The sequence below is a fragment of the Phoenix dactylifera genome, chromosome 9 (assembly GCF_051530095.1).
Source record: "Phoenix dactylifera cultivar Ajwa chromosome 9, Ajwa_hap1_PhDact_Kaust_v1.1, whole genome shotgun sequence".
Classification (NCBI taxonomy): domain Eukaryota; kingdom Viridiplantae; phylum Streptophyta; class Magnoliopsida; order Arecales; family Arecaceae; genus Phoenix; species Phoenix dactylifera.
Genome location: NC_143198.1, coordinates 4,165,144 through 4,276,689, shown reverse-complemented (window position 1 = coordinate 4,276,689; position 111,546 = coordinate 4,165,144). Strand labels below are relative to the sequence as shown.

The window sequence follows — 111,546 nt, the reverse complement described above, 5'->3', positions numbered from 1 at the left end:
GAGAGCATATTGGGAGCACATATGCAAAAATTTAATATAAATATTTAAAAAATAACAATATTATTATTATTATTATTATTTTGATAAACGGCGACTCATATTGATGGTGCATGAGTACAACCAATAAAATCGAAAAAGAAAAGTTGACGAAGAGAGAGAGGAACAAACTCATGGTTCCCTCAAAGGATTCCTTCCAAATAATATGCAACTTTCTGATAGATATGAGTAGTCCGAAAGAAGCCGTACTCTCTCGAGAGTCTGTATATGCCTTGGAACAGTGGTTGCCCATCATCATAGTTGTGCTGGCTTTAAATCTACTCGATCACCATAGCCGGATCTTCTTTAAGATAAATATTGTTCGCACCCAAATCTAGTCTCGCATAGATGAAAAATAATAATAATTATTTTTTTATTATAAATATTCTTGAAAAATGATAAATTTTTTATTAAGTTTATAGTAATTTGGAAAAATGATACCATCATTCCTATATTATGTTCTATTATAATAAAATTATTATTGTTTTTTGCATTAAAAAGTTTGGTATCACATGCTATAGTTATTGATGAGGTATTCAGGCAAAAAACCCAATAATTATTGATTAATTACATAGCTGAGACTATTTGATCGGCCAGTGCCGTTCGGGGTGAGCCGGGCCTCGCTTACCAGTCACCACCCATCACGGCAAGGATTCGGAGCCTCTCCTTTCTCCAAGTACAAACAAACCAAGTTTCGAGCGTGAGAAATAAATGGAATTCGTGAAGCTGGCCTTCGTCCGCTTCTCGCAGCTTCCTCTCCACTAGAGAGAGAGAATTCGAAGGCTATGGAGGGAGAGGAGATAGGGCTGGTGCTGGCCCGAGCAACGGAACTCCGCGCCAAGATCAGCAACTGCATCGATCGGAGCGGCGGCATTCGAGGCCGGGAAGCCGATCCTGGCGACGGTGGAACGGCGTTGACAGCGGCGGCAGTGGCGGCGGCGGCGGCGGAGGAGGAGGAAGAGAGCCTCCTGAGTATCCGCCATGCCCTCGAGTCACTGGAGCGGCAGCTCGCCGCCTTGCAGGTATTTATCTTTTTCTCCGCTGTTATTTGCTTTTTTGCTGTCTGATGTTTGTAGCGCGTTTTGGATTTAGGGTTTCTTTATGTTTTGATTTAAAAAGTAAAAATAAAAAATAAACATATATTTTCAGTGAAGCAGGTCTGCAGAGGAGTCCTAAAGATGGCAATTTTTTTTGGATCTTTAGAATGATTAGCCGTGATAGGATTTTGTTACAGATTATGAAATGGGAGTTCGTTAGTGTTGAAGGTGTCAATCGAGGCCTCAGGGGGAAAGATCTAGGTTGGGTATTATTGAGAGAGGGATTCTATTGGATTTATATGCTTGGAATAATAAGAAAACTAGAGAAGAAATGCTAAAGTAGGTATCGAAGTTTGTTCTGACTCGGTTTAGTAGAGATCATAAAGCATTGACAGAGGTGCAGAGTACTTAATGAATTGTGGCTGCTAGAAATAGTAAACAACCCAACTCCTGCCACGAGGTTTGATGCAATCAAGACTAGAAGATCACATATTCATAGCAAAGCATTGGATAAGCAAGCTATTCCAACAAACTTCTAAATGGAGCCTTTATTTCTTGGTTGTGTCATTATGCGTCTTTTGCTTCATTCTTCTGGGTCTGGGAGTAGAGATCAGCTATTCATTCAATATAATTTGACACATTCTTATCTTCCTCTTTGAAAAATTATGTATAAATTTTACGCTGTCTTTCACCATAGGAAAGTTCGATTCCTTGGCAACACTGATTTCTTCACTAACCCTTCATTATATATTAAATATTCACCATTAAGTGAATCTTCGACATTATTATCCTTAAAGTTCAACCTTTTCAATATTGTCTCATCATTTTAGATGGATTCTTTACACTAGATTGGACATTTCTTTCAAATGCAATCATTTTGGACGTCACATGAAATTTGGCTATCCAGTAGCCATAGGCCTTTATGATCTTATTTTGGCTTTAGAATTGTAGATATTAAGGTGAATCAAGGTTTAAAGGGTCCAATCCATCCTAGTCTGCTCTGGATTTTCTAGATTAATTAAGGAGAGATTAGGTCCTGGTAAAAATCAGGTTATCTGGTTGTTGTTTGTTTGTACCAGCCGATATAGATTGGATTGATGACAGGGACCAGCAGTACCAATCAGGATGAATGAAGAAAAAGAAAGAGAGGGGGGGGGGGGGGGGGGTATGATGTATGTGTATATATGTACATATGTGTGTGCATGTATATATGTCTCCATATGTCTATATATATGTATGTCTATGTGTGTATAGATGTATGTATATGCGTATATAGTTAGCTCACTGAGAGACTGGACCCATTGTGGGCCTTAGTCCCTCAACTAAAGGACCGAGAAGAGGCCCTGTACTAGTACATCATCTAAGTACAACTCACTACTAACAAGGAAAGGGAGAAAAGAGAAAGAAGGGGAGAGATGGCCTAGATTATGGACACCACAAACTCATGCCAAATTGGTGCCAATACCAGCACCATAAACCTGCTCATCGGCTCAGAAAACCTATCCCAATCTTAAATTATGACAAATAAACACTATAAACCCTCCATGCAACTATCAGAAATGACAAATGATAGAAAAAAGAAAATGAGAAATAAAAAAGGCTTCCCAGTGGATTACCAGGATACCATCCTAGTAGCATTGCACCCCAATCCCTAATTGATACCCTGTCCAGAACCATATTTAAAACCTTGATGTATAATATTATCAATGTTGTTCTGGATATTTGCATAAAAGTCTCCATTTTTTCATGCTTCAATTTCTTTGCATGGAATCGATGGAGCTCTTTCATAAATTTGTCTGTACAAGTGTATTATTAAATTAATTACTTGAACACCAAAATCATCAATATGCTCCCTCCAGTCGGCTTCTTCTTGCTTTTACATATGAAGATAATGCTATAGCTGGTTTGCTTTTATTTGTGGCCCATTTTTATAGCCCCGTGATACCCTGCTTTGCTAAAGTTATTAAAGCAAGCTACTTCTTGCTTTTATGTATGAGGCTCTTGTTTGTCCTTAAGTTTGCATCGGAAGATGTAGCCATTTGGTGTGGTCATGATGGAGCTAAAATCAGGTTTGATACTAAAATTATATCCATATAATCTTTTACGAATTAAGATGCTAATTTCTTAAAGCTATTGAAAGTTGGGATAGTGTATATTATATTGGTACTTACTATCGACCATTCAAGGGAATAACAACCTTTCCTGTTTGTGAAAGAAGACAATTTTGACTATATGGTGCTAAAGTCAAACTCAAAAGGATTGTCACTAATAAATAAAGCAGAAACCCCTCGTTGCAAGAGATGAAAGCATTCTAAAACTTTAGCCCCCCGCCAAGTGCAAAATATCTTCCTTCTTTTGGTACAAACAAAATATCTTCATGTAGTATCAATTAATTGCAACAATTAAAACATCCAAAATTTCAAAAAGCTACTACCAGTAAAAAAGAAGGAACTAAATGTAGGTTAAATGTTCCAAATATTCTACAAGAGTGATAGTACTAGTAAAAAGCCAAGAGCAAAGGGGAATTACGCATTGATTAACATTCTGGACAAGCTTTTAGTTGTGTAGATAAGACACTGACAGGTCTAATCCACAAAATCATGATACGAACGATTGATAATAATAGCAAAAGCCATTAATGGCAACTTGAACAACCATGAACATATATAAAAAAGATGCTCTATTTCCAAGCTTGGTGATGAGTAGCTTCTACGGTTCATGAAAAAGCTATCATTATTTATAGAAGGAGCAACAAAAAAAACTGAAAAGAGCATACAGAGGAGCTACATGCCATGAATTAACTAAAACACAAAATATATAAAAATACACCAAGCCTACAATATTTTTCTCTATTTTTTGAAAATCATAAATAGATGCATGAGATATTTTTCGAAGATGAAACTGGATGTTATAGAAGAAGCAACAAAAAAAACTGAAAAGAGCATACAGAGGAGCTACATGCCATGAATTAACTAAAACACAAAATATATAAAAATACACCAACCCTACAATATTTTTCTCTATTTTTGGAAAATCTTAAATAGATGCATGAGATATTTTTCGAAGATGAAACTGGATTTTATATCAATATAAATGTCAAATCAATCTCAAATAAAATACTAAGTATGGGAATTATAGTACTTAGCTTACCTTTCAAGATTAAATAAATTAAATTTAAAATATAAACATGGCAATTTACCAAAAGGAGTTATAATCATCGTTACTAAAATCTTGTGATCCATGATCTGGATCTTATGATCCAGATGAAAGTAGCATTTTATGTTCAGGTTCACGTCTTGGGATCAGGATCTGTTAGGATCGTAAGCATCTCCCTCCTTTCCTTTATTTCTTTCCTTTTTCATCTTCTTCCCTTTCTTTCTTTGTTTCTTTCATTTTCTTCTTCATTCCCTTCCTTCCTTTTTTTTTCTTTTTCCTATTCTTTCCTGTTAAATATCCATAACCTTAAAATAATTCTCAAAAACAAAAAAAAAAACAAAAAATGCTGTATCAGTGCATTTGCGTACTGAGAGTTAGTATAGTACTGTACCATGCTGATTAGGTACCAATATGGTGCCTGATGTTGAAACTGCAGACCTTGATAGTGGTTGCTACTGCTGTTTTACAAACTGATCCAGTCTTCTGCTTCCCAGTGCTTCTTATCTTTGCCTCGTGGAGATGTGAATATGTTTATTTGGTTACTCCTTTTCTTTCTTGCTCCAATTTAAATCTTCTTAATAATTGTTTCTACAAGGCCAATTAGATATCGTGGTTTATCAGTTTTAAAGTGTTTCATCATGCTTATCAGTATTTCTAACTCGCTTTCTTCAAGGATGTAGTTTTCTGGGTGCTGCACTAGAATCTGCTTCGTCTCTCACTTTCTTCAATTATGAATTTTTTGATATTGTGTTTCTAACATTGTTTTAACTCTAAATTTTTTTCTTGCTTAGGATTGTATCCTTGTTACAATGAACTTTAAACTACTAACTTCATCTCATAAATGAGGAAAAGTTTTCGGCAATTGATCAAGCTTATTCCAAGTTATGCCCTTAGAAGAAAATAGTGTAACTTTTTTTTATCCATGTGCTTGGAACTAATCTTGCTTATCAAACCTCAATGAACTAAATGACTAAGGTTGTGCTTATCCGTGAATAAACATATAACATTCTATGACTCTTCTGTGGATATTTGGGCAATTGGAGGAATGAATTGAACTTCTTATACCGGGCAACATAAAGTTCTAATTTCATGCTTTTTGAAAAACCTGAATATAATATGCACCTATTTAATTGCAGAAGTTGTTCATTTTGATCGCACATGACATGTCATACAAATTATGGTTCTGACTTTGAACTAAGATCAAATGTATTACCTACTACCTCTATTGTTTACAGTTATATTTAAATATTCAAGAGTTGCACAAGAATTTTGGAAGTGAAATGACATATTTGACAGCTTTTTTACCCATTCAAAAAATAACCTTTACCATATGACAAACTGTAAGTGGTCCTTTGTCTAGATATATCTATTTATCCTTGCTCTCAAGTTTAATTATCCAGCCCTACCCTTCAGTTATAATGACCTACAATTATGTGAAGTCGGGATCCCTTTCATAGGAGAATGATCAACTGGCCATGTTATATTTATGAGATAATCAATTATATGTCTTTTTTGAAGGTGTTGAAATTTATCTGCTATATTATCCACCCTAATGTAGAAGTGTCTCACTGATGTTAATTTCTTAATATATGTTTTGTTTGCATAAGAAGCCTCACTTGAGTGAGCATCATTAATTGATGTATATAGCAACATTTATGCTTATGTCAACGTTTATGCTTATGTTAATCTTTCATGGAGCACCCGTTTGGCTTTTAGGGATTCTTGAATAGTTTCTTAGATCATGACTGCATGATTATGCCATTTGCTATTTGTAAGTACAACATGTTTCTAAAGTGCAGACCTTGGTGTAATGATAGGGCAGTAAGGTTGCTTGATTGTGACCTGGGTATCACAAGTTTAAAACACGGAAACAACCTTTCCACATGTGGGTATAAGGCTGCATTCATCTGACTCTCCCCACACCCTGCAGTAGCAGGAGCCTCGTGCTCCGGGATGCCTTCTTTTTTTTGTTGTTGTTGTTTTTCTAAACTACAACTTGTTTCTCATGTTTATGTTTGGTGGATTTGCAGTATGTTGTACCCTTTCTGAATGCCTATTAAAGTAGCATATAATGCATGTCCTGGTTTATTATCATGCTTATAAGCTGTCGTTTCATCCATTTCCAGTTTCCACACTGAGAGTCTCCGGAACTTGGGAAAATTTTCTTGAATCTAGTGCAAGCTTCTTCTAACATGAACCTTCCCTGAAACTTTCAGATCAAATTTGTTTGGTGATGGTCTCTAATGAATTAAAATAAAGTATATATCCCTAGAAACTGGTAAATAAAATAACACTCCCTTTTCATCTACTTAGGAAGTTTTGTCTTCTTTCTGCTGTGCGCAGGCTCTGCAACAACAACAAAGATATGAGAGAGAAGAGATTCTAGCCCAGATTGATTGCAGCCGAATGGTATTACTTAGCAAACTTAAGGAGTACAAAGGGGAGGACTTAGAAGTGATTCATGAAGCCACAGCCTTTGCTGGTGAAACTGTTGATCGCGATGACGGACTTGTCCTCCCTCCGTACCCAAGTCACCTACCTGACTTGTTTGTTCTGGATGATCTCTATCCTTCTTCACACTTCACTAGTAAGTACAAGCTTTCTCAAAATGGGTTGACAGCAGACCGCATCCATGATACCAAGGAGAGCATGGTTGAATCAGAAAAGAATCAGAGATCTCACCAGGGGAACAGAAACCCACCAAGAGGAATAAGATTTGTTTTTGGATTGGTAGCCAAGTCTGTGATGACATTTGTTAGTGTCATGTCTATCCTAAGCTTGGCTGGTTACAAGCCAATGCACATAAAAGAAGCCATTCAGTTCAAGGCCCTGGAGTTGTTCGGTAAGCCAGCAGGAGAGGAAAGACTGGGTTCTATTCAGTGCCCACCTGGGAAAATCCTGGTGATCGAAGATGGGAAGCCCCGTTGTCTTGTTAAAGAGCGAGTTGAAATTCCGTTTGAGTCAGATGTTTCAGCTCCAAAAATAAGTTATGGATTTGGATGAGAAGTTCTTGGATAAGTTCAGTTTGCTTAGCTATGCTTCTTTAGTAGATAGATTTTGTTTGATCCTTTCCGCAAGCAGAACTTTTTCACCTTTCGCATATGATTTGGCCTTACGGCCTGTGTCTCAAAGTAAAGATGCAAACTTGTATAGAATGGACTCATTACGCAGAGTAGTGCGTCTGGAACAAAGTAGATGTACAGGCATTGCTTATTTCCTTGCATGTTGCTCTCCTTTGGATGTGCCTGTAAACTTAGATCTTAGAACTGGACTCGTCTCTTGAAATTTTTATCGGTGTGAAGAACTTAATAATATTTTTTGTATACACAAAACCGTATGATGTTCGCATATGTGCTCCATGAAAGCAAACATTTCAAAGTTGGTCTAAAACTCTAAATGGGAAGTGCCAGTCATTCGGCTCTGTCCTAGTAGGTATTGAATTCATCACTAAAAGAACCCGGCTTTCTCAATAGAATCAGGCCATGAGTTCCTAATTGATAAAAATGATTTAAACTGTAGAATAAAAATACTGAGGAATTAATAATTTTATTTACATTTATTTATTATATTATAACTTATTATGTTCCAACAAATTCATTCCGTTCTGTCTCCTTCCACGAGTCACTTTCCCTTCCTTGATGACTCAACTTTGGAAGGCACAAAGCAATTACAGTGAGTCAAGACTTAAAATTACAAAATATTCTTTTCACCCTTTTGAGAGTAAGATTAAAAGATATAAGAAATACAGTTTAGGAGGATCTTACAATTACAATTTATAAGTTATGGAGGTACAATTTGTTATTAAAAAAATTTATATAGTTTTGTGTTTTCACGTTGTAGTTTGTTGTTGGCATCCACATTTCATATGCCCGTATACTGTTAATTATTGATAAATGTTTTATGATATCTGTATCATTGATGTGGGTGGTATAACATGTCCAGTTTACAGTGCTATGAAAGCATAATTCCTTAGGGGAGTTTTATGATATCTGACCCTTAAATCACAATGTCAAATGCAGAGAAATTATAAATAAAATATTTTTAGCTTAACAATGAGACTATAAAACCCATAGTTCTGTCTTTAGGTAATTGTCGGCTGAAGCAATTAGGACAATGGACAAAATATTTTCTTTAAAGAAAATGCAAATGGGCCAGCCCACAGGCCTTTGTTAACCTTGGGATATTTTATTCCTGGTATGACATAATATGTTCACCCATTCGCACCCCTTAGGAAGCACCAAATGTGAAGAAACGACGGCTTATTTCCATTCAGGTATAGAAATATGAAATGAACTTGAAGATTTATTCACCAATTTCCCAATTGACCAGTGATTTGCATAATGCGGTTCGACCATAAAATTTGGTGCATAGTCTTATCGTAAAGATATGTGACAAATATTTAACAACACTTGGTGTATGTAAAAATAATTATAAGAACAATTTTCTCTAGATGAAGAGCGCTGCTACTGAGTGCATCATTCCTTCCATATATTCGCTTGTTTGAGCTTAGAGCTTCCTTGTTTATTGAGTGTAAGCTGGTAATGGTTTGCTAATGGCCATACGGGTTGTAAAGTTTGCACTATTAGGCACAATAGAGGGTGTGGTTCCAGAAATGTGGTGCCCAGAAATGAAAGTTGCCTGGGGGCAAGCTTATGATCATCTGGCTGCATCTATCAAAGCAGAGATGAAGCCTCTTCCTCCTAGGGTTGAACATATATACTGGCTTCTATATGTATATTTTCATGCAATGTCTTACTGTACATTGTTTTTAGATCATGGTACTCTCGTTTTGAATTGCCAAAAATTGCTCGTCATCATGTTTTATATGTTTATTATAGTGTCTTTCTACGAGAAAATGTGTGAATTTATCATAAAAAATTAAATATGGATGCTAGAACACCCACGGCGCAGAACTGAAAGCACTCTGAACTCCTTTATTCATCCACATGCATAGATTTCAAAGCACATGTATGGCCCATAGTTAAGGATCGCCCATAACACTGATCTCAAAGCACTCCAAACTTCTTCATTTATCTACCTGCATAGATCTTAAAACATCCATAGTATATAGTTCATAGTTAAAAATCACCCACCGCACAGATTTTAAAGTACTCCGAACTCCATCCTCTTACATAGATCTCAAATCACACTTAATATATGACTTAGCGAAGGATCACCCACTGCACAAATGTCAAAGCAGTCCAAATCTCTTCATTCATCCATGTGCACAGCTCTTAAAGCACTCTTAATATATTGTCCATAGTAAAGGATCATCCACCACATAGATCTCTGGGCACCCCGAACTGCTTCACTCATCTACATGGTCAAAAGACGTTTGTAGATGTCTGAAGATGGTGAGTAAACTAATGGCGTTGGCTGGTTGGGGAGCTAGAGAACCACTTTGGAATGATTTGGAAACTTAAAGAGTTAGTTTGAAACTTTTAAAATTGAGGGGGTGTATTTGGGATACCTCCAAAGTAGGGAGAGTGTCTCTATAATTTTGTGTGTTAAGATCCCCAAAGCTGGGACCTACGCCAAATAACTCCATAAGCCTCCATACTGTTGCACTTTGTCTCGTGAGTCATCAATTTTGCAAGTTCCAGTATTTTGAAATTTTTTTAATATCTTAATAAAATTGAAACCCATAATCTCCTGCAAGCAAAGTACCAACATAACTAGGTCCTCCTTAAGTTTGACCCAATCTAAGTAGAGAACTGAATTCAGGTCTAGCAAAGTTAGAAGTGAAGCTCACAATGTGATGTGTCAAAGTTCAGCTCCTAGCAATTGGAACAGCTAGACATTCTGATCTTTGCTCCAACATATGAATATAATTCCGGCAAATAATAGTTTTACCTTTGCTTGTTTGTTCCTTTGCATGTGCTAGCATTCCCCTTCACATATTGCTAAAAAAAGAACCATCCAATAATTAGAATATTTAATAAAAATACCATCATATTCATAGTATCATTGCATAAGTTCATAACCACCATACAGAGTTCCAACTTATTTGGTCTTATAAAAGCAGTATTTGGGTGAAACAACCATTAAGTACATGCCAACAGACGAAAGGTAGTTCCTAATGATACATGAAGAGCTATCACAAAGTTAGAGCACTAATATCTTCCTCCAAGATCCTCAAGTTGGTTGCATAAAATCCATCTGCACAAGAAAAGAAAGAAGGACAGCAACATCAAGTCAAAAAAATGATCACTATTGTGAGCACATGTGAAGTACTCCAGAAAATCAAGTGAAAAATATGCATGATACCATGAACATATATAATTTTCCAAAAATTCACCTACTACATGTAGACAGTTTGCTGCATGTCCTTGAATTAGTTGACAGTAAACAATAAGATGCGGACTTAGGATATCAGGGGTGGAAGAGAAGCATGATTATAAATCTCGGTAGCAGTTCCCTTCAACCAGATCTTCAAATCCTTCGTACTCAGCATCCAGTCTCGAAATTAGGGGTGCAAACAAGCTAAGCCGAACCAAGTAAAAGGCTGCTTGGGCTTAGTTCCGCGTGGACTACGGATACTAAAACAACATATGATGTAGAAGCAAAACACCGTCTCACAAATCTAACAACAAATAAGACTAGTTTAGCCAAACAAGATTTGGATAGGAATTCTAAAATGTATGATGATATAGAAAAAAATTCCATTTTTTTCGACAAAAAGAAGCATGATATTTAGAAAACAAAATGTTACCTCATTGCGAAGAGAGAACCTTGTGTGCTCTACTCATGATCTTCAACATAATCATTTAAGTTGGTGCTGAACCCCGAGGGACTCTTGGAGATGTATCTGGATCTATAACTACTCTTGGCATATACGTAGGGGATATGTTCAATCTTGGGCCAATCTAAGCCATCATTGAGGCATCTGCGGAGTAGTTGTTCATCGGCCTCGATCTCAAGCTTGTTGAGTGTAGGGAAGTCAGTTAACCACTCTGGCAGGGCCCGCATGTCATGATCTTTCAACTTCAATGTTTTCAAGCTAGGAAGGTCTGAAACAACCTCTAGATTAGGGCTGTCAGCTATTTTCAGTTCTTGGATGGAGGAAAAGCCCCTGATTGCTTTTAGACTATCGCAGGATACTATCTGCAGCTTTGTTAGGGTAGTGGCATGGTGAACAAGACCAGAAGGAAGAGACCTCAACTTTGGACAATCATGAAGTGCCAATTTTTTTAACTTTGGTACGGCTGTCAATCTGTCATCATCCTTCACCTCCCATTCCCATTCCTCCCAGTCGGGCATCTCTGCAAATATCAATTTTGTTAACTTTGGAAAAATTTGCATCCTGCCACCTTGATCACTGCTACAATCAGGTTCCTGACCCAGAAATTCAGTCCCAATCTTTTTGATAGCACGTGCTCCTACTATGTAGAAGGAATTCAAGTTTGGGAGCTTCCCTAGTGATGGAAGCTTCGCCAGTTCTGATTCAACAAGCAGAAGAAACCGCAGGTTTTGCAACTTTTCGATCCCTTTAGGAAGGCTGCGTAGATTTGCGCCCCCGAGGATCAAGAACTGCAGATTTACAAGGTTTCCTATGCTCTCTGGTAGGGCACTTATGTCGGAAAATGACAGATCTAAATAACGTAGATGTATGAGATTTCCCAAGGAGTCTGGCAATTTTTTGATCAGAGAGTTTGAAAACTTTAGTACTCTCAGACGCGGTGTCTTCTTAATCAGATTGTCGAGATCATTCTCTTGGATTTCTGCTGAGTCTAGCAGCAGAGTCCTTAAAGATTTGTGCCCTTCCAATGCACCAATAAATGCTTGGCAGTTTTCTTCTGTAACATCACCCCGTAAGCGACGTGGCTTCACTGAAGATGAATTAATTGGGACTTCCCCCCCATCATTCACAACCAAATTCTCATCTCCTGCTAAAAACCGAGCAAGAGACCATAGTATATCATGCACGGTGCAATTTGAAAAATTATCTGGACCTGGTTGCAAAAAACACCTCTGAACAAGTTCCCCATAATAATCTTCACCTAACTCTTCCAATGTTAGATCTCCTTTTTCATGGATGAACCCTTCAGAGATCCAATAATAAATTAGAGCTACACGATTGAATATATAATCCTCAGGGAACAACGAGCAATATAAAAAGCACTGCTTAAGATGAGATGGCAAGTCTTCATAACTTAACCATAGCGCTGGTTGAACCTCTTGGGAAAAGTGGGTCGAAGAAGACCAAGGATTGCTTGAAAGGGTTCTAAGAACTCTCTCCCACTCCGTCTTGGTCCCGCTCTTCGTTGATAATACTCCTCCAATGGTCTTAATAGCAAGAGGAAGACCACCACATTTCTCAACAATCTCCTTTCCGATATCCTCTAAATCTTCGATCTCTCCCTCCTCCCCGCTCAAAACCACCTTCTTGCATAGCAGCACCCAACCATCTTCAGCAGTCAAGAGCTCCACTTGATGATGAGGTCGTACAGCCTTCATTCCCGATGCAACCCCATGGCTTCTTGTGGTCACAAGGACCCTACTTCCAGTTGCCGCACTCTGCAAGGGGTTTCGGAGTAAATCATTCCATACTTTTGGGTCCCACACGTCATCCAAGACGAGCAGGAATTTCTCATTTGCGACGGCGTTTCGAACCTTGGGCTCGAGCTGTGCTCTGCTAGAAGCGCCTCCTGGATTGCCCTTCGCCTGAGTGATGATCTCTTTCAGTAGACTGGTCTCTTCAAAATCTTTGGACACACAGACCCAGAGCGTCATCAAGAACTTGGTTGTTATCCTTTCATCGTTAAAAATCTTCCGAGCAAGAGTGGTCTTGCCAATTCCCCCAGTTCCTACGATGGCATGTACAAGAATATTTTCCCGACTATCCTCGTTTATCAACAACTCCACGAGTTTGTCGGTATCCTTCTGGATATTGGACCCTACGATATCAAGCTCAGCTACGGGAGATGTCTGCCTGCCAAATAGAGAAGTGGATCGGTGGTCACCGCGGTCGGCGGAAAAGGGCTGGAGATTAAATCTAGAACTGTCTTGCAAGATGTCGTCCAGCCTTTGATTCTCCTGCCAATCTGATGAGCAAACACCGTCTTGCCAAAGCAAGGGCAATAGAAGAGGCAAGAGCAAGGTTGACTTCTAGAGGAGACTGCAGCTTTAGATTTCTCGGTCTCGATCTGGCATTCGTCGAGGATGTCATCAGCGTCATACATGACGTCCTTCAGGTTCTTGAGCCAGTCGTCTATGGCTTTGTTCTGAATCCTTCGATTTTCAGCATCGACGAGGACGGCGTTTATGGTTCCGAGTCTTTGTTGGAGCCGTTTGATCTCTCCCTTCACACCCCAGAGCATGGCCACCTCATCATTCACCAAAGCGACTAGGACATCAAGGAGCTTTGAGATGAAGGGATCAGACATCTCCTTCTTGCACGATGATCTCTAGCAACCAAAATCTGGAAGAGAGGAAACAGAACAGAGAACACCTGGGATGTCGGTAACCAATTAACAAAGATGAAAAGTAAGCAAAGTGTGGATTAACCACACTGGCAGCTGGATCTAGTTATCTTCCATTAACTTGGGTGTCCTCTCCGGAGCTTAATATATTCAGAATTTTTTTATTGGGATTCTTTGTTCGTCAGACAGCCTTCATTAAAGTATGAATTGTTTTACATCTACTTATTGCTCCTTGTTCTGTTAAAGAATTTATTATACATCGACTTAGTTTAAATCAATTAAATTGAGTGAGGGAATTACCTTACTTCCTCCCCATTCCATCAAAATACTTATTGCTACTTCTTGGTGGAATCTATTAACCCCTTTCTTGGCTTTGAGCTCGCTTAATTGGAATATTATGTAATAAATCTAACCTTCAAGAGGAGCAAATCCCAGTATGCCAAAATAAATTTGCCTTGGTCAAGGTCCTTCCTTTTTAGTTTATAAATCTAACCCGCCATATGTGAGCCGCCATTGTACCAAAAAAATAATAAAATAAAATAAAAAAAATATAAATCTCTCTTGGCTTTTTGTTCAAAAATCAACACTTCAAAATTCTTTTATGCCAAATGGTTTGAGCTATATCTTTCACGCGAAAGAATGATTCATCTTTTGTTGCAACATCAACCATTGAATTGCACAATGGCCATTTTGAGATCTGTGCAGATGGATGAATAAAAAGGCTGGGATCCTTTGAGATTTGTGCAAGATGTAATCCAATGGTTGATATCGTGAAAAAAGATTAATCATTCTTTCGCAGGAAAGATACAACCCAAACCCATGTGACAATACCCTAAGCCTAAAATCATCTAAGATTATCAATAGCTATTTAATAAAACTAAGGCACAAAGTAGTCTCCATGTCAATCACTTTCAACCTCAGTCTTTATCGATCCAAGGATGGCGCATCAATTCAAACGTTTTTTTAGCAATACTGGTGATTTGTACCATAGATTGAGCTAGTAATTGCTAGAATGAGTGGATTGTTTTTTGAGAAACTATAACTAGTAATTGATTAGGTTATTAATGTGCAAAATTGATTAAATCGATTGGTAGAATGAGGTTGATTGATTAATAGACATATCCAATTTTACTTTAGTAAAGGGATTTAAAATTTATTATGGGATGGGAATATTGCAAAGAAATAATTACATGAGAGAGTAATAGCTCAAAAACAATAAATGATTGAATTTACAACTATATTAAATTAGTGAGATTTGAAGAACAAATGGTTTTCTTCAAACACTTGAAGTTACATTTTCAAAGTTCTTTCAAATGCACGAGGTTTATGTCATTTTCTTTGAATAGTACATAGTGTGCCTATAAAGCAGAGCTTGTGGGGGACATTTTTATTGTATCCTAAACTTAATCCGTATACATATATGTAGAAGACAAACTGTTTGTAATGCATGCAAATTCAAGCTCATTACGTTCATTTGCACTTTCAGGTCTCATAAAACTAAAATGGTGAAAAATGGAGGTCCTTCTAATTGTTCTTAAACAATGTGTGTAACAGAGAAAATGCAAGAAAGAAATTAACTAGGAATTGTGATATGAAACCGCTCAAGGTGGAGAAGAAAGAAATGTTCTTTATGTTGAAAGACAAAGTTCTGCTTCATCGAGTATCCGGCCTAATTCAACCCAAATAGAGTGGGTTATTTTACACATATTTAGAGTCGATAGCGGGGAAGCGTCTTCATTCTAAAACCTGTAGCAAATTCAGGGCAAGTATGGATAATTGCAATACCTACCTCAAACCAGAATTGATTATATATAAGCCTTGATGATTATGATGATAATGGAGAAAGAAGTTTGTAATCAATCACGAGAAAAATTAAACATGTGAGAGGCTACAAGATAATGCTTAGTTATTCTTCTATTTAGTTGATTGCTTTTCTTAGTTTGAGGAAAATTTGACTTACTAAGGAACAATATTTCTATTATTATTGAAAAGTTAGTTCGTTAGGTTCTATGTCTTGGACACTTATCTTGTTTAATGTTATGTAAAATACTGAGATTTACTTTTATATTCTTTTTTTATTTGTTTGCTTTATAATTAGAAAAATGATTTCTGCAACTTTACCTATCCCATGTAACTCTATCCGGCCCATCCTGAGCTACACATGTGATAGGTATGGGTATGTGGGTTTTGATTGTGGGGGCAGGTATAGATAATGGCCTATCTAACCTATACCCACCCCCTTTCCATCCATGGTAGCTTCCCATTTTTCCCCTTTCTATGTCAATTAATAAGTTCACATAGATTAAAGACATGATGAAGCTAGGGGTGGCAATTTGGGTTGAATGAGTCGAATACGAGTTAGGTCGGATGCCGGTCGGGTTAAAAATTTATCAGCCCAAACTGTTTTTTAAATAGGTCAAAAATTGAAAATTGAAGCCGACTTATTTATTAAACAGATAACCCAACCCAGCCAATATAGCCCATTTACTAAACAAATCGAATCAAGTTAAATAGGTTAAACACGTTAGATGGATTTTTAACAAATTAAATATATTTAAACAAGTTGAATAGGTTAAGCAGGTTGGCTTAAAAGGGTCAAGTCATGACCCGATCGAATTATTAAACGTATTAGAAAGGAGTTAAACAGGTTCAAGGTTCAAACCAGAACTTGACCCATTTAAGAAATAGGTCTAGGCAGGTAGACCTGATTATTATCCTAACAAATTTACATCAAACCGGAACCTATTGAAAGCAAGTTGTCTATAGGTTGGATTGATGGGTCAAGTCTAAAATTGCCATCCCTCAATGAAGCCACCTAGAGCTTGCTAAGTTGGTTGTCATTTCTCCCCTCAGCATGTACGCTTAGGAGGCATTCCATATGTGACTTTGGATGGCATTTTCACTATTATTCTCCCAAAACAAGGAGGAGGTTGGATGAACGAGCCACTTGCAAAAATACAAAATTGCAATTAAAACTAATTGGAGACCTGAAAACCAGAACTAAATATAAAGAACATACCTTAGTCAGAATTCTGCCCTTTTTTTTATGGAAATTCTTCGGAAGTCTAATTTGGCAAATTTTTTACCTCTACAGAAGCCAAGTTTAATTTCTAATAACTATGGACCACCTTAGGTCAAGATGTTTCTCATGCACTTTTTTTTTTGACGCAAAAACTTGCAAAACAAAATAAAATCAAAAATAAAGAACTTACGTAACCACGTCTACATCCAAAGACCTACTCACTTCTTAAATGGGATTAGTTTTAACAATAGATCCGATGCTAATATTAACTTGCTGGTGCAAAAAGGCGTTGGAAAATTTTCAGTTGGATGATACTTATAAACGTCGGCAAAGACCGTAACAGCTGAATTGGACGTCAATTCAAGCAATCCCACAATTGGGATAGCCTGTTTCCTCATCCCCTATCACAACCAAATGCAAGCAATCATCACCATGGAGCCCAAGACAAGCTACGACCTTCCAAACCAAATTTTCTTGCAGCCTATAAATCAAAATTCAGACTTTAACGAAGTTCTGAGCTAAAGTTATGATTTTGATGCAAGAACATCCAGAATTATAGCGACATTAAGATAAAACACATCAAATTTGATCAAAGAAAAGAAGGGACAGAAGATCACCAGAAGGCGGTGTGGCTGTAGAACTCGACGCCGATGGACATAAAGAAAAGGGAGGCGGACGAGAAGAGGACCAGTCTACCAGAAACTTAGGATGGCAGAGCTGTTCCTAAGTTTCCCCGCCGCTGCATGTTCGCCTCGTCTTCCCATGTATTAAAACGAGTAGAAATTCGATTCGATACGTGAATTTGGAGCAAGAATATTTCCGTCTAGCAGCACGATGGGAAATGTCTTTCAGGAAAGATATACTCTTTTTTTCTCATTGTTGCTTGCACGATGGGAGATTGTCTTTCAAGAAAAATATATTCGCTAGCAAGAATATTTCCGTCTACTAGCACGATGGGAAATGTCTTTCAAGAAAGATATATTCTTCTTTTCTCATTGTTGCTTGCACGATGGGAGATTGTCTTTCAAGAAAAATATATTCGCTTTTCCAAATCACAGCCATAGCTCTCCTCTCCATTATTCAGAAGCTCTGCCATTATTCAGAGACTTCCGTGTCCAATGAAATTGCATTTGTGATAATGGAGGCTTTTATACTACTCTTCTCTCCCTTTTATTCAGAAAACTGCTGTCGATGTTCTGCTGATACTCTATGAAAAATTCTGGAAAATTCGAGTTTCCTCCTTCTCATCCTTCTATTTTGGTTTTTTTATCGGCTGCATTGAAGAGGATTTCTTGCAAGTATTGCTCATCTATCTGCTTTATCTGCTATGACTCTCTCAGAATTACAATGGCTGCCTGAACTTGACCCTGGGAAAGTTCTGGGTGTGATTGTAGTTTTGACCCTTGTCTTTGGGTCCCTCTTTGTTTCTCCTTCACAGAACTCTATGTAAATTCTTTGTATTTGTACATATTTTAATTCTGAACTTGAATCTTGTTTTGTTAATAAAGTCCGGTGACTGATGGAGCTTGCCTCCTTAGTCTCCAATTCGTTCAAAAAAAAAAAAAAAGAATCCAATGGAATTTGGCTTTGCATTGTAAGCTTTGTCATAGTTCTGCATTGGATGAAACATTGTTACTAATGATTTGTACATATAGGTGTTGAGTGCTGAAACAAAATGGCTGACCATAGTTTCTGAAAATTTATGCTGGAAGTAACAGCAACTGTTTTCAAGTTGCTAGCCTTTAGTAAAAGAGTTTCTATGCTCATACAGTATTCTTTAGGGAGATGGTGGGGGGGGGGGGGGGAGGGCGCAGCAGAAAAAGGTCGCAGATTTCTGCTTTGAGCAAGAGAAAGGAAAGAAGAAGGAATAAGAGGCTTCATAAGCTGTGAGAGAGTTTGGTAGCATTATTGGAGGGCAAGGATTTTTACCGTTTTGAGATAATAAGACATGTCAGAATGAAAAATTTTACTGCAAGCATTTCCCTAGAATTTGAGTATGTGTTTCCTAAGGTGAATATATATCCCACAAATGTATCAGGATGTCCTTTAGGTACTTGATTTTAAAAACAAATCTTCCGGTAAATTTTCATTATTTTCCTCAAGAGTTAGGATTTTCGAATTTAGGGGAAGACTCCAGAGTACATAAAAATGCGGAAAAAATTAAGAGAAAAGGTTTGCAGTAAAAAATCAGTAAATGGTAAAATGACAATGACCTAGCCTGAGAGTATAATATTTCAGTTGTCTTGTTTGATTGTAACAATCCGTAAACATTACAAGTGCAAGGCTTACAAAATATTCTTTTCCCCCTTTGAGAGCAAGATTAAAAGATTCAAGAAATACAGCTCAGGAAGTTCTTACAATTACAATCTATAAGTTATGGAGATACAATTTATTATTAAAAAAATAATTATATAGTTTTGTGTTTTCACCTTGTAGTTTGTTGTCAGTATCCACATTTCATATGCCCGTATCCTGTTAATTATTGATAAATGTTTTATGATATCTGTATGGTCGCCATTGCTCCTAAACCTGATAGCCTCTGCAGTCCCGTGACAGCGAAGTTATACATCTTCTAACATGTAACAACTTTTTGTGATATTTCCTGGTATATCAAACATGCAAATATATTTTTCCATTAGAAAATTTACTAATGCATGTTATGTTACTTATGTGCTGCGTAATCGAAAACGATACCATAAACAAAGTCCTGGTAGAGGTGGTTATCATTACTTGGGTTATAGCCAAGGTAGTATATATCACATTTGAGATAGCCAAAATCACAGGTACCTGTCATCAACTAAGAAACAATAGTAGTATATTTAGTTAGCTCCTATCATTAGCCAACCATTCCAATTTCATTTCCCTTCCTCCCCAAGCTCTTATCACGATTCACTTCCCTTAGTATTCCACATACAAAATATTGACCAAAAGAACGGAGGTTTTTCGTTTTAAAGCGGACTTCTGTAACTTTTTTTTTTTTTTTTAATATCTGAAACTTGCACTCTCCCTGCATCTGCCAAACACGCCTAGGAAAATAAAGCACCATACCGGTAAGTTATGTACATTTTCTTCTAGTAAAAATTGGGTAACCTTCTTTTACATTAAAAAAAAATATCCTGATTAACGAAGTCAGACAGGCATGGTGGCGTAGCCAGACAAACATGGCGGCGTGCCATTAATTATGGACCAACCCACGGCCAAAAAACCCATAAACGGGGCATGGCCAATGGTTTTTTGTGTTAGGACTGTAAGCGCTGCCATCAAGATTTAACCATGGTCTTTAAACCAACCGACCATCTTAAGCGCCCTCCGGCGTTCGATTGTGACTTAGTCCGCACCGCCCTCCACCGCGGGCAAGCTTTGCTGACTTGGCTCACACCGGCCTCCGCCAATATTTGGTTTTGGTTTGAGAATTTTAACTCGGGGCACCTCTTGGCTCTACCAGGCCTTGAAAGGCCACTCCCATGACCCCATCCCCCTCCTCTTTATTTTCCATCTATTCCTCCATCTGAGTTTTTGACCCACCATTGCCGGATCTCCCTCGTTGTGCTAATTTTCTCGTAAAAAAAACTCTCTTCTCGCTCTATTTAAACACTTCCATTGCAAGGAGGCTCACCAAAGGGATCGAAAATGGAGGAATTACCAGCGATATCCTTCGGCGAAGAGCAAGAGTCTCTTGTGGTGAAGTCAGGGAACGTGATGAAGAAGGATGCAGCAGCAATCTCTCTGAAGTTTTTCATGAGGTATCTCCCTCTCTCTTCTCCCATCTTCTCATACTTGTATCTTATGATTGAACTGTTGGATTTCATTCCCTGAAGGTGGCCAGAAAAATTACTACTAAGTTATATCTTCTCAAAATTTAAAGGAACATTGACATCATAAAAAAATTTAGGAAATAATTGAATGATTGTATAGGTTCCTTTGCAGGGATAAAATCCAACAGATGCTTTCATTTGCGATCTTTTATTGTACTTAATCCTATCAATAATTCTCCTGCAAGTTCATAATTTTGCTGCTGAGCATTATGTGTTCATAATAGGATCTTTGAGATTGCACCATCAGCAACGCAGTTGTTCTCTTTTCTGCGCGACTCCGACGTGCCCCTGGACAAAAACCCAAAGCTTAAAAGCCATGCCATGTCGGTCTTCGTTATGGTATCTGTTCTGAACTTTATCCTCTTCCTCTTGTTGCTTGTGGTGATGGTGATGAATGGAGATGGTAGAGATCTCATTGGGTTGTCTTGCGTCATGAGATCCACTAAGAAAGGTAATGCTAGGGCGCTACCCGTTCGATAATACTAGAAGTTCCCCTATCATGTCACATGAGCCGATGGGTGTGAGGCGTGGAAAGTGCTGGGGTTCACGCAGGTTGGTTGAATCACGAGCTGCTACCCCAAGATCACGTAGCTCTCATTTTGTTGAGCCACCGTCATTAAGAAATAAGTAGGAATTCACACTGAGTTATGGAACTGGGCCAGGCCCACATTGGTTCATGGATGGCTGTTGATATGATCTGGCCCATTTGCATCCAAGTAGTAAAAACAAAAGCGTAATATCCCGGCCATCCGGTCCAGTTTGGGATGGGTTGGACTTCAAAATCCATCTAAAGGAAAACAATGAAAAAAAGAAAGGAAAGGAAGCAAAGAAGAGGAAAAGAAAAAAATGAAAGAGAGGAAGAGAAGAAGAAGAGGAAAGGAATAAAGGAAAGGGAAAGAAGAGAACCAAAGAAAAGGAAGAAGTGAGAACAAAAAAGAAAGAAAATGAGAGAAGAACAAAAAAAGGGAAGGAAAGAAGAAGAAAAAGTAAAGAAAAGAAAGAAGGCCAAAAAAAAAGGAAAAAAAAGGAAAAAAAAAAAGAAGGAATAAGAGAAGAAGGAAAGGAGCAAGAAATGATAGAAAGAAAAACAAATGAGAAAAATAAAGAAAGCAAGAAAAGAACAAAAAGAGAGAGATGGAGGGTACATAAAGAAAGAGAGAGAGAGAGAGAGAGAGAGAGAGAGAGATGGAGGGTACATAACCGGGACTTGGATGGGGAGGATATCCGGGTATCTAATTTTTGTGGAGAAACAGGATGCTTGTATTCTGCGGAATTTAAAATCTTGATAAAAAGTTTATTGATATCCTCCTAAATTGGAATCAGTGTAATACACTCGAGACCCCTTTGCAAATTTTTAAGCATCTGCCCGTATGATGTGGGTGGTATAACATATCTGGTTTGCAAGTGCTATGAAAGCACAATTCCTTAGGAAAGTTTACGTGCAACTTGTGAATCAAGAGATGAGTTTTTGACTAGCTTGATGAAACTTAAATCCAAAAGAAACAAAAAATCTCATAAGATTTTAATCGCTTTGAGTTATCTCAGGTTTCACATGAAAAAATCTTGAATTAAATCTCTAAAGAATGCCCAATGTAATTGTGAAAAACAGAAAAGTTTAACAGGCATTCTAAAGATAAGATACATTCATATTATTAACCATGTCCCAATGATAATACTAACACGATTTGTTCAATACATTGAAGGATATTAAGTTCATAAATTAAAAAAAAAAAAAATCTTATTACATGTACAAAAATTGAATATTCGATTTTCTGTAGCTCAAATATTTTTATAAAATCATGGAAATATCAGAAAAATGCATAGCCAAAAGGCTAATAAACTGATAGCTAACATTGGTACCCAAAAAACAGTAACTTAGAAATTTTTTTACCAAACGAAGTAATCTGTTCATCTGTGGTTTGCTTCCTTTTGACACGGCTTGTATTCTCTCATATCTTCACTAAATTTGCGCTTTTCTTGTTAACTCTGGGTGCAGACCTGTGAGTCAGCAGTGCAGCTGCGGAAAGCTGTAAAGTTACAGTGAGGGATACAACCATGAAGAAGCTGGGCGACACTCATTCGAAGTTTGGTCTGGTTGATGAACATTTCGAGGTACAATTAATTGGCCCGGATTTATGAACTGTTCATAAGCTATTTAAAAGTAACATAGTTAATAGAAACACTTGAACCACAGCCATCTGAAAGCCCACCAAGTTTGAATACAAAACTTAAAATGAGGGAAATGGAACGGAATCAAGCATATCCTGACCCTTAAATCACAAGTCACATGCAGAGAAATCATAAAATAAAATATTTTTAGCTTAACAATGAGACAATAAAACCCATAGTTCTGTCTTTAGGTAATTGTCGGCTGAAGCAATTAGGACAATAGACAAAATACTTTCTTTAAAGAAAATGCAAATGGGCTAGCCGACGGGCCCTTTTTTTTTTTTTTTTTAGTACAACGGCTGCTCACCCTACTCTAGTATAAGTGTAGCCAACAGAATTAGTGAGAAAATGGCACAGGGGTGGAGAAGAAACCCCCTGATGCGTTCAGAAGACCTCTCTGAAGTGCTGGGCGGCATAAGTGACAATCTAGTTTGTGGCTCTGTTTGCCTTCCGATATACATGCATAGCCTTGAAGGCGCTACACTCCCCCCGCCATTCAAACCTCTTAGGAAGCACCAAATGTGGAGAAACCAGGCTGGGCTTATTTCCATCAGGTATAGAAATATCAAATGAACTTGAAGATTTATTCACCAATTTCCTAATTGACCAGTGATTTGCACAATACGGTTCAACCATAAAATTTGGTGCATAGTCTTATTGTAAAGATAAGTAACTATATATGGTAAGACAAAATCAAGAATATATAATATGTGACAAATATTTAACAACACTTGGTATATGTAAAAATTACTTATAAGAATAATTCCCTCCAGATGAAGACCGCTGCTACGAGTGCAGCATTCCTTCCATGCATTGGCTTGTTTGAGCTTAGAGCTTCTTTGTTAATTAAGTGTAAGCTCGTACTGGTTTGCTAATGGCCATACAGGTCGTAAAGTTTGCACTGTTAGACACAATAAAGGATGCGGTTCCAGAAATGTGGTGCCCAGAAATGAAAGCTGCATGGGGGCAAGCTTATGATCATCTGGCTGCAGCTATCAAAGCAGAGATGAAGCCTCTTCCTCCCTCCTAGGGTTGAACATGCTGGCTTCTATATGTATATTTTGATGCAATGTCTTACTATGCGTTGATTTTAGATGATGGTACTCTTGTTTTGAATTGCCAAAAATTGCTCGTCATCGAGTTTTATTATGGTTCCTTTCCAGGAGAACTTGTGTGAAGTTATAATGAAAAATTAGATGTGGAGGCTAGATTGTCTTTTTTTTTTTTTTTAGTGAATTATAAAAACCTCCCTGAGATAAGATATTAATTATACTTATACCTAATAATATGAAAAACTTATACTTATCCAATACTCCAACTCATAACTTAACAGAATGTTAAGTCAAATCGTTAACTTTTAATCTAGGACCCAAATGCCACATCAAAAATAAAAATAAAAATAACCAAAATAATCTTTCAAAAACCTCCTTGACGTTTATATTTATTACACTTACACTCAATATATTGTAAAAGTCTTGCTTACACCCATTTAAATTGACAACATTAGTAAAACTATTTATTTATTGTAAAAAGTCAAAAATATCTCTTAAAAAAAACAAAGCTCCTCTTTCACCTTTCCAACTCTGAGAACTCTTCGAAGTATTACATCTTTAAGAGTCTTTTTCTCTTTAAGATTAAGTATCTAGGGTTTTTTCCCACTTCGCCAATCCACTACGAGCGTCCTTTTACAACGAACGTGCAACGACAAGCTTCATTTTTAACCAATATTCGACGAAAAGCATCCTTCTCGACTAGCCTCTGTCCTTTCTGATCATATTTTGTTTTCGCTTTTCCGCCATTATTTGCTAATTTTGAGTTCTACTTGTCAAATGTTGTGGACATGATTTTTTTAACATTGTTGCTGTAAATGAAGATTTTTGAGAGATTTAGATTGCTTTTCTCTTGGCACATGGCTCTTTCCTGATAATTCATCAAGATCAAGCTCAGACCCATGGCACCTCACGGCTGATCTCCTTCTCGGATAGATGTTATATCACTTAAGGCTACTTTGGTTATTTTTTAAATTTTTTCTGATGTGGCATTTAGGGTTTATTTAAGTTAATAGTTTGGCTAACATTCTATTAAGTTATGAATTAAAACATTGGATAAAAACAAAGCTAAGGTGGATAAGTATTGATTTTTCAAACTGTTTGATATAAGTATAATTCATTCCTAATTTTAGGGACTTTTTGTAATTTACTCATTACTCAAGAAAAATTTTAATTTTTTATATGAGGTAAACGGATTCACTAACACCGTTAATTTAATTGGGTGTAAGTAAGCTTCATAAACCAGTGGATATAAGTATAATAAACGAAAATTTTGAGAAAATTTTTGTAATTTTCTTATTTGAAAAAGTCTCTTAAAAGACCCTGTTCTTTGCTTAGCAATGAAAGCGTGGAACGCGCCACCCCCACCCACCCAACCCCAACCAAAAAAAAATACTTTCCATTGTCTACCACTACGCCATCCTTGACTTTGCTTTGGGCTCCCTTGGTACAAGGTTTATTTTAACTGCTAAAATTTATCACCAGCTATTATAAGCTGCTTCCTTCAACATTGACTTCAGTGGATCCTCACTCCATAATTTTTTTTTCCAGTCCTTAAATCAGTATTTACTCGCCAATTTGCCAGCTCAGTATTTGCAGCAGTCGAGTGCTAATTTTTTTTTGAGAAGAAAATAAGTAGAGTGTTGAACATGAAATAGAAAATCCAGTTCATAGGTTATCAAAAACAATAATCTTATAAGAATATGTTATGACTTCATGGACGCTGACTCACCAACAAATCAAATTACAACTTCCGCTGTTTTTTTAGTACTTAACATGTCATTCTTTGTTATCCCCCCGGCTGAAGAGCAGGGTGGTGAAGCCACCTGGGGGGAGCGGCGGAGGGCAGAGCTGGCCCTGATGGCGAGGAGGCAGAGATCGGGTAGGGAAAGGGGGTGGCGGGAGGAGACGGGGAGTAGAAAATAGAGCTGCCCGGGCTGTAGCTCCTCCGCTTCCGCCACCTCCTGTGGGTGGGCTCCCACCTCCAACGCTTCGCCGGCGCACAGGCAGCACCCTGGGTTCCTCGCCGCCACCAGCCCTGCCCTCACCGCCTCCTCGTACTCCTCCAAACTCCCGTCCAAGTGTATCACCTTCGCCGCCGCCGGCCGGCGGTCCCGCCGTTCCAAACTCTTCCTCTTGGATGAGGGACAGTTTCCCATGCAGTACAGGCCACAGAGCAGCGGGATGATATAATGTTCGTTTACTGCTAGAGAGAGAGAGAGAGAGAGAGAGCAAGTAGTGAGGGAAAGGTGCATGGTGGCTACTTATAAAGGGGTGAGTGAGATTTTAGGGTTTTTATGCAATGGCAAATGTAACCTTTATCTAATCTGAATTAGTGAATTCCATTTGGAATTTTCGAAAGAAAATGCCTTGATATATCCATCACTTTTCATACGGGGGCTACGGCCGTGGTAACAATTATGCTTTTGTATTTTTCTTTTCCTGATAATAAAAGAACCAAGAGTGGGAGAGAAATTGTACATCTGATGTTTCATTTTTTTTATTTAAAAGAAATAGATTTTAAATATTATTTAACGCATCAAAAAGAAAACCAGCCTACCTATGACCAGCTCAATCAAGCTTTTGCATGGTCCATGGATGTAGCTCAACTGTCCCAATGAAAAAAGATACAGGCACATAAATAAGCTTGAATTCAACGCCATATCATAAGTCAATGGTTAATTTTCCTCCAAAAAGAAATAAGTCAATGGTTAAAGTCATATGATACTCAAGTCGTATAAAGTCGTATAAGATACTCAAGTGATTCTCGTGATCCTTGTGAGTTGGCCAAAGATTTTGCTTTTCTGAGTATCGTCAAATTCATTTTCTTTCTTATAAATTATTGTAATTACCTTAAGAAATCTATATAAAAAACTTACTTCTTCAATGCTTTATCTTTTTTAAAATCCGAAAAGTATAAAATTTAGATAAAAGAAATGAAGAGAAACCAGTTACACCACCATTGAGGACGAGCAATAATGGACATCCACATTTATTCCGCCCAGGTTGCCCGGGTTCGAAACGCGCGGGCGTCGATTAAATGAGGGGACCGTATGCCCCACGCCCGGCTGGCCTGTTGGCGGTTATGCTTTCCTTCCGCTTGTACCAAGGTGGCGCTGGGGTGACGTACCCACACGTGAGGCGGTGAACCCAGTGGGGTGAGCCCACGGGTCGGGGAAGGTATGCGGAAATAGCTGCCTGAATCGAATATTCCCTGGTGGAAGGGGGGCCCAGTAATGGGGCTGCTACGCGGGTGGGCTGGTCCCTCCCCCTCCCCTCCTATCTTCTCACCAAAAAAAAATAATGGACATCCACTAGGGAATGGGAAGGGGTGTAGATAAATAATATTGTATAAAAGCAAAAAAGTGTCACTTTTCTAAAAGCAGGTGACCTCCTATTTCTAAGTAGCTTCGATGGAGTCCTCAGCTTCATGGATAGCTCGTGCCAGGAGGCGCCTTTTTTCGATAATTTTATTTTTTGCTGGCCAATGCAAATAGCGGAAACGTGGCTTCTCTGAAGCCTCTTCGTTCGATTTGGTCAATGCACTTGAACCAATAAAAGGTAAGAGGGCACGTGAAAGTAGGGGGTCGGATCCACTAAAGCCCTTGAAATAATTGGACGGCCAATCTGTTCATGCAGAAGGATTCCTCAAATCCAAGGTTGGTAGATGAACAAATGATGAGACTTAATTCCCCCCCCTAAAAAAAAGCCCAGAGCGTGGTAATGGTTTTGGCTTTTGCCTCGTCTAGGTTGGCTTCTAATCTTTAAGTAGAACCGGACCGGCCTGACCTGTTATGTTGATCAGCAATATACTTGCATCAGTCTTTAGTTTTTTTTTCACAACAAATGACCTTTTATATGAATCGTTACAACAGAAATAACTATTAACAGTATTTTTAAGTACCACTATAAAAAATATGTTATTTAGCTGCAAATCTGCAATTATATATACTAATTATAAATCATCATAGCTGATAAAGAATTTTTAGAAACAAACCATATATTCGGACGAAAAAAAAAAGCTCATAATCACCAAACCATAAATTATATTATTACTATAAAAAACTAATTTGGTTAACTTATTCATATATATTTATATTATTAAATAATTATTTGAATTACGATTCAATCTTCAGCCCATCCATCATCATCCTAAAGAAAATATCACCATTCTCATAAAACACCATCGTCATGTCTTTTTTTTCTAATATCGGCGCATGCATAAACTCTGCCCCAAAATTGTTGTACGAAACAAAATTCACGTGACCAATGATACGATGGTTTCCGTTTCGATGTCAACGTCAGCGTCTAGATCGATCCGCTGTTTGGTCCATGACTCCCCCATGAACTGCGAAACCGACGAAATGTCGCCACCGTGGATGTACGGCTGTGCGCTCTCGATCCAGTGGGTGGCACTTTTTTTTTGGTTCTTTACGAATTATACAAATTTCCAGCCCTTAATTTCTTGATCAATATAGATTGGTATATCCAAGATATCAATGGATTCAATATCAATTTATCGGTCAAGATATCCTTCTTATCAATTTACTGCCATAATAAATTATTTAATCAATTCAAAAAATATTAAAAAAAATTTACAGTGATATCCTTTCAAGTTTGTGTTATTTATATTTTGTTCTTAAAAATTTTAAAAATATCAATTAAATACCAAAACTTTAAATTTACGGCCATGCAGAGATGAATTGAAATATTGATTTATTGTAGTACCAGTCGGCCATCAAAAATATCAATATCGGGGCTCCTTCAGAGCCATGCATGTCTATCGGAAAGCTAACACAGTTGCTGACTGGGTTGCCTCCTACGTGGCGTAGCACTCTGGGAGCATTCTTTGAATGGACCAGATGGAGGTGCCCTATCCGCTTAGCTATCTTCTTTTTTTTGATTTTTTTTCGTTGTACTCATGTACGTTTGGTGTGAGGAGCTGGTGTATCAAAAAAAAAAAAAATCAATATATTAGCTTACCAAAAGAGGGGCACCACTTCATCTGATTTCCCTATGTAGAATAAAAAGTATGATTTTATCGAGTATGAACGTATTGCTCAAAAATGAGAATGAACATTAATGCTACATGCAACATCCCATAGCATCAAATATCATCACTAATTTACATAGACTACTTAAGGCCTAGTATGGTTTTGCCAATAGAATATTCAACTTGTTGTTTCTCACATCATCATCATTCATCCAATCTTTTTCTTAGGAGGGATGAGCATGACACAAGATGGTGGTTTCACTCCAAAAGTGTCTTCAATGCATGGAAAAATTTGACATGATAGTTGGTGATGGCAAGATTTTCCCAAGATTAGTGATTAAACATCATCCAAAGCTTTCCCTTTCCAGCTGGGCCTCATATATATAAGCTTCCACAAATTCGAGTCTTGTCGGCGGCCAACAGCATCCCTTTTGAAAGAAGCAGCCTAGCAATTTCAAGATCGCCGGCCGCCTTATTTTAATGAGTTGGGATTTGTTTTTGGAGATGTTCCAAATTCTTGTAGATTCCATTGAGTACATGGCCTATTCCTATTAGGGCTCGTTTGGTTCGCGGGAAAAGAAGGGGAAAAAATGTAGTCAACGGAAAAGTAATGAGATGCCTCTTGTTTGGTTGGAGTTTTCAAAGGAGAGAGAAGGGAAAGTTGAATTCCCATGGGAATATGATTCCCACATTTCGGGCTCGTTTGGTTCGCGGGAAGCATTTTCCTTCCTAGGAATATGATTCCTGGGAAACAAATTTCTAGGAAGAGGATGTCTAGGAAAGTACTTTTGGCATGTTTGGTTGACCATGGAAAAGTGACAAATTTCCAAGATGCTTATGTTTGGTTGGCCATCCACTTTCCTAGGAAAGTTATATATAATTCCTATTATGCCCTTAATAAAAATTAGGTTTTTAATGCCTCTTTAATGCTTCTTTAATGCTGAAGAGACTTTTTGGGAAAAAGTAAAAATGGAGTGATTCCCGCCTCATGGGAAAGTAACTTTCCCATGTTTCTCATGGGAAAGACTTTCCCATGAAATGTGGGAATCACATTCCCATGGGAATACAACTTTCCCTTCTCTCTCCTTTGAAAACTCCAACCAAACAAGAGGCATCTCATTACTTTCCCGTTGACCACACTTTCCCCCCTTCTTTTCCCGTGAACCAAACGAGCCCTTCATGGGAAAATCTTTCCCATGAGAAACATGGGAAAGTTACTTTCCCATGAGGCAGGAATTACTCCATTTTTACTTTTTCCCAAAAAGACCCTTCAGCATTAAAGAAGCATTAAAGAGATATTAAAAACCTAATTTTTATTAAGGGCATAATAGGAATTATACATAACTTTCCTAGGAAAGTAGATGGCCAACCAAACATAAGCACTTTGGAAATTTGTCACTTTCCCATAGTCAACCAAACATGCCAAAAGACATTAATCCATTGCTGTCTGGTTTACTTATGTGATGGAAATCCTCGTCGCGTTGCATCGAATTTGGATTGGATTAAGACCAGTCGGTCAAAAGGCACGCCAACTCAATGAAAGGTTGGTTGTTTGTTTTCTTACAGGATTTAAGGGTAGGAGAGGTCAGGTCAGGGTTTTTGGCAAGACAGTCGAGGCTGGCATTGACTAATGATTTGTCCTCATTTTAACAATGTGTAGTAATTTGACCTATTACACAAGGCTGAGGTGTGATTCAAGTACTCTCCTAGAGTATTGGAGATGCGGACAGATAACAACTGGATCTAGCTTTTTGTAGCCAGTGGCTCGTCTTCTTTCAACATGGCAACCTCAATCTGGGTCATCACAGCTTTACCCTCGAGTTCTAGTTCAGTGGAGTAACCAATGCGATGCTGAGAAATTCAAGGTACATTCGGTTCGAAATTGGAATCTGATGAATTGAAATATAGATTGGAATAGCGATATTTTCGGCACATTTGGTTGGTGATTGAAATTAGAATTGGAACGCAAAATCAATTAAACAGAAAGATACTTTCAGAAAATTAATTTTTAAAATAAACATGATGGAATAAGATTTTAATACTAGGAGAAGAGTCGGAATTGAATTTTAGAGAATTAAGGCATTTTTATTTTTCTCTGGAATGAGAATAAAACTCTCCTAACCAAACCGCTAAAGTGGAAGTCACTCATTTCCATCCTACTCCACAATCTAACTTCCAACTAAATACGTGCTAAATCTTTCGTGACTTCCATGTTAACTAAATAGAAAGTGATAGTTCTCATATGAGCTAATGTAATATGTTTTTGTGCTCAGCATAAAGGAGAGGTGCGCTCCTTATTTCCATCCTAAATATTTTTTTAAGTACTAATATTTGCATTTTGCTTATGATGGGACAAAGCATAATGCTTTTTTTTTGAATAGATAATTAAAGCATAACGTTGCAGTCATGAACTTTGAAATTCACGAACCATAGTTCCCCTCTTTGGTCAAAAGAATTGGGAAAAGAAGAAAAAATTCTTCAATCAATTCTTAGAATTTGAACATGCATGCAATTACAGCATATGACTGAAAGTTGATCAACTAGATTAGGACCACATCACAAATTGCCAAATTCCTATACTTATCTAAAGCCGAGTAGAATGTAAATCGCCATGCAAGGTCAGAGATATGTATGTAACTAATATGTGTTCTCTTCATTGGTGTGTTCATGCGCGCATAACTAGTTACTAGATAAAAGTTGCATCGAAAATTCTAGGCTAGCAATTCTAAAAAGGGGAACATGCATGCATAGGTTGGTACATATACATATATGTGGGCTATCAAATATCTTCGAGTTCTTGATTAGCACCAAAAGCAGAAGTGAAGATATCAAATTCTATACGAATGCATCTACTTTTATCATTTTCTCCTAGCATTCATGCTCAATGGCTAGTAAAGCAAGTTTATAACTGATGTAACTTTGATCTATTGTGAAAACATAGTGTTCCAAGAATAAATGGTTCGTTGGTAATGTTGTAGATTGCTAGAATGCTACAATATTGTTTGAGTTAGGGTGGAACTTAAATGTCATACTGTTGAAAAAGAAAAAGTTCCATTCTCATGCTTTTGTCAGCCATGACCTCTCTTTAGTGAGCAACCTTTACCACCCACATGAAACCATCCAAGTGAATTTTTTTCCTTGTATAGGAGTAAATGTTGTAGCGTAGCATCTAAGCAATTATCAAAAGCTTAGCAATGAAGATTCCTTTTGCACATGGATGGGAATGGTGAATTCAATCCATCCTAATCTTATATTTGAATAGTAGGTAGAGCAGAACATCCTCATTCCAGGCTTATGTTTGAGTAGTATTTTTCTTTGTTCTTCCATAAAACCAATGCATGCAAACCATTGGTAAATGGATAAATCAAGCAAATTCCAAGGCAACCTACTACTATTGGACTCTCCTAAAGCTGTATAAGTAGTTCCAACGATGGAATCGAGCATTAAGCAGTAAAATTATTCGTCTGAGGTCTCAAATAATGGAATTGAACGCGTACTCGGTTTCAGATAAACGAACTTCTAGAGATGAATAGTTTTAATAATTATCTTGTTTACATAATTAATTAACTTCCTTAATTACATTAATTTCTTTACATTCGATGTCAAAATTGACGTCCGCTAGCTGTCCCGCGGAACGATCCTGCCCTAAATTTTCCGCGTTTGTCATCATCATCTCATCTTCACCGATCGAATCCCGTCCGTCCAAACCCAGATCTCTCGATCGACGTTTGTTTCCTGATCGCCATTCAGAACTCCGGATGTAGATTTCGACGGTCTAGATCGTCCAGCCCAAGCTCGGTGCTTTTCGCACCCCAGGGGACAGAGGTTAAAAAAAGGCCAGAAGAAACCTCCACGATTTTTCTACTCTGTAATTGCACTCAGATCCGGCATAAATTTACGACCGATGCCACGCCCCCTTTTAGTAGGGTACCTCCTCTTCTCCTCCTCCGCCGCCGAAACCCTGCCGCCGACCGCCACGCCCTCCCCGGTCCCGACGTCGAACACGAGCGGCGCCGCCACCGCTCCCCGCCGGAGCCAATCCATGGCGGGCGCCGCTTTCATGAGCGCGGCGCTCGCGCGGACGGCGAGCGCGGCCAGGTCCTCCGCGTGGAGCGGGTGCCTCAGCATTGTCTTCGGGAGGAGGAAGTAGAGGTTCCCCGGCCGGAGCTCCTCATCAACGCCGATGGCAGAGACGAACCCGTCGAACTCCATGACGTCGGCATCGCAGACGAAGAACGTGGGGTCTTTCTGGAGTACGTGCGCCACCCTCACCGGCCGGTCGTACTCCCGGAGCTCGCCGCCTGGGAGGACCACCTTCGCCGTCGCCGCCGGCGCCACCGCCACCGCCTCGAACGAGCTGCAGATCCCCATCGGCCCTCAAAGGAATCCAAGGGGACGAGGTAATCGGCTATTTCCTCTGCCTCTCCTTTCGTCTCGTGAGTGCTTTGGTTTGTGGGTTTGAAGGAGGAGGGCCGATTTATATAGGGGACGCGATTTGACGATGAGCGAGGGGGGTGCCAGCCTGTAGTGAGTTGAATCCAGGGTGTACTTCGGAGAGAAGAGGTCTGCCTTTGGTGAAAATTACGGGGCTAGGACTCGGGTCATGCACTAAAATAAAAAGGCGCACGGACCGCTGGTTGGCCGCGGGAGGACGAATTTGCCCTCGAAAACGGGGCTCATACAGAGGCGCCACGTCCATAGGAGATACTGCATGTTTTTGGAAATGCGGACATTTGTCGTCGATGTATGACCTCGAAGGGGTACAAGGCTATCGTGTCTCGCTCAGGATTGGTTTTCCAGCCCTCGGATGGAAATCACGTGAGCCTGCGCACTTTGATGAAAACCATGCACTCATTGCGTACTCCATTTTAGGACCATACGTTCCATATATTTATGACGCAGCGCATCTTTTCCTGGAGCAGATTTTTTTTATAATTATTTTTATAACTACAGCTACCCACACTAATCTTACAAAAGAATACCCAAAAGGATAATAATAAAAAAAAAAACTCAGTGGTGATATGTCAACTGTCAAGTCCAGAGAATTGATAGATAGTATAGAAGACGATCTAGTCAACAGCACTATTCGCTTCTCGGTACACATACGTAGCCCGAAAAACATCATACTTTCTTACTAGCCATCGGATAGCGCCTAGAAGCGGATGTTCTATGGGGTAATTCCGCTCAACCAGAAAATAAAGATGATGCGGATTTGCTGGACCGATTTGGCTTTAGTTAAAAAAGAATCTCCTTTTCAGTCTCATTTCAGCCTTCTATAAACTAACACGATGAGATTCATCTATGCTTAGACTGCATATATAAACATCGTCATAATTCATTTACTGAGTAATTAGGGATCATGAATTTGATTCTTGAATGATATATATCAAGTATCTGGAAAATCATAGTGTAGATGGTGACGATAACCGTGTTTTTTTTTTACATTAATCTCTGGAATTTTGGACTGAGCAGATCATTCGGCAAAAAAAATAAAATTCGACGATTTAATATTTAGCCATTCGCTTCAGATTCAACGATTCCGGAACCCTTTTGGTTCCTATTTGTTTTGGGTCGGCCGTTCGCTATGAACGAACCCAACTCGTGTACCCTCTCAAGTAAAAAGCTGGAAACCGTAAGTGAGGTAAGCTCACCGAAATAAAAAGAACCCCGGCTTCCAAGGAAACGATCAGGGTACAATGGTAATTTAGGACGGAACCGAGGAAACGTGTCGAGATATATGGGTCCGGCAAGCTTCGTTGCACCGCCAGGTGATGCCACGTGGGGAGGAAACCTCGGGAAGCAGACCACAGACAAAGAGGCCTAGGGGCTAGAGGAGTGTAGGGTGGTGGAGCTCACCATCACGTGGGTTCTGGTGCTCCTCGGGTTATTTAATCCCCACCCGGTCGAGCTCACAGGGCGCTCGCCAGCGAATCATTGCGTGATAATTCCAACACCCTTCCACCAATTAAATTCCAGCGCCCCTCCATCCTATGAACCTTCCTCTCGTGCAATGTATATAATATAACCTGTTGAGATCTGCCCCTGTTTATGTCGAGCCTCTAATTATATGCGACATGGTTTCAATCAGTGGGCGTCATTAACAGGCTGGAGGAGGCCTTTACATCATTAGATGCTAATACTGAATATTAATTAAAAATTACCTCGTAATGCTACACATACCCGTTCGCATGCTCAAAATGAGGACCAAACTTTGTTTTTTGCTGCATATATGAGTTAGATTATTTATTTTGGAGTAAATTGCTCTAATGATCTAAGAAAAATCCAGTCTTAGTACACATTAGGGCGGCACATGCAAGGCACGCAATATATTTTCCTATATTAAGAATAATAGGCATCATTTATTTACACCATTGATTTGATAAAATAATATTTTAAATTTAATTTTTTATCAATTAGAGAATAAATTTTAAATTGTTCTATAACTAAAAGTGTTATTGATTTATATAGTTATTAGTGATTCTGCTGGACAATGGAATTATTTTTCATTTATTCATTTTTATTGTTATAAAAACAAAAAAGAATAGCCTTTATGGTACCGACTATTTGTAAATCAATGAATTCTAAAACTTGACGCTTCATAAAAATAAGCCGCATTATAGTTATTACAACTGATGGTGAATAACAGTTCTGATGAAGGAGCGTTAAAATAGTGTTATCTAAAGCTTCATTTGCAGTCACCTAATCGTTATCATGGGTGCAGATGAACATAGAAGCTCATAAGCTGTTCGAGCTTGATTTGGGTTCAACTCGACTCAACTCGATTATTATATAGCTCTAGTAGCTCCAATAATTTTTTGAATTGATTTGGAATAGCAAAATATTTACTTTGAAAGCTCACGAGCCTATTCAAATATATATATATATATATATATATATATATATATATATATATATATATATATATATATATTCATTAATATTATATTTTATTTATAATATTTATATTATCAAAATAATATTTTGAAATATATCATTTATATTTTTTATTTAAAACCAAGGTTTGAATTCGAGCTTCAACTTGAGCTTGAGTATGGCTTAATTAACATTCGAGTGGAGTCAACCTTGAGTATTGCTTTTTTTTTTTTATCGAGTAAAGTTTAAGCTTAGATAGTAAGACCTGATTAATTCGAATTGATTTTCGAATCTGAGTATTTTGTATCGAGTCGAGCTTAAGTTTTTTTCTAACTATGGTTCGATTGCAGCCCTAGTTGATTTTTTTTATATCTAGGGGTCTACAATGTTTGTGGTTATCTTTTGTTGGTTTTGGACTTAAAAAAAAAAAAAAAATATTGTATGCACTACATGTATGTGCGCTCGTCTTGGTGCTTGGCTCGCATGATAGATTGTCACGATGATTGGTGGCATGAACCGGCATGATGGTGTACATAATAATTTTCTCTTTGCTAGGTATTCGGATGTACGGTTGGCATTATTGGTTTGCTTGTGCTTGATGACAGGGCTCTTAAGACAGCTGGAAAGCTGCGGGTGGCGGAGGGCGAATTATGGTGCGGAAAAAACCACGTGATTTTTATGGTACGCATGAGATGCGGCCGGAGGAGTGGTCAATCATTGCCATGTTATTTCTCTACTTTTGATCTTTATCTTTAAATTCTTTAAATAAAAGTATAAAGACTGATCTCCAAGGCTGTTTGTGAGGTATGGAAGCATGATTGAGTGTCTATTTTTATGATTTTGGCACGTTTAGAGTGGAGACGTTAAACTATACGAGGCAACAGGTCGCTTACAACGAGATGAAGCCATTATCACCTAGCAAAAAAGAGTTTGATGTGTTTATTGCCATTTAGGGGCGACATCTTAATTTTTCAACTCTACGAATTTTCGATGTATCTTACAGGTACTTTCGAATGCGTTAAAACTAAGTTCGTAAAAAATTAGTGCCTCAACTATTATAGACCATTATAAAAATTAAGATAGATATCATCTCCAATATAGTTTCGGAAAAGTTATCTAACCACTACACACAATATATTACCATCTTATCAGACACTTTTATCTTAAATACAAAACCTAAATTAAAATAAATGAATAAAACAAATTCTGATACCATGTTAGTGTGGACCACATCTAGCTTAGATTAAGTTTGATCAAGTCCAATAAAGGATGCTGCAATCGCTGGCCTCCACAGGCAATAGAAAATTAAGCTCAAATAAAAATATTTTTTATTTCAAAATTATTATAAATATCGATTGACTCGGCATTTCGATTATTTAAATTATCGTATGATTAGTTTAGGGTTTACCTTTTTAACCATAGGCATTCTTTGTAGAACAGTATAGGCTAATGAAGCATAAGGATCTTATTACTTGGGCATTTATTACTTGGACTATATTCTTGATTTATTCACATACTAGAATAAATCAAAGTTTACAGAGTACGAATTCAGCACTTATAGCTTCTATAGAATCTTTTATAATTTGGATATGCTATTTTGGAGTTAATCTACTGTGAATAGATTTATATAGTTATGATTCATTTACATTAATGTCTAATGGAATAAGCTACATAAAAAATACATTAGAATATTGGCCCCGCCGATTGAAGACAACGATCATTTGTTTCTCCATTGCTTGTTGTGCAAAAAATGAAATAACTGAGTTAAAGAAAGGGGATCTTTTCAACTTTTTGTTCATCTTCAGTGCAAGGAATGGATGATTCTTCTAAGCAGTACACATCTCCTGGAGGTTTTTATTTGCTAACCAATCCATAGTTTGGTTACCTTCACAAAAAAACATGAGATGATTCTTTTAAACTGCCAAATATTCATGAGCAGAGGTAAACGTCAAGACCAGATGTGGAAGCACAGTTAACCCAGCGAATAACTATATATATTAGAATTTAGAATCACCTCCCATCTAAAGTTGAGTAACTCCATACCTAAACGCAGCTGTTCCGATCGATGCCTTCCGACGCTGCCTTTAATTAAACTTCAATAGCTGTGTGCTATGATGAGAAAATATATCTTGAATGCATCAACTTTCTGTTATAATCTCTAATCAGAAAGCTAGCACCAGCGGAAAATTCTTTCATGGACCCATCAAAATTTATCTTCAATACTCCAAGGAAAGGGGTAGCCATTGAACTGTGATGAGGGAGGAATGAGGGGATCTAAAAGACCAATGCTACCCAACTGCCTTGCTGTCATGTTAATGGGATCATTTTCAAGCCTGAAGAATTCCCTAAGTAAGCGAACAGTTTTAGTACGCAGATCATACATAGCAGTGGATTTGACTTGAAGATCCTTCATTCCTGGTAGCGTATCAACCATTGGGCCTTATCTTTGCTAGCAACCTCTCCCCTAGATGCAAATAGAGATAATTATGGGCCGAGCCTTGGGCTTAAATTATATTCATTTTCAGTCAAACCTAGGCCCGACCTCTTTAAAATTTGACATTTTTCGTGCCCAAACCCGGCTTATGATCCTCAATGGAATTTAGTGGTAAGCTAATGGAGAGAAGGAGTTTAGGAGCACTACAACAATAAAGGGTTTTGGCGACTCTATATTGCCGACGCTACAAAAAAGCGTCGGCAAATTTTTTTCTTGCAACGGTTACTGCCGACGCTTGTGGAAAGCGTCGGTAAAAAACGTTCCGCCGACGCTTCTAAGCATCGGCGTAGGAAAAAAATACGACGGCGCTTATAAGTGTCGTCGGACTTCACTCCTCCCCTCCACAAAATCCCATCGACCCCCTCCCTCCATAGCCCACAGCCCTAAGATGATGGATGTTTGGTTCTTGAGCACCAAAAGCCGACCTCCCAAAGATTTCGCGGAAGGAGGTGGGCTGCCTTCTTCTCTTTCGAACCCTCTCCTCTCCTCTCATTCGCCCTCCTCTCCGTCGCCATTCCTGGCCAGTCCCGTCCTCGCCTCTCCTTAGAGCCTCCTCTTCCCCTCCGTCTATTCCCTCTCCTCCCTCGGCTTATCCTCAGGTACGGAGCCGTACCCTCCTCTCTTCTCCTCTCTCATCTCTCTTCTTCTATAACTTGGTTTCTTTGGTGCGAAGGGGGCTTACAGAGGCCCGAAACCCCGGCGGGATTTGGTAGGCGACTGGGTTTCCAACAACGATGGGTTCGTCCGGAGCTTGCCCATCTTCATGGGCGGCCTCTCCTTGCTCGCTGTCCTCCTTAACCGCGCCTTCTCCGGCATCGCCCCCGTCACCGATGCTTCCAGGTATCTCCGTTCTCTTTTGTTCATCCCTCGTTGCTAGTATTTTGTCCTGCTGTTGATCGATCAAAGCTAGGTTTTACCAAGATTTTGCTTCGATCCAAGAAATGAGGTGCAATGGCCATCTTGGTTTATTTGAATGTGGTAATGGCTATTCTCAGAGAGAGAGATTTTTTTGGGGGGGGGGTTTTCTGTGTAAGTTTCTGATTAAGAAGGGATTTAGAAACTTATGCTATCAATTAGCTCTTTATTTGTTTATTGATTACATGCCAAATAGCTGAATTACAGCTGATATGTCTTCTTTCTATTCAAAGTATGGCAGTAGATATCCTTACCAAGAATTTTTTTTAAAATTAATTTCATGTAAAATTCTGAGTTCTGACCGTGAGCAAAGTTTTATGGATAGAATGCTGGCATCGACCCTCTTTCAATCCTCTTCCTTGAGCAAATGCATAGAAAAAATAATGGATTCAAATCTTAAGGATCGTATGCAAGGATTTGAAACTCTTTGTATGTAAGTTCTGAATTTTGTCAATCCAAAAGAATAAAAGTTCTCTTACCGTTTCCTTAATTATACTCACTCTTTTTACACCCTATCCGTCTAATTCACAAGCCATAAACTTGATTTTTCACATTAGGTATTTGCCATGGTTTCGGCCCGGTTTGGGCAGTACCGGTTTGAAACAAGTGCCATCGATACTTCAAATATTGCAGAGATCATTGAGACCTCATTAATGATATGCAATACTAGCTTTCCTCACTTAATCCTTGGGAAGTTATGGTCATCAAAAGTTACACTCGGAATACGCAAGCATGCCTGCTTGCACTACATGGGGCTTGTATTGGTTAATGTGTGATGAGAGGTGTCTCTCCACCATCGAGCCAATCAGCCACCGATATGAATAGAAGAGCAGAGGCTAGCTATAAATCCTCTTCAGGTACTACTAATTTAAAGATAATATAAATTCTTTATAGAATGGTATGAGAAAGTCCAAGGGTTATAATTAATATTTCATATACTTGTGGAGTTCAAATTCTTACTTTCTGAACTTTGATTATCTTGGATTCATTTTGCAGAACTTATGGTTGTTGATTAGGATAAAATATAGCTATTCAGCTGATGTCTGTGCATGTGGTGATACTATAGAAACTACACATCACGGAAAAAAGTGTCCTACAACACATGGATGATATCAGTAGAACCATATGAAGGATTGTCTTGAGTGGATATTTCTTGGAGATTGCCAAAAGTAGGAAATATGAGAATGGTCTATTAAAGGTCCCATGGGTCAGTTTTTACACAATTTATTAAAATTTTAGCAGTATTATCTTTGAATTTTAACGTAATGCCATCTTATTAATGATGGGCATACTTTTGAAAGTTCTCCATACCCTGGCCTGTTTACTCGGACATATATATTATTTAAAATGCTTTTCTGAGCCATTTGTTTCTTGTTTTGGTATTCTAACCACATCTGATGCTATCATGCAAGCTAATATAGTAGCATGTGAGAGCTCAGCTGGTGAATAATTCCTAGTGGTTTGATTAGTTGTGTCTGATGCTTCCATTGTTCATTGAATTTATTTGTCTCTTATGATTAAGTTTTTTATTAAAAAAAAAAAACAGGTTGCTTAGGAACAGGGTTTCTGCTCAGCAAGCTAGAGAAAGAAAGAAGGTTTATGTGAATGACCTAGAATCCAGAGCCAAAGAGTTGCACGACAAAAATTTGAAGTTAGAAGAAAAAATTTCAACTTTGATCAACGAGAACACTATGCTTAGGAAGGTATATCCAAGATATTATTTTCCCCTGATCAATAAGTTTCTATAAAATGGGTCACCTGTAGCTTCAGTTTTAATCTGTCTATTTTTATTCTTTTCTGCAGGTTCTTATGAACACCAGGCCTAAAGTTGATGAAGGTATTGAGCCACAAAATGATGTGCCAGGCAACAGTTAGCAATTAGGATATCCAAGTTACTGTTTCACGAATTATTGTAAGAGAAGAAGTGAATATATCAAAACTATACATTGGGAGTTTGTCATATCTTGATGTGGAACTAGACTTGTTTGCTATGTTTATGATTACTTAACCATGTCTTCCTTGACATTGTTCTGCTTTTTCCAATTTGTCAGAGTTCTTTGTAAACTCTGTTTGCTTACCATTGTTTTAATTCTTCTGGAGCCACCCAATCTTGATGTGCGAAACCGAGTTGGTTTGGCTTGTTTCTTCTGTTTCGGCTTCGAACCGGCCAGAACCTAAGCTTCTTATGGGTTGAAAGATATGTTTTAATATGTTCATTGGTTCCTAAGCTTCTTATGGGTTGAATTGGTGACATATTAAATGATGGGTAAATTTTGACAGTAACAACTAGTAAGTAAAGATGATGTACTGCTTGTTTATCTATAGATGAAAAGTCTTGGAAATTGATGTTTGGTCATGTTGGTTCTTTCCCAAACTCATAACCATTTTTCAGGATGGGGGTTTGGGTTTTTTTTTTTTTTTTATGTGTGTGGGTGTGGGGGCGGGGGGGGGGGGGGGGGGGGGGGGGGAAGGAGTTATTTTTTCACGTTCCTGCATATGGTGGATAAAACTATTTTAGTTATTAGTAGAAAGATAATGCATCCAATTGTTTGTCATCTTTTTAAAATCACAAATTTTTTTTAAAAAAAAAATAATATTCTAACGACGCTTTAAAGCGTCGTTAAAATCACGAAATTTTTCTAAAAAAAATAATATTCTAACGACGCTTTAAAGCGTCGTTAAAATCACGAATTTTTTTAAAAAAAAAATAATATTCTAACGACGCTTTAAAGTAGTTAAAATCACATTTAACGACGCTTTAAAGCGTCGCTAAAAAACGTCGCTAATTTCCGACGCTTTTGAAAGCGTCGGAAAATATTTTCCCCACTGTAGCATAGGCGACGCTTTACCGACGCTTAGGAAAGCGTCGGGATGGTTTTTACCGACGCTTAAAAGCGTCGCTAAAGGCCAAAAAAAGCGTCGCTAATGCCCAATTTTCAGGTAGTGGAGTTTATAACCTGTTTGCATATTGGCAATTTAGTATAATGTTAGCATGACATGTAATAGGTTCTACATTTTGAATTAGTTCCTTACTTAGATCACAAAAGCGCTGACTCGGATGCAAAAGGCCTCGACTGGATAGGATTGATTTACAAGGAAGCCTTTGCCATTTAGGGCATGCTTGGATGATTGGGCTAAAAATCCTATAGAATTTGTAGGTTGGGCCAGTACAATTAGCAAAATTATAAAATTACAAATTGGGCTAGACTTATATTCATATATTCCCGAAATTCAGGCTTTTTTTCTTTCTATGGGATTTGGGTTGGTCTAGTCCAAAGCTGCTCTTCTGTATTTATGAATATAGGCCTAGCTTAGGCTTTAATTTTATGATTTTGTTGGTTATACTGGCTCAACCTATAAATTCTTTAGTTTTTTCAGCTCAATCATCCAAGCAGGTTCTTAGAGGGCATGACCCATCTCAATATCAAAGGTCTGATGGGCCCAGACAGGCGAAAAAGTCCTATGAATATTTGAGATAGGCTTGTTCGCTAATCTTGTGGAACCACAAAAAATGAGGCCCACGAGTTGGCCCATCGACATCTCTAGAACCCATATACTAACCCGACAGACTCCAAGATCGTGGCACGAAACTCAAGGTCCACATGTGGCGCAACAAATCCTCCATCGACCATGGATGACTTCACCAAACAATCAACTTCTCGGGTGGAGTCCGCTGGTACAAACGCAAAACGCATACTTGATCTGAACCTTCCATCAGTATTACAAAACCCAAACATCAAAAGGTGTTCCAGAACAGCTTGCTAGATTTAGATTTTAACACCCGTTCACTACTCAAAGTCCAGCTGTACATCCATCAAGCCATCTTCACCTGGATATAAAGGACCCCACCACCCCAGCAATGATAGCCGTCGGATCTCCAAGCACGGCGGAGATGATGAACTGCACCGCCATCGCCGCCAGCTCGCAGCAGCGCTTCATCTTGCCCTTCCCGACCCGGTGGTGGCTCTTCCCCACCCCCTTTATGCTCGGAATCCTATTCATCCCATTTATCCCCACCAATCCCCGCTTCCCGCCGCCGCGGCCGCCGTAATAGATCTCGTGCCAGCTGTCCACCAAAATCTCCATCACGCACGCCACGTGGAGATTGTACTGCTTGCACGCACTCGTGTAACTCCAGCTCCGCCCCTTGCGGCCGCACCGGTGGCACGGCGCTGCCACCTTCCGATGGAGGAAGAGCCGGAGCTCCCCCCCGCCGCCGTCTCCACCGGCGTCGAGGACGTGGGGGAGGGCGGCGCAGCAGGGGTGGAGGTCGAAGCCGCAGGAGTGGCAGTGGTAGACGAGGCCGGCGACGTCACGCTCGCATGCATTGCAGAACCGGGGGGCATTGCCGGGAGGGCGGGGGAGGAGGTAGAAGGCGCATTTCGGGTAGAAGGGGTGGCGGAGGATCGAGGAGGGGGCCGCAAGGGCGCACTGCTTGTGCAGGTCGAAGTCGCAGAGGCCGCATTTAAAGCGGGAGCCGATGCCGGCCTCCTTGCAGCCGTCGCACTTGAACGGGACCTCGGCGTACTCGAACCGGAGCTTGTGCTGGGGGTGGCTGAAGTGGGTGATTTCACCGTATTTCATGGCAAATTCTTTGGTTAGATAAATAAATTGAGTTTCAAACGAGAGAGAGAGAGAGAGAGAGAGAGAGAGAGAGACGCTTGATACTTTGAGGTTGTTGTGTGGATGAAACTACTAGTAGTTCATGTCATGGGCTTTATAGAGAGATAAGAGAGAGTTTTAGGACTTGGTACTTTAGCTAGGGACTAGAGAAAGAGAGAGAGTTGGTGGACAGTGTTGGCTTAAGGGAGAGGTTAGCTTAAGGGAGAAGGGTGTTGGGAATATATGCTTGGTGTTGGAGTTTGTCCTTAGCGTGCACTGGGAAGTGGGATTAGACATGGCATCTTTACAGGCAATGGTAAGATGTCCCACGTCAAATTATTCAGGTTCTCATGGGGTATAATTTTTGTCTGGGACATGAGTTAGCTTTGGAAGTTAATAATGTTGGCTACCTTGAAAGTAGAATAGAGCAAAGAGATTTGCACAAGAAAAGAATAACCAAGGGAATAAAAAAAAGGAAAAAGAAATGAAAAGAATAGAACAAAGATAATAGGGAAGGATTTTGATGATACCTGATTTAGGGCAAGAATGGTCACTGAGTATAAGTATGATCTTGGAATAATACCTCGGGTTTGCAGGGTAGAAAAAATAATACGTGCACCTAAGTGGATAAGATTGCATAGTATAGAATCATCAATTATATGATAAAAAAATTATTACTAGAATTCTCTGGAAAGATCTATAAGTCTTTTGAGATGATCTTTTTTAACTAGAAGATGAATCATGGTTGCATAATTCACTAGTTCGCTTAGTTCAAATCATTAACAAGTGGTTTACATTGTTTTTGTGAATCAGGCTATTAATCTATAATTTAGTATAAGAGTGTGGTATTGTTTTGACTCGTGACAGTAGTGGAAAGATTTGACTAAACAAGAATCCTACATATAATTACTCTACTACTGAAGAAAATGACACTTTTCTTTCTACAATTTGCTAAAAGAGAATTATTACAAAATGACATGTATAAAAAGTTTAGATGAGAGTAGGGGTTGATCAAAATGCAACTAGAACAAAATGGTACCAGGCAAAGTTATAATGCTGAAGCGTTTTGGATAGAGGTTGGAGAAAACAGAGGATATCCATGACTTGCCACAAAATAAGACGCAAAAAAAAAATCAGTATTAAAAAATAAAGCAATTTCACTCTTTGATGCAAATCACTAGTATCTCAAAAGCCTCTGCACATTCCATGCTCGCATTCTGTACAATATCAGGATGTAATCATGTAAAACCCCCAAAATTAAAAAAAAAAAAGGAAAGGGGCGGATGGGCCGGCCCGAAAAGACCGGGCCCATCCCCCTTATCACGATCGTGCCTAGGGCACGATCGTGGAAGAAGGGGGCACGGGAGAGAGGGGCGGCGGCGGCGTTCGGTGGGAGGCGACTCGCCGGAGGAGACCGAGCGCCGGAGAGGGAGATCCGGCCGGCCGCGGGGGGGGGGACAAGCCTTCCTCTTTCCTTCCGTGAAGACCCTCCACAAGAGAGGATTTTTTTTTCCGAGTTGCTCACAGATTCCTCTCCGATTTCGTCGCCGGAAAGGCCGCCGGAGCACCCCGCCGGACTGAGGTAAGCGTGGATCTTTCCCTTGCGTATCATTTGCTTGGTTTTTGGGTCGTGTGGATGGGATTTTGGCCGGCGGATCGCTGGAAAAAGGGTCCGAAACAGGGTACCCCTGTTTCGGCCTCTTCTTTCCGATTTTTGGCCGCCGCCGGCTGCCGGAATGGCCGAGATGCATGGCGGGAAGGGGGTTGATCGGATCTGTGTGAGGGTTGGATATGAGTTCCTAGGGTTTGTTGTGGATGGGAATGGTGAACCGAGGTCTTCTCCTTGTGGTTCCACCTTCTTCCTCCTCTTCCCCTCGTCGGTTGGCCACCGGCGGCGGCGACGGCGACTGGGTGTCGTCGGTTGGGGGCCGAGCCACCATCACGGTGGCCTTTCCGTGGAAGAAATGGAGGAAGGGGGAGGGGTCTGTGTCGGTTGGAAAGAAGAAGGAGAAGAAGAAAAAGGAGGAGGAAAAATAAGAATATAATAATAATAATAATAATAAGAGGAGAAGGAAAAGAAGAAGAAGAGGAAGAGACTTCTTCTTCTCTCTTTCTCTTGGCCGGCCACCATCGCCGGTGACTGCAGCAGGGGCGGCCGGCGATGGTTCGGCCAATGGTGGCCGAGGGTGGGGAAGGTGAGGGCACAGCCACCCCGGCTGTTGCCCTTGGACCAAAGAGGTGGAGGAAGAACCCTTCTCTATCATCCACCCTTCTTTTGGTCTTTTCATCGGGACCGGCCATCGTCGCCGGCGTGGCAGCGGCCACGGCTGACGACGACATGGGCCGGTGGTACAAGGGTGGGAGTCGGGCCACCTCGACTGCCCTAGACTTGGAGAGATTGATGTTTGGGGATCTGGTTATGGACCCCATAGTAAATATTAATTATGGTTTGGAATATTTAAATATTAAATGATTTAGTTTGTGATTTGTAATTGATGTTGTAGAGGAAGAGTCGGCAGAGCCAGGAGGTTTTGATCAGGGGACTCAGCACCCCAGCGCGTAGGTTGTGATTCGGACTGTGTTTGAGTCAGTCTACAATTTCTGTAAGAATCCCTACATCTGAGCACTTCTATGCATATATTGATTTATCGTTGGATTTATTTACGATTTTGATGTTATTGCTTGTGAGTTGATATGATACATATGAGACGAATTTTTTATCAACATATTTTCATTATTATGTGGTTATTGTTTATGAGTTGATGCGGCACCTATGAGGCGTGCATGTTGTTTATAATGAAAATATTGAGATAAATTCATTTGGGAAGAAATAACATATTTTTTTGAAAATTTATGAAAATATGTGATGTGATGGGAATGTGATTGAACATGTAAAACTAGACATGTAATATGGGTTGGACTAACCTTGTCATGAGATAGCCTCTACGAGCTTATGCGTAGGATAGCGGCCACGAGCTGATGCGTGGGATAGCCTCCACGGGCTTACGCGTGGGATAGCCTCTACGAGCTTATGCGTAGGATAGCCTCCACGGGCTTACGCGTGGGATAGCCTCTACGAGCTTATGCGTAGGATAGCCTCCACGGGCTTACGCGTGGGATAGCTGCCACGAGGTTATGCGTGGGATTTGTGCAGTCTTGGACTGGGACATGATCTTGGTTAGTCCAACGCCAGAAATGAAAAGTTTGAAAACTTTGGAATTTGAGTAATACGGGAATGGATCACATAATGTGAAAAAGGATTTGTGTATATGTACTGATTACATATATTTGTTGTTTGTTGAGCTTTTGAAATGATGAAATGATATATATTTTGATACTTGATTATTTTATGATTTTATCGTGTGTGGCTGTTGGGATTCTTACTGGGCTGGAAAAGCTCATACTACACTTCCATTTTTTTTCAGAGGCACTGGATTCGTAGAATCTGTCGGATGGGACAAGAAGTGAGCTCGATCTGGAGTCAGACTGCTAGATAGTTAGAAGTCAATTTATCTTTTATTTATGGACATTTGAAATTATGTAATAAATCAGTACATTGTAGCTGGATTTGATTGAATTACATCAATCTTTGATTTTGGCATTTATGGAATTATTGGAATTATTGGAATTGTTGTTTATCTTAGGCCTTGCATGATCTTTAGGGCATTGCTCTAGGGCTCATGCGGCCGGTCGCGTGCCGGACCCGGGTGATGGGTTCGGGGCGTGACAGAGTGGTATCAGAGCTTAAGGTTAAGGTATCCTAAGGTTTAGGAATCCTAGGGATTAGGCTCGAATAAGCCTGAGTGGGGAAAATCACTAAATACGTAAGATATTAAATGGTGTGATTAGCATATGAAGAATGCGAAATTTTCTTAATCTGATGAACTTGATGCTGGAAAAAATTGTGTAGGTTGATATGGCTCGAGGGCGTGGTCGAGGGTGTGCCAGGAGGCCGACCCGATTTGCGGATGGCTCCACGGCTTGGGCACCCTCTGGACAGCAGGAAGATACCTCATCCACGCCGACTCGGGGTGTGCCACAGCAGGAGCACACCATGGACCCTACTGGTAGTACTCCAGAGATGGGAGCTCCGGAGATTGGGACATCCGAAGGACCAAGTATTCAGCTTGAGGAGACGATAAGTGCTTCACAGTTGATGCAAATGATGGTGCAACAGCAAGCTGCTGCCAGGGAAGACATGATGAGGATGGTAGAAGTACAGCAACAGTTCTTGCAGCAACAGTTGCAGCAGCAGCAAGCAATGTATCAACAACAGCAGCAACAACAGCAGCAGTTTCAAGGCACTACAGCTCAGCCGGAGCACCGAGTCAGTCTGTTGGATTTTCAGAGATATGCACCCCCAGCATTTAAAGGTACGGCTGACCCGATGGAGGCTGAGAGCTGGCTGAAACAGATAGAGAAAGTCTTTCAAGCCTTGAAGTGCCCTGATGAGGAGAAAGTTCTTTTTGCCACCTTCATGTTACAGGGTGAGGCAGCTGATTGGTGGGAGATGGAGAAAGGGAAGCTTAGTCCGGATGATGCCCCCTTCATTTGGGGAGAATTTAAAAAGGTTTTTCATGAGAAGTATTTTCCCCAGGGTATCCGATTCCAAAAATATAGGGAGTTTGACCGACTGGAGCAGGGTGATATGACAGTTGCTCAGTATGCAGCAAAGTTTGAAGAGATGTCCCGATATGCTCCGACTTTGATATCAGAGGATAGTGATCGAGCAAGGAAATTTGAAAATGGGCTCAGGGGAAGGATTCAACAACAAGTCGCTGCTTTTGAACTATCTAGTTACAAAGATGTGGTTAACAAAGCCCTGGTGATAGAAAAAGGGCTTGACAACGCCCAGGCTGCTAGAGAAAAGAATATGAAGAAAAGGTTTCGATCTACTGATTCTCCGAGCCAAAATAGTAGACCTTTCAAGTCGAAGGATCAGAGACCGAACCAAGTTGTTACAAGGGACAGAGGACAAGCCCGAGGTGCTATTAGATGCTACCGCTGTGGAGGACCTCATCTTAAGCGAGATTGCACCTGGATTGGAGGGCCATGTTTTTCTTGTGGTCAAGAAGGGCATAAGGCTGTTGTTTGTCCTAGTGGGAAGGAACAGCAGAGGCGACAGGCACCTCAGTCTTCTCAGAGAGCCCCTGAAAATCGAGCACCTCAGGAGGGACAACAACAAGAAGGAGGGCAACAGAGGCCTAGGACCCAGGGTCGGGTCTATGCACTCACAGAGCAGGATGCCAAGGCTTCTAATTCAGTGGTGACAGGCATGATTAGGTTAATGTCATATGATGCAAATGTTTTATTTGACTCTGGTGCTACCCACTCATTCATATCGGCCAATTTTGTTAGAAAGAATACTGAAATATCACCGGTACCATTAGAATTTGATCTTTGTGTCTCAACGCCAAGTGGAGATGTTATATTAGTTAATTCAGTTTGCAAAAACTGTATTTTGGGTGTTGAGGACAGAGAAATGAATGCAGACTTGTTGGTCTTAGAGATGAATGACTTTGATTTGATTCTTGGAATGGACTGGTTGGCAGCATACCATGCTACTGTTGATTGTTTTGAGAAAACGATCAAGTTTCAGATCCCTGGTCAGCCAGTGTTTGGGTTGGTGGGTAGCAAGTCACCTCATCAAATGAAATTAATCTCAGCTTTACAGGCTAAGAAGCTTCTCGCAAAAGGTTGTGAAGGATTCTTAGCTGCTGTGTTAGATACCTAGAAAGAGGAGCCCAAGTTAGAGAATATCCCTGTGGTGGCAGAATTTCCAGAGGTGTTTCCAGATGAATTGCCAGAATTACCCCCTGATAGGGAGATTGAATTCTGTATCGACTTGATTCCTGGCACTAGTCCAATTTCAAAGGCTCCATATCGAATGGCTCCAGCTGAATTGAAAGAGCTGAAGGAACAGCTACAGGAGTTACTGGATAAAGGTTTTATCAGGCCTAGTGTTTCTCCTTGGGGCGCTCCTGTGTTATTTGTGAAAAAGAAAGACGGTAGCCTCCGACTCTGTATAGACTACCGGGAACTAAACAAGGTGACAGTACGGAATAAATACCCACTACCAAGGATTGATGATTTGTTTGATCAGCTGCAAGGGGCTCAGATTTTCTCAAAGATTGATCTTCGTTCTGGCTATCACCAATTGAAAATAAAGGCAGAGGATGTACCTAAGACAGCTTTCAGGACCAGATACGGGCATTATGAATTTTTGGTCATGCCTTTTGGTTTGACAAATGCACCGGCTGCCTTCATGGATCTTATGAATCGGATATTTAAACCTTATTTGGATCAGTTTGTAGTGGTATTCATTGATGATATTTTGGTGTATTCAAAGAGCTCACAGGAACATGAAGAACATCTAAGGGTAGTATTGCAAATTCTTAGAGAAAAGAAGTTGTATGCAAAGCTATCAAAGTGTGAGTTCTGGTTGGATAGTATTTCTTTTCTTGGGCATGTGATCTCCAAAGAAGGTGTCTCTGTTGATCCAATGAAAGTGGAGGCAGTGGTTGGGTGGTGTAGACCTACCAATGTAACTGAAGTGCGCAGCTTCTTGGGATTGGCTGGATATTACAGAAGATTTGTTGAGGGGTTCTCCCGTATTGCCATGCCTCTAAGTCGCTTGACTCAGAAGCGAGTAAAGTTTGAATGGACAGATGACTGTGAACAGAGTTTTCAAGAGCTGAAAAAGCGTCTGGTGACAGCCCCAGTACTAGCTATTCCATCTGGAACAGAAAGCTTCACCATCTACAGTGATGCATCTCGTAAAGGACTTGGGTGTGTACTGATGCAGAATGGGAAGGTGATAGCTTATGCCTCTAGATAGTTAAAGTCATATGAACAGAATTACCCTACACATGATTTGGAGTTGGCAGCGGTAGTTTTTGCTCTGAAGATATGGAGGCATTATTTGTATGGGGAACACTGTGAGGTTTTCACAGACCATAAAAGTTTGAAGTATATCTTCACACAGAAAGAGTTGAATTTGAGGCAAAGGAGATGGCTAGAACTACTGAAAGATTATGACCTGACTATTAGTTACCATTCAGGGAAAGCAAATGTAGTGGCTGATGCTTTGAGCAGAAAATCCTCAAGTGGGCTGGCAGCATTAATCACTACACAGAAGCATATTTTATTAGATTTGGAGAGATCAGGGATTGAGATAAGGCTACATGATCCTAAGGTACATCTGGCTACCCTCACAGTGCAGCCTACTCTGATTGAAAAGATCAAGATGTCTCAGAGAGAGGATCCAGAGTTACAGAAGATCAGAGAAACAGTAGAGTCAGGTATGCAGTAAGAATTCCGGGTGCATGAAGATGGCTCTTTAAGATTCGGGAGCAGGGTATGTGTGCCAAAGGTACCAGAAATGAAGAAAGAGATTCTTGATGAGGCCCATAACTCAGCTTATACAGTGCATCCAGGTGGTACCAAAATGTACCGGGACTTGAAGGAAAATTTTTGGTGGAGCGGCATGAAGCGAGATATAGCTCAGTATGTTGCACAGTGCTTAGTGTGTCAGCAAGTGAAAGCTGAGCATCAGAGACCTGCTGGACCACTACAGTCTCTTATCATTCCTCAGTGGAAGTGGGAGCATATCACCATGGATTTTGTGACTGCTCTGCTTAAGACTCCTCGGGGTAATGATGCAGTGTGGGTGATTGTTGACCGACTGACCAAGTCAGCACATTTCTTGCCTTTTAGAGTTGGCTTTTTCTTGGAGAAATTGGCAAGTATGTACATAGAGCAAATTGTGAGGCTGCACGGGATTCCAGTTTCAATTGTGTCTGACAGAGATACTAGATTTGTGTCACAATTTTGGAAGAGCCTTCATAAAGCTCTTGGTACAAGATTGGACTTCAATACAGCTTTTCATCCACAAACTGATGGACAGTCGGAGCGCACTATTCAGATCTTGGAGGATATGTTGAGGGCTTGTGTCATGGATTTGGGTGGTGCATGGGATAGTCATTTGTCGCTGGTTGAATTTGCCTACAACAATAGTTATCAAGCCAGCATTCAGATGGCTCCTTTTGAGGCATTGTATGGCAGGAAATGCCGATCTCCAATTTGTTGGGATGATGTGGGAGAAAGAAAAGTATTGGGTCCAGAGATAGTACAACAAACTGTGGATAAGATACAGGTGATCAGAGAACGACTCCTTATAGCTCAGAGTAGACAAAAGAGTTATGCTGATAATAGGAGAAGAGAACTGGAGTTTCAGGTTGGCGATCATGTTTTCTTGAGAGTATCTCCTACTAAAGGTATGATGAGGTTCGGAATTCGTGGCAAATTGAGCCCTAGGTTTGTCGGTCCGTTCGAAATCTTGGACAGAGTTGGAGAAGTGGCATATCGTTTGGCCCGACCACCAGCTTTATCAAGTGTACATAATGTATTCCATGTTTCAATGCTGAGGAAATATATTCCGGACCCGAACCATGTGGTAGATTTTGAGCCTATAAGTCTGCATGAGGATCTGACTTATGAAGAGTACCCGGTACGGATTGTGGACAGAAAAGATCAAGTGTTGCGACGTCGGACCATTCCTTATGTAAAGGTGCAATGGAGTAACCACTCCGAAAGAGAGGCCACTTGGGAGCTCGAAGAAGAAATAAAACCCAAACATCCTCAACTCTTTGGTATTCCAGGTACATTAATTTCGCGGACGAAATTTTTTTTTTAGGAGGGGAGAATGTAAAACCCCCAAAATTAAAAAAAAAAAAGGAAAGGGGCGGATGGGCCGGCCCGAAAAGACCGGGCCCATCCCCCTTATCACGATCGTGCCTAGGGCACGATCGTGGAAGAAGGGGGCACGGGAGAGAGGGGCGGCGGCGGCGTTCGGTGGGAGGCGACTCGCCGGAGGAGACCGAGCGCCGGAGAGGGAGATCCGGCCGGCCGCGGGGGGGGACAAGCCTTCCTCTTTCCTTCCGTGAAGACCCTCCACAAGAGAGGATTTTTTTTTCCGAGTTGCTCACAGATTCCTCTCCGATTTCGTCGCCGGAAAGGCCGCCGGAGCACCCCGCCGGACTGAGGTAAGCGTGGATCTTTCCCTTGCGTATCATTTGCTTGGTTTTTGGGTCGTGTGGATGGGATTTTGGCCGGCGGATCGCTGGAAAAAGGGTCCGAAACAGGGTACCCCTGTTTCGGCCTCTTCTTTCCGATTTTTGGCCGCCGCCGGCTGCCGGAATGGCCGAGATGCATGGCGGGAAGGGGGTTGATCGGATCTGTGTGAGGGTTGGATATGAGTTCCTAGGGTTTGTTGTGGATGGGAATGGTGAACCGAGGTCTTCTCCTTGTGGTTCCACCTTCTTCCTCCTCTTCCCCTCGTCGGTTGGCCACCGGCGGCGGCGACGGCGACTGGGTGTCGTCGGTTGGGGGCCGAGCCACCATCACGGTGGCCTTTCCGTGGAAGAAATGGAGGAAGGGGGAGGGGTCTGTGTCGGTTGGAAAGAAGAAGGAGAAGAAGAAAAAGAAGGAGGAAAAATAAGAATATAATAATAATAATAATAATAAGAGGAGAAGGAAAAGAAGAAGAAGAGGAAGAGACTTCTTCTTCTCTCTTTCTCTTGGCCGGCCACCATCGCCGGTGACTGCAGCAGGGGCGGCCGGCGATGGTTCGGCCAATGGTGGCCGAGGGTGGGGAAGGTGAGGGCACAGCCACCCCGGCTGTTGCCCTTGGACCAAAGAGGTGGAGGAAGAACCCTTCTCTATCATCCACCCTTCTTTTGGTCTTTTCATCGGGACCGGCCATCGTCGCCGGCGTGGCAGCGGCCACGGCTGGCGACGACATGGGCCGGTGGTACAAGGGTGGGAGTCGGGCCACCCCGACTGCCCTAGACTTGGAGAGATTGATGTTTGGGGATCTGGTTATGGACCCCATAGTAAATATTAATTATGGTTTGGAATATTTAAATATTAAATGATTTAGTTTGTGATTTGTAATTGATGTTGTAGAGGAAGAGTCGGCAGAGCCAGGAGGTTTTGATCAGGGGACTCAGCACCCCAGCGCGTAGGTTGTGATTCGGACTGTGTTTGAGTCAGTCTACAATTTCTGTAAGAATCCCTACATCTGAGCACTTCTATGCATATATTGATTTATCGTTGGATTTATTTACGATTTTGATGTTATTGCTTGTGAGTTGATATGATACATATGAGACGAATTTTTTATCAACATATTTTCATTATTATGTGGTTATTGTTTATGAGTTGATGCGGCACCTATGAGGCGTGCATGTTGTTTATAATGAAAATATTGAGATAAATTCATTTGGGAAGAAATAACATATTTTTTTGAAAATTTATGAAAATATGTGATGTGATGGGAATGTGATTGAACATGTAAAACTAGACATGTAATATGGGTTGGACTAACCTTGTCATGAGATAGCCTCTACGAGCTTATGCGTAGGATAGCGGCCACGAGCTGATGCGTGGGATAGCCTCCACGGGCTTACGCGTGGGATAGCCTCTACGAGCTTATGCGTAGGATAGCCTCCACGGGCTTACGCGTGGGATAGCCTCTACGAGCTTATGCGTAGGATAGCCTCCACGGGCTTACGCGTGGGATAGCTGCCACGAGGTTATGCGTGGGATTTGTGCAGTCTTGGACTGGGACATGATCTTGGTTAGTCCAACGCCAGAAATGAAAAGTTTGAAAACTTTGGAATTTGAGTAATACGGGAATGGATCACATAATGTGAAAAAGGATTTGTGTATATGTACTGATTACATATATTTGTTGTTTGTTGAGCTTTTGAAATGATGAAATGATATATATTTTGATACTTGATTATTTTATGATTTTATCGTGTGTGGCTGTTGGGATTCTTACTGGGCTGGAAAAGCTCATACTACACTTCCATTTTTTTTCAGAGGCACTGGATTCGTAGAATCTGTCGGATGGGACAAGAAGTGAGCTCGATCTGGAGTCAGACTGCTAGATAGTTAGAAGTCAATTTATCTTTTATTTATGGACATTTGAAATTATGTAATAAATCAGTACATTGTAGCTGGATTTGATTGAATTACATCAATCTTTGATTTTGGCATTTATGGAATTATTGGAATTATTGGAATTGTTGTTTATCTTAGGCCTTGCATGATCTTTAGGGCATTGCTCTAGGGCTCATGCGGCCGGTCGCGTGCCGGACCCGGGTGATGGGTTCGGGGCGTGACAAATCATTCTAAAAACCGTTTATTTTCGATCAGCAGTTGGAATGCATTTGCATGTCATGAAGTCGCTTCTAATTTTTTCTTCTTGTTCTTTTCAAGTTAGTTGCTTGTAGTTTGCAAAAAGAAAAGTCTTTGCAAGAACCTGACATAACTTTTATGCACATGAAACCAGAAAATAAACCACCACCCACCCCCCAACAAAATTTAAAAAAGAAAAAGAAAAAGAAAAGAAAAAGAAAAGAAAAGAAAAGAAAAATCTATCTTGTGTGAATATGCTTCTAAAATACCATACTTGCAGCTTGCTTGGAGTTAATTCGGGTTCTACTTCCAAAGGTTAGCATTCCACTTCTTCTCCTTTCTTTAAAGTCATATATATTCTCAACTTTATCTTGGAAAGTTCATCTGATGCATTATCACATATCAAATGATTTAGTATGATCCTGCAGCACTCTTGATTTTTTTAAGTCCAAAGAAGAAGAAGTTTCTGAAAGAATAAATACCTGCCTTGCGTATGATTGCTTATCCACCATAATTTGTGGGGTTTCTACACACAAGTGCTAGCTGATAGGATTATTTGGCCTCCAGACATTTGTTCCATTATTCTATGCTTCACATAATGTTCTCATAATATTCTATGGTTCACATATTCTACCATAGCTCCTTAGTGAATAATGCTGCGCCATTATGTCTGTCTTATCTTCGTCTCACTCTCAGGGCAATGAAAGTCTGGGCAGAACGTGTTCCTCCTTGCAAAAGTTCAAGTAGAATTTAAGATGATTTAGCCTACAGACGAGTGCAGTATTATTCTATGCTTCACGTATTCTACTGTAATTCCTTATGAATAATGTTATGCCATAATTATGTTTGCCTTATCTTCGTCCCCCAGTCAGCGACATGAAAGGTCTGAGCGGAACATGTTCCGCCTCGCACCAACTCAAGTTGAATCCAAGTAAGATCTGGAATCTGGCCCTCTCAATTGGATTGAAAATTTAAGTCCCCCTATTACCTTATCCAGCCTACACAAACATACACACGCCTGCACATGCATGCACGCCCGTCTCTCTCTCTCTCTTAAAAAAAAAAATCTGAGTATAAATATTAAAATGAAAATATTATAGTGACATCCTCTCAACTTTGGAGGTGTCCCTGAGACACTTCCTCGACTTTGGATGTGTCCCAAAGACACTCTTGATCTCCACTTTAAAAAGTTTCAAACCGACACTTCAAGCTTCTAAATTGTTCCAAATTTGCCCTTTCATTCATCTCCGTTGACGGAGGAGTGGTGGCACGTGACTATTACACAATAGCATAAAGCTGTTATACGACAAAAATGCCGTTGATATATATCGAAGAGGTGGAGTCTCAAAGGATCATTCATATGAAACAAATCTCAAAGCTTACATCTAAAAGCACCCTTAGTATATGACCCATAGTTATGGATCACCCAGCATGCAGATCTCAAAGCACTCTAAATCTCTTCATTCATCTGCTTGCATAAATCTCCAGCACTTTTAATATATGGCCCATAGTTAAGGATCATCCACTGCACAACTCTCAAAACACCGCGAACTCTATTCATCCATCTGCGCAGATCTCAAAGCACCCTCAGTATATGACCCATAGTTAAGGATTACCCACAATACTGATCTGCCGACACTCCAAATTTCTTCATTCATCCACCCACCTATACAAATCTCAAAACATCCACAGTATATAGTTTATAGTTAAGAATCACCCACAACATAAATTTTAAAGTGTTCCAAACTCCATTCTCCTACAAAGATCTCAAAGCACACTTAGTATATGACTTAGTGAAGGATCACCTACTGCACAAATCTCAAAGCCGTCCAAACCCTTCATTCATCTATCTGCACAGATCTCAAAGTGCCCTTAATATATCGCCCATTGTAAAGATCACCCACCGCATAGATCTCTATCTGCATAGATCTCAAAGCCATCCGAACCCTTCATTCATGTATGGTACCAGAACTAGACCCAGGGCCAACTCAATAGAATTGCATCACTTGGCTATTCTTTACGATGCCATATTCCTCGCGGCCCTCCTGGCTGATGGATGCTGATCTTGAGCGTGATCGTTTATAATGCACTCACTCGCTAGATGGTTTCTAGAAAACGTTTAGTTTTATTGGTGGGGAACGACCCCAGCGGATGGGGTATACCATAATTATTTGCATCTTGGCATCCTTTGTGTGCACCACACATCAGATAATTCTTGCTTCTCAATATTCCACGAGGGGAATATTGAGAAATGTTGTGAAAGGGGGAAAATTCTATAATGATTGCTCATATAAGGGCATACAGATGGAATAAACTTGGGCCTCCGAAAAAGAAAAATGAACACCAATAAACCAACATTCATCTCTATCTGGAATCCTTCCTCAAGCAAGGGCACTGGCCAAGTAGAACTTCTTAGGCGTCTTAGGGAACCTAAGAAAAGGAAAAGTGCATCAAAATGAGTATTTTCAGAAAAAATTGAAAGAATTTAAGAGCACCATCAATCAGAATGATCAGCATCTGATGCTTAAAGCGCACAGGTTTGGCTGCAAGTTGTGTTTAAAAAATACAATACTACCTGCCAAAATCTATGATAAATATCAGGTCCATGATAATAGATTAAAAGCATCTAGACACACCCTAGCAATGCTTTGGAGCAACAGGCAATCATACAACAAGTTCGTTGCGCTACATAGTAGGACATAATTAATTGGTGCAGGAATTTCCATCCAGGGATGCAATGTCACCTTTCAATCATAAAGCTATATCTGCTCAACCGCAGATACCACAGCTTGTGGGAAGTGCCTACCCTTCAAATGGAGCTGTTGGAATTTGACCGATAATATATTTTAAATTTCTTGAGCATTTGACTAACTTCCTTGCCCCTCATCTCCTCTCCTGGGCCAAACTGATGGCTCACCTTGCATTCCTTGCTCCACGACTCCAGCCCACGTCTCCTCTCCAGATAGGGCTTCTACTACTTCACATCCGGCCTCGATGCTCGTTTGCAAAGGCTCCAGCTGCCAATATGTTGTTCTGATGATCGACTTCTCTTTTTACTCCTGCAGCGACGCAAAGGCTCCAGCTGCTAATATGTTGTTCCGATGGCCGGCTTCTCTGCTAATACTTCTACAACGACTTCACCTAAACCCTCATGCGCATCAGAGGCTTTTGTTGTGCACTCCATGTATTTTTCTTTTATTTTCTCTGTAAAATATTTCCTTATTTTAATAAAATTCTTGGTGGCTTATGGAGTTTTTTTTTTTTTTTTTTGATTGAAAGAGAGGCAGCCCAATTTATTTTTTTAGTACAACAACGGCTCACACCCGACGGGTGTAGATGCGGGCAGCAAAATCGGAAAATAAAATACTACATAAGGACTCTAGTACTGAGCCGCAATCTGTCCAAACAAAATCTCCCGCGTGGTAAGCTGCATAGAAAGCAATCCAGTCGGTGGTACCATTTCAACTACCCAATTTATTCAAAAAAAAGAATAATGTACAAGTATTTATAAGAGGTGCCGAACAGGGCAAACAATAAAACAGAATTAAGGTTAGAACTCCTTAGCCACCATTTATATCAAAAAAAAAAGAGAAGGAGAAGGAGAAGATCGGAGAGTACAGAGATTGTCTTCTTCATGGCGTATATTATACAACCAATTATTATGATTTTGTGGTTCCTTTTCCTTCCTTTACATTTGTATATTAGTCTTATCTTCATTTCCGAGGGTCCAACAATTCAAAGAAGGCCAAATATCCTTCGTGATGTGCTATTATATTCCCAAGGAGGGTCCAACGTCCAACAAGGTAATGTGTCAAAGTTCAGCTCCCAGCAATTAGAACAGCTAGGCATTCTGATTTTTTGCTTCAACATATGAATATAATTCCGACAAATAATAGTTTTACCTTTACTTGTTTTTCCCTTTGCATGCGCTAGCATTCCCCTTCACATATTGCTAAAAAAAGAACCATCAAATAATTAGAATATTTAACAAAAATACCATCATATTCATAGTATCCTTGCATAAGTTCATAACCAACATCCAGAGCTCCAACTTATTTGGTCATATAAAAGCAGTATTTGGGTGAAACAACCATTAAGTACATGCCAACAGACGAAAGGTAGTTCCTAATGATACATGAAGAGCTATCACAAAGTTAGAGCACTAATATCTTCCTCCAAGATCCTCAAATTGGTTGCATAAAATCCATCTGCACAAGAAAAGAATGAAGGACAGCAACATCAAGTCAAAAAAATGATCACTATTGTGAGCACATGTGAAGTACTTCAGAAAATCAAGTGAAAAATATGCATGATACCATGAACATATATAATTTTCCAAAAATTCACCTACTACATGTAGACAGTTTGCTGCATGTCCCTGAATTAGTTGACAGTAAACAATAAGATGCAGACTTAGGATATCAGGGGTGGAAGAGAAGCATGGTTATAAATCTCGGTAGCAGTTCCCTTTAAAGATCTTCAAATCCTTCGTACTCAGCATCCAGTCTCGAAATTAGGGGTGCAAACAAGCTAAGCCGAGCCAAGTAGAAGGCTTCTTGGGCTTAGTTCCGCGTGGACTACGGATACTCAAACAACATATGATGTAAAAGCAAAACACCGTCTCACAAATCTAACAACAGCAAATATGTGCAAGGATCACCCAAAAATTTATACGAATGGCTATAACATATCTTAGGCTTTTAAAATTCAGGTTATTTTGTACCGAGTTTTTTTTTTTGAAGAAGAAAAACATTCTCCTTTTGTGTCCTCTTCTCTTCAAAATAAAGATTCTGGATTGGAAAATCACTCAAAATTATTGGCCTTAGCCCTACGGCTCTTTTTAACCATTTTACTAAGCGAGAAATAACCTTGGCAATTAACACTTTAAGGACAAAACAGAATTATTTCTGAAAATCCTTTCCACTTGTAATCTTTATTTGAACTCTAAAAAAAATTGCCAGTACTTGAAATTCTAGAGTCATTGTTGTAATTTGAATGCTCTTTTGTTCCAAAGAGTTGGTCTGCGTATCCTTTCATTTCTGCCCACATACAACCTTCCTTAGGTATACATTACTCTCCAAATTAACAAAATTTCTTCCATATCCTTCCATACTTAAATTGGGAAAAAAATGACACAAATTCTAGCATCTCTAAAGTACAAGTTTGCTACTCTGGAGACTTTGTATAAATGATGATATCTCACCAGATATACGTAGGCAATTATAGAAAGAGATGCGATTTGCAAATTTATTGCGGCTTAACAGAGAAGACTAGTTTAGCCAAACAAGATTTGGATAGGAATTCTAAAATGTATGATGATATAGAGAAAAATCCCATTTTTGTTCGACAAACAGAAGCATGATATTTAGAAAACAAAATGTTACCTCATTGCGAAGAGAGAACCTTGTGTGCTCTACTCATGATCTTCAACATAATCATTTAAGTTGGTGCTGAACCCCGAGGGACTCTTGGAGATGTATCTGGATCTATAACTACTCTTGGCATATACGTAGGGGATATGTTCAATCTTGGGCCAATCTAAGCCATCGTTGAGGCATCTGCGGAGTAGTTGTTCATCGGCCTCGATCTCAAGCTTGTTGAGTGTAGGGAAGTCAGTTAACCACTCTGGCAGGGCCCGCATGTCATGATCTTTCAACTTCAATGTTTTCAAGCTAGGAAGGTCTGAAACAACCTCTAGATTAGGGCTGTCAGCTATTTTCAGTTCTTGGATGGAGGAAAAGCCCCTGATTGCTTTTAGACTATCGCAGGATACTATCTGCAGCTTTGTTAGGGTAGTGGCATGGTGAACAAGGCCAGAAGGAAGAGACTTCAACATTCGACAATCATAAAGTGTCAATTCTTTTAACTTTGGTACGGCTATCAATCTGTCATCATCCTTCACCTCCCATTCCTCCCAACTGAACATGTCTCGAAATATCAATTTTGTTAAGTTTGGAAAAATTTGCATCCTGCCACCTTGATCACTGCTACAATCAGGTTCCTGACCCAGAAATTCAGTCTCAATCTTTTTGATAGCACGTGCTCCTGCTATGCAGAAGGAATTCAAGTTTGGGAGCTTCTCTAGTGATGGAAGCTTCGCCAGTTCTGCTGCAGCAAGCCAAAGAAACCGCAGCTTTTGCAACTTTCCGATCCCTTTGGAAAGGCGGCGTAGATATGTGCTCTGGATGATCAAGAACTGCAGATTTACAAGGTTTCCTATGCTCTCTGGTAGGGCACTTATGTGCGTACCTACCAGACAAAGAAAACGTAGATGTATGAGATTTCCCAAGGAGTCTGGCAATTTTTCGATCCAAGAGTCCAAAATGCGTGGTACTCTCAGACGCGGTGTCCTCTTAATCAGATTGTCGAGATCATTCTCTTCCATCACCTGTGTTTCTTCCAAGTCTAGCATCAGAGTCCTCAAGGATTTGTGCCCTTCCAATGCACCAATAAATGCTTGGCAGTTTTCTTTTGTAACATGACCCCGTAAGCGACGTGGCTTCAATGAAGATGAATTAATTGGGACTTCACCCCCATCTTTCACAACCAAATTCTCATCTCCCACTAAAAATCGAGCAAGACACCATAGTATATCATGCACGGTGCAAATTGAAAAATTATCTGGATCTGGTTGCAAAAAACTCCTCTGAACAAGTTCCCCATAATAATCTTCACCTAACTCTTCCAATGTTAGATCTCCTTCTTCATGGATGAACCCTTCAGAGATCCAATACCAAATTAGTTCTTCACGATCGAAAAAAAAAATCCTCAGGGAACAACGAGCAATATAAAAAGCATTGCTTAAAATGAGATGGCAAGTCTTCATAACTTAACCATAGCGCCGGTTGAACCTTCTGGAGAAAGTGGGTCGAAGAAGACCAAGGATTGCTTGAAAGGGTTCTAAGCACTCTCTCCCACTCCGTCTTGGTCCTGCTCTTCATTGATAATACTCCTCCAATCGTCTTAATAGCAAGAGGGAGACCACCACATTTCTCAACAATCTCCTTTCCGATATCCTCTAAATCTTCGATCTCACCCTCCTCCCCGCTCAAAACCACCTTCTTGCGTAGCAATGCCCAACCATCTTCCGCAGTCAAGAGCTCCACTTGATGATGAGGTCGTACAGCCTTCATTCCCGATGCAACCCCATGGCTTCTTGTGGTCACAAGGACCCTACTTCCAGTTGCCGCACTCTGCAAGGGGTTTCGGAGTAAATCATTCCATACTTTTGGGTCCCACACGTCATCCAAGACGAGTAGGAATTTCTTATTTTTGACAATGTCTGCCACCATGGGCTCGAGCTGTGCCCTGCTAGAAGCGCCTCCTAGAAGTTCATCGAGAACTTTGTTGTCATCCTTTCTTTTTTTTCTGCGATGATCTCTTTCAGTAGACTGGTCTCTTCAAAATCTTTGGACACGCAGAGCCAGCGCTTCATCGGGAACTCGGTTGTTATCCTTTCGTCATTAAAAATCTTCTGAGCAAGAGTGGTCTTGCCAATTCCCCCAGTTCCTACGATGGCATGTACAAGAATGTTTTCTCGACTATCCTCCTTTATCAACAACTCCACGAGTTTGTCGGTATCCTTCTGGATATTGGAGATTCAAGTTAGATTTCTGTGCCCAAATGTCGTCCAGCCTATGATTGAGGCCTTTGATTCTCCTACCAATCTGATGAGCAAACGCCTTCTTGCCAAAGCAAGAGCAAGAGAAGAGGCAAGAGCAAGGTTGACGTCTAAAGGAGACTGCGGCTTTAGATTTCTCGGCCTCGATCTGGCATTTGTCGAGGATGTCTTCAGCATCATGCATGACGTCCTTCATGTCCTTGAGCCAGTCGTCTATCTCTTTGCTTTGAATCCTTTTATTTTCACCATCAGCAAGGACGACGTTTATTCTTTCGAGACTTTTTTGGAGCCGTTTGATCTCCCCTTTCACACCCCAGAGCAGGGCCACCTCGTCCTTCAACAAAGCGACCAGGCCATCAAGGAGCTTAGAGACGACGGCCTCAGACATCTCCTTCTTGCACGATGATTTCTAGCAACCAAAATCTACAAGTGAGGAAAGCAGAACAAAAATGAAAAGTAAGCAAAAGAGGCGGATTACGAGAGCATCGGGCTAGAGAAGGCGCCTCACTGCTTGCTGGAATTTCGTTATCTTCCATTAACTTGGGTGTCCTCTCCGGAGCTTAATATATTCTGAATTTTTTTATTGGGATTCTTCGTTCGTTAGACGGCTTTCATTAAAGTATGCATTGTTTTACATCTACTTATTGCTCCTTGTTGCTTCATTAAAGAATTTATTACACATCGACTTAGTTTAAATCAATTAAATTGAGTGAGGGAATTAAATTATACACCAAATTTGATCAAATAAAAAAAAGAGAGAGAGAGGATCACCAGAAGGCGGCGGCCTGGCTGTAGAACTCGACGCAGACGGACATAAAGAGAAAGGAGGCGGAGGAGAAAAGGGCCAGTCCGAGCCTCAGATACAAGCTGGCCGTGTTGCCCGCAGACACCGGCGCCTCATCTATCGGACGGCCCGCAACACGGCGGCGCACAATGGGAGCGCAGTTGCATATGATTGACGGCCCCGATTGCCTCCTCCGGCCACCCGAGCTCTTCGTCAGAGCCCCCGCCGCTGCAAGTTTTCCTCTTCTTCCCATGATTTAAAACCACTAGAAATTCGATTAGACTATGTGGTGGGCCCAACTTCTGCAACCTAATCGGAGCAAGAAGACTCCCGCGCACCAGCTTTTGTCGTCTTTTAATTATTATCCACTTGCAAAATACTTTTAATCGCAGCCATAGCTTTTGTGTGGGCCAAAATTAGTGGGACGTTTCAAGAGCGCGCGCATAGAGGCCACATTTCAGCTTCAAGGAAGTTTCCTTGCACTTGGGTTTCCTTGAATCCCAGCCTCAGATACAAGCTGGCCGTGGTGCCCGCAGACACCGCGCCTCATCCATCGGACGGCCCGCAACACGGTGGCTCCCGATGGGAGCGCAGCTGCATATGATTGACGGCCCCGATTGCCTCCTCCGGCCACCCGAGCTCGTCGTAAGGGCCCCCGCCGCTGCAAGTTTTCCCCTCCTTCCCATGACTTAAAACCACTAGAAATTCGATAAGTCTATGTGGTGGGCCCAACTTCTGCAACCTAATTGGAGCAAGAAGATTCCCGCGTACCAGCTTTTGTCGTCCTTAAATTATCATCCACTTGCACAAAGGCCACATTTCAGCTTCAAAAAGCACATGGCAGCTGACCAAAACTTGCGTGGGATGCCAGTTACAGACAATGACTTGAGCGATATCTGGGTCTTCTCGCAGTCCTTGCTAAGATCATGTTCATGATACTCACAATTGAAGTTAGGACCAGGAGACCATGCTCAGCCTAAGACTAATGGTGCATCATGCTTTAACTGTTTAGCAGGATTCTAATCAATGGAGAGATGTGCAATGGTGTGGAACGCAACATGGTGTATACAGAAGCTCTGCCATTATATCGATGGACGTTAATGCATACTAGCTTGATGTACGAGGGACTGGTTCAAAACTTCAGAATCCAATGGAATTTGGTTTTGTATTGTAAGCTTTGTCGTAGTTCTTCGATAATTCATTGCATGAAACAAAACTAGTAATTATTTCTGCATATTGGTGTTCTGAGTGCTGAAACAAAATGGCTAACCATAGTTTCTAAAAAAATAATGCTGGAAGTAACAGCAACCGTTCACAAGTTGCAAGCCTTTAGCAAAAGAATTTCTATGGTAATACCGTATCCTTTAGGGAGATCAGGGGGGGAAAAGGATGACAAAAGCCTTGTTTTTTTCGGGGCCAGCAGAAAAAGGTCCCAGATTTCTGCTCTGAGCAAGAGAAGGAAACGAAGCAGAAATAAGGGGCTTCATGAGCTGTGAGGGTGAGAATCGGCCTATTGGGCCTATTCCGGATTGAAGTCGGCAGGCCCAACCGACTTCAATTCAAAACTTCAAAAAAAAAAAAAGAGAGAGAGAGAGAGAGAGAGAAGATCGGAAGACCAAACGCAATTTACGAGCCAGCTCTATTATCCTACAGGGTGACTCGGCCACGGTTATCAGTTGGATCTAGGAGGGTCCAAGGGGTAACGAATGTGACCACCCATTGCTCCGAGATATCAGGTCAATGTCAAGGGACGGAGGGGCCTTTCAAGCCAAGCAAGTGTTCCGAGAAGCCAACGGAGTTGCGGATTGGGTGGCTACTTATGTAGCCAGTCATTCTCGTAGTACGTTGTGGGCTGGAGATAGGGAGCTGCCCTGGGCACGCCGAAGCATTTTGTTTTCTGATTTTATTGGGTGCATCCGTACTCGTCAGATATGATCTACTCGTTTTAGCACAAAAAAAAGGGGATCAGAATAGAGAAACTGCGTTCCTTTATCCGATTCCCTATTCGTTGGAGATATGGCCACGGAAGATGGCCGACGCGATCTCTATGGGGCCGGTGCCAATGGGCACCAACCATTAGGGTCGTTGTCAACCTGCGAACGACCGGTGTTATCACCGTTACGCTGGGCTTATCCTTTCTAGAAACCTTATTTTTAAACCCCCCTCATCACCTGCGATGGACTACCGCCGAGCCCTTTCCTCCCTTTTCTCCCTCTTCTCCGGTGGCTAGCATGCCACCCTAGCCGACCACCACCGCCCAAAGCCCTCCTTCTCTCTATTTTCCTCGTGCGCTTTGTTTCACTGTTCCGAGCTTCATCACTCTTCTTCCGCCGAAATCCATCACCGATGAGTCCCTCGCCCCCTGTTGCTTCCTCCTTGGCCGAGGGAGCTGCCACTTAAGGCAGCTAGGGGCTCTATCCCTTTTCCTCTTCCTCCTCCGTTTCCTCTCATGCACAGTCGAACCACCGCGGCACCTTGCCGCCGGTTGTGCACCATGCCACAGGCCGCGCCACCACGCCTCAGGCTGCGCCATCAACCACCTTCCCCCTTCTTTTTTTTCAATTGGGCATGATAAAGAACCCCTATTCATCCCCATTTTGGGCCAAGAGAAAAATAATAATAATAATTTTCTTTTCTATTTGTTAATTTCTCTTTTTTGGCCCATGGGCCAGATGTAGTGATGATTTATGCCACTATGATAGACCAAACATAGACCTCTGATTGAACCCGAACTGAGACACCCTCTTTCTCTTTCTCTCTCTCTAAGCCAGACCTAGGGACCTTAGTTCAAAGCCCTGATATCCTTTTTGCTCAGATCCAAGTTGAATCTTGGGTGGATGCCCTGCATCGGACCAGTACCCCTAGCCTTGTCTAGTATCCCTAGAATTTGGTTATCCTTGACCTTCGTTAAGCCACTTAAATTATAGTTCATCTTGATCAATTGTGTTCACCTTACTCGAATCGGCCCGAGCAGTCGGGCATTGCCACTTGATCATTCTGATTTAGGGGCACAAGGCCGTATCCCCAATAGTATTTTAATTTTTAACTTTGCTTGGCTTCTAAAATGATGATGAAATTAATTATATAAAATAATAATATTAAAATGGTGAACCTGACCCATCCAACTAAAGTGAAATTTTGAAGCGAGAAAATATAAGTAATCGAATATTTCAAAGTGTGTTTTCTGAATTTTTGGTAAAATAATAATTAAATTTGATTATGATATCTATTTTATACTTGGTTAAACGGGTCAGGCATGTTACTGTTATGATAGTAATTATTTTAAAATATGTTATGTGTTATGTTATAAAATTTGAAAAATATGATTGGGTAAATTATGAAATTTGTTTCATATGTATGTATTCTTGGCACGGCTATAATCTAGCCCTGCTAATGGAGATTATTCGTTGGCCCTGTCGACTCGTAATATAAGAAACTGGTTTCGACACTGAACTATCGGTGATTAGAATAGTAATAATTGGACACCAAACCACCGGTAATTAAGAATAGTGGTATTCGACACTTTGCACACTACCAGAAAACACGCGTATAGTGACGGAAAATTAGTGACGGACCGTTATCAGTCACTATTTGTGACGAATTAGTGACCGACAGAAATTTGGTCACCATGGTGTAAACTTAGTGACAGATTAGTGACAGGCCGGTCACAGAATGCGCGGGTAGGATGGGCGCCAAAACTTAGTGACCATCGTAGTGACGGAATATCTGTCAGCAAAATGATAACCGAAATTGCAAACAGACAGTGACAAATTCAGCCGTTACAAATATCGTAACCTAAGTGTTTATAAATTTTTAAAAGATTATTTTTGGCAGTGACGGATTATTGACAAAAATTTCCGCCACCAAATTTAAATTTTAATTCCAAAAATATTAAAAATGTTATTTTTGAGTAATTCTAAATTAAAAAAAGATAAAAGGAGGAAAATCCAAAATGAAACTAAGTGTGTCCGCCGTCCCGCCCAAATTCCTTCGATAACCCAAATTTCAATCGTTCTCCAGAAAACTCAAATTTCTTCTTCTTATTTTCAAATCTCATGGTGCCGATTATGATCCATTTGCATCCGCTGCTTTCCTGCAATGGGATTGGATTTTGGAAGGAGGTCTGGGATTTTTTTTTTGTCTTCGTGAGTGCGGAGCTGGGAGACATCAAGTTCGGTCCAATCAGCCTTATAGATAAAAAATAGTTTGATATGAAATTTGGCTTGCAGACCGACTTACCTCATCACTTCCCCATCAGCCCGGTCGAACTTAAAACATTGGCTTCGTCCCGATTGGAGGGTTAGGGCTTCTGGCATCGTCGCTTCCCCTTTCTTGTCTCCCCTCTCCTCTCCTCCACCTCCGCCCTCTCCTCTCCGGCTCCCCCTTGCCGACAATTTGTGCCTCCCCGTCGACGGTGACCACGGCTACATCACGCCCCCCGATCGGCCGATCCAACTCTCACCCGGGACGAGATCATCACGGCTACATCACCCCGTCGACGCCCCCCTCCTTCTTGCTCGTCGGCTAGGGTTTTCAGAACCCACAACTGGTTCTTCCCCGAGCGAGGTAAACCCTAACCCCGTTTCTTTTTACCCCATGATAACAAAATAAAAGAAACGAAGAAGAGGAAGAGGAAGGGGGAAGGAACTTACCGAGGGTCTCCGCGTGTGGATCCGGCGCCGCGCTTGATCGCCGCCGTGGCCGCAGTTGTCGACGGCCGCGCTAGGGTTCTTCTTTCCCTCCTATCCGGGTTCTTTTCCTTCCCCTGCTGCAGGTAGGCAAGGCAGAGAGGGTCATTCCTCCCCCCTCTGCTGCGGGTAGTCCAGTCCCGATTAGCATTCTTCCTTCCCCTGTTGGTCGTTGGTCGCGTTCTCTATGATGTTGAATTTTGTCCTCAAGGTCTCTCTCTCTCTCTCTCTCAGTATAGAGCTTATCCCTTCTTTTCCCTCTTGATTTTGGGGGTTTTCTTCATTTTCTCTTGATATTATGTGGTAGATTTTATAATGGTGGTTAGGATTTGCGCTACATGTACCAAGATTAGGGTTTTGGGTTGCCCTGGTCTTGAAGTTGCCGGATCTGGCTGTAGCTATATGAATAAAGAGAAGAGGGAAGAAAACTGGTCGGCTTGCTCTCCTTATTGTTGGCAACCCGCTTACCAAGCTTCCCACATTAATTTGTTCTTAAAATGTAGCTTCCTATTTTATTCTTTTTTATTTTTTTGTGAGAAGGGCAGAAGAAGGAGATGGTGCATGTGTTAGCCATTTTTAGAGGACCTTCTCACACATCAAGAGCTATCTATTTTCTTTGATTTTTTAATGTTTTTATTAATTTTTCAAAGTGATGATATCTCGGCCATTATCCAGGCAAGCTGCTTTTTAATTGCTGCAGATTGTGTCATCAATGCCTACATCTGAGTCTTATTTTCTTTTAATCTGTCGCTCTATTGTTCCATGCTGTTCTCTATAATCTCTCTAATTACTTTTTTGGTTGTGTATTGCTATGAAACTTTTTGGCCCTCCTATGTTTTGGACTTCACACCTAAGTGCAACCAGTTTGATCTGGGATTATGGCTGATATGCCACCCAAACAATAATGGATATTTTTCAACTGTTAATTTATGTCTCCAGAAAATCAATAGTAACTTAACATATTCAATTTTACCATCAAATTAGAATGAGGTTGCAGAGCTTAATTACTGTAGAAAGAGCTTTATAAATATTTTAAGTAGGTGATAGATATGTCTTTACCCTGTTGCTGATCATCATAAAGATTGAAAACATATGGTCCTGGTATTTTGGATTAGGCTTTCAATCTCAGGATCGAAACGACACAAAGTCTTGTACTGTAGCAAATTCTTGTATTTTGGATTGAACAGCCTCATTACTTGCAGCGTTCGAAGCGGCAATTTCTACTAGGCGCTTCCATACAACTTCACGTTTTGACTTAATCTCCTTTTCTTTAGATTCATCTTCTTCAAACTTCTTCAAGCACTCCATGAATAGCCCAGGATCATGATCAGAAAATATCTTACGAACATTTAGCGTGAGGCTCTGAACAGCTTGGTTCCAGTGAGACTTTGTATTTCTCTCCAAAGCAGGGAAGATAATTGGTAAAATCGCCTTACAGTTTTGTTTGATTAAGTTTTCAATATGATCATTGTTCCATAAAAATAACGCTCTCTCTGCAACCTGCAAAAGGACCACAAGACCGAGTTAGATGAGATTGTAGAAGATGTCATAAACTCAAGTTTCTACAATGAAACTCAATCAACTCAATGCTCGGCCAATGTTGAATCCAATTCATAGTGAGATGAATCATGATCATGGGATACTCCCTTTTGGTTTTGGTTTAAATATGGATGTTGTTATAGTTTGGGACTTTTTTTAGTTTTGCTTTGACTATGGATGTTGTCATTGGTTATTGTAATTTCGGATAATAATTTCAGCTTCTCAGGTATGCCCTCATCTAATGTCACTCTTAACTTTTGCTCATATTTTTATATTTCTGTAAGTAACTATGAACTGAATTGTAATGCTTTCTTTTTAACTTCAGATGGGATATACTTTGCTAAAGGAAACAGTTTAAGGGAAACAAAAAGGGGCAATGCTCTCTCTCTCTCTCTGTTTTTTTTTTTGCCCCTCTGATGAATGGAATGAAACAGGTTAAAGGAAACAACAAGGGGCAATGCAAAAGCAAAGGGTCAAAGCATACTGCTGGCTTTCTATCTGAACGAGTACAAGTTCTTATTCCGACTCCTTCCCGGTTGACAGAGTTGAAGTCATTTATGTCAGTCCATTGGAATCATATACTGACGACATTTATATATGTCTCTTGTATTCTGGAAAGAGAGATGCTGAATGAAAAGCTTTCAGCAGAACACTTCCATTGTTTTGTTTATGCATATGACTGGATGAGGCTCTAGCTTGTATTTTTCTTTTATTATGAGCCAATCAATGTACCAAATGTACCAGATTATTGGAATGTGACCAGTGACCAAATTTGGTTAATGAATTGTTTACCAAGTATTGTGACGAGTTAATATAAACTTAGTGACAGGATTTTGGTTTCTAAAAATTGATTTTGCTCAGTAAGTCAGTAATGGAATTAGTGACAAATTTAGTGACAAAATTTGTGACCATGTCTGTGACGACTAAATCTATCACTGAAGGTTGTGACAAATCAGTGACCAAATTTGTGACCGAATTCTGTGACAAAATCAGTGACCAAGTTATCGTCGTCACTAACTCAATGACTGATTAGTGACGGAAAATACGTAATTTCTTAAATATTTAATTTTTGGATTTGTAACGGCTTAGTGACGGCAGGTCTGTCACAGAGTTTAGTGACGGGAATCGCCGCCGTCATTGAGAATTTAGTGACGCGTGTTTTTGTAACTAATTTCGTGACGGGAGCTCCGGTCACAAATTCCGTATTAGTAACCGAAAACACGGTATAGTGATGGAAATCTCCGTCACTATACGCGTGTTTTCTAGTAGTGCATTCTGACTCATGCCACTGGGTTACGTGGCCATCGCCTGATGTTGGATTTCTAGTATTAGTTTATAAAAATAATAGCGAACTTTAAGAAAGATATATGTATTATTCAAAAATTGATTTATTTTTGGTCAATATTTTGCTCTTTAACTAATCATTTATTTGGCATGCTTAGACCCCACACATTGGGGTATTATGTTGCTTACTAGGCTAGTATAGCTCATTATCTTTTTTTTCTCTATTTTTTAGATCCAAATACGTGATTGCTCGAGATATCGGAGAGTGTGCTAGATCTTCTGAAGATATTCTCAGTTTTTTTTTTTGAGTTCTAGTTTGATTATTTAGACTAGTTAAAATATTTTATTTAATTTAAATAAATAATTAAGTATATGCTGGCTTATGTCACTTTAGAACAATTGATTGTAAGAATTATTTTGTATAAGATCTTAATTAAATTAATTTTCAAGAATTATTGCTTTGATGTGATCTATAGCCTTGCATGTTTGTATGATCTGCTATGTAGGCATGCGGCATCTGTTACGCTCTGGGTTCTGGACGTAACAGTGAGAGAGTTTGATAGGATTGGAGGACAAGTATTTTTACCGTGTTGAGAAAATAAGACATGTCAGGAATGAAAATTTTACTGCAAGCATTTCCTCAGGATTTGAATATGTGTTTCCTAAGGTGAATATATATCCCATAAATGTATGTGGATGTCCTTCTGGTACTTGATTTTACAAACAGATCTCCCTGTCAATTATCTTTATTTTTTTTAAGATCAGGATTTTCACTTTCCGAATTTAAGGGAAGGTTCCAGATTATATAAAAATGCAAATGCCAAAAAATTTAAACCAAGAGGTTTACGGTAAAAAATCAGTAAATGGTAAAATTCCAATGATCTAGCCTGGGTTAGAGATACAAGACAACGGGCAAAGGACTCATAAGTTCTTATAATACTTCAGTTATGTCATGTCTGATTGGAACAATATGTAAACATTATAAGTACGAGGCTTACAGATGATAGAAATTTCGGGAGATACAAGTTATCACAGGAATAAGTTTCAATCCACCTAGAGGAAGGGTGCAAACTTAGAAAGAAGTAACATGCTGACAAAATTTTATAAAAAATTCTTTGTACTAAAGAAATTTTATAGTTATTGCATGGAAAATACTCTAAATGAATTGGTTTGGGTTAGGTCCGATCAATTTGAATCAGTTCTTTGAAAACTCAAATCAAAATTGAGTCGAATTTTTTTAAATTCGAAATTCTTCTCAAACCCTTACCAAACTGAATTTAAACAAAAAATAATATAAACCAAATCGAAGAGATTTGTTTGGATCAGATTTACAATTTGACCAATTTTTCGCACACCCCTAATCTCTCTCTCTCTCTCTCTCTCTCTCTCTCTCATGTTTTGTGCTAATAGGGACCTAAGGAGGCTTTCAAGCCTTTTGAGTAGATGCCCATTCTACTTTATGTCATTCTTCAGGCTTCCCCGCTAGGTGGTGAAGAGACTAGACCAGCTAAGGAGGGCATTCTTATGGGGTGCCGATTCCCTCTCTGGGTTTAATTGCCTCATTAACTGGGACTGGGTATGTAAAGACAGAAAGGAAGGAGGGCTGGGCATCAAAAATATTTGTGACCTCAACTCATCCTTGTTGGCTAAATGGACTTGGAAGTTTCTCAACAGATTAGAAGTGTTGTGGAGTAGCCAAATAAAGAATACATATTATCTTCGAAGAAAATATGACCAATATAGAAGGACATTAGTAAGAACTTGAAGGCATTTTGGAACTGCACTTCTTTTAAATTAGGGAACAGTGAGAATATCAGATTCTGGGAAGACTCATGGGTTGGTGCTACCCCTTTGGCATCCCTATTTTTGGAGCTCTATAATAGAGGTGCAAACCAACTCTTCTGTTGTAACTTATTGGAGTTAGAAAAAAGAAAGATGGTGCATTAAGCTCTACGGCCCATTATCATTGTTGGAATCTAAGCAGCATAAAACTCTTCTCCAACTTCTACATCCTATCAGACTCTGGAAAAGCAGATGTGCCGGTATGGAAACTCACCACCAATGATAATTATTCAATCAATTCCTTCTATAAATTCCTTAATTGTGGTGGTCTTCGTTGGCCTTTTCACAAGGCAATATGGTGTATAGCAGCACCCGAAAAAATTAAAGTGTTCATGTGGTTAGCACTCCAAAACCACTTACATACAGGTGAAGTGATGGCAATAGAAGGATGAGGAAGAGGTATGGGATGTCCTCTATGTAGAGCCAACTCAGAAACCATCTCGCATCCCCTTGTCAAATGTTCTTTTGGAAAAAACTTGTGGTTTATTATTTCAGATTTATGGGTTTCTTGGAGAAGAAAGAGGGTTAAAGAAATTTTTTGAAAAGGTTGGGACCCGCTATCTTTGGCTGTTTGTTGGCACATCCTGTTGGAAAGAACTCGAGGGTTTTCATTCACAAAACTTCATCCATAAATACAATTTTCTATGAAGCTCTCAATTCCTTCATGTAATGGGGAAGTTTGTGCATAGGAAAAAGCAGTGATAGTTACAAAGTATTGCTGAATCTTCTTGATCCTCTTTTGTAAAATTAGATTATCTATTGAATTAAAATTTTGGCCATTAAGATGTCGACTGAATTGTAACTTTTCACAATGACTACATGTTTTTTTGAATATATGTAATTTTATATTTTTAATGAAATTGGGGGAAGCAATTCGCTTCCTCCATTACCCTCCAAAAAAAGAAAAAAAAAATCTGAAGGTATTTCAAATGTTGGCTCAAATGCAAGATTTGGGATTCTAACCCAACCAAATCACATTACCAAGTACATTGCCAGCTTGTACCAAGGGCAGGGAGGTACATGGATACATTCTATTGCACAAGCTTATAGAAAACATGGTTGTCGTTATAGAAAAATATATGCACCATCTGGAGGTATAAAGAAAGGCATGACCATCTACGGAATAAAATCGATGTCATGCCCCAAACCTATCACCTGGGTCAGCCACATGACATGGCTGCATGAATCCTAAAGCAATGCTCTAGAGATCATGCAAGACATAAGATAAATAATTTTCAATAATTCCATGAATTTAAATCATCAATTAGTAGTCAATTAATTTAACTAAATAAAACCATTGTGAAATAATCAATTTTCCAATTACAAAATTTTTAAATTTTAATTAGTATCAGAAAATAAACTAACTAATAACTCTGATACTCAAACTCCACGCCCAACCCATCGAATCTACGCATCTTAAGACTCTAGAAGAAAAAGTTATAATTTTTTTTCATGACAATAAACCCAGTCCCTCCGGTTGATGGTTTGTCAACCGGTGGCTCGACGGCCAGAAGATCCACAGGTTTGAAATATTGGAGGATGAGTCACAGCCAGGACGCAAAAGTTGGTCAGCGGATCTGGGATGAATTCCCTCGACTGTTCTGGGTTTTGTTCAAAGAGGAAGCGCTGCCTAACTTGGAAAATTCGGAGAACCTTGTGAGATTTTGGGGGATGGAATCATGTCGCGTCATCTACTACCTTTAACGTGGTGTATCGGTTTCAGATTTGCCACTCTGTTTCCAAGTTAGCTATACCAATTTCCTAGGAGAAAATGGCACGTTATTATTGCATGCTGTACATGTACTAGATCATTGCCCTTGCGAGTCCATCTTAACGCCAGGTATCTATCTGGTGTCAAGGACAGATGATGCCATTGGAATCATTTGGTATATACATACATATACACACACGAGTGGAAGAGATGAAGAGGCAGTCTTGTACCAAGAATGGAAGCATTCGCTGAAAATGGGGAAATTAAGAACTTGAGATTAAGAAATCAAACTAGGATTGGCCTCACAAGACTCCACACACAACCTCCCCTTTGTTATGTAGAGCCACCATTGATCAAGTCTTGTGGACCCATCGAAATGCTTGAGATACTCCACGCCCAACCCATCGAATCTACGCATCTTAAGACTCGAGCCACCGGTTGATATCCACGCTTCGGCCTGCATGACAAACCAATATGTCATGATTTGACTCGTGACTGGCAATTCATAACATGTCTAGACCAAATTTTTTTTTTCATAAATCAAATCATTCAATTTCATCCATACCAAAAAAATTATAATTTTATATTTATTTCTTGCCCAAATTTGAAAATAATCAGCATCAAATCCCAAACAGTCAAAATCATTAACCAAGCAGCCATAGTGACCAATATTTGATATGTCTACATAATAACAAAATATGTATTTAAGTTTTCATATCAAAAGCCAATAAGCAATCATACAAAAAATAATGCAAATCCCAAAATCATAAGCGCATGTTACAAAATATATATATTATCCATATAGGTGATTATGTACAGGACTTTTTACATCTATCAATGACAAACTCAAATACTGGATACACCGAACCTCTTCTCGATCTACCAACTCGAAAGCATAGTGTTCTGCTCAACATCTTCTTGCCCAAACGATTGCTCATATCTCACCTTTGAAATAGTCATAACTATCCATATAAGATTATGGTAGATGATCGTAACAAGATTAGCTCAAACCCTCTGATAGGGCCGCGTAACACCTACCGGGAACTTTTTGGTTTGCAATTCCAGCTTGGAATCCTGGTCGTACAATGCTGGCACGGACCCCTCCTAGGGTGTGCCGGAATTCACAAAGTTTCTCGACCCACCATTGGTCGAGAAATACAGAAGAGTGCATGGAATGACAATGAAGAGAGGGAAAGAGAGAAGAGAGAAGTCTCTTTTCTTCTTCCTCAAATCAGGAAAGACTCCCTCTCCCTCTACTTCTCAACCCAAACAACGAAAGGGATGGTGGACGATGACCCACAGCGACATCCGGCCGCAAGGCACCGGCGGGGCTGGCGAGCGCATGGGAGAAAAATAAAGAAAAACAGAGGAGAAGTCGGAACAAGGGAAAACTTTGTTTGACCAAATCTGGCGGTCAATCGTCCGTAATCCAACCTACAGCAGCAGCGGCTCCGGCCCTCGTTAACCTGAGCATTGCTTCCGGCGACGGCGGCAGGACCAGTGGACGAAAAGGAGAAGAAAAGAAAAACAGGGGAGAGGAACATGGAACATAGCAGCCAGCTTCCAATTAAATCTGGCAACTCGCTGGAGCAATTCCTAGTGACGATGAAGACAACGGAACTAGGACAAGATGGAAGAAGGGTTTTGAGGTTAATCACCTCTTTGCCGGCAATATACGGACAGTAACTTGCCGAGAAATGTCAACGGAAAATCAAGGAGAACTGGACGCTATTTGCAGGCAGTTGATAGAGGTTTGACGGCGAGATTGTTAGAAGGAAGTGGGAAAGCTTTTATAAATGAATTTCCTAGGCTTTGCCGAAGTTCGATGAGCCCTCAAACACCTCTTTCCTCGTCGGACTCGGAGAGGAAGAAGACTCCCATCGGGAGTCTTCCTCCGATTCACGTGCCGCGCGCACGTTGAGTGGCCCAAACGGCTGGCCCAGGCTGGACCAGGCCCACTGTGAAACGGGCCTCTACAATCGAACAGTCTGGACTCTGGACTTACAAAAATAGTACGGTAAGAATGCAGAAAAGGCCAGCAAGTAATAAAACTAAGGATGAAAATTTTGGATAGAGAAAATAAACAATGTTCCTATTAAAAACAAACACAAAAGAAAGAAACCATCACACCTGGCTTCAAGTGTCTTCTCGTACGCCTCACAGCCCTATCCTCCCTCCTTCGAGACCCAAGGCCTAGGTGACTCGACCAAAAACCAAGGCATTTTATCCCTAATTATTATATAAAAAACTAATTTTTTATTCTATTTTACCGTGCCTAAAGCTCTTTATAGCTAACATGGACAAGCATCACATTTAGTTGATAAAACTAATACATGCTTAAGAATTTGTGACAACTCCAACTGTCATGGCAGTTCTGGTTCTCAGGTATGCCAAGTGTCGAGACTTTTGGACAAGTCAAGAGGTGTTTTTAGCCAAATGCGACATAATGATATTGGCAAATTCCGTGGGTGGGTGTGGCAAGGAAGCATTGTCACTATTTCACCAAAGGGTAGGGTCAGGAATGAGGCCTAACTCAACTTCATCATAGTTTTGTCTAGTTGCAGTCACTCACAGCTTGGTGATGAGGGCCGTTCCATTTTTACCTCGATGATTTCAGACCCGGTGCAGATCATCATTGCTTTGTGGTTGCCATACTATTTCATGCTGGTCATCTTAAAGAGGCATAAGAATTCTTCCAAAACATGCCAATGGAACAGACCGCCAGTGCATGGGGAGGACCGCTTGCTTCTTGTAGAGTATATATATAAGAATGTTGAGTTAGAAGAGAATGCAGCAAAACGTCTCTTTGGGATTGAACCAGAAAATCCACCCAGAAAATCCTGAGAAACTATTCCTTGCTATCGAACATGATAGTCACTGACAGGATACAGGATGGGGCTTAAAGATCAAAAATTTGATGAGAGACAAAAAAAATGGACCGGATAATATCCAATTTGAATCCGCATATAAATAGAAATTTAAGCATCCGACTAATATTTGTATCCATATTCATATCCATATCCATAAAAAAAATGGACATGGATAGATAACTATCAATCTGTATCTGAATGTTCGATTCTATTTATAATCTTATTTAATTTTATATAACACTCATAAACTTTAAAAGAAATATATAATCACATTAACATACTATTAATTTGATTTATCATCCACTTAGTAATATTTTTTTATTTTATTACCATAAATTTTAATTATCTGACTTATATCTGTATTTATATCCATACTTTCAGTATTCGATTTATATTCGCATCCATTTAAAATAAATAAAGATATAAATTTTTATATTTAACTAATATTCATATCCATATCTGTATTCGTCAAACAAAATAAATATGGATATTGATCTACTCCAATCCGGTTTTAGCTCTAGTGGGCATGCATCTACTGTCTATGCTTATGCTTGTATATTTATTTTCTTATGTCTCCTTGATTAATTGTGCTCAAGTGCAAGTCAATTTCACTCTTTTAAGCATGATAAAAAAATAAGATAATAATATTATTTTTATTTATTTTATTTCTAATTAAATATGAATTTTATTTTTAATTAATATTAACATATAAATAAAATATATTATAGAGAGGTTTCTCAAAATAATAAATTTATAAAATTACTAAAAAAATAATTATAAAGCAATGACATCTTTTACTACCAAGCCGAAATATCTCTTCCCATTCTACTGTAACTCTCCCAGTCATGCAGTCAAGATATATACTTCCAGCCATGTTGCTTGTACTGTTGCACCAATAAAATAACTCAAGATACTCTATGGGGCGAACTGAAGCATGCTTTTCGCACAACATCATATTTTTTGCTATCGTGTCGAACGCTAAGTACATAGTAGATAGTAATTAGAGATATAACTATCGTGTCTAAATAATGCTCTCCTATCCAAGTGGACCTATTACTTAAATTATGAATTAAACCTGACAACAATAGGAACCCTAATACATGTAGGACTTTAATAATTAGAAATAAGTCTTTCCTTGAAGCAAAGAAAACAAATCATAACAAAAAGTCACCAAAAACTAGTAGTCTATTTGATTGGTACCTATCTCTCCATGTAAGCAAAATAGTCTTTAAGTTCAAACTTGAGACCTGGTAAATAACCTAAACTTTGGTCCTCTGAAGAAGAAGAAGAAGAGGAAAAGAAGACACCAAAAACTAGTAGCTTGGTTGATTGGTACCTATCTCTCCAGCTAAGTAGTCTTAAGTTCAAACTTAAGACATGGTAAATAACCTAACCTCTGGTCCTCTCGGGAAAACAAATGAATAAGAAGAAATGTTCATCAACTAACAACTTAACAGTGTTGAAATAAGAGCATCCTATTCCAAGGATTTTTATCATTCAAATTTTACCTCCTCATTTTAAACATCAGATATTTGTTCCAATAAACATGTTGATATATTTATTTTTTAATTATATTATTAGAACATGACAATTGGTTCTTAGTGCTAAAATACTAGAAGTAGGAATTTAATTTTGTCTGATTTAGTTTGAATCTTGTTTGCATCCAAAAATTATTTAATCATCTACTAACTATAATAAAATGGTCAATATTATTATATCGACTAAGATTTAGTTAATAACTTATATCTTAACACTTGGAGGGGTCGTAACTAGTATTACTGTTGCTTATTTGTTGGGTTCATGGGCTCCTCTCTAACAATTAACCATTCATCACTCATATAAAAAGCTACATGTGGGTAGTTGATTGCTGGATTTGACTATTAAGTACCAGCAACCACCTAGTAGAAAATTACTAAGATAAAAAATCACCCAAAAGATGAGAATTGTTGCTGAAGATAACTACTAATCTGCAACATAAGAAGAGAAAGAAAGCTTCATTTGAGAGATCCCTCTCACCCTACATATATGGACATTTTTTAACTACCAAGAGTTGGATAAGGCTTCTATGCTCTCCTATGTACCATGATGAGTGTTAAATGTATCATGACCTTTATCAGCTTATCCAGAAAAGTGATAGACCATTCGGTCACGGAGGATACTTGTTTAAAACTAAATTGTTTTTGATCTTTGATGTAATCAAGACTCTATTTATATACCAGTCGCCCATTTATCTACATTGCCTATGCTGAGCTTTAATTTCTCCCCATTTTTCACCTTTTCACATACATTGCTTGTGCTTCACCTTTGCCGAATCCATGTACCCAGACAAAAAAAGTGTGGCAATTTGTAAGTTAAAATGCTAAACTCCATCAGACCACCAAGTTCAGATTCAGGCATCACAAGCCACGACTTCTATGACATGAGCCATGGGCGATGTTATAAGAGATATATTTTAAAGTTGGAAGAAACATATTTTCCATCTTGAAGAGATTTGGCTGGCGCCGTGCCACCTGTACCACAACTCCACCATGCTCCCTAGTCCCTACTCCTGGATCACGCGCACAGCAGGTGCGGCCGCCCGCCCCAGAATTCAGAAACGCCCACGCAGAACTGTTAACTGCTAAACGATTCCGTAACTCCACAGGCCCCCACTCTTCCCTTCACCTGCCTGATACGATATCCCGCCAGAATTCCTCTTCTGGCTCTCGTCGTTGACACCACCTTGAACATTTCCCGAGCCAGCAAACCGCGATCATCGCACCTATTCATCGGGCCGGATTATTTATATGCCCCATCAAGGAACACCCTAACTCGATCTCCGTGGCAATGATCCCGACAAAATAAAGCAGAAGAATACGAATATGGGCATCGAGCGCTAAGAGGTCCGAGAATCCTCTTTGTTCTTCTCCAGCTTCTTCCACGGGCCATGGCAGCGCCGGCGAAGGAGGCGGAGTACGAGTTCGAGTGGGGCCCGTCTCCTGCAATCACCGGTGGATCGCCAGCGGCGAGGATCACCCCCGACTTCAGCCCCCCTCTCATCGCCATGGTCGCCGTCGTCGGCACCGCCTTCCTCATCGTCCTCTACGCCCGCATCCTCTCCCGCATCCTCCACCGCTTCCGCTGCCGGTGGCGCCGCCGCCTGCTCCAGTACGCCGCCGCTGCCGACCTTGAATCCCCCCCTCCCCCTGGCGGCGCCGTGTCTTTCGACTCCTCCGACGACGACTTCCGCTCTCCCTACGGCCTCGACGACTCCGCGATCAAGACCCTCCCCCTCTCACTCTACTCCAAGTCCAAGGCCAAGCACCTAGCCGCCACCAATCGGGACTGCGCCGTGTGCCTCCTCGAGTTCGAGGACGACGACTCGCTCCGCACGCTCCCCCTCTGCTCCCACGCCTTCCACGTCGACTGCATCGACGTCTGGCTCCGATCCCACGCCACCTGCCCTCTCTGCCGCGCCGCAGTTTTCCGCCACGAATCCCCCTTCGTCCCCATGCGGGCTGCCCGAATCCGCCCCAGCCTCGATGATCTCCTCCTCCATCAGCCGCCCGAGGCCTCGCAGCCTCTGCCGGAAACCGAATCCGAGATCGGCGCTGCCGCCTCCCCGCCCTCGATCCGCGGGGACGACCGATTCGGCATCCGGGACATGGATTTCCTTCTGAAGAGGTCCTATTCTTTCGGATTCGAGAGGAGCCTGGCGGCCGATCGGATGGTCCTGGAGGCCTCCATGGCCTCGCCGTGGCGGTACCGGTATCGAAGCTTCTGGAGCAAGCGGTGGCCGTCGCCATTCGGCGGCGTCAGCGGGGGCGGCTCCTCCTCCGCCTCCCGGGCTGCGAGGGTTTTCTCTTTCCGGTCCTACCGGAGCGTCGCCACAAAATCGCCTTTCCTGCGACGTCGGGGGTTCTTCCCGCTCTCGTCAGAGCCGAGCGTCCGGCTTGGCGGCGGCGCGGGGCCCTCGTCGCGGCGGAGCCGCTCGATGACGAGCCCGTCGGCGATCTTCATGCGGCCACCCCCGCCACCGGCGGCGGGGTTCTCGTCGAGCCGGTTGCGGTGCGGGGATCCCGAGGCGCTGCTGTCGCCGGAGAGGCTGAACCGACAGTAGCCGGTCGAGGGTGCGTGCGTTGACCTGGAGTCGGCGGTGGCAGGAGAGAGGCCGGACGGATGGGGTCACCGGCCGGGCGCTTTTAATGGTGAGTCGCATGCGAGAAATTAATGTGCTGCCGGCTTCTTTAATGAAAGGGGCGATAGCGGGAGAGAGGAGGATTTTTATTTCTACTCTCTCTTCTCTCCCCTTTGGTACTTGTGGAGGACCAAGGCCGGTTGGTGGGCATCATTAATGCTGCTTTTATCAAATGGAAGAAGATGGGAGCAGGGATTTTTCTTGCTTTTTCAGTCCGCCTCCTAGTCGACAAACGCGCGAAGTGTCGCAACGGGCGATGGACACGTGGGCTGCGTTGATACGGGACGCCACCGTTGCATCGGGTTTCGACGCCGCCGTGCCGGGGCGGGGCGGATAACGGTTTTCGATGGCTTAAGCTTTTTCTCCGGACGGACGACGGGACGAGCGCGCGTATAGAAACATTTGTGCGGGATCGACATGCCATTTGCCTGCGCGGGTCCGCTCTTCTCAGCTCTCGCCCATGGCTCGGAAAGACAAAGCTGATGGTAGATCCCAACTCCCAAGCCAGTATAAAAAACTCTATGTTGCACATATTAAAGACAGCAATGTCCGATGTTGATATTTCTTACGAGCACTGAATCACAGAATCAGTGGAAATGATATAAATTAAATCTACTCTTGAGAATTGGCTTTTCTCGTATTGTTCATTGTCATGGTTGTGCGATGTTATTTTATTTTATCTTCATTTTAGATACCAGACTTGCATTGAGACCCAGTAGCTTAAGAGTGGCATTGAGACCCAGTAGCTTGTCTTTTGATTTTGCAGTAGCTTAAGAGCCATTAAGAGTAGGGTTCGGTTCATCTCTTTCGTGTGAAAGGATGTTTGATTTTTTTTTTGTACGAATCTATCATCGGACTAATGAACAAGCTTGGAAAGTTTTAAGATCTATACGGGCGCGATGCGCTAATTAAATTTGCTGAAAAAGACTGATCATTCATTCACGTGAAAGATATAACAGGAACCATAGATCAGTCTATGTCAATTCTTGGAGCATTAATTATAGTAGGCATGTCAAACCATTTCGTTTCGGCCCAATGAGGGTGTTCCGTTTTATAGAGACAGAATTTTCCTTTAACAGATTTTTTTTTTGTTTCGTAGCCTCGCATGACGAGAGTGCTTTCATGATTTCTCACAGCGAAATATATTTCTCTTTTGTTAAAATCACTTCTTTGAGGAGCAACACTTCAAGTAAGTATCCGTTAGTTCCCTTCAACTCTTTGTTTAATTTGTGTAAGTCCAAATGGAAGGTATTAGTGAACATTCACCCATACTACAATGGAACTCATGCTAGTCTTCTTTATTTTTCATGCAAGTAACAAATGATGCTACATGTTAAGAGACGAGAGGTTACAGTCTTGCTGAATCGTTTGATATTCTTTGAATAATGGCTATTATAAGCCTAATTTTTATTACACTTTCAAGATGGAGTTCCTTAAAAGGCCTTTCATTTTTTGTGTGTGTGTGTGTGTGTGTGTGTGTGTGTGTGTGTGTGTGTGAGAGAGAGAGAGAGAGAGAGAGAGAGAGAGGGGGGGGGGGGGGGGGGGGGGGGGGGGGGGGTGTGGAGCACAATTTGATATTTTTTGAATCATTTGACGCCCAACTTATGCAATATCCATGAAAATGGTGTCATATAAGTGTTGATGGTGAAAGCATGAGTCATGCTCCTCAAAAAATTGTCACACTAAATGATAGATATAAGTCGGATAGATGGTGCTATCTGAAAATAGCATCATAAGTGATGATGGTGAAACTTATAGCAATCAAAAGACATCGCATTGATATGGTATAGGCAGATATAAATTTGGGTGGTAAGCCCCCTTTTTCATAAAAAAAAAAAAAGAAAAAGATATGGTATAAGTCTGGTAGAACTATTGATTGCAATTTGGGAATAACGAAATAGTTGTCCCTATAATTTTTGAAATCGGCCATGTCCCCAAATGTCAAGTATTGCACTTGCCATGATGATGATAACGATGGTTCGAGGATGTGACTTTTTGAGTTATCTTCCTTGAGAATTCGGTTATATGTTATACTATTCTTTTCTTACAAACTGTGTTTGATTTGGCTATGACTAGAGGGAAGTTCAATCCCATCATAACCTCGTGTTAGTGTCGAGTTCCTCACTAATGGAAAAAAGAAATGCAGGGTTAAAATTGCATAAACACCTCTTTTAGTCAAGCTTCCTATATGGAAACATGTGGACCCATTCTTGTGTTAAATGGAGAATAGAATGATGATATAGACAATGTTTAATCCATGGACGAGAGTAGTGGGATTGTTTCATATGTTGCCTCTGCTTTTTCTGTATAATAATTGCTAAAAGATAGAACATGTTTCTCACTAAAATTAAAAAATTATTGGTAATGAATTTGTCAAGTATAATCTTACTATAGTTTAATTTCATGCTTGATTGACATATAATAAAATCTCATGATATATGTATATAATAGTTAAGTAGGCAAAAGTGGGCGATAAACCTAGCAGTTTCCTATAAACATATATTGAATCATAAAAAGCCTAATGGATGCTAAGTGAGATTTATTAAACAAACAACACAGACTTTTGTATCGAAAAAAGAAAGGAATCTACATGAAATTTTAGATGAGTTTGGGCTAAACCCATATCCTTTGACACGGCTTTTTCCCTTTCTCGGTAACACCATTATTACAATCTTCTTCTTTTTCTTTTTCTTTTTTGGTTCAAAGGGGGCAAAGCAAGAAAAACTACCCAAACAAGTACATCAAAATATTATAATCTGAAGGAAAAAAACTCATAAGCACCTACAGCCAAGTATTTTGCAAGTTTAGAGGAAAAAAGATCACCTATTTCTCAATGCACATCAGCCTAAAAAGCATTAGCAGCTAGGGTTGGAAATAGGCTAGGTTGGGCCAGTCCACAACCCTACTTGAGCCAGGCTCGAAATTTTTTATGAGCTCCGAGCCGGGCTTAGGCCCAAAAATTTTTGGAAAATCCAGGCTTGAGCTAGACCTGGACCCAACCCAAATCTAATTGGGCTGGTCCAATTTTGTGGAGTGGACTGTAGTCCATTGATTGACTTTTTCATTGATAATTTAGAATTCAGATCATTTTAAAATTTCTTAAATTGTATCAAACTATTCAAACTATTATGCCTTCAGCTTAAATTCTGGCTATATTTCGGGCTTGTTCGAGCTCGAGCGAGCCCAAATCAATGATATACCTATGCTTAACCCAACAATAAATAGGCTCTATCTTTAAGCTCAAACTCTATCTAAAATTTTTCGGGCCTAGCCTATAGCCCAGACCCAAAGCCAACTCGAGCCTATGTCTAGCTCTATCAGCAGCCAACCAATCAATGACTCTATCCCCTTCCCTGAATGCATGTGATACTTTGAAAACCCAGTGGGTCCGTTTTAGCCGTAAAATATCAAGCAATAGAGGATTCAAGTGTTTGGAGCCCTGCAGCCATTATTACTCTCTTCAAGGCAACCATATATGTCATCTAGAAATTTTTAAAAAAAAAGGCTGCCAAGTTACGCTATCTATTATTAGCATAATATGGAGCAAGCTAAGTAACATTTGAGACCAATATTACTATCTTCAACTCAAGGTATGTTCCAACTTGAAAAACGACGTTAGCTAACAAGCTCAAAACCAACTTACATGCAAGTATGCAACGTATCTCTAACACAATATCATGAGTTTTGATTGGGTTGGCTAAGCATTGATTACTAATTGAGGTGGATCACTAGACCCTAGACAGCAATTAGGAGCAAGATCCGCTGTATCTGAGGTCAAGTTATGCACCAAAACTTCTAAAAAAAGCATAACTCCCCCAAATGTCATTTGATTTTAGTGCTCAATTTTTTTTCTGAAATTGTTCTTCTCGACTCAAGATAGGTCATATCCGCTGACATGGAGCTTTAGCCACGATTGAGTCTTGAAATAGATCATATATATTTTTCAATTTAGGAGAAATAAGATAATATGGTCGAAGGCAAAATTAACATACATATCGAGATCTATCTCCCAGGTAATTTTAGTCTTAGTGTGACTCATTCAATAATTAGTTACTACTTTGGAAAAAAATCTAATTTTAAATAGAAGAGGAATTCAACTTGTATTTCCAACTTGAATCTCACAAGTATATGCAGAGATGTAACTCAATTTTACAGTTATTAATGTAAGTAAACAGGGTTTAGGTCTTACTTTCACCACTTTGTTATTTTACTAAATTAGAGTTGGGCGAATCAAGAGAATTGCTTATCTCTCCGATTAGATCAATTACAGCCAATTTCCAATAACTAATCCATATATATGATATGATATATTATAACCTACAAATGAGATACAAACCTTGGCTATAAATTGAAGCTCTATCTCATGGAACTAAATTTATATTTCGCTCATCTACTGCTATTGATTTTCTCACGGTGCTCCATGATAGCCTATTTTGGCATATCTTTCTCACATTTGTGACCTCCACTCAAATTCTTAAAAGAAACCCAACTCATCAATCTTGACCATCATATGAATTTTGTTTGGTAGCATGGTTTTGCAATGGCTAGCAGGAATACTCAAGTAACAGAGAGATTTCATACCAAACTTTTACCCACATCTGGGCGCGTCTCTTTACACTTTCATTCCATAGCATGGTACAGATTTCTAGATTAAGATGCCAGATACATTTCAGCCATATTTATTTATTTATTTATTTTTATTCCGATAATGGTATTGCTTCTTGTGTCTAGGAACACTCGTTTTATTGTTGACCCGAACAAAATGGGACGTGTTACGCACTCGCCCGAGCCACACCTGACCCAAAAATATATATAAATTTTTCTCTAAATATTAAATTTTGTATGAATATTTTTTCAAAATTAATTTTTATATGTATACTTTTTTAAAATATTTGTTTTGCTATTCTATTTTTTTATTCTTATTTTTGTATATATACTCAGATCATCTAACGATGTTAAAATATTAATAATTTCGAATTAAAATAACTAAAATATTTTTAATAGGTAAATGTGTAAAAAATATTTATAAGTTAATCGTAATGGAGGAAAAAAATAATTTTAAAATTTTATTTTATTTTTAATTAAAATAAATATAGTTTTTATTAAATGGACTGCCATATTAAGAGTATTTATAAAAATCAGTGTTTTATGATATAAAAAATAAATATAAATTTTAAAAAAATATTTATGTAAATTTAAATTTTTAGATGGAAATTTATAATGACAGCCTGTCATCGGACCCGGCGCATTCGGAATCGGGCATCATGGCCGGCTAGTTTTGGAGGGGGGGCCCCTCTCGTTTTACCGCAGGCTGAACGAGGCCAGCAGCCGAGTTGGACTCTTCCTCAAGCTCCTGTCTTCTCGACGAAATGATTGTAGTGTGAGACGGAGAAGAGCCCACAAAAACCTCATCGTCGTCCTCCTCCTCCTATAAATACCAGTCCCCCCGTCCTTTCTTGATCTATTTCTCGCTTGCTCGATTCTTCGGTCCCCAGGAGTAATAAAGGGAGGGAGTTAGATCTCTGGTAGAGCTCTTCCGATCTCCTGCCGGCGGAGGAGCGAGGTGGGAAGGAATGGCGGCCTCGAGCGCGGACGACACGGAGCTCAGGCGGGCCTGCGCCGCCGCCATCGGCGGTGGGGGAAGCAAGGAGGACATCGTGCTGGCGATCCGAGTCGCCAAGGGCCGCGGGATCTTGGAGAAGCTCGGCCGTGTGGCCAAACCTAGGGTTCTCTCCCTTACCGGTACGCTATCTTCTTTCCTCCCGAGTTCCGTGGCTTTATTGTCTCGGGGTTCTGTTCTATTTACTTCTTTGTTGCTGGGGACTATTGGATGATATCTTCTTTGACTTCTCTTTCTTTCTATCGAGGTCTGCAATTGTTCAATGGAAAGTTCGTTGTTCTTGAATTGCTGAAAATATGTGGCTAAGGATGCAATTTTGGATCTTTTTTTTTTTTGCTTTTTCTTGTTTTGGTTTTGATCGTTTGCGGTATAGCGATATCTGGAGTACGAGGTCAAAGGTTGGAGGCTATTATTGAGTATAACAGCGAAGAGAAAACAAAATATTGTGATTACTCATAAAATGAGGTAGCATCTGGGTTTAGTGTAGCACTAGAAGTTCGATACTACGGTTTGAGAAGATGGTGTCAAGATATAGCTACATTTGGCTGAAGATAGTGAAGTGTCATATGTACCAGAGTTTGGAATCAGTTCTCATATTAATAATAGGGAGCTAAACTACTCAGGTTGAGGAGGATCTGATGAAAATTGAAGAGTGCTGATTGATTAGATGCTGGATGGATGATATATGAAGTTCACGAACTCATGTTTGGTTTATGTCTGTTTCTGATGATTGATGCAAATTGAAAAGGAGTTACTGAATAGTCTGAATTAGAGGCCAGCTAGCTATGATGCCTGCAGGGGTGTGTTGTGTTTGGGGGAAGGTTTCTCATAAGGCTTCAATGGGTTATACTTCACTAGAGTCATTGATTGAATAATTGACAAAAATGTAGGAAGGATATTTATTGGCATACAAAAGGCTGTCTTCTCAGGTGTATCACTAAACTGAAATATTGAGCAATGGGAAATAGTTCGTGGATGAGTAGATTGGGATTTGGTATCATAGGTAGCCAAGGATGTCTGGTTGTAGCTGGGGGATTCATGTCTTATAGTTGCACCGGACATTTTTCTTTATTTCTTAGTGTTCTGGAAGGGAATATACTTGTTTAAGTTTCAAGTGGTTGCATAAAGTCCCCTTTTATTGGAGCGTTAAGATGATCCAGCTATAATCCAAAACCAGGAACATCAGAAAATCTTGAAAAAATGAGGAATCTTTAGAAGAATGACTTAAAATATTACAATTACTTTGGTAATTCTATATCTTTCTTTCTTGCCTTTTGAATATGAGGTAAAACATGTTAAACCTTTTTTACATTTCTAATAAGGGTAGCTTGTTTGATATGGCATCATGCAATTAGCCATGGAAAATATGTTATGAGCCAGAAATACAAAGCATGAAGATTAACATATATATTCTCTAATGAGTTAAATTTGGTTACTAAAGTTCTGAAAAACTACTTGTCATAATCAACACCACCTATCTAAAGGCGGTGGTTTGAGATCATAACATCATTCCACACACGCAAGGTCCATAGTATTGAGGATTATAATGAGTTTGAGATGCTTTCTATCTTCATAATGCAAGACATAGTGGTTACTTCTTGCTCTTCTTATTCCCTAGTGTTCCAGATGTTTGAGATCTGCTGAAGTAATGGGTCAGCAAAAGTGAGTCATTTTATGAACATGGAATAACTTTTGACAGGTTGATCATGATAATCAGATTACACCCAGAAAATTATTGTTTGTTTTATCATCTCTGAATGTTCTCTATGTTTTATGCATTAATGACTAGCTGGTTCATGCAGCAGCTAAAAATTCATCCAAGGGTCGGAGGGCTAAAGCTTTTCTCCGTGTCTTGAAATATTCCTCTGGAGGAGTACTCGAGGTGATTTTCTGTTGAATTAAGAGTTATAGGAGGTTATATTATTATATCATTTTCTAACTCCATTGAGAGTTATTGTATGAGTGATGTTTAATGGCAACTTTTCTCGTGAAGTTTCACAAATGTATCACATATTTGCACTAAGAAACACTTTTTGCTCCTCTTTTAATAGCTAGTAATCACCAATCCTAGCATAAATGTTGGATATTACTTACCATAGGTTGAAGTAACAATGTTAGATTTTATGCATTGGAAAGTTTATCAAGGTTATGTGATATTTTGAAGTTAGTCATAGGTGAAAAAAATTGCAGGTAGATGTTGAATAAATTGGGATTCTGGTAACTCAACCAAGAAAGCCTCCAACATCCTGAGCAGCAGAATTTTCAATTTTTCAGATGTCAAAATTGCAGATATCAAACCTGTACTTGTTTCCTACTGACTGTTTGCTTTGCAATTATTTTTACTGCATATGCAGCCTGCAAAACTCTACAAGCTAAAGCATCTCACAAAAATGGAGGTTGTTTCAAATGATCCTACTGGCTGTACATTTATTCTGGTATTTTTGCCTACCTTCCTGGTTGCATGTATTTTCAGGGTTAGAAGTTTCCTATGTTGGTTCAATAAATTAATCAAAAAGTTAAAATAAAGCCTTGTCAGTTGGTTCAATTGTCCTATCTGAGATATTGGTAATATTTCTGAGTAGTCTACTTGTTTCAATTGTATGTTGTGCAGGGATTTGACAATCTTAGAAGCCAGAGTGTCACCCCTCCGCAATGGACAATGCGTAACATAGATGACAGGTGATCGCTTGGAAACATTGCAAGTAGTTGATTTTGTACTTTTAAGAAGTCTTATTCTGCTGATCTTCTTCTGTTTGATATCATTTTTGTGCTTTTGCATGCAAAAGAGGAATACTTAAGGGAATTTTAAATGAGACTTTGATTAGTGATTTATTGTATAGTTTCACTTGATCTTTTTCTTGCAGGAATCGGCTTCTTCTCTGCATTTTAAACATGTGCAAGGAGATCTTGGGTCGCATTCCTAAGTTTGTTGGAATAGATATTGTTGAGATGGCTCTTTGGGCAAAGGTGCGCTTGAATATATTCATCTCAAATTCTCAATCACTTAAAACTCTATTCTGCGCAGACTTTTATAACTGGATTAAATGCGATCTGGCTAGCATCTAAAATGACTCGCATTTGAACCTGTATATGCACACGCACACATACATGTTTAATGCTTTCTTTTAGATAGTGCTGGTCAACTACTAAAATATCAGGTTTGCTGTGCTGAAAGTAGCATTAAGAATATATGAAAAACGATAAAGACATTACTTGCAGCCGGATGTTCATGGAGCACTTATTGTATAAGTGAAAGATGTAAAGGGAATCTTGATCGCCATGAACATTAGTTTGAAGGTTTGGCTGAAACTCCAAAAACAAAATGTTTCGGTTTCTGCTGCAATCAATTGGAAATGCAATTGCTTTTGGAGTTCCAACTAAAGACCAAAGTTGTTATATATACTATATGGGCAATTATCGTTGGTCTTTTGTTATTTCTTCATGTATTTGAATTTCTAGAGACATTTGTTGAAATCAAATTTGAACAAATTTTGAGAAGAATAGAATTTTTTTATGCCTTTTTTTTTAAATTCAAAACAATTATTTTGATGACATATTTGGCTGTCTTAGGGCTTGTATTTTGTAGTTAGATTGTTGTGCTAGTTTGTCAGCGAAGAGTAGATGATACTTTATACTCCTAGATAATGTAAAGCATGTTTATAATCTTCTTTAAACTGAAAGTTTTTTATTTTTTTTATTGCTTCAGTATTAAACTAAAAGTGATATGAACTGCAAGGTCCCAGACATTAAAACATAATTTTAAATCATTGCTAACTTTATTTTCTTTACCTGATTTATTTTTCATTTTTTTTATAATATTTCTTCATTTCCGATGTTTTTAAGATTGCTGCTAATACTATTACAACTGGAGTCAAAACTGTCGAAACTGAAACTCATTTAGTGGCTGAGCTGAAGCCACAAGCAAAATCAAGTTTTCAAACCTTAATTGCCAATAAACTGTCACAAACTAAGTGCAAGACAACCAACAATATTATTTGATAGACATTCTTTGTTAAGTATGTTTAAGATAATCCAAAATTAATCAGTAAGCATAATAAAATTTGATACCAGCAAATACAAGGAGCCCCTATAGATACTGATGAATAATAAAAGAATCTTTGTTAATTGGGAGATAACTGTATTGATCCTTGCACAGGGAAAAAGATAATGAAGTTTTCCTTAACTCAGACACATTTGAATATGTGTACCATGTCCATGCACATGTGTAATATTCTTCATTAAGTATGTTAAAATAATCCAAAAATTAATCAGTAAGCATAAAGAAATTTGATGCTAACAAATGCGAGGAATCTGTAATGGTATTCATGAATAAAAAAAGGACCTTTTCTTAACTGGTAGCTTACTGTAATATTCCTTGCTTGGGGAAAGAGATACAGAATGAAGTTTCTTCTAACTTGGACACTTAACAGTGTAGCTTAGAAAGACAAGATAAAGAGTTGATCATGTATCCTCAAGGAAGAGAGATAACCAAGTTCACAATGAACTGAATGTGAGGAAACTTTATAGGTACTTATAAATAAAATATTAAAAACTTTTGTTTATCGGAAGATTACTGTAATGAACTAATGATACTTGGTTGGGGAGGATGATAGACAATGAAAATTTTCCTATCTCATGTTGTAGATTACAGAGACAAGGTAGGGAAAGAGCCGATCATATATACTGTTGAAGAGGGATAATCAAGGTGACAATGTCATTTCGGAGGAGAATATTGGTCTACATAGCCGATCCAATAGTATCCTAACAACAAGGAGTGAACCTCATGATTTTCACCATTTATCTTCTCTGCCATGAGAAAGACCAAATAAAGAGTTGATCGTGTATCCTGGCTGGAGAGAGAACAAAGTTGATCATAGCATTGGACGGGAGAACAGTGTTCTGCATAGCAGATCCTACAGTGTCCTACAACAAATAGTAGAATCCTTCAACCACATGATTTTCATCATTCATCTTCTTTGCCATTACGTACTCTGGAAAACAATGAAGTAGGAACAATGATACTCAATAAATTGATGATTTGGTGCGTCTATTAACAAGTGATATATTTAATGGACACGTAGAAATATACAAGTTGATGACTGAAAGATCAATGAACAAGGATGAACTTTTCGAAGTCTGGTTTTGCAAAATGCTCTAATAGCCAAAGTAATTAAGGAAAATTAGGTTAGGGTAACCTCTCTTCTGAATAGCTTGTATGGGAGGAAAATTCTTTCTTTATTTCTCATAAAAAATGAGTAAGAGAATAACTTGAGGTGTCTCTATTCCTGTTTTAAAAATCTAAGTGTGTCACCAGGTTTTGAGCAAGCCCTAAATGGAATTGCATTATAAATAAGATGTTGGAATCACAATAATAGCCTTCTCAACAAGGAACTGAGAAAGAAGCTTTTGTTCAACATTGCATGGATACCTCAACTTTACAAAGTTAAAGTAATCCACAAATCGTCTTGAATTCTAACTGCAAGATTATAAAGAAATGCCTACCATGTTCTTATCCCAGTCTATACAGTCCATGCTGAAACATACTCTTGGTCTATCCAACATCAGTAAAAGATTTATTTTAATCAACCCCAAAAACATGAATCATAATGCAAAAATGGATATGCATGTGCTTTCAAAATATTTGCTGTTATTTGAGACAAGGGAAGGCTTTTGAGGTCAAACCTATTTCTCATCCTAGTAAATGTCTTTGAGATAAAATAACTCTAGTGACTCCTCATTACATGTAAAACAATAGTATTTTGCTTCTATTATAGAATTTCTTAACTTTTGAGCTCAGAGCTAACACAATGCAATATACCGTGGCTAACCATCATATTGATGGAGACTTTCATTCTCTGCTTTAGACCTGTCTTTGACCAGATAAAATAACTCTAGTGACTCCTCATTACATGTAAAACAATAGTATTTTGCTTCTATTATAGAATTTCTTAACTTTTGAGCTCAGAGCTAACACAATGCAATATACCGTGGCTAACCATCATATTGATGGAGACTTTCATTCTCTGCTTTAGACCTGTCTTTGACCCTCTCTTGCATGCATTTTGATGGAGTCTGAACATGTTCATGGAATCATGCTCTGTAATGATCGGCTTACAGAATACTAATTTATGTGAAATCTGTTTAAATGATCAAGGACACTAACAATCAACTTATAGAATATAATGCAGATCAGAATAACGTATACTCAAGTGATGTAACAATCAGTTTCATTTTTTTTAAATACATTCGATCGCTTGAGATTAGGAAAAGACATTGTGTTATATGATATAGTATGATGCTAGCAAATTCATATTAGGATGCATCTTGAAGCAAGAGTTTTCTTCTGCTTGTTTTTATTTACAAAATTAAGCATCATTTTCCCGGATCCCTTTTTTTAATTTCCTCATGGTAATATGAGCATTTTTATTATTGAACAGACATTAAATATGTATAATAATTTGGCTGTTCATGCTGTTAATCAGCTATGATCTTGAATCCTTGATGGATCTGGTTCAGGAAAACACACCCACAGTGAATAGCCAAGTAAACATCCAGGATGGACCAGCTGCATCTGTCATAATGCAAAGGGATTTGAAAGTTACCGTTGAGAAAGACCTTGTTTCACAAGAAGAAGAAGAAGACATGGAGGCTCTTCTTGGCACGTGTGTATTGTCTATATGATTGTTGTTCAGAATGTTAATGGCTTTATGATCTTTTTGCTTTCATTTCTATTAACCTATTATGCTGGCCCTAAATCTTCTTGTGGAGTTTATAGTTTGTGTTGAAGAAGGGTGTTTTCTGATTAATATAGTAAACATGAATTTTTAAATTATTTCCCCCTTTACGTTTTCAGTTTGTTTCGACACAACTTATGAAACCAAAATGTTAGAATTATAAGTTGGATCATCTTTTTCTTCATGTAATTCGGTTTAGAACTTTATGCCCCACCTAGTCTAGACAATTGGAATACTAAATTTTAAGAATTAGCTCTTCCTCTTTGCTCAATCATAGCTTGCTTAACTGCAACTTTGAGGCAATTTTGACGTAGTCTTTTCATCCTAAGATATGAGATGATGCTGTCTTCTTGTTTTTATAAAAACTGATCATCCATAACCTAATTATAGCCCTCAGATGTTGTTCCACCAATTTGGATTTTGGGGTTGGCTTTAGATTCTTCATTAATAATCCTTGCTAAGGCTATCTTTAGTGTTATTGCAAGCTTTCTAAATCATTTCTCAGAAAATCCAACAATGTTAACTTAGGTTTTTCCTCCTCATTCTGGATCTTCCACTACTTATTCAAGAACATCTTTATACTGAAGCCTTGTAGAATACTGGTTGTGCATGACCACATCATGTAATTCAGTTTTATATCACTTTGTCCTTAATTGTTGCAACTCCTACACCTATTGCAGTGCGCTTGTTCAGTTGTTCCTTACTCTACCTAATTCTACTAGAACCATCTTCACATTCTCAAGCCGAAGTTGAACTTTGGCTTGCGAAGTTAAAGCAACGCTTGAGCTTGTTCAATAGTAGGCTTGTCCAGTTAGCATATGAGTGAAGATTGAAATTTTGGTATCGAACTCAGCTTGTGCTTCAATATCTCTTTCATACGCTGACCCAAGCCTGAATGATTTAACATTCGGCTCAGCTTAGCTTGTTTGAACCCTTGTGCATGGGAAAAGGTGGGGTAGTGGTGTGATCATGGTAACGTGGCATGCGGACAAGAGAAGGTAGTTAAGTGTGGTTGAGAAGCAGAGAGAAGTTAATGCAAGGACTTTTCATCTCAATCTTGCTGGGGTTAAGATAGGTCATATCATGTACTCAAATAGACAATCTTGGCCATTGGAGAATATGTGTTGCCATGATCAATACTTTGGCATTACAATATGACGAATCGGCAATGTTTTTTTTCTTGTTAATTCGGGCTTCTTGTCCTAGGCTGTCCAAAGCTATCTCTAGTTCAAACCTTTTATATAAAAAGTAGAAACATCCACCCTATAGTTGTTCTGACATGGCCTGCCAGTTGGAATGGAAACCTGGCGAACTGGACCCTAGTCCAGTTTGGTTCTCTAAGAAGAACAGATTTGCATTTGACCTGGTGAAACCCACTAGACATAGCCAGGATTCATGCGACCCAGCCGACTCGGCGGCTGTCAGCGACCTGGATTTGTCATTTTCTTGAAAAGAAAATCCCTTGTAGAGCTAGTATAAGAACTGAATTGAACCATGGAACTGTTGTGAGAAGCTTAATTTCTTAGCATCTAAGATATGTTACTAATCTATGTCATTATCATAATAAAACATATTTATGCTAAACATGTCTATAACTAATTTAATTTGATTGTTAGAATATTCTGTTGGTCCTATTGCCAATGGTTGGACCGATTAATCAGTGACTCAGCCCTTGGCGAGGTCGATGTCCGGTGCAGCTCTGATAACTATGATCTGACCCTTGGTAGCAGAAAATTTCTACCAAGCATAGGACACCTAGATCAAAAGCTCTTTGGAAACCCAACCGCTTCCTGCTTCTTAAAAGCTTCTTTACTTCAAGTTTTTTTTAAAGTGTCCATTTCCATGCACCTTCTTCTGCTTTTAGCAACTAAAATTTGCCTGGTCCTTGATTATGGGTCTTCTATACAAATATCTTCATTAAAGTTCTTATTCAACAATTTTTATATTAATTTTTCTTTCTTTTATCTCGCCATCTTTAAGCAAATCCTTTCATCCTTAATCATAATGCATCTAATGTGATCTATACCTCTTGTTTCCTCTCCCATATTGTAATTCTGTAAAGTTTATTTACTCCAGAACCTTTCTTTTAACATCATTCAAGCTTGGATGAAAAGGTTAAGAGGATTTGTGGTTGACAGCCAGCTGTTAAAAAAATAAGTATGAAATAAGGAGTGCATTGTATTTCTGATGTACCTTTTTGGTACATTCGAACATATGGTAATTAAGTGAAGCCTATGAAAACACATTCTTTTGTTTCCAAGAAAGTGCAAGCAATCTTAACATGTCTGTGCTGTTTTACACTCCCGTTCTCTTGGTACGTTGGTTGCTTTTACTTTGTTTTTAGTATTTCACACAATCACATTGTACTGATACAGGTATGTTATGGGCATTGGTGAAGCAGAGGCATTTTCGGAAAGATTGAAGCGGGAACTTCTTGCTCTGGAAGCAGCAAATGTCCATGCACTATTGGAAAGTGAATCCTTGATAGAGGAGGTAATACTGTTTAAGTTTTCTGCACATGTTAATCTGTATCCAGTATGATTAATATATAAAGATTAATCTGTATCCACTATTTTTTTAAGCTTTTTCTTTCACATGAAATGCAGAACTCTTTGAGATATTTTCTATAACAACAAGTTTGGCTGTTTGCAAGTGCGATAGAAAATGACCTTTGTGAGGTTCTTGAAATGAATTAGTATCATAAGGTCCTAGGAAATCTTCTAAAATCGAATTATTGTATTATGCAGGTACTGCAGGGACTAGAAGCAGCTTCTGTATGTGTCGATGATTTGGATGAGTGGTTACGCATTTTTAATGTGAAGCTCAGACATATGCGAGAGGATATTGAATCGGTATGATCTTATTAATATTTGAATTTAGAATGCAAGATTGAACTTCTTCTATGAGAATCTTGTGATGTTGTGTAGTCTCTACAGGTCGTGATTTTAGCTCATATAAACGAGTAGGATTTACATGGACTAGGTGAAGCATTGAAAATCCATGGTTTCTTTCTTCTAGTCATGCTTCGGGCAAAGAGCTAATCTAGTAGACATATCTGTGTCTCTCTTTGAGATTTTGAACACTTTAAATCAAGGTCTACCAGATTGGTGCTTGGGCTTGTATCGACTGGCCGTTTGGTACGGCATCAGTATGCACCATACCAAGCTAGGGCATACAGAACCTTAGGGAGGGGAGGGGAGGGGGGGGGGGGGGGCGTCTTACCTTGAGGGTGGTTGGCGGCGTCGCGACATCAAAGAGAGTGGGTGGGGAGCAATCAAGCATTCAGTGGAGAGAGAGAGGGTGTTTTACCTTGAGGACGGCCGATGGTGTCGTGGAGTCGGGGGGGGGGGGGGGGGTGGGGGAGTGACCATCCAATGGAAGGAGAGAGGGAGGGGGAGGCTTACCTTGAGGGTGTTTGACAGCATCCCGGCATTGAAGAGGAGAGAGTGCGAGCAAGCGAGCAAGCATCTAGCGGGAAGAGAGAGAGAGAGAGTGCGAGCGAGAGGGGCCTCAAAGGTCTCAACATTGGAACCCTCAAAGTAGCCCGGGGGCAGGGGTTTTATAAATCGAACCATCCCGATTAGGTGTCAGTTTGGTTCTACGAGCTGAATCACTCAGTTTAGGTTGGTTCCGCGAACATTGCTTTAAATGTTTTGGTTAAGGATTTGGTTGTTTCATTCATGAGGCCTTTTTAATTACATTACTCAAAATTGTCAAGTCCAACCCTCTTGATGGAGTTGTTTCTTGCCTTTATTCCACTTACATGCAATAGATCTTGTGATTGTTAGAAATGTTGTAATTCTATTTACAGACTCCTGTTTGGTTTGCCTATGATTGCAGTTGTAGGAATTATCACGATCTATTGACTGATAACCGCAAGCGCATGGTTGTTTAATGCTAAAAGAGGTCTCATAACCCTGAAATTGATCAAGAATACCACCTTTATAAACAATGAACTATTTAATACAGTTGATCAATCGTTTATTTAGTACATCTTTACTATTAATATAAGCTTTATATTATACTATATATTATGTTTGTATAATCTTATGTTGTAATAATATTGTGTTTGATTATATTATTATTAGTGTACATTATATATTATATATTTTATCCTAGATGTCATAGTATAGAATTATCATAATATTGTATACTATATTATGGACATATGTAATGATAATTGCAGTATGCTTATTATTATACTATGTTAATTTAGTGTGCTCCTATTATAGTATGCTTTGTATATCATGATATAGTATAAATATAATATTAAAATAATATGATTGTTGTATTATATTATATTGTGAATATATGATAATGTACCAAAATCATGTAATAATGTTAGTGATCTTATAATATATATTATATATTGCTGACTTTGATAATATAAATAACATAATAAGATGATATTATATGTGGATAATCATTATACGTTGTAAAATATGATTTATTTATTCCTATATTATAGATATAATATAGTATCATTGTAATATTCCTATAATAATATTATACTAGTAATATCATACCATTGTTGACGATATGATTATAATATGCAATATATGTTGTTATTTTTATGTTATAATTTTATCATATTTTAATAAATATGCTACTATAATAATTATATGTTATTGATATTATATATTATATATATTGCTAATATATTACTAGTTATATTGTGTGAATGTGCTATATCAAAAATCATATGTCACCGTTACAAATTTACAATTGCATTATATATTATGATATTACATATAATGTTGGACTACCTGCCGAGCCTGAAGTATTTCGAACGGACGTGGGCCTGGATTTTAAGCCCGATGGGGCCTGGCCGGGCGTGAAATTTGAGCCTGGCTATTAAATAGGCTGGACTCAGGTTTACATTGGCCAGGCCCGAACCTGGAATTTGTATAATATATAATTATATGAGATCATGCAGTCGGGAAGCAACCCATCTGGATTCCCCTAGAATTTAATCAAATGTAGATGAATTTTTTGAATTATGTTGTAAAGCAAGTTTTATAAGTAGCTGCATCTATCTCTAAGCTCAATTTACAAAAAAAATGACTTATTTAAAATATATAACTGGTTTATAGCAATCAGTATTTCTTATTTCGTTAAAATTTTTCAGCAAGTAAAAGTATTGCCCATATATATGATCACAAGAATGTTGTCTTGTTTGTAATTGTTTGTTTATATTTCTTCCTTCTACTGGCATTACAATTTCCCTAAATTAGCTAAGTCATATTTGCAGATTGAATCCCGTAACAACAAATTGGAAATGCAATCTACAAGTAACAATGCACTTCTGGATGAGCTGGATAAGTTACTTGAACGCTTGCGTATTCCTTCTGAGGTTTGTCTTATTGCTAATTGGAACACGATTTACTTTGTTTAGTCACATCATGCATATTGATATGTGAACCTCAAAGTGAACCTTGAATTTCAGTTTAGTCATTTTTCTCTGCTTCAACTTTGCAGTTTGCAGCATCATTAACTGGAGGTTCTTTTGATGAGGCACGGATGCTTAAAAATGTTGAAGCATGTGAATGGTTGACAGGGGCCATTCGCGGTCTTGAAGTGCCAATTCTGGATCCATGCTATGCGAACATGCGAGCAGTAAATCTCCATTACATACTATCTGATCTACACTACATACTTTCTGATCTACACTTTTTGATCACTGGAGAATTCTGTTTACTTCATATGTAGATATGTGAGTTTGTGAATTGTTGAGATAATTCAATATACATGAAAGGCATTATGCCTGCTACTGTGAAAATATAGATAAGCATGTTGGAAATAGGGTGGTAAGGATGAAGTTAGGAAACTTCCATTATTGGAAGTCTGTAAAAAAAATATGTGTATATATCTAGAAGGACTCTCATTTGCGTTAGCTTCCCATGTTTATGTTTGTAATGGAACTGGCATCGAATAAATTGTTGTTCATTGTTCCATAGAATTAATACATTCTGATGTTTGGTCCTCTATTTGTCCTCCAATCTTAAAGTTATTTTCATCTGAAAATTGCAGAACATCTGAACTAACACATATATATTCAAAACTTGTCCAGGTTAAGGAAAAGCGAGCGGAGTTGGAGAAATTGAAAAATACATTTGTTCGGAGAGCATCGGAATTCTTGAGAAACTACTTTTCTAGTTTGGTAGACTTTATGATAAGTGACAAGAGCTACTTTTCACAGGTATATTTTGGCCTCTCTTATTTAAAAAGAAAATGAATATTTTTTTGGGTTTTCTTGAAGATTAAATATGTCAATTTGGTCAATTGAACGTCAACTTGAGGTTCCTTTGGATGGTATACAGCGAGGACAATTAAAGAGGCCTGATCATGCAGATCTAAGGTATAAGTGCAGGACCTATGCACGACTGCTGCAGCACTTAAAGGTTGTTATTCTTCTGGGCTCTATGGTTTTGAACAGAAGCTGTTACCTTGCATGTATCTTATCTAATTTTCTTTTTACCTTTAATTGCCATAATCAGAGTCTCGACAAGAATTGCTTGGGCCCTTTGAGGAAGGCATATTGTCATTCCCTCAACTTGCTACTTCGTCGAGAGGTCAGGAGTAAAAACCATTATTATATGATTATTTTGATAGCTTTCAACTTTTATTTGTATGTACAGTGTTTGAGTTGTTAGGCGACATAAGTTATAGAAATCCCAAGGAATAAAATGCAATAGACATGCAATAGAATCTTATTGCATCAAATTTTCCTAATGCTTTTGCATTACTAAATGGAGTTATAATTCCTTGTGCCATAATATATTAGAGCTATTTTGTGGATGAACCTTTATGTCCAATTCTTCTTGACACATATTCTTTGTGCTGTAAAATTACAAACATATGATTGTGAAGTCAATATGCGTGTGTATAATGGCCATGCTGGACTTTATAGTAAAGTTATATATGAACACGTGAATAAACATGAGTTTCGAACATATGTATAGAGGACTCAAATATTCTTTCTGATTTATGATATTCAGGCTCGTGAATTTGCAAATGAACTTCGTGCAAGTACCAAAGCATCAAGAAATCCAACTTTTTGGCTTGAAGCTTCTACAGGTTCCAATCAAACGGCAAATAGCACAGATACTTCCACAGTTTCTGAAGCATACTCAAAGATGCTTACCATCTTTATTCCACTTCTTGTAGATGAGGTAATTTTTTTTGCCTAAGCATGCAATGAATTTCAGTTAGGCTCACTGTCATATCAAATATTGTTGCTATGTTGCAGAGTTCCTTTTTTGCACATTTCATGTGCTTTGAAGTTCCTGCATTTGCCCCACCTGGTGCTTCTGCTAATGGTACTAAAAATGGATCTGATGGCAATGATGCAAACAGCGATGATCTCAGCCTTATGGATCCTGATGGAAATGATATCAACCCTAGTAATTATATTTCTTTTGTTCATTAATAGATATCATCATAGTTGGCATTTTAAATTTTTAGTAGTTGGCAATTTTCCTGATGTCAAATTTCTTTCAATCTAGGTAATAATTCTAGTGAGTTGGGAACATTGAATGAAGCTCTTCAGGATCTGCTTGATGGAATCCAGGTACACTTTTCTTTTCTTTTTCTTTTTTCTAACTGATCAGTAATATACTAATATACATGTGTCTATATATGCATGCACGCATGTATATATACATAAATACATTTTGACATTAAACTAAATCTGAACATGTTTTCTACACATTCTTATACTACATATTACCAAGGTTTGGATAGAATACAAAACTTGGTTTAAACATTGACCAATTTCAGTTTTGCGCTTAGGGCCGTTTTATAAGGATCTAATAATTAAGCATGGTATATAAATATATAGATGCATAAATATATCTTGGTCTAATGTTGGATGGCATTTGAAACCTTGCATACACTGTCAGTGAGGTCACAGATATTGCTAGGGTGAGAGGCATGTCTTTCACCTCGTAAACTTGATTGCTGATAGGATGGTGGATCCATGTGCCTGGAGCTTCCCCTTGTCTGATCTTGCGGATTTGCTACTATTTTTACTTCATTTTCTTTTGTGTACTAAAAATGAATATATGAAAGAAAATGGTGATTTAGATGTATTCCATATCAATTTTCTGTGTGATGGGATGCTCCTTTCATTTGATCAAATCATTAACTGAATTGAGGGAAAAAATGCTAGATGTCTATATGCTTCTTAAGTAATGGGGTATATGCTACTAAGGCTCATTTATCCAACACATTGATATGTCCAACCCCTCTTATCCCATATCACTCAAAAGGTGCTTATATAGAATGGATGAAGAACATTGAGGTTGGTTTTCCACACTTATCATGGTTTTTCTAGTCATCCTGTGACCATTCTTCATTATTGCAATCATCTTCATCATGCAACAATAACGTTGCTTGTGTAATTTGCTTTTCCTTCATTCTATTTCTTGTTTCTATTTCCTTCAACCATGCAATGACGTGGGAAATACTTTAGTGCATCCTATTACCTTGCCTCACAGACCACACCATAACTTGTCACTTTATCGCAATTGTCATGCATGACATTTTGATTATCATTACTTCCGCTAAACAAAGTTCACACCTCATGACATGGTGCTAATTGAGTAATCAACCACTTGGGCTCCGAAGGTGGTGTATATTTGCTACATACAGCTTGGCAAAATAGGGAAATGGTCGCGGCCTCCGCTGCTGCCCCTCCGCCGGCCTTCGTCCCTCGCTCGGCCTTCTCTCTCTCTCTCTTTTTCTCTCTTGCCCTCTCCCCGCCTCTTTTACTGTGTCGGTATGGTCCGGGCACGGCATGGGCCCGTACCGACTCGTCCCGTCGGGCAACCGGTACGGTGTCCGGCATCGGTTCTGACGACATTGTCGTATACATTAACTGTGACTAAACTGATCCTTTAGGCAATAACTTTCTGGAAATATAAGTGTATTCTTTTTGACTTGCAGAATGTAATATATTGCTCTTTATTTTTTTCAGGAAGACTTCTCTGCAGTTGTAGATTGGGCATACAAGATTGATCCTCTGCGCTGCATATCAATGCATGGTATCACAGAGCGCTACCTTTCTGGTCAGAAAGCTGATGCAGCAGGATTTGTGCGTAAGTTGCTAGATGACTTGGAGTCGAAAATATCAACTCAGTTTGGCAGGGTTAGTGCTGTCCTCAACTCTCCAAAAGATTATGTATATCTTTTGTTTAAAGGGAAGCTCCTTTTATCTCCCTTATGTAACTGCTTGTCTGCATTTGCAGTTTGTTGATGAAGCTTGCCATCAGATTGAGAGGAATGAACGTAATATACGACAAATGGGAGTTCTATCTTATATCCCAAGGTATAATCTGTCCGCAATTGAACTTTTGAATTTGTTCCATGATTTGGTTGCATATGTGTGATGTCCCATGTTATGTCCCTGGTTCATAATTGTATATATGAATATTTATGCTAGAGGTGAGAATGAGTCAATTGGGTCAGATTTAGAATCAGGTCAGCTACATACTCCCAATTTAAACTGACTATATGCTTGATCTAAATTCCATACCTCATCCAACCTGCTTGACTGGCCTAGAGCTGCAAAGTGGCCAGTCCTTGACCTAATTGAACCCCATGCAATGCTATGGTTTCTAGGTCCAAAGTTCGAAACAGGATCACAGGTAGCATCTTTCCAACCCCAAATCAAAATTCAAATTTAAAAAAAAAACTTAATTCGAAACATATAGAGATGAGGGTGGGCAGAGGTAGGTTTCCAAACCTTCCATATAAAAGCTCTCTTGTTTTGTTGGAGTTTGGAACCCCTAGCCAAAAGATGGAAGGGGCAAAATGAGCTCCATCCCAGAACAGCTGGCTAAAAGTCCTTTGTATTTGGTTTAACCAGCAGGGTTTCCTACTCCCAATGGGATATTTGAATAACAAAATAAATGTAGACTAATTTCTGGCTGAAATCTTTCACAACATAGAATAGCTGGATACTTTTTTGACTCATATAAGGGAATCCTAAATAAGTAATAAAAATCTATCAGTAATTCCCTTTCTTTATTGTCTGGGTGACCCCCCTACTAGACTTACATTAGGATGACTCATCATAGGAAATCAGCAGCCAACAAATCCCTGAATTGTAGGGACCTGCGTTGGACATCTAAACTATCCTTAAAAATCAGAAAAAAAAGGAATCCTTCTGTGATCTGAATCTAGTGCCTAAGATAAGACCAATTAGAACTTCTCTTGGCTGGCTTTTCTTTGCTCTGCAAGAGCCCAAAGAAAGGTCTTGCATTGAAGTTCTTTTGAGGCCCTTTGCTGCATCAGGCTTCATTGCTTCTATCATCTAGATAATAAATTGCAACTATCTAACAGTTTTGGTCATACGTTTTGTTGTCCTATAATATTCATTTAACTGAATATATAAATGTTTACTTTGTGTACTTATCTTTTGCATGTTTGGGTTTCTTTCCCTGTTACATAGATTTGCTACTCTCGCAACACGAATGGAGCAATACATCCAGGGGCATTCCAGGGATTTGGTTGATCAGGCATACACGAAATTAGTGAGTGTATAAGCTCCCTTTCAGTTTGTTTACTTTGTGTCTCTTCTTTTTTTATTTTCTCAAATCAAAGAAACTGTAGCTGTTACTTCATGCTATGCAGCAGCTGCATTTAGCTTAGGAATTAGAATGCCTGGTTTGAGTCAGCCTCTATGTTGCAACTGATCAACATGATCCTGAATGATCAACCTATATACATCTGAGTGTCTAAATGCAGTGTCTAAATTCCCTCTCTTGAAAAAAAGAAAGAAAAAGGCGCATTGTAATGATTTGAAAGTTTGAAACAGGTCAGTACAATGTTTGCAACTTTGGAGAAAATTGCACAAAGTGACCCAAAGTATGCCGATATTGTACTCTTGGAAAACCATGCAGCTTTCCAGAACAGGTAAGTGTAAAATTAGTCTGTCATATCCTTTCTTGTCCTCTAAATTGATGGTATATTGCTTGTTGGTTTATGATGCTAATTTCAGTTGATCTAGTGTGCCCAACTTTTAGATGAGATATAGTCTTAACTTGTAGAAGCGTATATTTGGATGCAGTCTTTATGATTTAGCAAATGTTGTGCCCACACTTGCGAAGTCCTATCATCAGGCTAGTGAAGCTTATGAACAGGCTTGCACACGCCATATAAATATGATCATTTACATTGTAAGTGCCTCGTTTCTGGATTTAGGCAATGCCGTTACTTCTTTGAGATAGCAAATTCTGGATTTAGATATTTCTGTAGCTCTGTTTGGTTTTTACTTTTTACACTGATGAGCTTCCCATGAAATTTCAGTTGGGAATACATGCTTGATAGGTGTTGATATCAATAATATATGTAAGTTTGCTTTGTTTTGCAGCAATTTGAAAGATTATTTCAGTTTGCCCGGAAAATTGAGGATTTGATGTACACAATTACTCCCGAAGAGGTGAGGAAATCATGAAACCCTGCACGATCATTATGTTGGTATACTTCTGTGTTTATATCAAAGCAATTTTTTTCCATTATTTACAAATTCCAAACAGTTCCTAATGGATAGAACTTGTGATTAACAAGATAATATCACTTTCTGAACATCCAAACACAATGGATTGCCCTCAGCATACTAAGCAGGGACTTTGGATGTTCCTTGTATGGGCTCATTCTGTAAATATTCTTCAGCTCTCAGTCATACCTATTTAGTTAAAATTTATCATCAGGCATAACACATATAATCCACATAGCTGCACACTTGCATGTGGAGCTATACATACGGCTCTGATGAAATGATTGGGCATTGCTAAACAAGAATGTTCTGTATATTTAGAACTGATGCATTTGTTTTGCATACCCTACAAATAGAACATCTATATTTATTTAACAAAAACACTTCATAGAAAAGAGGAAAACAACCATAATGGTTTGAACTTTGAAGTCAGTTTGCTTTAACAACTTAATGTGGAAGTACAGATTCATGGTCATAGATGAACAACCAGGTTCAAGCACACTAGAGGTGCCTAGTTTGAACCTGGGTTAGACAGCTAATTGGCTCTGATAAGGAAAGATACCAAAATCTGTGTCGACAAATTTAGTAAATATGAGAGGAAGACCTAAGATAACATGGATGGAAGTAGTGAGGTTTTGGAACAGCTTGCGATGATGGTAGAGAAATAGCTCTTACTTGGAATTTTCAGTATATGTGGAGTTGTAAAACGATCCCAAATAATTGGGATAAAGTTTGATCATTACTGTTCTGGTTATGGTAGAGTGGCAATTTGGTAAAAGGCCATTTATTGGAAAAGCAAAATGCATTCACTCATGAAACTGATTTCAGCAACTACTGCAATTGATTTGCCTCTATTTGTTTTTCACTTTTTTTAATTTTCTTCCTTCAATGTATCACTTTTGTGCTGAACTTTTCTAGTTTGCATGTTAAATCAGTTCTGAAGTTCCTTTGTTTATGAAAGATTCCTCTACATTCATTAGGACATTGGATAATATAAATGCTGAGATCTCTGATTATCTGGTCGCTTTCTTTGATTTCACTATTGAATTTATCACACTGGGGCTTGCCTTCTCTATTTTATAATCAGTTTTAAAGCTCTTGTGTTTATGAAAAACTGCTCTAAATTCACTGGGGCCTTCTATAAGATATAGACTGAAATCTATAAAATCGACACTGGTATCAGATTGGTTCTGATTGAAATTTAACATTTTGGTTTCGATATGTCAGGCATGTTTGCAATTGTTTGAATTTTCGTTTTGGAAGATTTATCCCTCAAATCTGGTCAAAAATAGCAAAATCTATATCAAAGTAAAGAGAGGAGAGTCTCTTGAACATGCAACTTTGCATATGATGGAAGAGGTACATAGGGCATTTTATAGATGATTAGTCTGGATTATAAGGCTAAAGCTAAGTACATACACCGTCTTAATAGGCCAAAACCAGGTTGAAGCAAAGATCATCTATTAAGCCTCTAAAATAGAATAAGATTTGCGGACTTACCAATAACCAGCTCAATGACGGAGTGTCATTTCTAAGTTCAAAATATTATTGGGTCTGATGTCAAGGAACATATGTCAGTAGGGTATTTGGAGTTCTTTAAACAAAGTTCATCATTGTGGCAACTAAACATGTGCAACAACTGGAACATGTTTCTATTTCTTTCTGCACCCTATCTCATGCAGAAGCCATCACTCATATCATGAAGAGAAGGGCATAAAAGATGGGCATCTCAGAAGGGTTTGATGAAGTTGTTCGATCAAAGATACCAAAATGGCAACCATAACTAGTCTATAATTAATAGGCTTTCAACCGTCGTAACAACAAGGTGGTGGTATGTAGCATGATGTGATAGAGAAAGATGGCTAAAGATTACTAAACCTTTACCTTCCCAATCTTGTTCATCCTGAGGAGTAAAGTAGCAGAACTTGAGATGATGATTTTTTATTGAGATGACAGTCAGAGCTTTCTTTTTGATGAACCAAGTGAGTTCCTTATCAATAAATTTATGATATAAAAAAATTTACTTTGTTAAGATTTTTTACGGTAGGAAGTCATGGTTATGCTGGACCTTAGACCGTGTATTTAACATTCAAAAATATGCACAAGTTGACCCTTTCGTTGATATCTTTAGCATAATACATTAATACCCTACCTTCTAAGCAGCTTTTATGAGCTCTTCCATACTTTTCGTATCTTGACATACAATTATGCTCAGTAATATTGCAGATCTAGAATTGATCTTAATAGAGCACGATTTTAGTTGTAAACCTTAGTAGTGTCCATTTTAAGAAATTCAGTATGGCACAATTAACTTCTAGTTTAACTCCAAAAAGTCTACGCAGATGGTATCTTCTTACGGTATTATTCATGTTGGATCCGATTTTTGAGTCCAGGAAGCCATTAGGTTCAGTGTTCTGATTGAAACCTTTCTTTGACTGGTATGCCTGTGGTGAACATTGAGGACCCCTGTCATCGCAGACCCTTGCTTTTTTAGGCCTAATTTTTATCATTTGTTGTGTTTATTATTAATTCATTTTTGACTCTTTCATGACAATAGAAATAGCATTTAGAAGCCATGTAATTGTCTCTGTTGATTGTTGTGTCTGACAGTTGGTTTTAAATGCACAGATCCCTTTCCAGCTTGGACTTTCAAAAATGGATCTCAGGAAGGTGTTGAAATCCAGCTTATCTGGAGTAAGTCATAGCACATCTTCGTACTCCTTAATCTCCTGCATGGTTACTAGGAAACATATCTTTCCCTCTCATATTAAGAGTTTCATGAGAGAAATAATTTTAAAACAAATTTTTGATTTCATTTCTACAAAAGAAGAAAGATGGCTGAAAGTGCATGGGATCCGTACAAAAATTCTTACTTTATAATTAAAGTGCTGGAGAAACTAGTGGAAAACTATTTGCAAATTAGTTCCTCTGGTTTTTTAAGTGTTTTGTACTTGTTTCCTGCTTGTTTTGACATATGGATTCCTGTTTCTTGCTGACGAAAATTTTCAAACCACCATTTCCCACTTTCTGCTTAATTATTCTATAATCCCACTTTCTGTTTTGACAGCTGTAATGTCCATAACACCAATCTGATGTCAATTTCTCCCACTGCAGATCGACAAGTCCATCAATGCCATGTTTAGGAAGTTACAGAAGAACTTGACCTCTGAGGAGTTGTTACCTTCTTTGTGGGATAAATGCAAGGTATTCTGTTATCTTCTTTGATTTGTTGACTATCTGAACTCTGAGATGCAATCAAAAATTTTACCGAGGCATTGATGTCTCTAAAAATCTTCTAGTTTTAGGTAATTTTACTACTAAAGAAATTTAAGGTTGCAGTCATTCTGGGTCATAAACAGTGAAGAAGAGCTGATTTATTATTGAAAAATAAAGCCTATTGAAAAGAGATACCATGTTATCCAGGACGGCGATCATCTTTTTTCTTATCTCTTTCTTTTTTCCCTTTCATTTTTTTGCACAATTATTTGCTAAATTGTTATTTGCATTTTGATGTGACATAAATGCATTTTTGGCAATTTGCTCATGTTATAATGACTGCAAAATAACATAACCATATTGTTGAGACAATATTTTAAGGTTATGTATTTTAAAAATGGAAAATTGCATTCAAGTATCAGTTTCCCAAAAGCTGTAGTGAACTTTATTTATAGAGACCATGGAGAGAAAAAGGATACCTTGTTTTTGGAAACTGGGTGTTAGGTGGATATGATCTCATTGGTGCCTTTTCCAAATTCTGGTGTAATGACACTGGCATGAAGGATGTTTAATAATGTCCCATAAGAAATTGAATAAAAGCTGTGCTGGCCTTGGGGAATGCTTTACCCTTGATGGGATGAAATGAATAATAAATGTCAAAAAAGAGTCTTGTTGGTTAATCTTTCAATGTTCAACATGGAAGTGCAAGACATTTGTATATTTAATGAGTATGAACTTTTGATTATGGGGCAGCAATGCAACTATTTGACCAAATAGGGCTGCTGATTCTATGTAGGCCCAAATGAAACAGACTCGTAATCCGCACATATATGCCATGTCTTGTATATTAAACCTTTTGCATGGCTCTAAGTCGATGGCGCTATATTTGGGGGGAAAAGGTAAAAATAAAACTGATTGGTTAAAGGGTATTTAGAAAATACTGCAATCTCCATTCAGCATTTCTAGATTGGCTTAGGTGGTAATTTTTATGGGATCTCTAGTAAGATTTTAGGGCTTGTTTGGATGTTTGAATATAGTATTTGTTGATAAGATATGCTGCAACGAGAGAAATCTGAGAAAGGAAGCTAGTTAACGGAGATGCTTAAGGGATGAATGGGGACCATGGAGTCCATTATACCTAAGGTTTTAGGTATAAGATATCTCACCATTTTAACTGAACATATTATTTGAAATTTAACATGATCGGAAGCATCTTTGGCAAGCTAAAATCCCTTTGATCACCCTGTCTGGACCACCTCTGCGGAGTTCATTGTCCCTAAGATTTTAGGTATAAGATAAATGACCATTTTAAGTGAATATATATTTGGAGTTTTTCTGGATCGGAAGCATCTTCAGCAAACTGCGACCCCTTTGATCGCCCTGTAGTTGGACCACTTCTTCTTGGAGCTCCTGAAGGGTTGGGAATGCTGTTTCTGGGTAAGATCATCTGGTGTCCAACAGGCCCTTATTGTTGGCTCTGGACACATGCGATTTATCATTGGACCCTTCAATTTCATCTCTTTCTTCTAAACATCATTTGTGAAGGATATATAAGGGCATGGCCAGGGGTTTAGAATGCTGGCATAGCTGTGAGATTGACGCAGTGTGCCATATTGTGACACCAATAGGCTATTTCTCTCTGTTTGTTTTTCCTGTTATCTTCTTATAAATGCTATAATAACGGTATCTTCTGCTTTAAATGATCTTTCCACCAACTTATCTCTGTGGTCGGACTGAAACTGCAGCTAATTCATGACTTCTTACCTAATCACATCTAACGAAAATATGACGGATACTAAATGGAAACATATTGCATCAAATGTTTCCAAGGAAATATGTGCGAGAGAATATTGTGGTAATCACCTGACGTTTACCATTTAACATTGCAGAAAGAGTTTTTGGACAAGTATGAAAGCTTTGTTCAACTGGTTGCCAAGGTTTACCCAAATGAGACCATCCCATCAGTGGTAGAAATGAGAGAGCTTCTTGCTTCACAGTAATATACATGTACATATTAATGTTGTAACATTTCCTGTTGTTGAGGTGATGTAATTTCCCCTTTTTGTTCTCCTTTTCCTGTGCTATTCATTTCGTTCGATTTGTAAGGTTTTTTGCTAGTTTTTGGTGGATAGTCATATTCTGCTGACCTACGGGAACACCTGTATGATTTTGCGTGACATTTAGAGGCCAACCTACTTTTTCTGGAGGAGATGTTTATCTCAACCAGTTGTATGCATATGATAATTTCCTTTCTTTCAAATGTATAATCTACCAAAATCCTGCACTTGAAAGAATTACGTAGATGGTTGTTTGCACCATCCTAAACAAGTATGAAGGGTAATTATTTTTCATTGCATGGAAAATTATCCTTGTTTAAGTAATCCGGTTTCTCTGGGAAGGTAATGTGGAATTCTACTACTCATTCCACGCATTCCATTCATGTTGGTTTATTTTTTGTTGTTTCCTGAATCTGTTTGGCTGGGAGTCAGGTGAAAAATCTTATTAGTCAAAAGTGAAGCTGAAATCATGATTACGGTCATGTCCTATTTCTGTATAAATTACAATTGCAAGTTCTACTACTAGAGCGTTACCTGCTGCTGTTTCTCATACCATCTTCCAAACTTGTTTTCTCCTTGGCGTCGAGCAATTTTTTCCCCCTCTTTGGTAATCCGTGTGAATTACATGCATGAAATTTTTATTTAATCTCAGCTTGATATATATTAGTTTATCTTGAAAATTGGTATATCACGTTTGTGACAGCTTTTAAGAGGCAGGAGTTATGATTCCACCATCATAATTTTACCACGAGACATCCACAGTCCCCCTTTGGGTTTGTCTGTTGTTTCACATCATTTGAGAAGGAGACTCACGAGTGTTTTTAGTTGAAGATGAGGTGATGTTTCAAGAGAGGAATGCCTTTGAATCATCCAGGCATGTTGGCTCTTGCAATATGTATGACTAGTGTTGATGCATGTGGTTTAATAGGTTCAAGGAACTTTTGAGGGATGTGGACACTGATAGGCTGATAGCCGTCTCCTAGAAAAAAAGGCATTCTTTTTGTTGAACAACTGGCGACAAATTGACATTATTGACAAACCTTCACCCTAACCCTTCATATATGGCACCAATCGCTCAATTTGCACCCTATTTATAGTTGTAATAGTCTTATTCT

At 39.3% G+C, this 111,546-nt stretch overlaps 7 protein-coding genes, 1 non-coding gene and 3 pseudogenes across 16 annotated transcripts; 6 read left to right on the top strand and 5 right to left on the bottom strand.

Annotated features, from left to right (window-relative positions):
- Positions 1-632: 632 nt before the first annotated feature.
- Positions 633-7,520, top strand: LOC103712305 (plastid division protein PDV2-like). Its single transcript, XM_008798790.5, has 2 exons — positions 633-1,058; positions 6,573-7,520. The coding sequence occupies exons 1-2, from the start codon at positions 822-824 to the stop codon at positions 7,230-7,232; spliced, it is 897 nt and encodes a 298-aa protein (XP_008797012.3). The 5' UTR covers positions 633-821; the 3' UTR covers positions 7,233-7,520.
- A 2,728-nt stretch (positions 7,521-10,248) lies between these two features.
- LOC103712306 (putative disease resistance protein RGA3) lies at positions 10,249-17,416 on the bottom strand (annotated as a pseudogene). The gene is made up of 3 exons (XR_016396366.1): positions 17,291-17,416; positions 10,942-13,650; positions 10,249-10,388 (listed from the first exon to the last, which is right to left on the bottom strand). The product of XR_016396366.1 is annotated as a putative disease resistance protein RGA3 (transcript).
- Positions 17,417-20,100: 2,684 nt separating this feature from the next.
- Positions 20,101-23,806, top strand: LOC103712314 (anaerobic nitrite reductase NSHB1-like; annotated as a pseudogene). The gene is made up of 4 exons (XR_016396365.1): positions 20,101-20,416; positions 20,713-20,827; positions 22,485-22,600; positions 23,544-23,806. The product of XR_016396365.1 is annotated as an anaerobic nitrite reductase NSHB1-like (transcript).
- Positions 23,807-25,445: 1,639 nt separating this feature from the next.
- Positions 25,446-25,865, bottom strand: LOC103712315 (uncharacterized). The gene has a single exon (XM_008798801.4). The coding sequence runs from the start codon at positions 25,863-25,865 to the stop codon at positions 25,446-25,448; it is 420 nt and encodes a 139-aa protein (XP_008797023.4).
- A 5,427-nt stretch (positions 25,866-31,292) lies between these two features.
- LOC103712307 (uncharacterized) lies at positions 31,293-33,240 on the bottom strand. The gene has a single exon (XM_008798794.5). It carries the CDS (start codon positions 33,068-33,070, stop codon positions 32,561-32,563), a length of 510 nt encoding a protein of 169 aa, XP_008797016.3. The 5' UTR covers positions 33,071-33,240; the 3' UTR covers positions 31,293-32,560.
- Positions 33,241-40,514: 7,274 nt separating this feature from the next.
- Positions 40,515-44,784, bottom strand: LOC103696057 (uncharacterized). Its single transcript, XM_008777562.6, has one exon. It carries the CDS (start codon positions 43,563-43,565, stop codon positions 42,807-42,809), a length of 759 nt encoding a protein of 252 aa, XP_008775784.2. The 5' UTR covers positions 43,566-44,784; the 3' UTR covers positions 40,515-42,806.
- A 53-nt stretch (positions 44,785-44,837) lies between these two features.
- Positions 44,838-54,667, top strand: LOC148699650 (uncharacterized). The gene is made up of 4 exons (XM_089925239.1): positions 44,838-45,165; positions 46,088-46,186; positions 47,009-53,648; positions 54,471-54,667. The coding sequence occupies exon 3, from the start codon at positions 47,500-47,502 to the stop codon at positions 49,315-49,317; it is 1,818 nt and encodes a 605-aa protein (XP_089781365.1). The 5' UTR covers positions 44,838-45,165; positions 46,088-46,186; positions 47,009-47,499; the 3' UTR covers positions 49,318-53,648; positions 54,471-54,667.
- Positions 54,668-58,771: 4,104 nt separating this feature from the next.
- LOC103696061 (putative disease resistance protein RGA3) lies at positions 58,772-63,482 on the bottom strand (annotated as a pseudogene). The gene is made up of 4 exons (XR_016396364.1): positions 63,181-63,482; positions 62,132-62,832; positions 60,173-62,096; positions 58,772-58,996 (listed from the first exon to the last, which is right to left on the bottom strand). The product of XR_016396364.1 is annotated as a putative disease resistance protein RGA3 (transcript).
- Positions 63,483-68,270: 4,788 nt separating this feature from the next.
- LOC120111816 (small nucleolar RNA snoR109) lies at positions 68,271-68,365 on the top strand. The gene has a single exon (XR_005513210.1). It is a non-coding gene; the product is annotated as a small nucleolar RNA snoR109 (small nucleolar RNA).
- Positions 68,366-79,329: 10,964 nt separating this feature from the next.
- LOC103696059 (RING-H2 finger protein ATL65-like) lies at positions 79,330-81,929 on the top strand. Its single transcript, XM_008777564.6, has one exon. The coding sequence runs from the start codon at positions 80,054-80,056 to the stop codon at positions 81,224-81,226; it is 1,173 nt and encodes a 390-aa protein (XP_008775786.3). The 5' UTR covers positions 79,330-80,053; the 3' UTR covers positions 81,227-81,929.
- A 4,620-nt stretch (positions 81,930-86,549) lies between these two features.
- On the top strand, positions 86,550-110,737 carry LOC103696060 (exocyst complex component SEC3A-like). Of its 6 annotated transcripts, none has more exons than XM_088704031.2 (25): positions 86,550-87,046; positions 88,727-88,806; positions 89,279-89,359; positions 89,536-89,603; positions 89,789-89,891; positions 93,441-93,586; positions 96,034-96,151; positions 96,406-96,510; positions 98,910-99,011; positions 99,137-99,274; positions 99,729-99,857; positions 99,979-100,059; positions 100,156-100,230; positions 100,657-100,830; positions 100,908-101,061; positions 101,164-101,228; positions 102,636-102,806; positions 102,907-102,986; positions 104,112-104,193; positions 104,478-104,575; positions 104,730-104,838; positions 105,033-105,101; positions 107,787-107,852; positions 108,273-108,362; positions 110,264-110,737. In XM_088704031.2, exons 1-25 carry the CDS (start codon positions 86,878-86,880, stop codon positions 110,372-110,374), a joined length of 2,664 nt encoding a protein of 887 aa, XP_088560157.2. In that variant the 5' UTR covers positions 86,550-86,877; the 3' UTR covers positions 110,375-110,737. The 6 variants fall into 6 exon arrangements, with proteins under 6 accessions (XP_088560157.2, XP_088560158.2, XP_088560156.2 ...); XM_088704032.2 differs by having other exon boundaries at positions 86,583-87,046; positions 88,730-88,806; XM_088704030.2 differs by having other exon boundaries at positions 86,613-87,046; positions 88,730-88,806; positions 99,958-100,059.
- Positions 110,738-111,546: the final 809 nt, after the last annotated feature.

Bases quoted from the DNA above. Each gene is read 5' to 3' on its own strand.
- LOC103712305 (XM_008798790.5), top strand. From the start codon at position 822: ATGGAGGGAGAGGAGATAGGGCTGGTGCTGGCCCGAGCAACGGAACTC. The intron at 1,059-6,572 runs GTATTTATCTTT...TGCTGTGCGCAG, and splicing joins GGCAGCTCGCCGCCTTGCAG to GCTCTGCAACAACAACAAAG.
- LOC103712315 (XM_008798801.4), bottom strand. From the start codon at position 25,865: ATGGGAAACTGTCCCTCATCCAAGAGGAAGAGTTTGGAACGGCGGGAC.
- LOC103712307 (XM_008798794.5), bottom strand. From the start codon at position 33,070: ATGGGGATCTGCAGCTCGTTCGAGGCGGTGGCGGTGGCGCCGGCGGCG.
- LOC103696057 (XM_008777562.6), bottom strand. From the start codon at position 43,565: ATGAAATACGGTGAAATCACCCACTTCAGCCACCCCCAGCACAAGCTC.
- LOC148699650 (XM_089925239.1), top strand. From the start codon at position 47,500: ATGGCTCGAGGGCGTGGTCGAGGGTGTGCCAGGAGGCCGACCCGATTT.
- LOC103696059 (XM_008777564.6), top strand. From the start codon at position 80,054: ATGGCAGCGCCGGCGAAGGAGGCGGAGTACGAGTTCGAGTGGGGCCCG.
- LOC103696060 (XM_088704029.2), top strand. From the start codon at position 86,878: ATGGCGGCCTCGAGCGCGGACGACACGGAGCTCAGGCGGGCCTGCGCC. The intron at 89,360-89,535 runs GTATTTTTGCCT...TATGTTGTGCAG, and splicing joins CTGGCTGTACATTTATTCTG to GGATTTGACAATCTTAGAAG. The intron at 104,839-105,032 runs GTAAGTGCCTCG...TTTGTTTTGCAG, and splicing joins TAAATATGATCATTTACATT to CAATTTGAAAGATTATTTCA.